Source organism: Bufo gargarizans, chromosome 5 (assembly GCF_014858855.1).
Source record: "Bufo gargarizans isolate SCDJY-AF-19 chromosome 5, ASM1485885v1, whole genome shotgun sequence".
Classification (NCBI taxonomy): Eukaryota; Metazoa; Chordata; class Amphibia; order Anura; family Bufonidae; genus Bufo; species Bufo gargarizans.
The window spans coordinates 175,162,371-175,306,549 of NC_058084.1; the positions used below are offsets into that span (position 1 = coordinate 175,162,371).

At 43.6% G+C, this 144,179-nt stretch overlaps 1 long non-coding RNA gene across 2 annotated transcripts; it reads right to left on the reverse strand.

Annotated features, from left to right (window-relative positions):
* Window positions 1-28,499: 28,499 nt before the first annotated feature.
* On the reverse strand, window positions 28,500-100,726 carry LOC122939224. Of its 2 annotated transcripts, none has more exons than XR_006390108.1 (3): window positions 100,607-100,726; window positions 54,380-54,478; window positions 28,500-28,873 (listed from the first exon to the last, which is right to left on the reverse strand). It is a non-coding gene; the product is annotated as an uncharacterized LOC122939224 (long non-coding RNA). The 2 variants fall into 2 exon arrangements; XR_006390107.1 differs by having other exon boundaries at window positions 54,380-54,475; window positions 100,607-100,719.
* Window positions 100,727-144,179: the final 43,453 nt, after the last annotated feature.

Below are 144,179 nucleotides of genomic sequence, written 5' to 3' on the forward strand. Positions count from 1 at the left end.
TGGTAGAAAAGCCTTTGAAGTGTGAAATTATACTGAAAAGTCACTATCCATTAATAGTAAACTAGCACATGGACAACAACAAAGAAAAAATAGTTTTTGCATTTAAATCATTGCCATAGCTTTAACAGAACACAGTTTACAGGCAAATAACAGGCATCTTGGTTTAGTTAAAGATGATCAGTATTTCTGGTGTTCAGTTCACAAAAACCCTTTAGGGGGAGATTTATCAAAATTGATGTATAGGAAAACTGGCCTAGTTGCCCAGAGCAACCAATAAAAATGATCCTTTCATTTTTCAAAGAAGCTCTGAAAAATGAAAGCTGGAATCTAATTGATTCCATTTTTGACAAATCTCCCCCTTAGTCTATAGGGTTTTAGAACATGTATTTAAAATATTTCATAAAATATTTCAACTTTTACCATACCGTATTTAGATGATTCAGTTTAGTTGACAGTTTCAGAGTAAGGACTTATTCAGAGGGGTGTGTTGTACCCAAGAAACTGTCTGTATTTCGAACGTAACCCTCGGATCTACTGCATTCGAATGAACTGAATCTATAGCACCAAATGTCTCTATAGTTCAGTAAGCTCTGTTGAAAAACATGGGTCCCAATGTTACTTTTAAAATATAAAGTGTTAAACACAGGTATAATTTGGCCATCTTAGGCCTCATTCACTCATACGTAGACCACGGTCTCCGAAAACCTGTCCTACCGACCTGCTGAGTGCATGAGCGCACAGTGTCATTAGCTGCTATGATGCTGTGCGCTTTGTGCCGCCGCCGCTGTACAGTAATACACTCGTATAGATCGTATAGCGGCGGCACGAAGCGCACTGCGTTATAGCAATCAATGACCCTGTGCGCTCGTGCACTTGGCAGGAAGGAAGGCTGGATTTTCACGGACAGTGATCCATGTATATGTGAATGAGGCCTTAGTCTGAGGGGTTATCCTTATCAGAATAGAATATAGCATTTTTTTTTTAGCAAATGGGCCCTGCACTCCATGTAGAGATGCTGAGATGCTGACATCAATATTTTATTAGGCAATCACTTTTCAGCCTGAAAATCTTCCTCAGATAGGGGATGCCAAACTGGATGTAGTGAGAACTCAGTGCTAGCAAAAAAAAAAAAGCAACCAAAAAGGAACAGTCGAAAATATAAGAAAATCCAGCTCAAGAAGTGGTGGAAAAAATTTGTAGCTTTATTGAGGCATAAAATCTTCGACAGAAACAGGAATGTTCGGTTACGCGTTTCAGACCACTAACAAATATCGGTCCTTCCTCATGACTTATCGAACTGGTAATGGGATCGCATCATATGAGCAGCTCACACAGCTGGCTATGCAATCAATCGATCACATGATCATGAAGAGCTGCACACACGGTGCAATCACATATGTCCAATCACTTTAAACATACATAGAGAAAATTAAAATCACATGTGCTGACCAAAACATCTACATAAATGTGTAGTTGGTGCAAAGCAGAAAAATATAATGATAATGAAACATCTGAACACAAAAGGGAGAAAAGGAAAACTCCCCTAATAGTGTAAAATTAAATCATGTCTTTTGTTAAGACCTTGAGGCTGTCTTGAGCCCAGCTGAAAAATCCAATATGCCTCTCGATTTAAAAGTTTCCTCCTATGATCGCCCCCTCTGGTGGGAAGGAAAACTCTCTCGATTCCTTGAACCACCAGATTGGAGGTGTCACATGCATGCAAAGTCGCAAAGTGTGTGCTGACAGCAGACACATTGCAGTTTTCGTAGTGTGGGATGTCTGAAATATGCTTGCGTATGCAAGTTTTTATTTCATTCGTGGTACACCCAACATATTTCAACTGACATAGTTCGCATGTTATCAAATAGACTGCAAACTTTGTGTTGCAGTTAAGATAGGACTGTATGGTATTTCTTGTTACTAACAGTAGATTTAACTTCTTAGTGGGTCTGGTATGATTGATACATCATGTCCACATTTGTAGCTGCCCTTATTATTAAGCCAGGTTGGTCTCTGCAAAGTTTTTTCAGAGAACAGGCTGGGACTCAAAAAATTGCCCAGGGTTGGAGCCCTTTTTGCTACACATTTTACTCCCTCTGCGACAATATCCATCCATTGATTATCGCATGAGAATAAAGGAAGATATTTCTTAATGATTTTACATATGCGATCACATTCCAGGCTATATTGTGTCACAAAGGAGGTAAAACCGTGTCTGCGTTTTGATGTGGCATTCACCTGGGGCAATTTTACCGGAAAAACAAGGGAGACCCTATCCATGGCTTAAACTTCAGTGACAGAGGAGGCAACTGTTTTGTGAGAATAAGCCCTAGTAGTCAACCTATCCGTAATATTTTATCTTCTCGTGCGAATAAATGGGCATTCGAACAATTGCGGCGGGCTTGAATTAATTTGCCCTTGGGAATATTGCGTATTGTATGGGGTGGATGACACGAATTTGCATGCAATATCTTGTTACCTGCTAGTTCCTTTCTGTATGTAGTGGTGATAACTTCAGATGTGGTGCAGCCCCCCTCCAGGCACAAATCCAGAAAGCATATGCATCTGCTATGATGTTGGAGACTAAAGGAAATAGACTCCACACACGAGTTGATATAGTCGAGGAACAGTGGTATGGCCGCCACATCACCAGACCATACAAGAAGCAGGTCATCGATGTAGCGACCATACCACTGCACCAGACCACTGAATGGGTGGGTGTCGATGAGGAGAAAACACCCCTCCCACCATGCCATAAAGATATTGGCTATGGAGGGAGAGAATTTGGCCTCCATCGTAACCCACGAAACTTGAAGATAGAATATAGAATCGAACATGAAAAAATTGTGCTGGAGGAGGAACTCCACCACTATCCCATATATTCTTGGAGCCCATCTGAATAATCACTATATTTATTGAGGAACCAGCGAAGAGAAACCAAAGATAGGTCATGTGGGATGCTGGTGTATAAAGCAGTGACATCTGCTATAATCCAGGTAAACTCAGGCTTCCATTTGAAGTCCGAGAATGCCTGCAACACAGACCTAGTGTCCCTAAGGAAACCTGGAATATGCTATATAAGCGGTTGCAGCAGGGAATCAATCCACTCCGAAAGTCTCTTGGAGAAAGAACCAATTCCTGCTACAATAGGGCGTAAGGGAGGAGGAAACATTCCCTTGTGCACTTTCAGGAGTGCATGGAAAATCGACACAATGGGATGTTGGACATAAATGTAGTCATATTCATTCTGGGTGAAAAAACCTTTCTCCAACCCTAAAGTTAAAATAGTAACCATTTTAGACTGAAAAGGGAGGAGAGGGTTGCCAGATAGAGGTTTATAGGTGTCAGGATCATTTAACGTGGATAATACCTGGGATTTATAGACACCAATATCTAAAATGACAACCGCTCCTCCTCCCTTGTCAGCCTCCTTGATTACTATATTGTGCATCTCTTTGAGACTTTTGAGAGACCCCCTTTCCTTATGGGACAAATTCTCATGTTTGCGATGGGGAGTAATATATATATCACATGTTTAGTGGAATCATACAATGTACGAAGATCATTTTCTACTAATTCTTGATATCGATTTAGAGCAAGGGACCTCGACTGTACCGGATAAAAGTCCTTATTGGAGACTTTAAATGATGGATTATTGTTGGTACTGGTGAGGTCAGCTTGCCTAGTTCGAGACTCCTGTAAAAAATTTGCATGTGCCAGATAACATCTGGACATGACCCTGGGAATCGGCATTTGTACAGAGTGCATAGTTATCAGGTGCTGAGTCCGTTGAATCAGGGTCAGTGGAGCTAAACGAAACTCTGGAGTGAGCCCTCCTTCTCGAACGGGATTTTCTCAATATCGATCGTGCAGTGCCTGAGTGAACTTCCGCCCAGGAATATATAGAGTTGGAACTGTAATCCACTAGATATCTATTGTATTTGGTTTGTTTGAACTTGATTAAATCGTCCTCCAATTTATTCAGGCTATCTTTGAGCTTATTGTCCAGCTCCACAAAGCCTGGAGTATCCACATATGGCAACAAAAGTTCCTGGGTGGATGTGATTTCCTCTCTTAGGTTTAACAAGACAGCTTGTTCTTGTTGAATAATTAATTCCATTAGTTTCGATGAACATTCGGAAAGAATGCTTTGCCATTCAACAATAAAGGAATCAGAATAGTTGGTGGTTGGTTTCTTCTTAATTCTTAACTAGGGATGAGCGAACTCGAACTGTATAGTTCGGGTTCGTACCGAATTTTGGGGTGTCCGTGACACGGACCCGAACCCGGACATTTTCGTAAAAGTCCGGGTTCGGGTTCGGTGTTCGTCGCTTTCTTCGCGCTTTTGTGACGCTTTCTTGGCGCTTTTTGAAAGGCTGCAAAGCAGCCAATCAACAAGCGTCATACTACTTGCCCCAAGAGGCCATCACAGCCATGCCTACTATTGGCATGGCTGTGATTGGCCAGAGCACCATGTGACCCAGCCTCTATTTAAGCTGGAGTCACATAGCGCCGCCCGTCACTCTGCTCTGATTAGCGTAGGGAGAGGTTGCGGCTGCGACAGTAGGGCGAGATTAGGCAGATTAACTCCTCCAAAGGACTTGATTAACTGATCGATCTGCAGCTGTGGATCATTGAGCTGCTGATCCTCAATTGCTCACTGTTTTTAGGCTGCCCAGACCGTTTGTCAGTCACATTTTTCTGGGGTGATCGGCGGCCATTTTGTGTCTTGTGGTGCGCCAGCACAAGCTGCGACCAAGTGCATTTAACCCTCAATGGTGTGGTTGTTTTTTGGCTAAAGCCTACATCAGGGTGAAGCTGTCACACCAAGTGCATTTAACCAGCAATAGTCTGTTCATTTTTTGGCCATATACAAAATCAGGGGCAAGCTGCGCCTGTCACCAAGTGCATTTAACCCTCAATGGTGTGGTTGTTTTTGGCTAAAGCCTACATCAGGGTGAAGCTGTCACACCAAGTGCATTTAACCAGCAATAGTCTGTTCATTTTTTGGCCATATACAAAATCAGGGGCAAGCTGCGCCTGTCACCAAGTGCATTTAACCCTCAATGGTGTGGTTGTTTTTTGGCTAAAGCCTACATCAGGGTGAAGCTGTCACACCAAGTGCATTTAACCAGCAATAGTCTGTTCATTTTTTGGCCATATACAAAATCAGGGGCAAGCTGCGCCTGTCACCAAGTGTATTTAACCCTCAATGGTGTGGTTGTTTTTTGGCTAAAGCCTACATCAGGGTGAAGCTGTCACACCAAGTGCATTTAACCAGCAATAGTCTGTTCATTTTTTGGCCATATACAAAATCAGGGGCAAGCTGCGCCTGTCACCAAGTGCATTTAACCCTCAATGGTGTGGTTGTTTTCTGGCTAAAGCCTACATCAGGGTGAAGCTGTCACACCAAGTGCATTTAACCAGCAATAGTCTGTTTATTTTTTGGCCATATACTACATCAGGGGCAAGCTGCGCCCGTCACCAAGTGCATTTAACCCTCAGTAGTGTGGTTGGTCAAGCTGTGACACCAAGTGCATTTAACCAGCAATAGTCTGTTCATTTTTTGGCCATATACTACATCAGGGGCAAGCTGCGCCCGTCACCAAGTGCATTTAACCAGCAATAGTGTGGTTATTTTTTGGCCATATCCCAGTCTAATTCTGTCACTAAATCCATACCGGTCACCCAGCGCCTAAATACTAGGCCTCAAATTTATATCCCGCTAAATCTCTCGTTACCGCTGTCCTGTTGTAGCTGGGAAAGTTATTTAGTGTCCGTCAAAGCACATTTTTTGTTCTGGGTTGAAGTACAATTCCCAATTTAGCAATTTCATAATTTAGTGGTTTCTGCTATATCAGAGCTATTTGAAATCTATCCCTAAAAGGGTATATAATATTCAAGGTGCACATTGGGTCATTCAGAATAACTTCACACACACCCGCTACTGTGTATTTTCAAGTCTAATTCTGTCACTAAACCCATACCTGTCACCCAGCGCCTAAATACTAGGCCTCAAATTTATATCCTGCTAAATCTCTCGTTACCGCTGTCCTGTTGTAGCTGGGAAAGTTATTTAGTGTCCGTCAAAGCACATTTTTTGTTCTGGGTTGAAGTACAATTCCCAATTTAGCAATTTCATAATTTAGTGGTTTCTGCTATATCAGAGCTATTTGAAATCTATCCCTAAAAGGGTATATAATATTCAAGGTGCACATTGGGTCATTCAGAATAACTTCACACACACCCGCTACTGTGTATTTCCAAGTCTAATTCTGTCACTAAACCCATACCTGTCACCCAGCGCCTAAATACTAGGCCTCAAATTTATATCCTGCTAAATCTCTCGTTACCGCTGTCCTGTTGTAGCTGGGAAAGTTATTTAGTGTCCGTCAAAGCACATTTTTTGTTCTGGGTTGAAGTACAATTCCCAATTTAGCAATTTCATAATTTAGTGGTTTCTGCTATATCAGAGCTATTTGAAATCTATCCCTAAAAGGGTATATAATATTCAAGGTGCACATTGGGTCATTCAGAATAACTTCACACACACCCGCTACTGTGTATTTCCAAGTCTAATTCTGTCACTAAACCCATACCTGTCACCCAGCGCCTAAATACTAGGCCTCAAATTTATATCCTGCTAAATCTCTCGTTACCGCTGTCCTGTTGTAGCTGGGAAAGTTATTTAGTGTCCGTCAAAGCACATTTTTTGTTCTGGGTTGAAATACAATTCCCAATTTAGCAATTTCATAATTTAGTGGTTTCTGCTATATCAGAGCTATTTGAAATCTATCCCTAAAAGGGTATATAATATTCAAGGTGCACATTGGGTCATTCAGAATAACTTCACACACACCCGCTACTGTGTATTTCCAAGTCTAATTCTGTCACTAAACCCATACCTGTCACCCAGCGCCTAAATACTAGGCCTCAAATTTATATCCTGCTAAATCTCTCGTTACCGCTGTCCTGTTGTAGCTGGGAAAGTTATTTAGTGTCCGTCAAAGCACATTTTTTGTTCTGGGTTGAAATACAATTCCCAATTTAGCAATTTCATAATTTAGTGGTTTCTGCTATATCAGAGCTATTTGAAATCTATCCCTAAAAGGGTATATAATATTCAAGGTGCACATTGGGTCATTCAGAATAACTTCACACACACCCGCTACTGTGTATTTCCAAGTCTAATTCTGTCACTAAACCCATACCTGTCACCCAGCGCCTAAATACTAGGCCTCAAATTTATATCCTGCTAAATCTCTCGTTACCGCTGTCCTGTTGTAGCTGGGAAAGTTATTTAGTGTCCGTCAAAGCACATTTTTTGTTCTGGGTTGAAATACAATTCCCAATTTAGCAATTTCATAATTTAGTGGTTTCTGCTATATCAGAGCTATTTGAAATCTATCCCTAAAAGGGTATATAATATTCAAGGTGCACATTGGGTCATTCAGAATAACTTCACACACACCCGCTACTGTGTATTTCCAAGTCTAATTCTGTCACTAAACCCATACCTGTCACCCAGCGCCTAAATACTAGGCCTCAAATTTATATCCTGCTAAATCTCTCGTTACCGCTGTCCTGTTGTATCTGGGAAAGTTATTTAGTGTCCGTCAAAGCACATTTTTTGTTCTGGGTTGAAATACAATTCCCAATTTAGCAATTTCATAATTTAGTGGTTTCTGCTATATCAGAGCTATTTGAAATCTATCCCTAAAAGGGTAGATCATATTGAAGGTGCACATAGGGTCATTCAGAATAACTTCACACACACCCGCTACTGTGTATTTCCAAGTCTAATTCTGGCACTAAACCCATACCTGTCACCCAGCGCCTAAATACTAGGCCTCAAATTTATATCCCGCTAAATCTGTCCTTAGTGCTGTAGCTGGGCGAGTTATTTAGTGTCCGTTCAAGCACATTTTTTGTTCTGGGTTGAAATACAATTCCCAATTTAGCAATTTCATAATTTAGTGGTTTCTGCTATATCAGAGCTATTTGAAATCTATCCCTAAAAGGGTATATAATATTCAAGGTGCACATTGGGTCATTCAGAATAACTTCACACACACCCGCTACTGTGTATTTCCAAGTCTAATTCTGGCACTAAACCCATACCTGTCACCCAGCGCCTAAATACTAGGCCTCAAATTTATATCCCGCTAAATCTGTCCCTAGTGCTGTAGCTGGGCGAGTTATTTAGTGTCCGTTCAAGCACATTTCTTGTTCTGGGTTGAAATACAATTCCCAATTTAGCAATTTCATAATTTAGTGGTTTCTGCTATATCAGAGCTATTTGAAATCTATCCCTAAAAGGGTAGATCATATTGAAGGTGCACATAGGGTCATTCAGAATAACTTCACACACACGCTTCTGTGCATTTCCAAGTCTAATTCTGTCACTAAATCCATACCGGTCACCCAGCGCCTAAATACTAGGCCTCAAATTTATATCCCGCTGAATTTGAATACAATACATTGGGCCAAATAATATATTTGTTGTTGTGGTGAACCATAACAATGAGAAAAACATCTAGTAAGGGACGCGGACGTGGACATGGTCGTGGTGGTGTTAGTGGACCCTCTGGTGCTGGGAGAGGACGTGGCCGTTCTGCCACATCCACACGTCCTAGTGTACCAACTACCTCAGGTCCCAGTAGCCGCCAGAATTTACAGCGATATATGGTGGGGCCCAATGCCGTTCTAAGGATGGTAAGGCCTGAGCAGGTACAGGCATTAGTCAATTGGGTGGCCGACAGTGGATCCAGCACGTTCACATTATCTCCCACCCAGTCTTCTGCAGAAAGCGCACAGATGGCGCCTGAAAACCAACCCCATCAGTCTGTCACATCACCCCCATGCATACCAGGGAAACTGTCTCAGCCTCAAGTTATGCAGCAGTCTCTTATGCTGTTTGAAGACTCCGCTGGCAGGGTTTCCCAAGGGCATCCACCTAGCCCTTCCCCAGCGGTGAAAGACATAGAATGCACTGACGCACAACCACTTATGTTTCCTGATGATGAGGACATGGGAATACCACCTCAGCATGTCTCTGATGATGACGAAACACAGGTGCCAACTGCTGCGTCTTTCTGCAGTGTGCAGACTGAACAGGAGGTCAGGGATCAAGACTGGGTGGAAGACGATGCAGGGGACGATGAGGTCCTAGACCCCACATGGAATGAAGGTCGTGCCACTGACTTTCACAGTTCGGAGGAAGAGGCAGTGGTGAGACCGAGCCAACAGCGTAGCAAAAGAGGGAGCAGTGGGCAAAAGCAGAACACCCGCCGCCAAGAGACTCCGCCTGCTACTGACCGCCGCCATCTGGGACCGAGCACCCCAAAGGCAGCTTCAAGGAGTTCCCTGGCATGGCACTTCTTCAAACAATGTGCTGACGACAAGACCCGAGTGGTTTGCACGCTGTGCCATCAGAGCCTGAAGCGAGGCATTAACGTTCTGAACCTGAGCACAACCTGCATGACCAGGCACCTGCATGCAAAGCATGAACTGCAGTGGAGTAAACACCTTAAAACCAAGGAAGTCAATCAGGCTCCCCCTGCTACCTCTTCTGCTGCTGCCGCCTCGGCCTATTCTGCTGCTGCCGCCTCGGCCTCTTCCTCCGCCTCTGGAGGAACGTTGGCACCTGCCGCCCAGCAAACAGGGGATGTACCACCAACACCACCACCACCACCTCCGTCACCAAGCGTCTCAACCATGTCACACGCCAGCGTTCAGCTCTCCATCTCACAAACATTTGATAGAAAGCGTAAATTCCCACCTAGCCACCCTCGATCCCTGGCCCTGAATGCCAGCATTTCTAAACTACTGGCCTATGAAATGCTGTCATTTAGGCTGGTGGACACAGACAGCTTCAAACAGCTCATGTCGCTTGCTGTCCCACAGTATGTTGTTCCCAGCCGGCACTACTTCTCCAAGAGAGCCGTGCCTTCCCTGCACAACCAAGTATCCGATAAAATCAAGTGTGCACTGCGCAACGCCATCTGTAGCAAGGTCCACCTAACCACAGATACGTGGACCAGTAAGCACGGCCAGGGACGCTATATCTCCCTAACTGCACACTGGGTAAATGTAGTGGCAGCTGGGCCCCAGGCGGAGAGCTGTTTGGCGCACGTCCTTCCGCCGCCAAGGATCGCAGGGCAACATTCTTTGCCTCCTGTTGCCACCTCCTCCTTCTCGGCTTCCTCCTCCTCTTCTTCCACCTGCTCATCCAGTCAGCCACACACCTTCACCACCAACTTCAGCACAGCCCGGGGTAAACGTCAGCAGGCCATTCTGAAACTCATATGTTTGGGGGACAGGCCCCACACCGCACAGGAGTTGTGGCGGGGTATTGAACAACAGACCGACGAGTGGTTGCTGCCGGTGAGCCTCAAGCCCGGCCTGGTGGTGTGTGATAATGGGCGAAATCTCGTTGCAGCTCTGGGACTAGCCAATTTGACGCACATCCCTTGCTTGGCGCATGTGCTGAATTTGGTGGTGCAGAAGTTCATTCACAACTACCCCGACATGTCAGAGCTGCTGCATAAAGTGCGGGCCGTCTGTTCGCGCTTCCGGCGTTCACATCCTGCCGCTGCTCGCCTGTCTGCGCTACAGCGTAACTTCGGCCTTCCCGCTCACCGCCTCATATGCGACGTGCCCACCAGGTGGAACTCCACCTTGCACATGCTGGACAGACTGTGCGAGCAGCAGCAGGCCATAGTGGAGTTTCAGCTGCAGCACGCACGGGTCAGTCGCACTACAGAACAGCACCACTTCACCACCAATGACTGGGCCTCCATGCGAGACCTGTGTGCCCTGTTGCGCTGTTTCGAGTACTCCACCAACATGGCCAGTGGCGATGACACCGTTATCAGCGTTACAATACCACTTCTATGTCTCCTTGAGAAAACACTTAGGGCGATGATGGAAGAGGAGGTGGCCCAGGAGGAGGAGGAGGAGGAGGAAGAGGGGTCATTTTTAGCACTTTCAGGCCAGTCTCTTCGAAGTGACTCAGAGGGAGGTTTTTGGCAACAGCAGAGGCCAGGTACAAATGTGGCCAGCCAGGGCCCACTACTGGAGGACGAGGAGGACGAGGATGAGGAGGAGGTGGAGGAGGATGAGGATGAAGCATGGTCACAGCGGGGTGGCACCCAACGCAGCTCGGGTCCATCACTGGTGCGTGGCTGGGGGGAAAGGCAGGACGATGACGATACGCCTCCCACAGAGGACAGCTTGTCCTTACCCCTGGGCAGCCTGGCACACATGAGCGACTACATGCTGCAGTGCCTGCGCAACGACAGCAGAGTTGCCCACATTTTAACCTGTGCGGACTACTGGGTTGCCACCCTGCTGGATCCACGCTACAAAGACAATGTGCCCACCTTACTTCCTGCACTGGAGCGTGATAGGAAGATGCGCGAGTACAAGCGCACGTTGGTAGACGCGCTACTGAGAGCATTCCCAAATGTCACAGGGGAACAAGTGGAAGCCCAAGGCCAAGGCAGAGGAGGAGCAAGAGGTCGCCAAGGCAGCTGTGTCACGGCCAGCTCCTCTGAGGGCAGGGTTAGCATGGCAGAGATGTGGAAAACTTTTGTCAACACGCCACAGCTAACTGCACCACCACCTGATACGCAACGTGTTAGCAGGAGGCAACATTTCACTAACATGGTGGAACAGTACGTGTGCACACCCCTCCACGTACTGACTGATGGTTCGGCCCCATTCAACTTCTGGGTCTCTAAATTGTCCACGTGGCCAGAGCTAGCCTTTTATGCCTTGGAGGTGCTGGCCTGCCCGGCAGCCAGCGTTTTGTCTGAACGTGTATTCAGCACGGCAGGGGGCGTCATTACAGACAAACGCAGCCGCCTGTCTACAGCCAATGTGGACAAGCTGACGTTCATAAAAATGAACCAGGCATGGATCCCACAGGACCTGTCCGTCCCTTGTCCAGATTAGACATTAACTACCTCCCCATAACCATATATTATTGGACTCCAGGGCACTTCCTCATTCAATCCTATTTTTATTTTCATTTTACCATTATATTGCAAGGCTACCCAAAGTTGAATGAACCTCTCCTCTGCCTGTGTGCTAGGCCTAAATATATGCCAATGGATTGTTGCAGTGGTGGCTGACGTGAAGCCTCATTCTCTGCTATGACATGCAGACTGATTCTCTGGTGACATGAAGCCAGATTGTCTGTTACGGGACCTCTCTCCTCTGCCTGGGTGCTGGGCCTGAATTTATGACAATGGACTGTTGCAGTGGTGGGTGACGTGAAGCCTGATTCTCTGCTATGACATGCAGACTGATTCTCTGGTGACATGAAGCCAGATCCTCTGTTACGGGACCTCTCTCCTCTGCCTGGGTGCTGGGCCTAAATTTATGAAAATGGACTGTTGCAGTGGTGGGTGACGTGAAGCCTCATTCTCTGCTATGACATGCAGACTGATTCTCTGCTGACATGAAGCCAGATCGTCTGTTACGGGACCTCTCTCCTCTGCCTGGGTGCTGGGCCTAAATTTATGAAAATGGACTGTTACAGTGGTGGGTGACGTGAAGCCTGATTCTCTGCTATGATATGAAGACTGATTCTCTGCTGACATGAAGCCAGATTGTCTGTTACGGGACCTCTCTCCTCTGCCTGGGTGCTGGGCCTAAATTTATGAAAATGGACTCTTACAGTGGTGGGTGACGTGAAGCCTGATTCTCTGCTATGACATGAAGACTGATTCTCTGCTGACATGAAGCCAGATCCTCTGTTACGGGACCTCTCTCCTCTGCCTGGGTGCTGGGCCTAAATATCTGACAATGGACTGTTGCATTGGTGGCTGACGTGAAGCCTGATTCTCTGCTATGATATGAAGACTGATTCTCTGCTGACATGAAGCCAGATTGTCTGTTACGGGACCTCTCTCCTCTGCCTGGGTGCTGGGCCTAAATTTATGAAAATGGACTCTTACAGTGGTGGGTGACGTGAAGCCTGATTCTCTGCTATGACATGAAGACTGATTCTCTGCTGACATGAAGCCAGATCCTCTGTTACGGGACCTCTCTCCTCTGCCTGGGTGCTGGGCCTAAATATCTGACAATGGACTGTTGCATTGGTGGCTGACGTGAAGCCTGATTCTCTGCTATGACATGCAGACTGATTCTCTGGTGACATGAAGCCAGATCCTCTGTTACGGGACCTCTCTCCTCTGCCTGGGTGCTGGGCCTAAATTTATGAAAATGGACTGTTGCAGTGGTGGGTGACGTGAAGCCTCATTCTCTGCTATGACATGCAGACTGATTCTCTGCTGACATGAAGCCAGATTGTCTGTTACGGGACCTCTCTCCTCTGCCTGTGTGCTAGGCCTAAATATATGCCAATGGATTGTTGCAGTGGTGGCTGACGTGAAGCCTGATTCTCTGCTATGACATGCAGACTGATTCTCTGGTGACATGAAGCCAGATCCTCTGTTACGGGACCTCTCTCCTCTGCCTGGGTGCTGGGCCTAAATATCTGACAATGGACTGTTGCATTGGTGGCTGACGTGAAGCCTGATTCTCTGCTATGATATGAAGACTGATTCTCTGCTGACATGAAGCCAGATTGTCTGTTACGGGACCTCTCTCCTCTGCCTGTGTGCTAGGCCTAAATATATGCCAATGGATTGTTGCAGTGGTGGCTGACGTGAAGCCTGATTCTCTGCTATGACATGCAGACTGATTCTCTGGTGACATGAAGCCAGATCCTCTGTTACGGGACCTCTCTCCTCTGCCTGGGTGCTGGGCCTAAATTTATGAAAATGGACTGTTGCAGTGGTGGGTGACGTGAAGCCTGATTCTCTGCTATGACATGCAGACTGATTCTCTGGTGACATGAAGCCAGATCCTCTGTTACGGGACCTCTCTCCTCTGCCTGGGTGCTGGGCCTAAATTTATGAAAATGGACTGTTGCAGTGGTGGGTGACGTGAAGCCTCATTCTCTGCTATGACATGCAGACTGATTCTCTGCTGACATGAAGCCAGATTGTCTGTTACGGGACCTCTCTCCTCTGCCTGGGTGCTGGGCCTGAATTTATGACAATGGACTGTTGCAGTGGTGGCTGACGTGAAGCCTGATTCTCTGCTATGATATGAAGACTGATTCTCTGCTGACATGAAGCCAGATTGTCTGTTACGGGACCTCTCTCCTCTGCCTGGGTGCCGGGGCCTAAATATCTGAGAATGGACTGTTCCAGTGGTGGGTAACGGGAAGCCTGATTCTCTGCTATGATATGAAGACTGATTCTCTGCTGACATGAAGCCAGATTGTCTGTTACGGGACCTCTCTCCTCTGCCTGGGTGCTGGGCCTAAATTTATGAAAATGGACTATTACAGTGGTGGGTGACGTGAAGCCTGATTCTCTGCTATGACATGAAGACTGATTCTCTGCTGACATGAAGCCAGATTGTCTGTTACGGGACCTCTCTCCTCTGCCTGGGTGCCGGGGCCTAAATATCTGAGAATGGACTGTTCCAGTGGTGGGTGACGGGAAGCCAGATTCTCTGCTATGGAACCTCTCTCCAATTGATTTTGGTTAATTTTTATTTATTTAATTTTTATTTTAATTCATTTCCCTATCCACATTTGTTTGCAGGGGATTTACCTACATGTTGCTGCCTTTTGCAGCCCTCTAGCCCTTTCCTGGGCTGTTTTACAGCCGTTTTAGTGCCGAAAAGTTCGGGTCCCCATTGACTTCAATGGGGTTCGGGTTCGGGACGAAGTTCGGATCGGGTTCGGATCCCGAACCCGAACATTTCCGGGATGTTCGGCCGAACTTCTCGAACCCGAACATCCAGGTGTTCGCTCAACTCTATTCTTAACCCCCTGGGTATCATTTGTTTATCCAGATACTTCTGAAGGGAGGTAGCATCTCACCATGTACGTAACTCCTTTAAAAGTAGTTTCTCTAAGGTGACATATGGATCTTGACATTAATATCATCCTGTATCATCAGTTCGGGCATATTAAAGATGGCATTAGTTTTCTGTACTCTGTCCAAAAAGGAACAGTATACCGCACAAAAGGTGTATTTACCATTTTTCTGGCAGTGCTGAGTTCTCACTACATCCAACGTGGCATTCCACATCAAAGGAAGACCATTCAGGCTGAAACATTGCATTGGCTTATAAAATATGGAGAGCGTCTTTGCTAACTAATTTATTAGGTTGGGACCTCTCTACTGCACCCAACTATGTCACAGAGGAGTGCTGTTAAACCAACCACAAATATTGTACTTTATAAAAATTTCCTAAAAAATCATTAAAAAAACTATTTATATAGCCACCCTATTTGTATAGTTGTCTGGTTGCAAACTCCATTCATGGAAGTAAGTTCCAGCCCTAGGAGGAGATACTAATAGTGTTGATGGAGCACCATAGTGCTCAGGTGCTCGGGCCTGCTCTGAAGAGGGGAGGGTGCCTGGTTCATAGGAAAAGGTCAGAAATTTATGGAAACACCACCAAAATGGTTTGGGAACAGCATAGGGAGGATGTCTGGATGCATCTTGGACTCCCAGGTCGCTGCTGGGAACGCCACGTTTACAGACTGACAATAATGCGCACAAAACCAAAGTTAGGAAACATTCTTTCCTTTAGGCCTCGTAAACACGACCGTATTTTGTTTCCGTGTCCGATCCGTTTTTTTTAGGATAGGATGCGGACCTATTCATTTCAATGGATCTGCAAAAAACGCGGACAGCACACCGTGTGCTGTACACATCAGTATGTCCGTTCCTCTGCCAAAAAATAGCGCATTAACTATTTTTTTCTAGTTTGCGGACAAGGATAGGTATTATTACAATGGATCCTCAAAAAAACGGATCCGCAAAAAAAACGGATGCCATACGGCCATACGTCATCCTTTTTTTTGCGGATCTGCAATTTGCGGACCGCAAAACACATACGGTCGCGTGCATGTAGCCTTATATTTAATTGTATATAAAGTGCAAGTGCTGCCAAAAATTACAAGGAACTGGCACCCCAATACACCTTTTGTTACACATAAAGGAGGGCATCATACACAGCCTTGAAAAATTATGATTGATGGCCTGCTGGTGACCCTCAAAAACATTTGGAGCAAGCGCCTGCTGATCTGACCATCTAAAACATTATGGGCAAGGATCTTCTGCCGCTTTGGTGACTCTAGATAACCTGGGGCCGATCGCACGTCCCCGTGATGGCGACGATCCATTCAGATGTCTGCCCTATCAACTTTCGATGTTATTTTCAGAGCTAACCACAGTGAAAACGGTTAAGGGGGAATCAGTGTTCGTTTCTGGAGAGGGAGCCTGAGAAACGGATATGGCTATCACATCCAAGCAAGGCAGCATACGTGCAAATTACCTATTAGGTATAACTAGGTGAGGGCCTGCTGGTGAGCAGACCCTGTTAAAGATTGGAGGTGAGGGCCTGTTCGTGAGCTGACCCTCTAAAAGATTGTAGGTGAGGGCCTGCTGGTGAGCTGACCCTCTAAAACATTATATACCAGTGTTACGACGGGGAGTGGGGAAAACCCACCACCGTAGGGATAAGAAAAGCAACTTGGCCTGAACACAAGGATAAGGGAGCAGGTCACCTCCTAATGCATCCCTATACCTAGCCCTAACTCCTCACCGTATGAGCAGACCTGAATGGTAGGACGGCTCATACCCTGGATACCTAAGGCCCTGAGTCGCCCTGAGAATCCCTTACAAAAGCAGCTGAGGAGAGGCGCCCTGTTCTTCCAGGACACAGAAAAACAGTATGCAGCAAGAGAATCGGCAGGTAAGAAAACAAGACGACACACTTACCTGCCGCTGCCACCATAACTGGAACCCGTGAATACGTACCGGAGCCCTAGCACCAAACAGGACACTGTAACAGCAACTCACACAGGTATCCAGCACACCAAACTTCGCCAGGACCCCCATGCCTCAAGGTGCATGGCAGCCCCAGGTGGCACTACATACAGGCTAGTAAGTCTAGCAACCATGCTGGAAGATATCACCAAACATACCAGACAAGAAACACCAAGCTAGACATTACAACACACCAAATCCTAACCCCACACCAAACATACAACACATGTAAGGGAGAGAAGACATAGCTGAAGACCTCGATGTCCCACTAGGAGGCCCCCACTCTGGGAAAAGAAACATGAAGACCAGGAGCATAACTCCAACACACACCATGGCCGGAGCACCACCGACTCCTGGCCCCTAGCCACAGGCAAGACGAAGCACCCAGTGACCACGCCCAACAAGGTGGTTAACCCCTCCAACACCAGACAGAGGAGGAAACAACTGAAAGGGGAAGTGCACAGATCCGCATAAAAAGCTACACGTTGCCGCAGGCAACAACATGCAAGGCAACCATGTCATGTCACACACCACAAAGGTCGTGACATTGCCCCCGCATTCTGAAACAGCAACACGTTGCCACAGGCAACAGCAAGCGTGGCATAAGTGTCATATTGCACACCAAAGGCTGTGACACTCCCACCCCTCAAAGCCCCCCCAACAGAAAAAGGGGAAACTAGTGAGGAACCCACAAACAGGGATGGGGGAAGGGGAAAAAAAAGTGGCATAAGTGTCACAGCGCACACCAAAGGCCGTGACAGAGAGGGCCTGCAGGTGATCTGACCCTCTAAAAAAATATATGCGAGGACCTGCTGCTGAGCTGGCCCTCTAAAACATTATGGTTGAGAGCCTGCTGCTGAGCAGACCATAAAAATTTTTATGGGAGAATGCCTGCTGCTTAGCCGACCATTGTAAAAATTTACAGTGTTCAAAGCAGGCCGGGTTGTCTGAATACTTCGGCTAGGAATAATGGAATTGGACTCCGGTTCTGTTTTGTTGGTTTTCGGAACTGGGGCCAGGATTAAGAGGGATGGCCGGGGGCATCTGTATTGTGCCGCTAGAGGTGAAATTCTTGGACCGGCACAAGACGAACCAAAGCAAAAGCATTTGCCAAGAATGTTTTCATTAATCAAGAACAAAAGTCGGAGATTCGAAGACGATCAGATACCGTCGTAGTTCCGACAATGAACGATGGCGACCGTCGATCCGGCGGGGTTATTCCCATGAGCCTTCGAGCTGCTTCCGTGAAAACAAAGTCTTTGGGTTCCGGGTGGAGTATGGTTGCAAAGCTGACAAAGTACACTGTATGTCAAAGATTCATTTTTGAAGCGTACACATTACACTGCTGATGTGACCCTGGTAAGGTCACTATCAGAAACGGACACCGTGTATGTGTATGTCACAGATAAATTTTTGAAGCGCACACGTTACACAGCAGATGTGGCCCTGGTAAGGTCACTTTCAGAAGCAGACACCGTCTATGGAAAAATTGCAATGTATGTCACAGATAAACTTTTTAAGCGTACACGTTACACTGCAGATGTGGCCCTGGTAAGGTCACTTTCAGAAGCGGACACCGTCTATGTAAAAATTACATTGTATGTCACAGATAAATTTTTGAAGCGCACACGTTATACTGCAGATGTAGCCCTGGTAAGGTCATTGTCAGAAGCGGACACCGTGTACGGAAAAATTACAATGTATGTCACAGATACATTATTTAAAGCGCACACGGTACACTGCAGATGAGGCCCTGGTAAGGTCACTGTCCGCAGCTGACACCGTCTATTGAAAAAGTACACTGGATGTCACAGATATTTTTGTGATGTGCACACTTTACATAGGAGATGTGGCATGGATAATTTAACTGTCCACAGCAGACACCATCTACGGAAAAAGTACACTGGATGTCACTGATATTTTAGGGATGCGCACACTTTACACAGGAGATGTGGCCTGAATAATTTAACTGTCCGCAGAGGCCTACTACACGGTATTTAGCGCAGGATGTGCTAAAAATATATATTGCTGCTGTCACACAAATACTTCTTTTAAAGGACTTTTGGGTCTCTAAAAAGTTTTTTGTATAAAAATCTTATTATTACACTCCCAACACTGTCTGTCCTTCCCTATGCTCAGCTCTCCCACTACACTGAGCAGTTTAGCGCAGGTTGTGCTACAAACATATATTGCTGCTGTCACACACAATAGTCCTTACAAAGACTTTTGGGTCTCTGAAACGTTTTTGTACAAAAAAAAATATTCAATTACACTACACGGCCAAGAAACGTTCGGGGAGAAGACTCAAGCATGGCGCTCGAGCACATGCAATACTCAGCCGAGTACCGCCTTGTGCCGAGCATGCTTGATCATCACTAGGTACTAACTTTCCTAGTTTCCAGGGCATGAATGTGGTGATTATTTGGGCTTTCCTACCTCTGTTCTAGGACACTTTCTATTTTTATATATTTATGATTAATAATATGTGTTTATATAGCACCAACATATTCCAAAGCAGTTTACAGGCAAAGGTTCATGTTCAAACAAAATCATACATTACATAGAAACAAACAAACAAGTCAACAATTAAAGGAAACCTGTCGCCATGTTTTCATATATAAAACTGAATGTACCTTAAAGGGGTTATCCCATGTTTTCCTGTATGCCTAATTGAGTTGCTTTTGACACCATCATCAACTTACCCAATCGATGTTATTAGTGATTCCTCCTCCCTTCTTCTATATTTTACATTCTTGTTTCGCTTTGTTTACTGCCGGTTGTTAGTAGTTACGGCCACCCCAGCGACACCGGAGCAATGGCCGCGCTTGCGCGCCATCCTTTTTTTTTTCCCTACGCAGCCCAACCTAACTCACGGGCTTGCGCATTTTCGCGCATTTCGGAATGGATTCTTTTCGTCCGTGCTGTGTTTTTTTTTCTTATCTGAAAAGAAGTCTCTGTTGCGCACGCGCAATTTCTCCTGCGCTTTTCAGTACAGGTTATGGATGGCAGATGAACTTGTCATATGACAAGGAAGCAGGCTAGGATAGAAGAGCGCAGATAAATCAATTCCAGTGAAAGGAAACAGATTCAGGGGCAAATTATCTGGGAAATCATTTATGTTTTTGTCCTTATAAATTCACCTGTAAGTAATGAAAGTAAATAATAATAAGGGAAATATAATTTTGAAAAAATTTATTTATGTGCATCCATAATTGGTATATTTTTTATGAATACATACCATAAAAATATAGTATTCATAGAAAAACTTTATTCAAAAAACGACAATGCAATAGCAACACAGCAATAAGTCTTGCTTGTCATATAATCAAAGGGCTGTGAATGGTGTGTTGCACTTTGATATATCCTGCTAGAACTACACGCCACATAAATTGAATTTTTTGGGAATGTTCTTGCAATGTGATTTTTTTACATGATGCAATTACTTCACCATAATTGTAAAATATTGATGTAAGTACGATTACTGTGCATCTATCAAGTTTCTTTCCCAGCTCATGATATACTAACGAGTGAACCTACCAATTAGTTTCTGATAATTATGTATTACATAAGTGTTACAGGACACATCTTGCAGTGTGGTGAAACTAAACTTGACAAATGTCATCCTGATCCAATAGCCTTAGGCCACATTCACATGGACATTGTTGTTTCTATCCATGCATTGGGGACTGCAATTTGCGTCAAACACAGCACGGTGAATTTCCATCTACCGTGATGGAAGGAGACCCATTCAACTTGAACGGGTACGCAACCTGTCCGATACGCAAAAAATATAGCCTTTTTTTTTGTTTGTTGCGGAAGCATAAACAAAAACAATACTGAAGCACTCCAAAGTATTTCCATGGTGTTCCGATATGTGCCTCCGTTCAACAACACAAAACATATCTGTGATTGTGGACCCACTCAAGTGACTGGATCCGTGATGCGTGTTGCACAGAGCTGGTATGTGTTCCATTATTGACAACACCGTCCATTGCACATCTTGTCTAATGTATGCAATTCTTGAACAGCTGTTCGAGGGTGCATATATTAGTTTAAAATGTGAGGAAATTGCACCTTTTGAATCGCAAGTAGAGTATCTAAATGGACGGGTTTCCTCACTGAGAGGCGTTAAAATTTTTGAAAAAAAGTAAGCTGCTCACTTGAGCAAGCACTATATGGGGTAGATGTAAGGGAGGGTGATAGCGATGAGGCTCAGGAGCAGGGGTGGATTAAGTGCCCCACTTTCGGCCAAGGGCTGTCTACCACACACAGGCCCCTCCATCAATTTTAGTTTAATTTTTTTCATTATGAAGAGGCTGCGGTGCTTCGTGAGCGCCAAAGTATCTTCCTAGGCCATATGACATCATATTCATGATTCACGTTGCATGGCTGCGGCTCAGTACCATCAGAGTGATTGAGTCTGATCTGTAATACTAAGCACAGTGCTATCAAATGCACAGCGCTGAGCAAAGAGGCTGCGGCGCTCACTGGGACATCGCTGTCTCCTCAAACAGCTGATTGTCGGTAGTGCAAGGAGTCAGACCCACACTAATCTCCTAACTCTCTGAGTATAGTTGTTACCTGCAGTCCTATGTAACAGTCCACATAACACAGTGAATTATTTTGTTTTGTCGGTTTTTACCTATGACTGCATCTACTACATTATCTACACACAGAAGGTTAGCACTGTTATATGGGCTTTTACATAGGACTGGTGGTGACCTCTACAAATTAAAATATTTGTCCGCTCTACATGAAGAAGAATTCAGCACCACATACCTCTTACCTCAAGTGACATCTCATGTCATGTAGATCTTATCTATCCTCTTCTCCTCATTTTCTTTCAGCCGCATCCCCAGAGTTTGTTATACAGACATGTTAGATTTCACATAATTGTGGTCATTTATCAAACTGGTGTAAAGTAGAACTGGCTTAGTTGCCCATAGAAACCAATTAGATTCCACCATTCATTTACCAAAGAACCAGTCAAAAATGAAAGGTGGTATCTGATTGATTGCTATGGGCTAATTAACCAGTTTGAAAAATTATGCCAAAGGTCCCTGTCTACAGCAGTTATAATGTCCCTTAGAGTGCCCACAGTAATAATAACACCCTATATTGTGCTTCTGGTAATAATGCCTGTATAGTGTCACCAAAAATTATGATCCCTAATAGAAACGCCTTCACAATGCCCCCATATAGTAATTTCCCCCATACTGCCCAAAGAAATAATTTGCACCCACACTGCAGTCCCATGATATAATTTGCCCCCACACTGCACCCATGAAGTAATTTGACATCACACTGCCCACCATAAAGAATTTTCCCACAAACTGCAGTGATTTGCCCCCCAGTAATAATCTGCCCCACATGAAGTGATTTGACCCCATTTATTAATCTGCCCGCTCCCCTGACCTTATTTGCTACCACACTGCCCCGTGTCCTTCTCCTGCCCCCCCCCCAAAGTTGGCACACAAAGAAACAATTATTTTTCTAAAGATAATACTTACCTGTGTCCAGCATGGTGAGGCAGGCGCGCATTCTTCATTGTCCTGCGTTCCTCCAGGCACAGTCGCGCAATGACGTTATCAAGCAAGCCTGCGCCGGGATTTCACTACTGCATAGGCCTCCGGCCTACTAGGGCTGAATCCTATGGCGCTGATCAGGGGCGGGGCAAGAAACTATTCACTCCCGTGCCCTACCACAGTATGTGTGCATTCCGGTCTGCGTTGGGCCCCCCAGGGATGCCGGGCCCATGGCTACCGACACAAACGCCCCTATTATAATCCCCCACTCATCAGGAGAGTGAGTTAGCAAGGTGTATCACATTTAAATAGCGGGGTAGAGGGAATAGTACCAGGGAGGCTAGCCATGATCTGCCACAACAAGTTTGAACAGTTGTTAGTTGAGGGGTATGTCGGTTCAGGTACAGCACTGCTGTAGCCAGACCGTTTTTATGCCAGTCTTTACGGTAAGAGCAGTTAGAGTATGGAGCTCTATGCCTGAGGAGGTGGTGATGGTGAGTGCAATAAAACAGTTCAAGACTGGGTGTCTGGATGTATTTCCGTAGTGTAATAATATTACAGGCTATAGCTACTAGAGAGGGGTTGTTTATCCAGGGATTGATTCTGATTGCCTGATTGGTGTCAGGAATGAATTTTCTCCCCTAAAGTCTTGATAATTGGCTACCTCACAGTAGGTTTTTTGCATTCATCATGATCAGTTTGCCGGCTAACAGGATGTAAACCGGATGGAAAAAATTATTTTTTCTATCTTATAAACCATGTTACTATGTATTAGATACGTTTCATTTAACACTTTATGATGTTCTAACCATTGCCCTCTTAAAAAATTTATATATAAAATAATACAATTTTAGTTTTTGGCCTGTATCACCAGTTGCACGGTCAATAATAATTTTTCAATTTCATTTGATAGTGTATTTCCATCTCAAGCCATGCCATCCTGCATCATCCCTGATTGTGGTAATACATGGAAAAGAAAAAAAACTAAATATTATTATGCATGTTTTCCCAAAAGACAAAGATTTGATTCGCCGTTGGCTATTACAAGCACCCCAATATTTTCAAGATTTGGAAGACTGGGTAGAAAAAATATTTCTTGGAAAACAAACCGACCGCTATAGACTATGTTCCCGTCACTTTGATTATTTTGCATATCAGGGTGGCGGTTCAAGAAAAACACTATTTCCACATGCTCTACCAACAATTTTTCCTGACCTAAAGATGATGACACCGGAAAATACAATTGGGGTATCATAGGAAACACCCTTTGAAAATAATGAAAACGCTCCAGAAAACAGGCCACGAAAAAGAAAACGAGTAACCCAAACAGAGAGAGTTGACATGGATCCAAATAGATCAACAATAAACAGTAACATAGTGTTATCCGGATTATCGATTGGTGAAACTGTATATCTACACTTGCCCATATTTTCTAGTCCTATAACCACTGCTGTAAATACTGATGCATTAACATCAAAACAAAAGATAATTCTACAAACACTGACCTACACTGGTACGAGGACAAAAATGTATTTGTTATGGACTCATCACTAATTCCAAAGAAAAATAGTGGGACTCAAACATGCAAAGGAAAAAAAAAAAATCGTGGTACAACTTGCAAGCTATTGACAGACTCATATGATTTACCAAAGAAAGAGAGAATGAGAAAAAAAGGTACTCTTGAAGAAATTGAAACAGTTGAAATTTTACCGTCAGACGAGGATCTTTACCAGAAGTACATTGCTAACAATAATGACAACAGGTTAGATAAAAGTGCATTATCTTTAATGGAAATTGTTGATTCACAATCACACTGTGAACAAAGGATTGGTTTTCATACTGTGTCAATATCAAATACAGATCAAAATTATTCACGTTTTGACATTCCACATACATCTCCTCTTCATAGGTGTTTACTAAGCCCAGAAGAACCAGTTTTTACTTCTACCCCAATGAGTGTATGCTGCACACCAGTATGCACGCCCAATGATAATACAGTGAGATGCGAAAGTTTGGGCAACCTTGTTAATCGTCATGATTTTCCTGTATAAATCGTTGGTTGTTACGATAAAAAACGTCAGTTAAATATATCATATAGGAGATACACACAGTGATATTTGAGAAGTGAAATTAAGTTTATTGTATTTACAGAAAGTGTGCTATAATTGTTTAAACAAAATTAGGCAGGTGCATAAATTTGGGCACTGTTGTCATTTTATTGATTCCAAAACCTTTAGAACTAATTATTGGAACTCAAATTGGCTTGGTAAGCTCAGTGACCCCTGACCTTCATACACAGGTGACTCCGATTGTGAGAAAGAGTATTTAAGGGGGTCAATTGTAAGTTTCCCTCCTCTTTTAATTTTCTCTGAAGAGTAGCAACATGGGGGTCTCAAAACAACTCTCAAATGACCTGAAGACAAAGATTGTTCACCGTCATGGTTTAGGGGAAGGATACAGAAAGCTGTCTCAGAGATTTCAGCTGTCTGTTTCCACAGTTAGGAACATATTGAGGCAATGGAAGACCACAGGCTCAGTTCAAGTTAAGGCTTGAAGTGGCAGACCAAGAAAAATCTCGGATAGACAGAAGCGACGAATGGTGAGAACAGTCAGAGTCAACCCACAGACCAGCACCAAAGACCTACAACATCATCTTGCTGCAGATGGAGTCACTGTGCATCGTTCAACCATTCGGCGCACTTTACAAAAGGAGTTGCTGTATGCGAGAGTGATGCAGATGAAGCCTTTTCTCCACCCACAGCACAAAAAGTGCCGCTTGAGGTGGGCTAAAGCAAATTTGGACAAGCCAGCTTCATTTTGGAATAAGGTGCTGTGGACTGATGAAACTAAAATTGAGTTATTTGGCCATAACAAGGGGCATTATGCATGGAGGAAAAAGAACACAGCATTCCAAGAAAAACACCTGCTACCTAAAGTAAAATATGGTGGTGGTTCCAGCATGCTGTGGGGCTGTGTGGCCAGTGCAGGGACTGGGAATCTTGTCAAAGTTGAGGGACGCATGGATTCCACTCAGTATCAGCAGATTCTGGAGACCAATGTCCAGGAATCAGTGACAAAGCTGAAGCTGCGCCGGGGCTGGATCTTTCAACAAGACAACGACCCTAAACACTGCTCAAAATCCACTAAGGCATTTATGCAGAGGAACAAGTACAACGTTCTGGAAAGGCCATCTCAGTCCCCAGACCTGAGTATAATTGAAAATCTGTGGTGTGACTTAAAGAGAGCTGTCCATGCTCGGAAGCCATCAAACCTGAATGAACTAAAGATGTTTTGTAAAGAGGAATGGTCCAAAATACCTTCAACCAGAATCCAGACTCTCATTGGAACCTACAGTAAGCGTTTAGAGGCTGTAATTTCTGCAAAAGGAGGATCTGCTAAATATTGTCTTCATTTCCTTTTTGTGGTGCCCAAATTTATGTACCTGCCTAATTTTGTTTAAATAATTATAGCACACTTTCTGTAAAACCAATAAACTTCATTTCACTTCTCAAATATCACTGTGTGTGTCTCCTATATGATATATTTAACTGACATTTTTTATCGTAACAACCAACGATTTATACAGGAAAATCATGACGATTAACAAGGTTGCCCAAACTTTCGCATCCCACTGTAGTTTACCAGTTCAGAAAGCACCATCTTCGGTTGTTAAAAAACTGAATTGGATGGAAGGAGTAGGGCAACCTGTTGAAATAGAGTCTATTGAAACAAATCAAGAGTACTTGGATATACCAATGGAGGATTCTGATATTGGAGAAGACGAAATTCTAAGTGACCTTTCTGACAACAGTGATGACGAAGATACTGATTTTTTTTAATCCAAATTCCAGGTTGGACAACATGGATAACATATCATCTGACTCAGATAACCATTCGCATGAGCCTAAATTTTTAGTTTTTTATAGTTGTCTTAAAAAACGAATTAGTATGATTCCATGCCAGTATCGTAAGACATGTGGTCATGAAATAACGCATATTGGTGTTAGACAAAATGGTTCTGCTATAAATGTGGATGTGAAATGCACAAAGGGTCACCACAAACACCCTTGGAATAGCCAGCCCCTAGTTAATCGAGTTCCAGTTGGAAACTTATTGATTTCAAGCGGTATTTTGCTGAGTGGAAAACATTTTTTAAAGATTAAATCATTTTTTGATGTTATGAACATCTTTTCTATATCCAAATCAACCCATTATAGGCACCAAAGAAGATATATATCCCCAATGGTTGATTATCATTGGAAACAAGAAAAAAAAAATATTATCACATCTATTGGACAAAACGAGCAGTGTGCCTTGCTGGTGATGGGCAATCAGATAGCCCTGGCTTTTCTGCCAAATACTGCGTTTACACCATGTTGGACACTGAGTCAAGTAAAATAGTGGATTTTACTGTTGAACAAATTGTACCCCCAAATAATTCAGTGAGCTTGGAGAAAATTGCTTTCAAAAAGACATTGGAAATAATACTGGCTTCTTCACAGGTAAAGTAAGAATCCTAACAACAGACAGACATGTTGAAATTCGAAAAATTGTAAGGGAGGACTCTCCGAACATCAAGAACCAATTTGATGTGTGGCATATGGCCAATTCTGTTGATCAAAAACTACTGGCTGTCTCAAAATTCAAAAATTGTGAAAAGATTTTTCCCTGGATACAATCTATCAAAAACCATCTTTGGTGGTGTGCCAGAAATTGTAATGAGGACGCTTCAAATTTATTGGCAAGATGGAATTCTATTACTCGTCATGTTTTGAATGTGCACGAATGGGATTCAGATGGGCCATACTGTAAATGCCATCATCCACCAGGCCTCCCACACACTAAATGGTTAACAGAAGATTCCGCTGCATTTGCTAAACTAAAAGCTGCTATTGAAAACCCATCACTTCAACATGACTTGGAACACTTATCTTTCTTCTGCCACACCGGCGACTTAGAAGTTTTCCATTCAAGTGCCCTAAAATACAGACCTAAGCGAGTTCATTTTTACTATGATGGTATGGTGGCACGGACAACTTTGGCTGTTCTAGATCATAATAGAAACATAGAAAGAGTTCAAGTGGCTTTGAGAACATTTGAAAGTGACGCTGAAGAATGAAGCCGAAAGCGTTTTCAAATACAATATTACAAAGCCCGTAAGGCCTGGGTGGTCAAAATACTATACGAACAGCGTTGTAACGAATTCCTGAAAGAAATTCTACGTGACATATTTCTTTATGCTGAAAACAGAATTGAGAGTGATTGGGAGTCCACACCACACAAACATCATTACCAAAAAATATAGCCCCAATTCCAAAACCACCATCTCAGGAAATTATAGACAAATATTTATCTAGATTTGGAAATAAATAACGGGTAATAGTTCATGGAACCTTAGTCTACATGGACAATGTTGTGTTAATATTATCAGTGAGCATGTATACTGGTTTGACATTTGTATATAAGCCTTTTACATAATCTAAATTGACACCCATAGGAAAAATCAGATTACTGTTGGTATAAAGACCAAGACTAAGGTGTGTTCCTTTTTTTCTAAGACTAGAACTCTAAACTTAAAAAATAAGCATAATACCCATTTTTGGCCGCAGTAAAGTTATGTATAAAAAGTGGCCACATGAGGCATAATTGGATGTTGAACCAAACAATTGTATGCCTGCGTCCTTATTTGGTTGCATTACTATTTCACATTTTTTTTCTTTTAAATTAAAAAAGATGTTTGTAAGTATTCAAAGTGAAATATACCTAATAATCTGATTGTACAATACACGGCACCCCAAAAAAATTATATATAATTATTAGTACACTGTTACTGTTTTACCTATTAAAATTCATCTTTTTGTAGAAGTGAATGGTCGTGTTTCTACATCAAAGCTTGTAAAATTGAACCAATTGTTGATGTTTCAATAAATAATTTGTTTTAGAAAATATTGTGTGTAAACATCGTGTGCAATATTATTTTTTACGTGAAAAAATAAGCCGACCTTTTAAAACAAGTTTTATTTATTTACGAAATTGTAAGTTCACTGAATCATGAATCAAAACATATAACATCACATTTATGAGATCTTTTTATATAATGTAATTTGTACATATATGGATAAACTTTTTATTGATAGCAAACATTAGTTTAGGATTGACAAAATTTGGTGTATTTTAATAAACCAAAGTAATAATATAATTGAAATATCTTCTTCTACCTTATCGATTTCATCAGGCTTCTCAAGCCGGCTGTACAGGGTAGTCAAACTCAGCTCCAATCACATTGTCAATAAATTTGTACGTTCTGGGTTTCCGGCAAGATCACAGCAAACAGACAGAGAGGATAGCTGAATAAAACCATTCAGACTTTGATTGGAACTTCTGCACAATTGGAAGCAAGTATCGGCCTTGGTTTTCTCATGACAGCCGGAGAAGCCTGCCGATATTGTGAAAGTAGCCTTAGATGGTACATTGTGAAATCTGAACTTGGAAAAAAATAAAATTTATGTTACAGTCAAGTGTGTCCATTGAATCGTGGAAAAGTGTGTCCATTTAAATTTCACTTCTAAGTAATTACAAATTTCAAAATTTAATTAATTGGTGAAGAATAAAATATGATTCATCTTTGAAATGTTACACAGTGAACACCGAGTGGCTAAAATTATTATCTAATGCACATAAATAGCCAACATAAATACAAAAACTTGGATAAACCAATATATCAATGCAGATCTAGCTGGAAGATATATCCAATTTTTTGGATAGAGGTGGGCGCTATAAGTGCGTTAGTTAATATTTATTATAACATATGGTTCATTGTATTAAAACTAAAATATGTTATTATTTTAGTGTTGAACAATTTAGTCGTTTTTGTAAATTTAAATTACTTAGATGTTAAAATTCTATTGGTTATCCTGACGTATGTCTTTGTTTTGTACTTTTTTAAATTCGTACATAAAAAAAAAGTAGTTGTATAAATTCAGCCATTGGATTATATCCAGTATAAGTAATTTTTAATATACTTTGATTGTCCTTTTGTAGTTATTCAGATTCATTTTAAAGGGGTTATCCCATCTTAGACAATGGGGGCATATCGCAAGGATATGCCCCATTGTCTGCGGTCCCACCTCCGGGCACCTACAAGTAGAACGAAGCAGAGAAAGTGGAGGAGGGCGCACTGCGCATGCGCAGCCGCCCTCCATTCATTTCTATGGAGCCGCCGAAAATAGCCGAGCGCTGGCTCGGCTATTTCCGTCGGCCCCATAGAAATGAATGGGAGCGTTGGCCGCGCATGTGCAGTGCGCTCCCATTCACTTCAATGGGAGAGGCGGGGAGCTGTGCCTGGTGGTGGTCGGACCCTTGGAAACCCGGGGTCCTCCAGCCACAACTCTCCCCGGCTCCGTTCTCGTTGTAGGTGCGGGTCCCAGAGGTGGGACCCGCACCTATCAGACAATGGGGACATATCCTTGCGATATGCCACCATTGTCTAAGATGGGATAACCCCTTTAACATTTCATTATATACAAATATTTTCCTTGGCTAGGACCACCCTACACGATGGATCAACTGAGATGATCCTTGCACACTGTAGAATAAATAACTTGCCTGCTTGGGGACGTGAATGCTGAAGTGCCAATAGGCTAGTGCTTATTCCTATATTGTAAAATAAAGTCCTCTACTATGTTATTAAAGGGTGGTCATAACACCAGGATACATACAGTATATATTTGTTGAAATACAAAAGAATCAATCTGGGAAAGGAGATATTATGGACAATCATAATAGATTAATTGGTTCCTTGTATCTTCATATCAAAGGTAATTGGATGAATTTATACAACCATTTTTTCAAGAATTAGAAATATTTTTTCAAAAACTATGGAAGACAACTTTGAAAATAAAACAAAATTAAATAGCATTAAAAGTTAAAAGCCAAATCAAAATGGGTAAGTGGAACGTCTTGATAATAGCGAAAACAACCATTTGCTCTGATTTTTAGAACTGCACACGTTGGAATTGGTCTCCTGTTATGTTTACCAAGTGGGCCATGTACCCACATAGTAAATGCTCGATAAGCGGCCAAACGAAGACATCTAAAAAGAAAAAAAAAATTATTGCTTTATTGTCTGACATACACGAGATTATGTTCTGGAATGGGATTATTTCGCTGAAGAGATATCTCCCTCAAGCAATACCTAATGTAACAGGTTTTAAAAGTAACCACATCTAATATAATTAGAGGTTTTCTACTAAATACAAGTACCTTCAAGTTGCAATAGCTCCAAATTTACTGAATGCCCTGAGTACCCTCCTATAATATACACCATTGCCAATAATTGTAGTGGTTTTTAACAGTGTACTACTTGGGCCTGGCGCAGGAGGGAAAAGAAGAACACCAATGTGAAAATCAATCTGACAGAGACATGACCAGTGGCGTACACACAATCCATGGGGCCCCGGTTGAAAACTGATCCATGTGGCCCACACCCCACCCCAAACCCACCTCCCCTAGCCCCCCAACCTGCCTTCACCCCTCCCCAACCTGCTGCCGCAACCCCCCCCCCCCCACCATTCACCCAACAGTACTGCTTTGTGCAGGACAGGCTGATTTTTGATGGCAATCCTGCTGTACTTCTGTCTGTTGAGGGAACTTATGGGGGCTCTGTGTAGGTAAATTATGGGGGAACTGTGGATGGGTACCTGTGCTAAATATTTGTCATCCACAGAGCCCCCATAAGTGCCCTCCACAGAGCCCCCATAAGTGCCCTCCACAGATATCCCCATAAGTGCCCTCCACAGAGCCCCCAGAAGTGCCCTCCACAGATCACCCATAACAGTGCCCTCCACAGATCACCCATAACAGTGCCCTCCACTGAGCACCCATAACAGTGCCCTCCACTGAGCCCACATAAGTGCCCTCCACAGATATCCCCATAAGTGCCCTCCACAGAGCCCCCATAAGTGCCCTCCACAGAGCCCCCATAAGTGCCCTCCTCAGAGCCCCCATAACAGTGCACTCCATAGATCCCCCATAAGTGCCCTCCACAGATATCCCCATAAGTGCCCTCCAAAGAGCCCCCATAAGTGCCCTCCACAGAGCTCCCATAACAGTGCCCTCCACAGAGCCCCCATAACAGTGCCCTCCACAGAGCCCCCATAACAGTGCCCTCCACAGAGCCCCCATAAGTGCCCTCCACAGATCCCCCATAAAATTGCCCTCCACTGAGCCCCCATAAGTGCCCTCCACAGAGCCCCCATAAGTGCCCTCCACAGAGCCCCCATAAGTGCCCTCCACAGATATCCCCATAAGTGCCCTCCACAGAGCCCCCATAACAGTGCACTCCACAGATCCCCCATAACAGTGCCCCCCACAGAGCCCCCATAAGTGCCCTCCACAGAGCCACCAGAAGTGCCCTCCAAACACCCCCCATAAGTGCCCTCCACACACCCCCATAAGTACAACACCGCTTCTGATGCGATACAGAGAACGAGGCAGCGGCTGTCAGGGCAGCACAGCGGATACATGGGACATGCTAAACTACTCCACGAGCCGGCATCTCTCACTGAGCTACCTCTGTAATGCGCCTCCTGCCCCGCCTGCCTGCTTCATTCATAAAGTAGGTGGAGCAGGCAGACGGGGCAGGAGAAGCATGAGGGAGAATTTTCAGAAACTGAATGCTGGGCACTGGCATTTTGCCAGCAGCATGATGCAGGGGCCAGAGGGGGTCCACAGGCGGCCGGGCCCCCTGGAGTTCCGGGCCCAGTCGCAACTGCGAACACTGTATGTACACCACTGGCTACGGCGTGTTTGCTTTATTGAATGTCATGCGGCATGACATTCAATATAGCGAACATGCCGTACCTCTACACAGGGTTGGGTTGATATACAGACGAACATAGATTATAAAATACTTACCATGGGTATCTAGTTGTAGGGAGGGGATGGGAGATTACAATTGTAGCTGCGGCAGCTTGAATGAGTTCCGGCTAACACGGGAGCGCGCGCGCAAAGGAAGGAGGCAGAGTCAGCAGTCAATCAATAGAAATGTAAACGCCCACCAACTGAGCAGTTTCTTGTACAGGAGAGAGCAGCAACGGCATGGTAAGGAGAAGGTGGGATAACCCCTTTAAAGCTTGTTTACCCTGATAGTTCCCAGCGATCTATAAGCTACTCAGGCCGTACATGTCCTATTACGTTATGCCCCTATAAAGATTTTCCGCCGTTATGCTCATTTTCATAAATAATTCTTCTCTTCCCCTCCCCACCATCAGAGCCTAAATTCCTACCCCCAGACTTTGATTGACAGCTAATCTTCTCCCTCACTGCTTTTAATCTTGTCCGAAATCACGCACTTGACCTTTCTTTGTTAGATCAATCAGATTGTTGATTGTATGTCCCCTCTCCTTCATACCACTACGTGCTGGAATGTTCTCAACTATCCGCTCCCCCTGCGACAGAAGATAGCAGACAGTTAGTTCCTGCTTCCCTGCAATCTATTTTCTACATAGTGGCAAGCTTCAAAAGGTAATATCAAATTCTCAGCAGTGTTTGTTCTCATCGTTATTGCGACTGTGAGCTGTCATTCCAGTAGTCCCCTACATACTGCACTGCTCCCAACAACCCTTCATTTCACCCTGATGTCTTCCATGTTATTGAGCTCATAGTCAGGGCCGGCGTCATAACCCGGCATCCCCGGGCAAGTGCCGGGGCCCAATGCTCCTGGGGGGGCCCACTGAGCTGCTATGAGCACTTCCATCAATACAGATGGGAGCTCTCACTGCTGTCACTTCACTTACGCAGTACCCCTTTGGTGGGGCCCTCTGAGCTGCAGAGACTCAGACACGCCCCCTCTACACAGGACACGCCCCCTCTACCCAGGACACAACACATGCTGCCTGAGGAGAGAGACCGGAGGGCTGGAGGCTGGAGCTGGAGCAGAGAAGTGTGTAGACAGTCTGTGATCGGCTGCTGCTTCATTCTATTTAGTTGTGTTACTGTTTCATTAAGCAGTTTGCCTCCATGATACCTGCCCCCCCCCCACATATCCTGTCCTATCTCATCCTCATGGGGCCCCTGCTGTCTCCTTTCCTCCCTCATGTATCCAGAGCTCCTGTTTCACCCTCCTATCTCCTATTGCTGCCCTTCACAGACCTCCTGCCCCTACTTCTTGTATGAATCCCCCTCAGAGCCCCTTCCCCCTACTTGCTGTGTCCACCCCTCCTGTCCATCCAGGGCCCCTGTCTCACTCCTCTGCCTCTCATTATGGTGGCATCTGAACCGCATTCACCATAAGGATCTTCTAACGTCACAGGGTCATGTGACTGTGCCCCCCACCCCGTACTGTGCCCCTTTATATCCTGCATTGTGCCCTCTTACCACACCCTGTGCAGTGCCCATAGTCATTCCCTGTACTGTGCCCTCTTATACCCTTTTATCCGGTCACTGTATGGTGGTTTTATCATTGTATGGCGGTGTTATCACTATATGGCGGTGGTATCCAATAACTGCATGGCCATAACTGTATCCCCTTCCATGCCCACACCACTTTTTTTTAGACCTGGCATGAGCGGGAAAAGATGCAGAGTGCGGTGCTAAGGACCTTTGCGCCACAATCTGTGTCAGAAATACGCCTAACATAGACGTATTTCTATATAATAAATGACCCCCTAATTGTATTATTATTCGGGGGTAGGGCTAATATCTTTATAGTATATAGATTCTAGTGTATTATACTGTGCCCTGTATTTCCCAGTAGAAAATGATCCTTGGGAAGCACAGTCCTCATCCCTGACCACCAGGACCAGGTAGCGCTCTGTCAGTACATGGCGGCCTCCCCTCTCCGCCACGCTGCTCCGCTGTGTACTGGTGCTTATTCTGACACGAGGGCTGGGTTCACATCCTATTTGTGCCATCCATTTAATGTATACCAAAAATGTATGCGTTAACAGATGCCTGAGACTGATGCCGTACAGTGGCGTCCGTTCACCATACAGTTCCATTGTAAAAAAACATATATGCATTTTTTACTTATACAAAAACGTGGAATGCTGCACATTTGTATACATCAGGCATGTCCAAACTGCGGCCCTCCAGCTGTTCCAAAACTACAACTCCCAGCATGCCTGGATAGCTTACAGCTATTAGAGCATGCTGGGAGTTGTAGTTTTGCAACAGCTGGAGGGCCGCAGTTTGGATATGCCTGGTATACATCAAACCGATAGGAAAAACGTGATGTGAACACACATTGGGGGGGAGGGGGGCGTACTAAAATTTGCTGTGGGGCCCAGTCAGTTCTAGCTACATCACTGCACATCTCCTTCTCTGCTCCAGGCCTGGCTCACTGCTGCAGTGGCCGCCGGAGAGAAGGAGCTGCGGTTAGTGAATGACAGGACCGCCAGCTCCCCTGCTATGATAGGTATGTGAGGGGGCCACTGGGGGGTCATTCATCACACGGTGAGGGCCCCTTACACAGTATAATGACTCCCAGTGCCCCCCATTTAGTATAATGATCCCCATTGACCCTCTATTTAGCATAATGACCACCAGAGCCCCCATTAAATATAATAACCCCTCGTGCCCCCTCCATACAGTATAAGCCCCAGTGTGGGGGCGACTGGGGGTCATTATTCTGAATGGAGGGTCACTGTGGGGTCATTATACTGTGAGGGCCCTTTACATAGTATAATGACCCCCAGTGTCCCCCATTTAGTATAATGATCACCAATGACCCTCCATTCAGTATAATGACCCCCAGAGCCCCCACCATACAGTATTCCCCCAGTGTGGGGGCTACTGGGGGTCATTATTCTGAATGGGGGCGACTTGGGGTTATTATTCTGAATGCAGGGCCACAGGTGGTCATTATACAGTGGTGGGGGGGGGGAATTGGAGGTTCATTATACTGTGTGAAGGGTCACTAGTAGTCATTATACTGTATAGGGGCCACTGGGGGTCATTATACCGTGTGGGAGCCACAGGGGGACATGTCAATGTAAAAAAATGCCTCATGGGGGCCCACTGGGATTTATCGCCCAAGGGCCCACATGAACCTGGAGCCGGCCCTGCTCATAGTGCTCAGAGGGCGCTCCTGGCTTGTATGTCAAGTGGTCACTGACTACTACATTGATTCTTATTGTAAGAGGGGCACAGAGGGCTCTAATACTGAGAGAGGGGCACAGAGGGCATGATTATTACTTTAGAGGGAGAACAGAGGGTTCTATGATTTAGAGATGGGGCACAGAGGGCTCTATGACAGAGAGGGGGCACAGAGGGCTCTAATACTGAGAGAGGGGTACAGATGGGATAATTATTACTGTGAGAGGGGGTACAGAGTGCTCAAATACTGAGAGAGAGGGCACAGAGGGCTCTATTACTGTGAGAGGGGGCACAGAGGGAATTATGTTTTCTGTACAGCACGTTCCGGCCCCATTGAAAATAAATGGGTCTGCATGGGTCTGAAAATAAATTAAATTGTTAAAGTTAAGCAAATAGCATAGATGTGGGAGGCAATAACAAGTGCTCGGCAGCACTAAATCAGGTGCTCGGCGGCACCAAATCAGAAATCATATGTCGTACCACAATTCGGGGCTAGATGATGATGTGGTATTGAAGGACAGGGTGGGCAAAGAACTGTCCCTGATATTGCCCTACAGGGGGGGTGTTATTCTGGCCCTGATAGCCTAACCACAGACCACCCACCCTGATAAGAGCGACCCCATGCGGAACCTTATCCTATATTAAAATTTCCCTAGTAAGCCCCTAGCCCCTAGGCCCCTGACTTTCAGGTGATCACTATATAGATCTATGTGTTTTTGACTCATTATAAAAGTATATTATTAGTATATCGCACCCCTCTGTGTATCACACATATCGATAGCACACCTATACTAGTGCTTAAAAGGACTTTTGTAGCCCTATTAGCTAGCGTTTGGTGTCCCTAACAGCCTGTCCCTGCTCCACACAGCAACCTCTCCCTACACTGGCAAAACACAGAATGTAAAATGGCGGCCAGATAGGGTCTATTTATAAGGTAGGGGGTATGTCCATGTGCTGAAATGTCTCAATTGGCTGTCCTGTACCACCTGATGGATTTGTCATGGGTCAAAGTTCTTCACAATGTAAAAGAATATGGCGGGCACAAATTTCTCCATACGTTCGCATGTTCGGCGAATCGCGAACACGCAAAGTTCGCCGCGAAATGACCGCCAGGCGAACCGCAATCTCTATTTGCGGATCCGCACTTCCGCATCCGTGCTTCCGTTTCCGCAAAAAAAATAGAACATGTCCTATTCTTGTCCGCAATTGCAGACAAGATTAGGCATTTTCTATTATAGTGCCGGCGATGTGAGGTCCGCAAATTGCTGAATGCACATTGCCGGAATGCACAGGACGTGTGAATGGACCCTCATAGTAATATTTTTAAAGGTTCCGTTTTATCTTTATGTATATTCTAATGGATTGCCTTCCTTGTACAATGTTATAATATGCCTTCTATGTTAGAAAGTATATTATAGTGCATTTGTATTGTGTTGCAGTTGTGTGCGGTTCTGCTGCGATACAGGTATATAGAGGAACAAGCGTTATTGGAACAAATAATTTCTACTGGTGTGATATACCAGTCGTCCCCCCAAAAAACTGATTGAAGTGGGGTGTTATATACCAATATACTTTCCTTATAGTGCATTTGGGTACTGTATAGTGCATTTGCGCATGCGCGTACGCGAAAATGATATTGCCTATATTTCGCATTTAAAAAAATAAGGAATGGAGATCGAAATTCGAATAATACATCGGGTATGTCACTGTCCATGCTGTGGGACTATTTGTGAACTTCTAGTAATTATTTCTTGGCTGAAAATATGAGCTGAAGGTTTTTCAGGTTCGCCCGCCATTAAAGTGTGAATGGGGCCTGCCACGAACTTGCGGTTCGCGAACATTTAGTAGCCAATCCTAGTACAATTCTTTGTTTTCTAACCATAACTTACCAAATAAGCGACGTTTGAACTGAGCCTAATATTACTGCCTGCCAGTGGGAACATTCATATACTGCATGTTACTGGACTGTCATATTCAAACACAGTAACTGTTTCACTACCTGAAAGGACTAGCTTTGCATGTTTCTGAAATGCAAAGTGATGTACACCAAGATACACACTCAATGCAGCAGGGAACTATCTGATGTATAACACAGTTACTAAGAATAAGGGCCCGTGCTGATGGCACTGTCCGTGTGGCCGCCACATGCGGATGGCGGACCCATTCACTTGAATGGGGTCCATGATCCACATCTGACGGTCCACACCGCAAAAAAGTATTGCATGCACTACTTTTTTGCGGTGCATAGGCATGGGCAGAAACCCTACGGAAGCACTATTTAGTGCTTCCGATCCGTGCCTCCTTTACACACCGCACCTTTTGGATAGCTGACATATTCAAGTGATTGGGTTCGCATCCGTAATGCGGGGTGCACAGAGCCGTTGCCCATGTATTGAAGACCCGCTATTTACAGGCAAAAATATCCATGTGCATTATCCCTAAATTGCATAGTTTTAAAAAAGTTGCAAAACTTCTGAATTGTGGATGAGTGATTCAAACTCCACGAAGTGGACAGTTGTAATAACGTCATCTCTGGCCACACAAGATTTAGCGCCATAGCTTCTATCAAGATGGCGGGGAGCGGCCCGTTGAAAGAAAATGGATAAGGTAAGTGCATTTAAATATTTGTTTGCATTTGTTATTACAGATGCCCCGATCATATATGAATGTGGGATCAGAGGGGTACAATGACGGGGAGCGAAATTGCCGCTCCCTTCATTGCATCTACAGCTTACAAAGAAATGCACTTTGTGAAGAAGTAATTCATCACAAAGCTTTTAAAAAAAAAAATTAGCCTAAGCATCCTAATCAAATTTTACTAAGATGTGCTCATCTCTAGTCAGAATATAATTTATGAAAACTTTGCTCATCTATGGACAGGCAAGCTTATTTTATAGTTGTGCCATTCCTAAACTAACAGTCAATATTTATGAACAACCAGCATGATTATTGTTGCAGGAGAGAGTGTGCAAAGAGTAACATGTAGCTCAAAAGAGACTGAGCATTAAAGAGCATAAATTCCTGCACTCTACAAACCTTTTGCTGATGATTACTAGTGTTCATAATTTTCTCTGTTGAAAATATTTGTCAATAATCAGACAATAGAGAGAGCAGGAATTTATAATTTGCTCTGTCTCTTTTCAGCTACATGATGCTGGTTGACCATAAATATTTACTGTTAGTTAATGAATGGGACAACTCTAAAATCAGCGTGGCTCTCACTACTTTATGCTGTCTTTTGTTAGTTCAGCATAAAATGTATTACCATTTCAGTTTCACAATAATTAAAACAAATAAAATGTATAATTTAAAGGGGTTCTCTGGGCTTTTAATATTGATGACCTATCCTCAGGATAGGTCATCAGTGAGGGCCAGTTTGCAGTGTTCACCAGCGAACACATGCGATCTGCCATCTTAACTGACAAGTCCGGGGAGGCACAGGTAAGTCCTTACCTGTGCCTGTGCGCGAGCCGGTCTGAAATGAAATGCGGTCCTCGGCACCCGTAGAAGGCAGGTCCCGATGCCATGCAAGGCATTGGGCAGCCTCTGCACCGCATTGGGCTGCTTTCTGACACATTGAATCCCCGCCACAGCAGCGCGGGGACTCGATGCGCTCCCTCATCCAACACAAACCTCTTCTATGTTGCGGTCAGCGCGGACCGCAGCATAGAAGGGGTTAATCTGCCGGCATCGGCTTTTACAGCGATGCTGGCGGATACAGCAGGGGCCCGGCTACCAGGGACATCCCCAAAAAATAAAATGTAATTTTGAAAATGATCCAAACATGAAGTAGACATATGGGAAATATAAAGTAATAACTATTATATGAGGTATCACTATCTATTATAAAAGTAGAGAAATAGAAATTAGAAAATTTAGGAATTTCTGACTTTTATGGTAAATTGGGATTTTTTTCACAAATAAAGGTGAAATATATTGACTCAAATTTATGGCTATCATGAAGTACAATGTGTCACGAGAAAACAGTCTCAAAATGGCTTGGATAAGTAAAAGTGTCCTAAAGCTATTACCACATAAAGTGATACATGTCAGATTTGCAAAAAAAATGGCCTGGGCAGAAGAGCAAAAACTGGCCCAGGGTAGAAGGGGTTAATGCAGTTTTATTTGTAAATACATGAATTAAGTAGTATTTAGATATTAAAACAAATTTCAAATAAATTTAGATTACATTATCAGAACTACTGATTTCCAATGTAGATTGCGAAATATCTCGGAGTTTTCCATTTTCCTCCATTGTTAACTGAAGTACAATTTTGGATTTGTATTAGGCACAAGTACCTAGAAAAAAATACATTGTATAAATATTTAATTGTATATTATAAAAAAAAATATTGTCACCTAAACAGCATAGTATGAAGTGGTGTCAAATATATCAGTAAACTTTTCTGACAGTTGACCAATTAAGATGAAATAAATCACTCAGAATTTGAGTTGTGCACCGAGGCTAACAACTATGTATTAAGTTTTAGAAAAAAATAGTATTTAACTCCAGTAACAGCATAATTCTACACATAACTTTATAAAAAAATATGAAAATTAGGAGTCATGCACACAAACTTATTTTTGATTTCTATAAGTTAAGTTTTTTTTGCAGACCATATACGGAACAATTGATGGGCGAAAATGGGCCTGGACGATTCATGAACACGATCGCGCGAACGGGATCAAATGTTCGCGAACCGCAAGTTCGCGGCGGGCCCATTCACTTTATTGGCAGTCGAACCTGAAAAATCTTCAGCTCATATTTGAAGCCACCAAATACTTACAAGAAGTGCGCAAATCGTCCCACAACATGGACCGTGACATACTAGAGGGGGATCAATGGCAAAAATTCCAACAAAAAATATGTATTTTAATCAGGGGCTATTCTTATGCGTCTTAAATTTAAACTCTCAAACATGTGCCCTGCTGGAGCCTAGAAATATTTTATTTTAGGCCACGGGAGTACAGGCCCCAAACAATAGGCATTCACTGGACAGAAAACAAGTGATTATGTGGCTGGAGGTATATTAGACGGTCATTAGATATCAATTTTACTGCAGGCCAGTGGAGTACAGGCCCCAAAAATTATTCATTCAATGTACAGAAAAGAACAAGCTTTGTCTTCTTCTCATTTTCTGTCGCTAGTAGAGGCCTAAGCATGGCAGGCAGGTTTCCCCAGAAGTATCTTGCTGGATAAGCAGCCAATACCGCACTTGCATCAATCTTGACAGGAATCGGCTCCAGGTGTAGATGAATGTTTTTTTTTTTATGCTTTCTCCATCGCAACACCCTCCACGTCGTTGAATAAACGGAAGACTGTCTGATTCTCTCCTAAGAATTCTTTTTAAAAGTTATTATTACATTTATTAAACATTTTATTATTCAATTTATTTCATATATATTTTATAAAATTTTCTGTCTCCATGGTGTCTCCATGATTAATCTGCAGAGTGGGGGTCCCACATGGGTTCTACACACTTCCAAAATAAAGTAGGGGGAATAGATGACGGATGATCGGGATGCTCCATGATCTTCCCATGAGCTGCTTTTGGGAGCCGCGGTTCATTTCTGAAACGTCTGTGTGGGAATCCGAAGACCATCTCCATCTCTGTGCACCACATGATGTCCTCCTCATCCTGTGTTAGGAAATGTTTTATTTTTATTATAAAATGTAATAAATATATTAAGGATGCCCTCCTTTCCATTCCATGATGACTGGGAACCCCTGACGTAGAGACTGGGCCCTGGTTAGTTCAAATCGTGATTAAATTTGCAACTCTTCTGTGCTCCAAGCAATCTTGAAGCTTGTCTTCTCATTGTCTGTCGCTAGTAGAGGCCTAAGCATGCCAGGCAGGTTCCCCAAGAACTTGCATCAATCTTGACAGGATTCGGCTCCAGGTGGAGAGTAATTATTTTTTAGGAATGCTTTCTCCATTGCAACACCACGTCGTTGAATAAACAGAAGACTGGCCGTTTCTCTCCTGTCTTACGCAACATTTAATTTTTATTATTAAATTTATTAAATATTTTAACATTGATTTTTTTAAACCAAAACGTGATTAAAATTATAAGAAAGTATACTTAAATTTTCCAAAACTGGCCTAATAACTCAAGTATGAACTCTGCCTTATAGGTTGATGTTAGTGTAAAGAAGAAGTGCACTCCTTTTACACCCTTGTCAGCAGATTCCACATAGATGTCTACAGAACCCGTTCTATTACACGCTTATACCAGTAGAGCCCCCCTGACAGAGTGGAGAGGATGTTAGCAGTAAGTTTGTGTTGAGGTTACTGATTAATTTGCCCTTCCTCTGATCCATCAGAACAATAACCCACAAAAAAAGGATCCTGTCTTTGGAGCATACTCCTTCACCCGGTCGGCATTTGCTCAGTATTGCTAATGCCAATAAAAACAGGAGTGGATCTAAAACAGAGATAACACGTGAATGGAATATTTGCATGTCTTCTGTGTTTTGTACCCACTCCTGCTTTTGTCTACCAAATCATAAGCCAATTCTGAAGGGACCATACAGGCCTTACAGCTACACAGACAGGTTCTGGTGTGCGTCTCATTTTTCCTTCCTTCTGACAGATCAAAAGAAAGTTCAAATAAATGATGATTTCAGCCAGGCCAAAAACCAAAATAGTGGCTCAGTCATGAAGTGTGGAGGGTGTGAATAGCATAAGTCCACAGAGTGTCCCTATGACAGAGTGGTGAGGTGGAAGCAGCATGAGGAGACCACACAATGGCCCAATGAAAAAGTCTGGAGTTAGCGGCAGCATCAGGAGGCCACAAAGTGGCACAATGACAGTGTGGAGGTGGCAGCAGTATGAGGCGGCCACCAAGTGGCACAATCACAGAGTATGTAGTTGGCAGCAGTATGTGGAGGCCAGAGAGTGGCCAGGTTACATAGTGTGGAGATGGCAGCATCAGGAGGCCAGAGTGGCAAGGTCACATAGTGTGAACATGGCAGAAGTAGCAGTATGATACAACAGAGTGGCACTGTGACATAGTGTGGAGATGGCAGCACCAGGAGGCCACAAAGTGGCAAGGTGACATAGTGTGGACATGGCAACATTAGTAGGCCACAGAGTGGCAAGGTGACATAGTGTGGAGGTGGGTGGCAATACTAGTTCTCGCTGTAGATGGTGGGTGAAATAAGGAGCACTTGGCATCAGATGTTTGGTATCAGGTGGGTAACAGCATCAGAATAGTAGCTGAGGCAGGTAGCCAGAAGAAAACGGTCTCTTTTGTCAAAATGTTGGTGTGGCACCATGGATGATCTAGTCTGATGCATCAGGCATTGGTGTGTTGAAATCCTGGCTTATCCATGTCTGATTCATCTTGATGCAGTGTCCCACTCTGTGCGATATGTGGACACTTTAAACTCTTGCTAATAATGTGATTTGTGAGGAAATTTGCATTTGTTCAGAATCAAATTTTTCCTGAAATTCGGAAAGAATTCCACTTTGTCAGCTTCGATTCTCTCATCTCTAATCACAACAGTTGCAATTAGTTGTTCTAATAGCGTTCGTCCCTCTGTATAGCTGTGGTATCTCAGCAGAACCGCACACAAATGCTGCACAATACAAATGCACTATATATAAATTATATTATAAGTATATCACACCCTTGCTTCAATCAGTTTTTTTGGGGGGCAACTGGTGAATCACACCAGTAGAAATGATTGATACATTTGGCACTCTGTGTAGATGCGGTAACGCAGCAAAACTGCAAACAATTGCGGCACTACCTAAATGCACTATATAGAAAGTATATTATTGGTATATAACACCCTTGCCTCAATCAGTTTTTTTGGGGGGAAACTGGTAAATCACACCATTAGAAATTATTTGTATAAATAGCGTTTTGCACTCTGTGTGGCTGCAGTATCGCAGCAGAACCGCACACAACTGCTGTACAATACAATTGCACTATAATATACTTTCTATGTTAGAAAGTATATTATAAGTATATTACACCCCTCAGTATGTCACACCTACCGATAGCACACCTATACCAGTCCTTAAAAGGACTTTTGTGGCCCTATTAGCTAGCGATTTGTGTCCCTAACAGTCTGTCCCTGCTCCACACAGCAACCTCTCCCTACACTAGCAAAATACTGAATGTAAAATGGTGGCCAGATCAGGTTTATTTATAATGTAGGGGGTATGTCTATGTGCTGAAACATCTCAATTGGCTGTCCTGTACCACCTGATGGATGTGTCATGGGTCAAAGTTCTTCACAATGTAAAAGAATATGGTGGGCGCGAATATCGCCATATATTCGCCCGTTCGGCGAATAGCGAAAGAGCAAAGTTTACAGCGAAACGACCGTCGGGAAAACCGCAAGGCCAACTCTATACGGAAGCATTAATTTCAATTAGTCCACAAAAAACAGAAAGTTACTCAATGTTCATTCCGTTTCCTTATGTCCGTTCCACAAAAAAATTGAACATGTCCTATTATTGTCTACATTACGGACAATGATAGTACTGTTCTATTTGGGGCCAGCTCTTCCGTTACACAAAATGCGGAATGCACAAGGACACAATCCATATTTTTGGCTGATCTGTTTTGGCGGGCCAAAAAATACATATGGTTATGTGCATGAGCCCTTAGTAATAAATACCCCTCTGTGTTTCCTTCACATTAAGGCCACAATTGTGAACATCACAGAGGTTATGTTATATTATGCACACCCTGTGCACACATTGAAAGTTATCAAAGTTGTCATGCTCTCAATGTGGTAGATTCATATTAGCTATGGCCATATGTGCACACTTTTTAGTACATATGCCAAGATGTGTCCCCGTCATAGTAATCGTGCCCGGATGAGGCCCTTTACAATAGCTAAGTGCCGATGCACCGTCAAAATAGTTTTTATAACTGATGCCAAATTCATATTCGCTATTACCCAAATTGTGTAACTTGAACAATCAAAATACTTATGCCTACAGATCACCCTTTCAATATAGCTGTGACAACTTTCATCGTTTCAGTGCCAACATAGTGCCTCCTCTCAGTAATTATGCGATGATATAATATTTTTGTTAATACCGTACATGAGAAAGAAAAGTTGTCATGACTAGGGATGAGCGAATGGTCGGAAAAAATTCTGTTAAATATTGATGGCTCAGGACCCGAACTTGACCCTGAACCTGAACCCCATTGAAATCAATGGGGACCCGAAATTAAATGTATTACTTTACATTATAACACGGTTATAGAAGAATATAATAGCATTCTTAAGACAGAATGCAAAAGAATATGGCCATTTAGGGTTAAAAAAAAAAAATCATCACATACACTTGATCACATTACTGCAGTGTATTCTATCTTCTTTCAGCAGGACCTGCAAAAGCACCTGATATGACATGGCAGGTTCATTGGTAGGTCCTGATGAATGAAGATAAAAGGACCTGCGATGACATCAACGCACTTACAGTGAATGTATCACAGGTCTTGCTGAGAGAAGATAAAAGATACAGCAGCAGCACAATAAAATAATAAAAAAGGCGATAAGGCATTCTTCAGATACATAAATGAAAAAAGGAAACTAAAACAAGGAATTACCAAATTAAAAACAAAAGAAGGAAGGTATATGGGAGAAGATAAAGAACTAGCTGACTGCCTCAATGAATACTTCTGTTCAGTTTTTACAAAGGAAAATGAAGGAAAAGGACCTCAGTTAGGAAAGAAGACTAATTCAACTTTTGATGCATGTGTCTTTACAGAGGACGAGGTTCTAATTCAGCTGTCTAAAATTAATACAAATAAGTCACAGGGGCCTGATGGGATACACCCAAAGCTATTAAAAGAGCTCAGCGGTGAACTAGCAAAACCATTAACAGATTTATTTAACCAATCGCTGGTAACAGGAGTCATCCCAGAAGATTGGAAATGAGCAAATGCTGTGCCCATATTCACAAGAAAGTTAGTAGGGAGGAATCAGGCATCAATAGTCTGACATCAATAGTGGGGAAATTAATGGAAACCATACTTAAGGAGAGTATTGTGGAACATCTAAAATCCCATGGATTGAAAGATGAAAAACAGCATGGGTTTACTTCAGGGAGATCATGTCAAACTAATCTTATTAATTTTTTTGATTGGGTGACTAAAATAATAGATAGAGGAGGTGCAGTAGACATATTGTTGAATTGATTAGGCAGTGGCTGAGGGACAGGCAACAGAGGGTTGTAGTCAATGGAGTATATTCAGACCAAGGTCTTGTTACCAGTGGGGTACCTCAGGGATCTGTTCTGGGATCCATATTGTTTAATATCTTTATCAGCGAAATTGCAGAGGGCCTCGATGGTAAGGTGTGTCTTTTTGCTGATGACACAAAGATTTGCAACAGGGTTGATGTTCCTGGAGGGATACACCAAATGGAAAAGGATTTAGGAAAACTAGAGGAATGGTCAAAAATCTAGCAACTAAAATTTAATGTTGATAAGTGCAAGATAATGCACCTGGGGCGTAAAAACCCAAGAACAGAATATAAAATCAGTTATACAGTACTAACCTCAGTTTCTGAGTAAAGGGATTTAGGGGTCATTATTTCAGAAGACTTAAAGGTAGGCAGACAATGTCACAGAGCAGCAGGAAATGCTAGCAGAATGCTTGGGTGTATAGGGAGAGGAATTACCAGTAGAAAGAGGGAGGTGCTCATGCCGCTCTACAGAGCACTAGTGAGACCTCATTTGGGGTATTGTGCTCAGTACTGGAGACCATATCTCCAGAAGGATATTGATACTTTGGAGAGAGTTCAGAGAAAAGCTACTAAACTGGTCCATGGATTGCAGGATAAAACTTACCAGGAAAGATTAAAGGACCTTAACAAGTATAGCTTGAAAGCAAGACGAGACAGAGGGAATATGATAGAAACTTTTAAATGCATAAAGAGAATCAACAAGGTAAAAGAGGAGAGAATATTTAAAAGAAGAAAAACTGCTACAAGAGGACATAGTTTTAAATTAGAGGGGCAAAGGTTTTTAAAGTAATATCAGGAAGTATTACTTTACTGAGAGAGTAGTGGATGCATGGAATAGCCTTCCTGCAGAAGTGGTAGCTGCAAATACAGTGACGGAGTTTAAGCATGCATGGGATAGGCATAAGGCCATCCTTCATATAAGATAGGGCCAGGGGCTATCCATAGTATTCAGTATATTGGGCAGACTAGATGGGCCAAATGGTTCTTATCTGCCGACACATTCTATGTTTCTATGTTTTGCAGGTCCTGAAAGAAGAAGAAAGAAGACGACGCCGGCAGCGCGAACAAATGGATTAGGTGAGTAAATTTGTATTTATTTTTTAACCCCTCAAGCAAAATTTTAGTAAGCATTCTGTATTAAGAATGCTATTATTTTCCTTTATAACCATGTTGTAAGGGAAAATAATAAAATAAATAGAACACCTAACCCAAACCCGAACTTCAGTGAAGAAGTCCGGGTTTGGGTCTGGGTGCCACATTCAGTTTTTTCTCACGCACGTGCAAAACGCATTTCACCCGCGCTGAAAAAAATGAACGTCGGAACGCAATTGCAGTGAAAACTGAATGCAATTGCATGCCTACTCGCGCGGTTTTCCCGCAATGCACACGCAACGCATCCGGAGCAAATCTGGGACGCCTGTGTGAAAGAGGCCTAATAAAGTCAAGAACTTTTTAGAAGTGCAACTTTTTAGAAGTGCACCAATTAACAGGGCAGATTAGGAACATAAAGTGGCCCATATACCTAGAGCCAGAGTCTCCTAAACTGAAAAATGTAGGAGCCAAATTAAATTTTTAGTCGCCAAATTTATAATTGCTAAATTGTAGGCTTAGGCCTCTTTCGCACGAACAATACGGATTGTTTCCGGATGCATTTAGGGTGCGTTCGGTGAAACTCGCACCATTTTGCAAGCAAGTTCAGTCAGTTTTGTCTGCGATTGCGTTCAGTTGTTAAGTTTTCTCCACGCGGGTGCAATGCATTTTGATGGTTTTTCACGCGCGTGATAAAAAACTGAAGGTTTACAAACATTTTTTAGCAACCATCAGTGAAAAAAGCATTGCATCTGGACTTGCTTCCGTATGCAATGCATTTTTCACTAAAGCCCCTTTTACTTCAATGGGGCCAGGGCTGTGTGAAGAAAACAGGATCAAGAACATGCTGCGTCTTTCACGCAACACAGAACTGATGCATGAAAAAGTGGGAGGCACATATGCAAACTGTTGTAATTCCTACACCGTTCACCTGATTTGGATGTAAATACTCTCAAATTAAAGCTGACAGTCTACAGTTAAAGCACATCTTGTTCGTTTCATTTCAAATCCATTGTGGTGGTGTAAAGAGCCAAAAATTTTAGAATTGTGTTGATGTCCCAATATTTATGGACCTGATGTACACAGACCCATAGAAATGAATAAGTCAGGATTCAGTGCGGGTGCTATGCGTTCACGTCACACATTGCATTCATGCGGAAAACTCACTTGTGAGAAAAGAGCCTTAAGGGCCAATTGAGTTTTAAAGTTACTTTGTGGGGCTTATATAGTAGAAATCACCCATAAATAAACGCATTTTAGAAACTACACCCCTCAAGTTATTCAAAACTGACAAACTCTTAAACTTTTTTAACCATTTACATATTTCACAAGAATTAAAGGAAAATGGAGGCGCAATTTCAAAATTCAATATTTTTTTGCAGGTTTTGCAGTTTATCTTCTTTTTCCTGTAAGGCAGCAAGAGTTAACAGAAAAACAAACCTCAATATTTATTACAATGATTCTGCAATTTACATTGCACATTCCATATGTGGTCATAAACTGCTGTATGGGCACACGACAGGCCTCAGAAGGTAAGGAGTGCCTTATGGTTTGTTGGAGGGCAGATTTTTTTTTTATTGTTTTTGGATACCATGTCACATTTGAAGGCACGCTAAGGTACCCCCCCAAAAAGTGACCCCATTTTAGAAACTACACCCCTCAAGGAATTTATTAAGGGGTTTACTGACCACTTTGACTACACAGCTGTTTCATAGAATTTAGAAACATTAGGCTGTGGAAATGAAAATATTAATTTCTTCAAATAAAATGTTGCATAAGCTCCCCATTTTTCATTTTCATCAGGGGTAACAGGAGAAAAAACACTTTTGTTAAGCAGTTTCTTCTGAACATGGCAACACCTCATATATGTTTGTAAATTGCTGTTTGGGCATGTGGCAGGGATCAGAAGAAAGGAGCGCCATATGGTTTTTGGAGGGCAGATATTGTTGGAATGCTTTATGGCTACCATGTTGCTTTTGATCAGCCTCTGGAGACCAGTACATCCATTTTCTGACAACCATGCATATAATTTTTCTCTCATCAGGCTTTATCAATAGTTATATTATGGGGTACATGCTTTTTATTTAGCTTTTTGGGAAGCAGGATAAAGAAAAGATGGAAACTCTGCCATTGCTTTTTAGGCTTTGTTATTGCAGCGAACACTGTGGGGGGAAAAATGTTACCTTTATTTTGCTGGTCATTACGATTACAGGGATACCAATTTTATATTGCTTTTTTAAGTTTTGTGACTATTACACAAAGCGTTTTTTAAAAAAATCCTGTTTTTGGGTCGCCATTTTCTGAGAGTCATGTTTTTTTTATTTTTCTGCCAATCATCTTGTTTGGGGGTTTTCTTTTTTCAGGATTAGTTAAAGTTTTCATTGGTACCATTTTGGAATACATAGTACTTTTTGATAGCTCACTATACTTTAATTGTATAGCGAGCTATGAACACGGGAAAAATTGTGTGTTAAGACCCAGCACCTCTTGCAGACTCCTGACCCCCAGAGCGATCACATGACAGTTGTTATTAGAGCAGGAAGGGGCATTGCCACTGCTGGCTCCCACTCTATCATCTGCAGGTGTGATCTCTGAATGGACATTTTAAAATGTCAGTTTAGAGATATATGCTGAACTACTGAACATATATATAGGCAATGGGTGGTCAGCAAGTGGTTAAATTAATGTGGATATGCTTGTTAGCACTATATACTGTAGTATTATATACAAACCGGATTCCCAAAAAGTTGGGACACTTTACAAATTGTGAATAAAAACTGAATGCAATGATGTGGAGATGGCAAATGTCAATATTTTTTTTGTAATAGAATGTAGATGACAGATCAAACGTTTAATCCGAGTAAATGTATCATTTTAAAAGAAAAATACGTTGATTCAAATTTTCACGGTGTCAACAAATCCCCAAAAAGTTGGGACAAGTAGCAATAAGAGGCTGGAAAAAGTAAATTTGAGCATAACGAAGAGCTGGAAGACCAATTAACACTAATTAGGTCAATTGGCAACATGATTGGGTATAAAAAGAGCTTCTCAGAGTGGCAGTGTCTCTCAGAAGCCAAGATGGGTAGAGGATCACCAATTCCCACAATGTTGCACAGAAAGAGCAATATCAGAAAGGTGTTACCCAGCGAAAAATTGGAAAGACTTTGCATCTATCATCATCAACTGTGCATAATATCATCCGAAGATTCAGAGAATCTGGAACAATCTCTGTGCATAAGGGTAAAGGCCGTAAAAACATACTGGGGCCCTTAAACGACACTGCACCACAAACAGGAATGCTACTGTAAAGGAAATCACAGAATAGGCTCAGGAATACTTCCAGAAACCATTGTCAGTGAACACAAGCCACCATGCCATCCGCCGTTGCCAGCTGAAACTCTACAGTGCAAAGAAGAAGCCATTTCTAAGCAAGATCCACAAGCTCAGGCGTTTTCACTGGGCCAGGGATCATTTAAAATGGAGTGTGGCAAAATGGAGGACTGTTCTGTGGTCAGACGAGTCACGATTCAAAGTTCTTTTTGGAAATCTGGGACGCCATGTCATCCGGACCAAAGAGGACAAGGACAACCCAAGTTGTTATTAATGCTCAGTTCAGAAGCCTGTATCTCTGATGGTATGGGGTTGCATGAGTGCGTGTGGCATGGGCAGCTTGCATGTCTGGAAAGGCACCATCAATGCAGAAAAATATATTCAGGTTCTAGAACAACATATGCTCCCATCCAGACGTCATCTCTTTCAGGGAAGACCCTGCATTTTTCAACAAGATAATGCCAGACCATATTCTGCATCAATCACAACATCATGGCTGCGCTGGAGAAGGATCCAGGTACTGAAATTGCCAGTCTGCAGTCCAGATCTTTCACCTATAGAGAGCATTTGGCGCATCATAAAGAGGAAGGTGCAACAAAGAAGGCCCAAGACGATTGAACAGTTAGAGGCCTGTATTAGACAAGAATGGGAGAGCATTCCTATTTCTAAACTTGAGAAACCGGTCTCCTTGGTCCCCAGACGTCTGTTGAGTGTTGTAAGAAGAAGGGGAGATGCCACACAGTGGTGAAAATGGCCTTGTCTTAACTTTTTGGGGATTTGTTGACACCATGAAATTCTGATTCAACATATTTTTCCCTTAAAATGGTACATTTTCTCAGTTTAAACTTTTGTTCCGTGATTTATGTTCTATTCTGAATAAAATATTAGAAGTTAGCACCTCCACATCATTGCATTCCGTTTTGATTCACGATTTGTATAGTGTCCCAACTTTTTGGGAATCCGGTTTGTACAATATACTGAAAGAGATTTTTCACTTTGGCATTGATACAGCCCTGATCAAAAGTTTAAGAATACTTGAAAAATGGCAAAAAATCATATTTTACATTGTTGGATCTTAACAAGGTTCCAAGTAGAGTTTCAACATACAACAAGAAGAAATAAGAGTGAGACAAAACATTTTTTGAGCATTCAATTAATTGAAAATAACGATTAAACTGAAACAGGCTGTTTTTCAGCTGATCCAAATTTTAGGACCACATGCCTTTAAAAGGCCAAATCTGTTCAAAGATGTGGATTCATTGTCATTTTCTGTAAGGTAGTCACACGTTGTGATGGCAAATGCAAAAAAAATCTCCCTTTTTGAACGTGGTCGGGTTGTTGAACTGCATAAGCAGGGTCTCTCACAGCGCACAATTGCTGTTGAGGTGGGACGCAGTAAGACAGTCATCTAGAATTTCTTAAATGATTCTGAGGGGTATGGAACAAAAAAGTCAAGTGGAAGACCCAAAATAATTTCATCAGCACTGAGCCAGAGGATCCAATTGGCTGTCCGTCAAGACATTGGACGATCCTCGACCCAAATTAAGGCCCTTACTGGTGCTGACTGCAGCTCCATAACCATCAGACGGCATTTGAGACTGAAGGGCTTCAAAAGCAAAAATGTCTTCATAAACCTTGTCTCCTTGAACGCAACAGAACTGCTTGTTTGGACTTTGCAAGAGAGCACCAAACATGGGACATTCAAAGGTGGAAGAAAATTTTATTCTCTAATGAGAATTTTTTTTACCTTGATGGTCCTGATGGTTTCCAACGTTACTGGCATAACAAGCAGATCCCACCTGAGTCATGTTTTCTACCGCCACAGTGGAGGGGGCGCCATAATGGTCTGGGGTGCTTTTTCCTTTAGTGGAACAATGGAGCTTCAGGAAGTGCAGTGGCGTCAAACGGCCGCTGGCTATGTCCAGATGTTGCATAGAGCATTCCTCATGACTGAGGGCCCTCGTCTGTGTGGTAACAACTGGGTTTTTCAACAGGACAATGCTACAGTACACAATGCCCGCAGGACAAGGGACTTCTTCCAGGAGAATAACATCACTCTTTTGGCCCATCCTTCGTGTTCCCCTGATCTAAATCCAATTGAGAACCTTTGGGAATGGATGGCAAGGGAAGTTTACAAAAATGGACAACAGTTCCAGACAGTAGATGGCCTTCGTGCGGCCGTCTTCACCACTTGGAGAAATGTTCCCACTCACCTAATGGAAACGCTTTGGATTTCTGTTTTGGGGGGGTTTATTTTATTTTTTTAGAGGTGTGGTCCTAAACTTTTGATCAGCTGAAAAACAGCCTGTTTCAGTTTATTCAGTGTTTTCATTAAATTGAATGCTCAAAAACTGTTTTGTCTCACTCCCATTTCTTCTTGTTGCATGTTGAAGCTCTACTTGGTACCTTGTTAAGATCCAGCCATGCTAAATATGATTTTTTGACATTTTTCAAGTGGTCTTAAACTTTTGATCAGGACTGTATGTGACATGGTCTTAATAAACATACACTTATTTTGTATTATAAGAGATGTGACATGGGTTTTTCTACATTTTTGTACAGGCTGAAGAGTCTTTCCACTGGCACCTTCTATTTAAAAGGAATGTTGTGCTATTCTCTCCTCAATTTTCAAAATATGCCATCTGTATGTACATGAGTAACAGTAATTTTGATAAGAGGAGTTGTACAGATGTAGCTGGGTTAGCACTCCAGCTCTTAACTCAAATTTCTTAACTCATCTTGTTATCTTGAGACAAAAGCCATTGAAGGTGTTTAGATTAGATAACACAACTCATAAATCTCAGAAAATAGGAGTGTTAACTCTACTCCATCTGTATATCGTCCCTCTGAAGGCTCCATCTCTAATTTTCAGCTTTCCCCCAATTAAAGAGTGGATACTAGCTGCTATGATGCCTTCAAAGTACACATAGAAAAGAGGGCATCCTGCTCCTCAAGCTCTCTAAAGCACTCATCAGAAACAGTAGCTGCATGGACATTTAAACAACAATACTATGCAGTGTTGCTGTGAATCCAGCACTATGGTGAGAAAGAAAGGTTAGTAAAGTCTCAAGCAGCATATAACTCTATTTGTATCTAGCAGTTCACTCATCCTTCTCCCACTCTCTATGACTTTCATGAGCTGTGTGTAACCCGATCCCTCAGTGAGCTGATAGTCTTTCTTATCTTTCAAGACAGATTTTACCGGTGAATTGAGAGGGAATAATACATTTAGAAGACAGGAGAAGTTGCTGATATGTGGAGGAAGACATTTTTCTGTGAGGATATATATATATTTACTATTAAAAGAATTGTTTTGGAATGGTTATACATTTCCTTTCACACACTTAGCATACTACATGATTATAATAAAAAAAGATAGATTTGTCCCATTTATTCCATGTTTTCAATGTATTACTGTAATCCTAATGTTTTTTTTGTAAACCAGATTGCACAACACCAACTAATAGTAATATTAGTTATACATTTTCTGTATAATTCTGAAATATCTTCAGGGTTGTGTGGAATAAATTTCCATAAAAAAAACTGTGCAAAGGCATAAATGTTCTACCCAAAATTGTCAGCTGCTGCACTGCTGTTCCTTTTTGCCTTTGAATCATCAAGACTTATTAAATTTATATTTTTTTTAAAATAAATTGCAAATTACAAATCATTGTGTTAAGTAGATATTTTTTTAGTCTTCTACAATTCTTCTCTAACTCATTTTCAGCCAATTTCTAGTGCTTTATGATGCTCATTTTGTGCACTTTATTTGGAAATTTAGATTTAAAAAAATTATAGACCACTGGAAGAATTCTTGTTAAAGTTTCTCCTTGGATACTCCAGAATATTGAGGTCCAGGTTAAATAAGTTTTCTGGAAGTAGGATATAACTGACTAATCCTATAATTCAATCTGCTTGTGTTGTGATCTCCTCATAGCATATCAAGCTCTATATCAAGCATTGTATAGTGACTGTGCTTGGAATAGCAACCTCAGTGGAGGTCCTGGGAGTATTATTCCTACCCATCAGATAATGATAGTCTATACTGAGGATATGTCATCAATATTCTACTCCCAGAAAACCTGTTTAATAGAGACTTCCTAACTGAACTTTTATTTTCAGAAATGGTGTTAATTAACATTATTTGACCTGAAAAGGTTTATCCCATGATTAATGTAAAAAAGTAAAATCAGACATCACATAGTACATGACAATACCTTTCTATCAAAGCTAGAACCAGCCCTGTACCTCACCTGGATCCAGAGATCTCTCAGAAGGCATGTCTTTCTTCTGTAGCTCCCTATCACAGCTTAGGAGGCAGTTGAAGGATAAAATTGAGCATGTGCGGTCTTCTTAGTAGGACAAAGAAAGTAGAAAAAAACAAGCATCAGTTGGTGCTATACAGATACATTTTATTGAATAACTCGGCAGCTATATGAATTTTTAATTACATACAATTACAAAAGTATTCAGATCCTGGTGTTGGTTTGAAAACTGAAGAATATTTTTTATGGGACAACCCCTTTAAACAATCAATTAGCTATTGTAATTTAATTCAGATCACTGATAACCAATGCTTGCCATACGAAAGAAAAATAAATGATGTATTAAGAAAGGCTAATCCTTGTCTAGTATTCTAGTTGTATCATTCTGTTGAAAGGATGGAATGATTTACCCAAGAATGAATATGGACAGTGAAATAGATTAATGAGGACTATGTCCTTAAAGTTCCCATCCCTTTGCCTTCACTACGTAAGGTGGAAACGTGACTTCCTTGCATGTCTGTGTGCATTGTCTCATAATGATATTTCAAGGCATCCGCCAAAGCTTATTTCCTTGGAATAGTTTTGTCAAATAATAAAACTACTTGACATGAATGTAATTGACATCAGATGTGGAGTTATGGAATTGTAAACGTATGCTGTCTTCTTGCTCTTTGTTTCAGCATATGCCAAACATTTTACTTGGTTTTACTGTTTACGGGCTAGTTAAAAAAATATTTTGAACTGTTGATGAAAATTGTTCATTTTCTCTTCTGTTGCTTCTTCACATTCAGTACTTATGAATCCATTAAACATCAGTGTAATTTGCAGTTATTTGTAAGGGGAAACAATATTTTCAACTTTCAAATCATGCGTATGTGTGTACAAACTAATACAATAAATATGAAAAGGGAGTTGAATGCTTGGAGGAATATAATAGGTCTTCTAAGTTTAAATGAGGTAACATTTGATAGCAGTGTATGTCTTCACCTTCACCACATGGGTGGATGGAGTATGTGTTGGACAGGAATATTTGTATAAATGCAGGGCCAAATGTCCCTGCAAGCAACAGATAATTTTAGCAAAACATGAGAGCGTGAGATAATGCAAGCTTTACTAAAAGTTAGACAGTGTAATGAGACAATAACATTTACCCTTCAATATATAGACATGTTACAATAGTTCAGACTTAGGCCTCATGCACACGACCGTTGTGTGCATCCGTGGCCGTTGTGCCATTTTCCTTTTTTTTTTCGCGGACCCATTGACTTTCAATGGGTCCGTGGAAAAATCGGAAAATGCACCGTTTTGCAGCCGAGGCCGTGATCCGTGTATACTGTCCGTCAAAAAAATATGACCTGTCCTATTTTTTTGACGGACAACGGTTCACGGACCCATTCAAGTCAATGGGTCCGTGAAAGAACACGGATGCACACAAGATTGGCATCCGTGTCCGTGATCCGTGGCCGTAGGTTGCTTTCATACAGACGGATCCGAAGATCCGTCTGCATAAAAGCTTTTTCTGATCTAAGTTTTCACTTCGTGAAAACTCATTTCCGACAGTATATTCTAACACAGAAGCGTTCCCATGGTGATGGGGACGCTTCTAGTTAGAATACACTGCAAACTTTGTACAAGACTGCCCCCTGCTGCCTGGCAGCACCCGATCTCTTACAGGGGGATATGATAGCACAATTAACCCCTTCAGGTGCGGCACCTAAAGGGGTTAATTGTACTATCATATTCCCCTGTAAGAGATCAGGGCTGCCAGGCAGCAGGGGGCAGACCCCCCCCCTCCCCAGTTTGAATATCGTTGGTGGCACAGTGTGCACCCACCATCGCCCCCCCCTCCCTCCCTCTATTGTAATAAATCGTTGGTGGCACAGTGTGCCCCCACCATCGCCCCCTCCCTCCCTCTATTGTATTAAATCGTTGGTGGCACAGTGTGCCAACCACCATCGCCCCCCCCTCCCTCTATAGCAGTAACATTGGTGGCAGTGTGCGGTCTCCCATTCCCCCCCCCCCATCATTGGTGGCAGCGGAGTTCCGATCGGAGTCCCAGTTTAATCGCTGGGGCTCCGATCGGTAACCATGGCAACCAGGAAGCTACTGCAGCCCTGGTTGCCATGGTTACTTAGCAATAGTACAACAGTAGAAGATTCATACTTACCTGCTTGCTGCTGCGATGTCTGTGAACGGCCGGGAGCTCCTCCTACTGGTAAGTGACAGTTCTTTAGCAATGCGCCGCACAGACCTTTCACTTACCAGTAGGAGGAGCTCCCGGCCATTCACAGACATCGCAGCAGCAAGCAGGTAACTATGAATCTTCTACAATTGTACTATTGCTAAGTAACCATGGCAACCAGGGCTGCAGTAGCGTCCTGGTTGCCATGGTTACCGATCGGAGCCCCAGCGATTAAACTGGGACTCCGATCGGAACTCCGCTGCTACCAATGATGAGGGGGGGGGGAATGGGAGACCGCACACTGCCACCAATGTTACTGCTATAGAGGTAGGGGGGGGCGATGGTGGTTGGCACACTGTGCCACCAACGATTTAATACAATAGAGGGAGGGAGGGGGGGCGATGGTGGGCGCACACTGTGCCACCAACGATTTATTACAATAGAGGGAGGGAGGGGGGGCGATGGTGGGCGCACACTGTGCCACCAACGATATTCAAACTGGGGAGGGGGGGGGCTGCCCCCTGCTGCCTGGCAGCCCTGATCTCTTACAGGGGAATATGATAGTACAATTAACCCCTTTAGGTGCCGCACCTGAAGGGGTTAATTGTGCTATCATATCCCCCTGTAAGAGATCGAGTGCTGCCAGGCAGCAGGGGGCAGTCTTGTACAAAGTTTGTAGTGTATTCTAACCTGAAGCGTCCCCATCACCATGGGAACGCCTCTGTGTTAGAATATACTGTCGGATCTGAGGTTCACGAAGTAGCTCATATCCGACAGTATATTCTAACATAGAGGCGTTCCCATGGTGATGGGGACGCTTCAAGTTAAAATATACCATCGGATTGGAGAAAACTCCAATCCGATGGTATAAAAGAACTCCAGACTTTACATTGAAAGTCAATGGGGACGGATCCGTTTGAAATGGCACCATATTGTGTCAACATCAAACGGATCCGTCCCCATTGACTTGCATTGTAATTCAGGACGGATCCGTTTGGCTCCGCACGGCCAGGCGGACACCAAAACGACTTTTTTTTCATGTCCGTGGATCCTCCAAAAATCAAGGAAGACCCACGGACGAAAAAACGGTCACGGATCACGGACCCACGGACCCCGTTTTTGCGGACTGTGAAAAAAAACTGTTGTGTGCATGAGGCCTTAGGCTGTTAGGCTGATTTCAAACAGGCGAGTTCAATGCTTTGAACTCGCAGCGTGTGTCTACGAGAGCTCATGTCCTGACCTATGTAGCACTGATAGGATCGCATAGCATTATATTGATTTATGATGCTATGTAACCCTTAGAGTTCGGGAATGTATTGAATAACATTGACAGCATTATGTCTCTGTCCTCTAAGGGCTCTTTCACACGAGAGTTTCCTTTGCGAGAATCATGCTCTGTGTGAGAGAGGGTTTGTGCGTTCTGGATTTAGGAAGCACGTGGCATTGTCATGATTGCTAATGCTGTGTGCCTCTGTGTGACCTTCCTGTAACGGAATCATACTGACAGAAAGCTGTCAGTATGATTCTGTTACAGAACAGTCATGAAAATAATCCCCATCCTGGCCTATATCTATACATTGCTATCTGGGAAGATTTTTTACTAAGAATTGTTTGGAACTATGATTTCATAACGTTGGATATGCAATTCCTATTCTGCACTTAAGTAAAGATAGACTTATTTTCTACATATGGTCTGTTTACTGGCTCCAGCACCATTCACTGGCCAGAGCACCTACATCTCCTGCCTTGCATCTGTAGAACACTCATAACATCAGGGTTCACCAACTACTATCAAGCAGGAGCCCCAACATCAGGGTGTGCCCCAATGGAAGAAAGGGTGTGTTCTCCTAGCCGTGCCCTGGCACTATGGAGCATCGGTGGGAGGATTGCCACTGTGAATAATTATTGTAGCCAGAGCAACTACCACTCCCATCCATACATTTCAGGCATAGAGGTCATTGTTAGGCCCCATGCTGTCAAGAGTCAACCACTTGGCATCCTACAAAAGTGATGGGGGGTATCTGTTGGGGTGAAGGAGGGGGCCCCCTTCTCTCTCTAGCCACTTAGATGCCACCTTTAGCGTGGATCATCATCTAAATAGTTATATGACTGCGATCTGTTAGACTGGTGTGTCAGCTGTATAAAAGATCTGCAATAATAGTAGATCAACAAGTATTAACGACATTCATACTGCAATGTAATATTATGGCACTGGAGTGGTTAAAAAGTCACAAACCATGTCATATAAGTCGCTGTATAAATGTTAGCTGCTGCAACTGGTGATATAATTAGAACTGACATGTGCAGAGTCGTGTACACCCCATACACCGCACATTTATAATACCCACACAATAACTGAGGTAAGAAGTGTGCTGTATATAACAAACGTACATTAAAACAACAAAGTATTTAGAAGAAAGAGCTGTCAGGTATAATAATGCCTAGGAATTTCTACCAAGTATTGAACTCTCAAGAAAGGAACACTTCCCCTCAAATTTCCACAGAGATAAAGATGTTTTTAAATAAGCTTTTGACCTAGTCATCTTGCCCAGCTATATTTTCTATATCAACTATAATCAATTGGGCCATCTAGGTAACTAAAAGCACAAAGTACCCACTATAAAAAAAACTCCTTCCTTCCTCAATTTTCCATTTTTCCTTTTTCATTTTTCGATACCTACCTTCCCAGAGCAATAACTTTTTAACTTTTCCCTTCACATAGCCATATAAGAGATTGTTTTTTGCGGGACAAGTTGTATTTTCTAATAGCACCATTTAATATTACATATGATGTGTTGGAAAGCAGGAAAAAAAAATCCAAATGGGGTGGAATTGGAAAAAGAATGCAATTCCGCCACAGTTTTATGGGTTTTGTTTTTATGGTGTACACTATGCGGTATAACTGACTTGTACGATTGAGGCAATACCACATATCATTTTAATATTGAAAAAAACTTTAGAAAAAGAATAAAATATTCTGAGCCCATAACTTTTTTTTTATAGTTATGTTTATGAAGATATGTGATGGAGGGCTGTAGTTTTTGCTAATGCCATCATTTTGGTGTGTGTGACTTTTTGATCACTATTTATTCTTCTATTTTAATTTTTTTAAGTGATGAAAAAACTGCAAATCGGCCATTATTTTTTTTTACGTTATGCCATTCACCGTATGGGACAAACATTTTTATGTTTTAGTATGGGCATTTTCACACGTGGGGATGTCCATCATGTTATTTTTTAAATGTTTATTTTTATTTTGGGGAAAGGGGTAATTTGAATTTTTAGATTTTTTGAAACTTTTTTTTACAATTAGACTCCAACTTGCAATCATCAGATTGCAATTTGTATAGAATCATAGAATTTGCTCCATGATTCTATACAGAAATAGGTATATTACAGTTCAGTTCTGCCACCTGCAAGCCTTAGCTCTCGCAGGTACATTTAAGCACAGGATCTGAGAAGTTAAATGTCCGTGGTCAGCATTACTGCCAATCGCAGACATTAGCCACGGGTGTCTGCTGTATGAAACAGCAGGCACATGGTGGCTATGGCACTTGCTCTGCTCCGGAGCGGGTGTCATCTTTAAAGACCCAACATCCACTGTACATATACGGCGGATTTGTGAAGGGGTTAATAATCAGAACTAAAGACAGTATGGAAGTCAATGTTACACTTTTGCTTCTTTTTTTTTTATTAAGAAGGCTTTTAACTAAATTAAAGTCTCAGATGTTATTATATTGACATTCTCTGTAGGGTGGTCGTGTTCGGAGACATAGCTAATATCCAGGTATCCCAGTATCTAGTAAATCTGTTCATGTTGTGTTGTTTGACATAATCTTCTCATATAAGCAGTTATTATTATTATTATTATTATTATTATTATTATTATTATTATAATAGTTATTATTTCTGCTATTGAAGGTATGGTGGGGGATTTCCAATACCTGGTCATTCCCAATTTTGTTGATAAAAACAGATAATCCACAGGGACTCGGTAAGGAACTGGAATAGTGTATATTCCCATAAAGAGGAGGGCCCGATTAGGAATTTTTTAAATGGTGGTAGCATTGAATCTGGATGCTACCTCAAAAATCTATGACCATTGTTGCAGCACTAATGGGCATGACCACAACATGTGCAATAGGGTACACCTGCTCCCGCAAACACGCCAACAGAGATAAGAAGTACCAGGGTAGATTCTGCTAAGCTTGTCAGGAGTATAGTACCATCTCAGACAGGTTTTGATGGCAGCCTCATATAGCGAGGTGCTGCGGAAAGTGACAGTGAGAAATTTGAAAGTTGCTAGCCAATCTACGTTGGGGAAATTCATTTGTAGGTCTACATCCCATGGGAGAAGTGGGGCGGATTTTTATCTTCATTCAGCTGGACCTGCGCTGACGTCAACGTGCTCACCACGTGGTGAGCAAGATTACGTCTTCAAAGGTCCTTTGGCAGGTCCTGAAAGAAGAAAGAAGAAGATGCCGGCCGTGCGAACAACAGGATGAGGTACAGTACAGACCAAAAGTTTGGACACACCTTCTCATTCAAAGAGTTTTTTTTATTTTCATGACTATGAAAATTTTAGATTCACACTGAAAGCATCAAAACTATGAATTAACACATGTGGAATTATATACATAACAAAAAAGTGTGAAACAACTGAAAATATGTCATATTCTAGGTTCTTCAAAGTAGCCACCTTTTGCTTTGATTACTGCTTTGCACACTCTTGGCATTCTCTTGATGAGCTTCAAGAGGTAGTCACCTGAAATGGTTTTCACTTCACAGGTGTGCCCTGTCAGGTTTAGGCCTCATGCACACAACCGTTTTTTTTTAAGGTCCGCAAAAACGGGGTCCGTAGGTCCGTGATCCGTGACCGTTTTTTCGTCCGTGTGTCTTCCTTGATTTTTGAAGGATCCTCGGACATGAAAAAAAAAACTAAGTCAAGTTTACTATTGAAGTGATAGGAAAAAACGGACACGGATCACGGACACGGATGACAATCTTGTGTGCATCCGTGATTTTTCACGGACCCTTTGACTTGAATGGGTCCGTGAACCGTTGGCCATGAAAAAAATAGGACAGGTCCTATTTTTTATCACGGCCAGGAAACACGGATCACGGATGCGGCTGTCAAACGGTGCATTTTCCGATTTTTCCACGGACCCATTGAAAGTCAATGGGTCCGCGAAAAAAAAATGGAAAAAGGCACAATGGCCACGGATGCACACAACGGTCATGTGCATGAGGCCTTAATAAGAGGGATTTCTTGCCTTATAAATGGGGTTGCGACCATCAGTTGCGTTGTGGAAAAGTCAGGTGGATACACAGCTGATAGTCCTACTGAATAGACTGTTAAAATGTGTATTATGGCAAGAAAAAAGCAGCTAAGTAAAGAAAAATGAGTGGCCATCATTACTTTAAGAAATGAAGGTCAGTCAGTCCGAAAAATTGGGAAAACTTTGAAAGTGTCCCCAAGTGCAGTCACAAAAACCATCAAGCGCTACAAAGAAACTGGCTCACATACAGACCACCCCAGGAAAGGAAGACCAAGAGTCACCTCTGCTGCGGAGGATAAGTTCATCCGAGTCACAAGCCTCAGAAATCGCAGGTTAACAGCAGCTCAGATTAGAGACCAGGTCAATGCCACACAGAGTTCTAGCAGCAGACACATCTCTAGGACAACTGTTAAGAGGAGACTGTGTGAATTAGGCCTTCACGGTAGAATATCTGCTAGGAAACCACTGCTAAGGACAGGCAACAAGCAGAAGAGACTTGTTTGGGCTAAAGAACACAAGGAATGGACATTAGACCAGTGGAAATCTGTGCTTTGGTCTGATGAGTCCAAATTTGAATCTTTGGTTCCAACCACCGTGTCTTTGTGCGACGCAGAAAAGGTGAACGGATGGACTCTGCATGCCTGGTTCCCACCGTGAAGCATGGAGGAGGAGGTGTGATGGTGTGGGGGTGCTTTGCTGGTGACACTGTTTGAAGGCATACTGAACCAGCATGGCTACCACAGCATCTTGCAGCGGCATGCTATTCCATCCGATTTGCGTTTAGTTGGACCATCATTTATTTTTCAACAGGACAATGACCCCAAACACACCTCCAGGCTATTTGACCATGAAGTAGAGTGATGGGGTGCTGCGCCAGATGATCTGGCCTCCACAGTCACCGGACCTGAACCCAATCAAGATTGTTTGGGGTGAGCTGGACCGCAGAGTGAAGGCAAAAGGGCCAACAAGTGCTAAGTATCTCTGGGAACTCCTTCAAGACTGTTGGAAGACCATTTCAGATGACTACCTCTTGAAGCTCATCAAGAGAATGCCAAGAGTGTGGAAAGCAGTAATCAAAGTAAAAGGTGGCTACTTTGAAGAACCTAGAATATGACATATTTTTAGTTGTGTCACACTTTTTTGTTATGTATATAATTCCACATGTGTTAATTCATAGTTTTGATGCCTTCAGTGTGAATCTACAATTTTCATAGTCATGAAAATAAAGAAAACTCTTTGAATGAGAAGGTGTGTCCAAACTTTTGGTCTGTACTGTAGGTTAAATTTTTGTATTTATTTTTTTAACCCCTAAAGCCACATTTTTGTAAACATTCTGTATTAAGAATGCTATTATTTTCCCTTATAACCATGTTATAAGGGAAAAAAATACAGTAAATTGACTTTTACTTACATCATCTCCTAGCAACCATGTGTGAAAATCGCACCGCATCCACATTTGATTGCAGATGCTATGCGATTTTCACGCATCCCCATTCAATTCTATGGGGCCTGCGTTGCGTGAAAAACGCAGAATATAGAACTTGCTGCGATTTTCATGCAACGCACAAGTGATGAGTGAAAATCACTGCTCATCTGAACAGCCCCATTGAAGTTAATGGGTCCAGATTTTGTGCGGGTGCAATGCGTTCACCTCACGCATTGCACCCGCACAGAATTCTCGCATGTGTGAAAGGGGCCTTAGGCCTCATGCACACAGCCGTTACCCAAAAACAGCTGGTCCTGAATATGCGGGCACCGGCCGTGTGCTCCCCGCATCATGGATGCGGACCCATTCAAGTGAATCTGGAGCTGCGGTGCGGAACAGAGGCACGGAACCCCACGAAAGCCTGCAGCTGCCTTTCATTTAATATTGAACAGCAAGCTCTATAGTCGGTCTTCATTGATAATGGCCAAGCGGCACCTTTAATGCATCTTTATACAGGGGCTGTTGCTGGTATACGGATTGGCTGGTTAGGTGGGGGCATTGCTTTTCTGATCTGCAATCTCCTGCAGGTTATTTGACAGTAAATACAGAATATTAATCAGCTCTGGTTTACCCAATTCTCCAGCCCCAGCTCTCTCCTGCTCTACAGGTGGGAGTTCTTCTTCTTCCATGATTTTCCTCCTTTTCACATCATCTAATAACAACGGGAACATCAGGAACATCCAGCTCCTCCTCTCTCTGCGTCTTGCTGACTTTTCTAGGACATGAAGACTAGAGATGAGTGGAAAGAGGAAGTAAGAAGCCCGGAATCACCCATAATGCTGTGCAGCCAGCCAATCAGCAGATAGCCAGCCCCTGTAGTGTCACAGCCCTATAAAAAGTCTCCTCCTGCCGGGTCTCCGACATTTTACAGTGAACTTAGTGCAGGGAGAGACGTTACAGGCACTAGGGACAATGTTTAGGAAACAATTTATTCACTTAATATTACTATTAAGCAGTTCAGGAACAGGTAAGTGACAGTGTAGGGATATAATAGTGAGATTTATCCACTGTGGGGGATTAGCTCTTTTCCAGGGGTTGCAATCACACACTTCTTCAAAGACACCAGGATTTAGGGGCCAAACTGTGCTTTATTGTGGCACACGGCATAAAGAAAGACACAAAGCCAAAATAAAATACTTGCCCGTCAGGCCCTATCTAAACACATAGGTTTCCCTGACTCACCTAAAGCGTACCACAGTTCACACCCGTGATGTGATGCGGCTTTCCCAGCCCAACCTCCAGCAGCCTCCAGGCTGCACCCATACCAGGGTCTCTTGGGGGGATAGTGGTCTCTCAGCCCTCCCGGCTTAGACCACACAGAGCCACTCCAGCCTTCTGTGTGCAAGTCCCCACCCCCTCTCACTCTGAGGATTCCTTTATCCCCAGGTGATTACTGCACCTGGTCTTTCTTCAGACCTGGCGATTCTGGGGAAGACACAGCAAATCCTGCCATATATCTCCCCTAACAACCATGAGGCCTGTCACTGCCTCACATACCCCCCTCCTTTGTTCAAGCCCGTAGGGGTGAACACTAGCATCAAATCCAGATGCTCGTGAACGGGCATCGACCTGGCCTACAGTCTTCCCCTTATTCTGCCAGACCCAGGACAACAGCGCTTGGTGTGTCACCCTCATGAGTTTATTACAGAGCTGACAAGGCCTCTGGGATTTTCTTGCCCATCTCATGAGCAGATACTGTCTTTTTATATTCCCTGGCTTCTGCACAGGCCCCTCACGTCCTTTCTTGGACTGTGGCAACTCTTGACTGAACTGTTCCCAGTCATGGTTATGTCCAGACCCTTTCTCTTTTGCCTTGCGGGGCTCCTTCAGCAGAGCAGGTTTCTTATGTCTCGCTCCTTTTCCACGCATCTGTACCCCTTTTCCATTATTCTCAGCAGGGGTTTCTTCGGGTTTGGAACCAGCTTCAGAGTCTTCTGCATCTTCAGTGGCTGTTCCCACTTCAGCAGTCGCTCTTTCCGCCCTAACCTTGGTCTCTGGGACATCCAAGGTTTTCTCCCATTTCAAGACCTCTGCCTTAGCTTCTTTGGAGTCTCCATTTACTTTATTATGCTTTTCATCCTTCACGGACTTGACCTCATATCCTTGCCTTCTTAACTCCTCCTCCTCCTTCTCATCAAGGTTGGAGGCACTGGGGACATCAGGATCTTCACCAGACTTGTTGCCTTCCGTTGCCTTCTCCAGCAGACCGCTGGCTTTCTGTAAGGCACTGACGGCAGAGGGAACATCTTTTATGACCAGGTCCTGGCTACTTATTGCCACGAGTCTCTTGGCCTCTGCATTCACATCAGCTGGGTGAGCAGAAAGTTCTTCCGTCTTCTCCGCCTCGGTCGGCACCATGGCGCCACCATCTCCAGACCCATTCTTAACAGTCTCTGGCTTAGACTTCTTCAACTCATAGACATTCTTCCTGACATCATCCTTTGAGCTCATGAGATCTTCCATCCCTGCTCTGAGTTGTCTGTTCAGCCTCTCACAGCAGTCTCACACTCAGTGAGAATCATCGGACAGTTCTTATTAACTGCATGACTGTCCCGTACACTTAGCATTATATTACTTTTCATATGGTCACACACTTTTGAGACAGTTTCTAGCCTCGGTAACATATCACCCACCCGCCCAGTGGGTAGCAACTGCCGCCTGCTCAATGTTACTGGGTCTATTTACACACGGGATAATTGGAACGATCTTACCGATTGTCGTCACGGATTCGGCACTCACGGGAGATGAGGGGAGTCCAGGAATATCTCCAGCACGGTCATCACCCTTCTCCTTAATACATTAGTTACCACGGGAAACGCCTTGGCTTTGACTCCAGCCTTTTTCCAGACAGTCACTCCATCCGCACCCTTTAGGACTTTGCGCACACGTGCAGGCAACATAGGATCTCCTGAGAGCTGCACCACTCTCCACCTCCTTTTCTTCCCGGGGGTTGCCCTTGGCAACGGCATATCTTTGCTTTTTCTCCGGCGTTACCGGCACACTGCCAACCTCTGGGAACTTTGTGCAGGGTCCATACAGCGTTGAGGACCCTCTATTCAGGGCTAGCTGCAGCTGCGCCTCCAGAGCCTCTCGCTCAGCATCAAATTTCGCCAACTCACTTGGGGTACAACCCATCTGTTTTACCAGTTTTTCCTGCCGTTTAATCTCCCACGTCCGTCGGACGTATTCTTCCCCGAGACCCATGGCAACAAACAGTCTCGTAGCAAGAAAAACTTTCAGCAGCGAGTCCACTTTTGCTGGGCTAGTGGCCCTTTAATTCATTGCACAGTAACTCCTTTGCAACCCAGCAAAAAGTGTCCAGAACAGCATGAGCAGCACCTGCTCCTTTCAGTGATGTCGTTGCCCTTAGCAACCACGTTGTTTTTTTACTTTTCAGCACGGACATGTGCCCGCATCCGACACCAATTGTGGGGGATTAGCTCTTTTCCATTGGTTGGAATCACACACTTCTTCAAAGACACCAGGATTTAGGGGCCAAACTGTGCTTTATTGTGGCACACGGCATAAAGAAAGACACAAAGCCAAAATAAAATACCTTGCCCGTCAGGGCCCTATCTAAACACATAGGTTTCCCTGACTCACCTAAAGCGTACCACAGTTCACACCCGTGATGAGATGCGGCTTTCCCAGCCCAACCTCCAGCAGCCTCCAGGCTGCACCCACACCAGGGTCTCTTGGGGGGATAGTGGTCTCTCAGCCCTCCCGGCTTAGACCACACAGAGCCACTCCAGCCTTCTGTGTGCAAGTCCCCACCCCCTCTCACTCTGAGGATTCATTTATCCCCAGGTGATTACTGCACTTGGTCTTTCTTCAGACCTTGTTATTCTGGGGAAGACACAGCAAATCCTGCCATATATCTCCCCTAACAACCATGAGGCCTGTCACTCCCTCACACCACACTATAGGAAAGAGAGCAGGGACCAATTGAACAGTGTAAAGCTAGGCTAATAGGAGCTATTGTGTTCTAATACTACTGATTTTAGGATGTTTGCATTCTTCTATACATAAATAATTCCATTAATCCCTGATTCTTTTATTGGGGTAAAACTGCGGCCTGATATTACTGATTTTGGGATGTTTGCATTCTTTTATATATAATTCAATCCATTAATCCTTGATTGTGTAATTGGGGAGAAATAGCGGCTTGATACTACAGATTTGAGGGTCTTTATGTTCTTTTATACATAATATAATCCCCCTTAGTTGTGTAATTGGGGTGAAAATGCGGTCTGATACAGATTTTGGGGTATTTACTTTTTTTTTATATATATAAGTACATCCATTCTGGGGTGAAATTGCAGCCTGATACTACAGATTTTAGGGTGTTTGCTTTCTTTTATACATAAGGAAATCTGTTAATCCTTAAATGTGTAATTGTCGTGACGTTGCGGTCTGACACTACAAATGTTGGGGTGTTTAGGCTCCTTTTTTATTTTCTGTAAGTACATCCGTTCACCCTTGCTTCGGGGGTGAAATTGCGGCCTGATACAACAAATTTTTAGGGTGTTTACATTATTTTTCACATAATTAAATTCTTTAATCTATAACTGTGTAATTGGGGTGAAATTGCGGCCTACTACTAGAGATTTTAGGATGCTCACATTCTCTTATATATAAGTTCATCCATTCATCCTTGTTTGGGGGGTGAAATTGCAGTCTGATACTGCAAATTTGAGGGTGTTTACATTCTTTTATATATATAAGTATATCCGTTAATCCCTAATCGTGTAATTGGGGTTAAATTGTGGCCTAATACTACAGATTTTTTTGTGCTCACATTCTCTTGTATATCAGTACATCCATTCATCCTTGTTTTGGGTGTGAAATTGCAGCCTGAATCTATAAAATTTAGAGTGTTTACGTTCTTTTATACATAAGTATATCCGTTAATCCCTAATTGTGTAATTGTGGTCAAATGGCAGCCTAATACTACAGATTTTATGGTGCTCATATTCGTTTATACATAAGTACATCCATTCATCCTTGTTTCAGGGGTGAAATTGTGACCTGATACTACAAATCTTAGACCGTTTACGTTCTTTTATACATGTATATCTGTTAATCCCTAAGTGTGTAATTGCGGCCTGATACTACAGATTTTAGGGTGCTCACTGCTCACGTTCTCTTATACAGTATATAAGTAAATACATTCAACCTTGTTTTGGGGGTGAAATTGTGGCTTGATATTACAAAATTTAGGGTGTTTTTGTTTATTTTATATATAAGTACATTCATGTATTCTTGATTCTGGGATGAAATTGCGGCCTGATACTACAGATTTTAGGGTGGTCACATTCTCTTATATAAGTTCATCCATTCATCTTTGTTTTGGGGGTGAAATTGAGGCCTGATACTACTGATATTTTACACTTACAGTTACTGTTACAGTACAATATGTCCGACAGACAGGTGCCAGGCCCTACTAAGGGAGTGGGCAGTGGTCAAAATGTTTCTGGAGCTGAAAGAATTAGCAGCAGAAGAAGGGGGTGAGGTGGTAGCAGCAGTCGCATCAACAGGCCATAGCTCCCAAAGTCATCCATCTGTCATGCTTTGACCAACAAGACAGCTGTCCTTGAATGGTTGACTTGGTCTTCAGCATCAGCTCAACTGACATCGGACACCCCCAGCCAGGAGTCTGTGGGTTCCTCTGACACCACAGGAACAAGCTCTCTGCCCCCACCTGTCCTTAACCTGTCTCTTTCATTTTCTGTTCCTTCTGCTCAGGAAGTATTGTATGCCGTCAGCTCGGCTACGCTTTTCAGCGAGGACAAGCTTATTGAGGACAGTCAGTGGCTAATACCCAGCCAAGATGTGGAGGAGAGATCTGCTGCTTCCTCTGGTAGGCGGGCAAGTAGCAATGAGAGTCATGTGGGAGCAGCTGTTGCGACCAGTCAGGCACGGGGCCCTGAGTCTGGTAAGGGTGACATCAGTGACATGCAAAAATCACAGAAAAGACAAAAATAAAAACATCCTGCATAATATGATAAATAAATATGCAGATGTCACTGGCTACATTTATGAAAAAAATCACAGAAAAAAAAGATAATAATGCACCAACAAAATAGATGCAAGCATTATATATGGACTAAGCCCTCACTCTGATGTAATAAAATCTGAGACTCTTAGGCAATATATTTAGATCAAAACACATCTGTGCCCACCTACCCCCACCAAGGTGGTCTCAGGTCAGGCAGGTCCTACGCTACCTATGCCATTGGCCATCTATGTTCAGGAGCGCAGACTCTGCACATATAGTGTGCTGCTTCTAGTCACCTCTATGTGCATCCAGCAACCAATGAGAGGAGGAGCAAGCATACCTATATGTACCACCTAATCTCTTTTGCCCTTCCTATCAAATAGACCGCCTTAATTGGTTCCTGGATGCACATAGAGGTGACTAGGAGAAGCACACTATATGTGCAGAGTCTGCGCTCCTGAACATAGATGCCCAATGGCATAGGTAGGTTTAGTGTAGTACCTGCCTGACCTGAGACCACCTTGGCGGGGGTAGGTGGGCACAGATGTGTTTTGATCAAAATATATTGGCTAAGAGTCTCAGATATTTTATTACATCAGAGTGAGGGCTTAGTCCATATATAATGCTTGCATCTATTTTGTTGGTGCATCATTATCTTTTTTTTTCTGTGATTTTTTTCATCAGTGACATGCAGACAGTAGTGGATGATGATGTAGCCGTGAAGAAGGGGCTTAATCATCAGCATCAGGGGATAAGGGTAGCAGCTTGCACATGAGGCAGGTTCTGGGCCAGCAGGATTCTAGTACAGCCATGTGGTGGCAGCAGTGTGAGGTCTGGAGCCAAATGTGCACAGGGTAGACGGTCTGCTACTCAGAAGCCTACCTGTCCGGAAAGAACTAGTGGTGCATGGGTTCATGGAGGCGGCAGGCAGTCATCAGGGAGTGGTGGGGGTAAAATGCCATACTTGCCAGTGTGGGAAGTTTTCATCCAGCCACTGGAAGACGTCAGCGTGGCCATTTGTAGAATATGTAGGCAGATGGAGAAGTGTGGCCATGGTGCCAATGCAGCGTCACCATAAAGTGGCCTGGGAAAACAATGGCGCTAATGTAGTGGTACAGCCTGCGGCAATATCACCCAGTGGCTCGCACCCCTTCTCTAGCAGTCAAGGCTCCACCACATCAGCTGTAGTGATGAGCGGCAGGGGCTATATTCAAATTTGCGATATTTCAATAAATATTTTGTAGAATATTCGTCATATATTCGTGAATTTCGAGAGTTCGAGATTATTTTATTGCATGCGAAAAATCTGCAATGTAAAAATCGCATAATGAGAATTCGTAACGCGAAATACAGGCGTGAATCACTCTGGCTACATTTTTCAAGCTGCTAGAAGTTTCATGAGTTTCTCCTGAGACTGGAGAAAATGGTTGGCACCGCAGAACATTACAAAAACGTTATATGTAGATAAAGTCAAGTGCTCCAATATATTTGAGATTCCGCTAATCGCAAGTGATTAGAATATTTTTTTGCACTATGTGAAACTTCACATTTTAGCAGGTCTGACTACAGATTACTTATTGGTGCACTAAGTATTGTTGTGAACTTGACATTGCTTCCTTCTCATTGGCCCACAAGCAAGAATCTGAGAGGATTCATGTATTCAGATGGAATAAAATGCTGAATATTCGATATAACGAATATATAGCACTATATTCAAAATATTAGCATATTCTCGAAGTGGTGATATTCGCGATAAAAATTTGCTATTCAGCAGAAGGTAGCTGTGTTTTCTTCCCATCATTTACTGGTCTTAATGCTCCTGCTACTCCTCCTCGTCACTTGTTTCTTCAGCAATTGATCACAGAGGCGATTGCAAAAATACAACAGTATGTGTGCAGAAGCTAAATGTGCTCCTGTCCAAGTGGCTGCTACTACAGTCCCTCCCTTTCTATGTGGTGGACTCTGAACCTTTCAGAGAACTGATGGCTTGTGCAGAGCCAAGGTCGAGAGTCCCAAGTCATCATTACTTCTCCAAAAAGGCTGTTCCAGACCTAGAAAAGAAGGTGGGCCAGTTCTTGAGCCCATCGATGTATGCTAAAGGTCAAGGCAGCACCGACAAGTGTAACAATGTTTTAAACTTTTGACTTTCAGGCTCCATATCTCACCATCCACTACAGCTGCGAACATGAGACTGCAATGATTTTATAGACAATCATCTTGGCTATCTCATACATAAATTGGACGTGCAACTATTTAGCATATGATTAGTTATTCAGTAACAATGCAGTAACTGCATTGTTACTGTTTTCTCCTGGTGGTGGAACAATATTTTTCTTCTTGTATACTATAAATTACAACCTGTTTTTACATTCCCTAATAGCTCAGAGTGTTATTAGGTTGATTTCCAAGCAAAAGGTCACTGGTTCGAATTGAGGATCAGCCATGAAGATTTCTCAAGAAAAGAGAAATAGCATCATCCAGGTCATCAACAGCGGTATCTAGGCAAGAAAATTGCCAAACTACATTATGTGGGTGCCATGACAGTTGGAAGAATATGAAATTAAGTCCATCCATTGTAGGAAGGCGCAAGGGTCCGTCATTGACTGAAGGTATGTGTCACCGAGATTCCTGGCCTCAGTGAGGTAAGAGTCGGTAAATTTAAGTGTCAGCAGCAGTTAGTGCTGATTGACACTATTTGTTATTTAGTATGGCTGTAGAGCCGATCCGAGCCGTCTCTTACTGGGAGCAGCCAAATTGCAGGGTGTATGGCTTCTCCCTATGTTCCAGGCCGGTTTTGGTTTGGGAAATAAAAACCCAGCCAGCAGTCTCAGCTGAGTGGATTATCCTCCACTTCACAGTGAACCTGTGGAGATGCTGTGGTTTTGGGATCTGCATGAGGTGTGCCGTGCTAAAGGGCTGAGAGCTATATTGCTGGAAAACCGGCCCCCTAAAGCCTGCAGTGGATGGCTGATGAAAAACTGCTAACCAGGTGAACGTTTGTGTTCTGCGGACTTCCCATGGTGTGAACATACACCAATACTGCGAACTGTTATTTGGTTTTGCCTTTTGTGTGAATAAACACTGAACTATTTAAGTTAAAGACTTTGTGATTGCCTCTATACTGCATCCGCTAAGCTGCCTACCAGAGAAAATCCCCACACCATTCATTCCAAATCCAAGAGATGGCCGTCCAGACAAAATCTTAACAATAGATTCAACAAGTCGTCTCACAAGGTCTATCAGTTCTGGAGCGACAAACACAGCTATGGAGATGGCCCTTATGTTTTGTAATAGTGATATCACAGACGTCCATGCAAGCACCAAGCAACGCACATTGCACAAGTCTGGAATGGTGGCTCGAAAAAAGGTGAAAAACGCTTAACTACAATATCTTCATAAGAAGCGTCAGCATGAGTTTGGAAAAGAGTACAAACAGTGGATTTGGAGTGATGAGACGAAAGTCAATAGACTGGGCTGTGATGGGTGTAAATGGGTCTGGAAGAAACAAGGGAAAAGGGGGCTAAAGGATCGAGAAATGGTCTCAATGCTGAGCTATAGGTGAGTATCTTACAAGACAAGTTATTTCATACATTCGAGTACTATGGGTATAAAAAGGACGGCATAATATTCCATCAGGACAACGACCTGAAGCATACGTCAAGATTGGTGAAGAAATGGTTCAATGACAATGAAGTAGAGGTACCGAATTGGCCCCCACAATCCCCAGACCTCAACCCAATCAAACACTTGTGGGTAGAGTAGAAGAAAAAGCTGTTTTCGTACCCAAGTGAATCAACCAGAATGCACCAACATTGGGAACGTGTAGAAGAGATGTGGGAACAGATTTCAGTTGAGACATGCTTAAATCTAATCGAGAGCATGCCCAGAAGGATTCAGGCAGTGTTGAAAGCCAAAGGTGGATTTCCAAAATACTAACAAAATAATAAAAATAAAAATTTTGAATTGGATCCAATGTAGTTAACATGACAGTGATCTGCATAACTAATCATATGCTAACTAGTTCTAAGTACAACTTATGTATGAGATAGCCAAGATTATTGTCTATAAAATGATGGTAGTCTCATGTTCAAAGCTATAGTAGATTGTGACATATGGAGCATGAAAGTCAAAAGATGAAACATTGTTATCCTTTTGCACGTCAGTGCATATGTTCTTTACGGCCCACTGGGTAAATCTGTTTCCTGCCCGGTCACCCAAGCAATTTGGCCAGGTGACGGCACTGCTGCCTCCACATTCTCAAGCTTGAGTCCTGTGCCAATGTCCTCCTCTGCCTCCTTATCCTCAAACTTGTCCTCAGCCTCCACTGCAGGCGCAATTTGGAGTTCTTCTCAGCATATCACCTATGCAGAGCATGGCGGTGTCATGCTGTTCTGCACCAGGTTTGCCAGGATGGACGGATTCACATGGGGGATGAACTGCTCTGCATCCTTAAATTGAAAATCGAATACTGTCTCTCTCCACACCAACTGAAAATTGGAACCAACAACGAGAAGAACATTGTGTCTGTGCTGCATCAAGAAAAGATGACCCATGCGCCCTGCACATCTTTAAACTGGCTGTAAAGCAGTTCATGAAGTCTTCCACCCAACCGCAAGACATCCTGAAACTGGCCAGGAAACTGTGCATGCACTTCAGCCACTCTTACCCTGCAAAAAATGCCCTCCTTGAGCTGCAAAGGCAGAATAGCATTCCACAGCATCGCCTGATATGCAACGTTTCCTCCCGTTGGAACTCCTTCCTCCACATGTTGGACTGACTATATGAGCAGAGGAAGGCTGTAAACTTTTTTTTGATGATGCAGGAGGACAGGAGCACTTCCCTGTGTAACTTTGATGTTAGCCAGTGGCAGCTCACGTGTGACACCTGCCTTTTGCTCAGGCCCTTTGAGGAGGCCACTTTATTTGTCAGTCGTCAGGACTACAGACATCATTCCACATAATTCCAGTCCGCCCCGGAGCAAATGCTGATAAATCGTGCTGGCCCGGGTGCAGAAGAGATGGCGCCTACATATCACGGCCACCTGAGCACTGTGGGGGCTGAACTGGTGGAGGAGAAGGAGGAAATTCACACATTTTTTTTTTTTTTGCACAAGTGATAGAAGAGGAGCAGGAGGAGCTAGAGGGTGACGAGGATGGCCAGGCAGATGACTCCAACACACTGTAACAGTATGCAGTGGAGATGGAGCAAGTCCCTTGCGCAAATAGCATGATGCATGCTAAGTTGCTTGCATAGTGACAGCTATATTATCACCATTCAGAGGGATGACTGGCTCTCCACCATGTTAGACCCATGCCACCGCTCCAAAATGGGGGCCTTATTTCAACCCACTGAGAGGTAGGATAAACTCAACTACTGTCGAGAAATCCTATGAAGTCAGTTGACTGCTACCTATGTGTGCCAGGAGAAGCACCAGCTCCAACAGCAGCAACTTAAGTCTGGAGTTGCTAATGAGCACTTTTCTTCACAAACCTACTGAAGAAACCACCCACTAGCAGCAGCAGTAAGACCTGGAGCAGAACCTGAACCAGCAGGTGGTGGCATCCTTGGACTGCACCCTGCCACCTCTCATCCAAGACGCCCTGGACTACAGGCAGCCAAACTCAATTTGTGGCTGCAACTTTGCTCTGGACAAGCTTTCCTGCCCAGCCAGTAGTGTGGCATCAGAGCGGGTGTTTAGTGCAGCGAGGAGCATAGTTACCCAAAGGAGAACTCATCTTTCCACCCAAAATGTTGAGTGACTGACCTTTGTGAAGATGAATCAGGTATGTATCAGCCATGATTTCCACACAGCAGTGCCTGATGCATCAGACTAGATCATTCTGGGTGCCACACCAAAACTTTACAAAAAAGACCAGTTTCTTCGGGCCACCAGCTTCAGTCACTCTTCTGATGCTGCCACCCACCTGATGCCTCACACCTGCTGCCTCTGCTGCCATCTTCTCCTGCTGCCTCCCACTATCATGTGCTGTTACTGCCACTGCTGTTTCACCCCACCTCCTCACTTTGTGACTGGGCCACTGTGTTGACTTCTTATGTGGTTGCCCCCCTCACCACTCTGTGACAAGGCCACTGTGTGGTCTACTCATGTGGTTGCCACCCTCACCACTCTGTGACTGGCCCATAGTTTTGACTCCTCATGCTGTTGCCATCTTCCTTTCTCTGTGACTGGGCCACTGTGTTGACTCCTCATGTGGTCGGCACCTCACCACTCTGTGACTGGACCACTAAGTTGACTCATCATGCAGTTGCTACCCCTCCCCACTGGTGTCCATGTTTGGCATCGTTGATGTCACCATTTAATTTACCCTTCTAATCTGTAAGAAGATCTTAGACCTCTTCCACTCCTGTTTTTTTGGGGGGGGCCTTAGCAATTCTGTATTACTGACCAAATGCGGATTGTGTGAAGGCAGAGGTTTAAAAGACAGGATGCGTTTTTTGGGTTGTTCTTGTGATGAATCAGAAGAAGAGAAAAAAAAAACAGAGCTGTCAACACAAACTTACTGCTGACACCCTCTCCACTCCATGATGGGACCACTACTTGTATCAGTGTGCACAGGTTCTGTAGAAATCTATGTGGAATCAGCTGACAGCGTAAAAGGAGTGCGCCCTTTCACTCTACTGTAGAATCTTGGGCCACTGCACTGTTATTTATACCTGACGCTAACATTGACCTGTAAGGCTGAGTTCATACTTGAGTTATTTGGTCAGTTTTGGCCCCATAACTGCCAAAAAAAGTGAAGTCTGAAGTGATTCTAAGAGTGACACCTGTCAACTGCCTGTCATACTTATGCACAGTAACTGTTTCACTACCACAGTGGACTATATGCATGTTTCTTCAATGCACAGTGTTGTACACTGATATACAGGCACTGTAGCTTGGAAATAGCTTTTTTTATGCGCTTCGTCACAAATAAATTAGGATGAAATCAAATTTTTGAGGAAAATTCGGCAAAGCGTCCGAATTAAATTTTTTAAAACTTTACTCATCTCTAATGGAGACTTTGAAGGATGATTAGAAAGAAGTAAAGCCAGCAAAAGATAAGGATGGTCATCATTAATACCTGGCCCCCCAAAGGGGTGCAGACTGGATGGTATTGGTTTGCACCCTGGGCACTGAAATAATAAAGTCTTCTATCTTATTGGTATTGAATTACATTTACGGCAGAGGTAGGAATAAGTATATATAGGAATAAATAAATAAAACTGATGCAGCATAAGTCTCCCTGCACTCTCCCTCTCCAATATTCTTCTATCAATCGTTTTCAGCAATACTGTCCCTAGTACACGAGCGCTTGCCATGTCTCTCCGTATGCTCAGCTCACAGGACAATGGTGGAGACCGGTCGGGATGAGGGTTTTATAGGCTGTGACATCACAGGGGATAGCTGTCTGCAGAATGGCTGCATGGCATTAGGGGTGATTCCTGGGGTTGTTACTTTCACTTTGGAACATGTACAGCCACCTTTTGAGTAAAAAATTATTCTTACCACAAAGCACAAGAAAATTCAGATTCATTGTCAATTGAAGTTTTCCTAAATTTTTGACCTTATTCTACTTTTATGTTTTGCTTCGTTCAACACACTGCTTAACTTTGCATTTATCAGTGTTAAAGAGGACCTTTCACCACTCCTGTCATGCCAGTTGTAATAGTTTCATGAATTCCCCATGTAATAACAGTTCTGGAACATCTATTCTTATGGTTCTATGTTGTGTCATTCTATTATTATTTCTACTAGAAGTTATAAATTAACTGCTAGCAGTCTGCAGTAAGGGTACAGAGGGGTGGTAAAAAGTTGTGGGTGGATTCCCCTGTTGGCCAGTCTGCACCTGATTCATATGCACATTGGTGTATAAATATGTGAATCTTCAGATATTGTCTTAAAGGATGCCTGAGGAAGAAGCCTGGGTGGTCTTAAAAGTTATCAACTACTAAGAAATCTAAATTTTTCTCATCATCTATTTACTGGCCAACACAGTACAAATGTATTTTTACATTACTGGATTCAGTATCACTTATGCTATACACCATATACTCTAATTTAGGAGTCTCCCTTTAAAACAAAATATTGACAATAGCGTGTCTACAAGGTGTTGCCATCTTTGGATCAATTTTTTTTGTAAATCATTTTATATTTTTTTTAATCATTAAGAAAGACATTTACATAACTAGTTAAAACATAAATTATACTTTTTCTCCCCAAACCCCAACCACCCACCCCCACAATGCATCTCATCCTCTTTATCAAAAAATAAACTTAATAAAAAAGAAGTAATTGGATGGCGAGCAAGAAAGAAAATAGGGTGGAAGATCATAAAACATATCCCTACCACTTCCAATCTCCCCATATCTTGGACCATTTTTCTTAAGAGTTCCTCTGTGAATGCAAAATATTCTCATAAGTCTTAACCCTATTAACCAAACATATCCACTCATTACATTTTGGAGTGTTTGGGGAAAACCAGACTCGGATGATTAATAGTCTTGCCAAAAACATAATTTTAGCAAAAAGGATCTTTTGGTACTTATGGCAGATTACGCTACTAATATCATTCCAAATCCAACACTCGAGGCTCAGCGGGATTACTATCTTCAGTTTTTGGGTAATAAATTTACTAATTGAGTCCGAATATATTTTTGTCTGAACACAACCAAATGAGGTAGAGGAAATCTGCCCCCTGAGCCCCGCACCGAGGGGCAATTTGAGGATTCTCGTAAACCACATTTGTTAAGCCAAATTGGCATGATATATACTCTGTGTATTATATTAAATTGAATCATTATATGATTAAAATTATAAGAAAGCAATTTCAAATAAGTGAATATATTTCCCCACCCCTATGTTGTAACCATCGGACTATCATTTTCCCATGCCCTCTGACCATGTGATACAGCCTAAGAGAAAAGTGACTTAACGAGTAATATATACAATTGGGACATCTTGCCCTTATAAGCAGAGGATCCCAGAACAATATTCAAAGGTGAAGAAGTGTCTATCTCCAAAAGTGATCCTTGTTTAACCCTTAACAGGGCAGAACGTAACTGACAATATCGAAACCAACTTAAATTACCTAAATTACCCAATAATGCTAGGCTTAGGAGGGGCAATACCTCCCCCTGCTTCACCACCTGGGAAAGGTACCTAATTCTACTTGTAGACCAAAATCTATCACCAAATTATTTATCAACCTCTTGTAAAAAAAATAGTGCCAAAGAGGAGTACACTGAAGAGAACCCTTTATCCCCATCCATCCTCTGATAGTAGTCTACGCACTGGAAAATAATTTACCAGTCTCTATATACTTTTTTTCAAAGTTGATTAATTGCCACATCTCCAATAAAGTAAAAAAAATTGTCAATAATAGATCGGCTGACCAGAGTCTTACATAGAGCACTTTTCTCCCAATGACAATGTAAAAGTAACTGCCCAGCATTAAAATATCCCTTGAAATAGGGAAGGTTCAATCCTCCCTGTTCCAACAGTTTATCGAAATATTCTACTTTTAGCCTCACTCGCTTTCTTCCCCAAATTTAGTAATTCATCATCCTCTCAAGGAGTTTAAAAAATGTATCCTCGATCCAGACTGGGGAGTTCCTGAGAATGTAGAGAAGTTGGGTCAAGATCACCATCTTAATTAGCTACCTTTAACGTTGTAATGGGGACCTCACTCAAGTACTCAAATTTATCCAGCATCATAAAAGTAGTTTTGGACCAGTTAATGTCTAGTCCAGAGACTTCCCCAAAGGTTTTGACTAGATGGTGTCATGGTCTTACCTCCTTGCTGTTCCCTTCGTTTGACATGTGCTGGCGGCCATCTTGGTTTCTGGGTTTTCTTGTAGCCTCCCACCCTGCGGCTCCTCCTTCCCACTGGGAGGAGCTGGATGCCCAGCTCATATATATAGGAGGTCTGTGGCTTCAGTTCCTTGCTTGGTCCTCCTGTGTTCACATGCTTCCAAGACTGCTGCTGCTTCTGGTTCCTGATCCTGGCCTCGTCTGACTACCCCGTTGGTTCCTGATTCCGGCTTCGTCTGACTACCCCGTTGGTTCCTGATTCCGGCTTCGTCTGACTACCCCGTTGGTTCCTGTTCCTGGCTTCGTCTGACTACCCTTCTGGTTCCTGACCTCTGTCTCCGCAAGACCCTGCTTCGGTTTAGCCATCCGTTCGGACTTTGCTTACGGCTTGCTCTTCAATAAAACCTTCTTATTTTCCACTTATCTCTTGTTGTACGTCTGGTTCATGGTTCCATGACATTAGGACCAAGCCATGAATTCTGACGGTACAGGGCCACCCTCGCTACCTACGCTGGTTGCCAGACTTGATCAGCAGGATCACCTGTTGGGTCGGTTCGCTGTGGCGTTGCAAACCCTGCTTGAACGCACGGCTCATTTAGCTTCCGTTGCCGATGGGTCGGTTGTCGCTCCTGGGCCCGCTCCTACTGCCGCTCCGGTTGTTGCGCCAGAGTCTACCCTGACACCTGTTGCTGCGCCTGTGGTGTTTCAGGGTATGACCGGTTCTGCCCCCCTTCCACAGCGCTTTGGGGGAGAGCCAACTCAGTGCCGAGGTTTCCTTAACCAGGTGGGCATTTACTTCGAGTTGCTGCCACATGCCTTTCCTACTGAGAGATCAAGGGTGGGCTTCTTGATCTCGCTGCTCTCGGACAAGGCCTTGGCCTGGGCCAGCCCTTTATGGGAGAACAACAATCCGGTGGTTGCCGAGTTTTCCGGTTTTGTTGCTTCTCTTCGGAAGGTATTCGATGTGCCGGCTCGTGCTGCCTCTGCTGCGAAGCTCCTTATGTCCATCAGACAGGGTTCACGATCCGTAGCTGAATACGCCATTGAGTTTCGTACCCTGGCAGCAGAGGTGGGCTGGAATAATGAGGCTCTGGTCGCTGCTTTCTCTCATGGTCTCTCGGATGCCTTGAAGGATGAGGTTGCAGCTAAGGACCTACCAGTGGAGCTCGAGTCTCTTATTTCTTTCCTGATTTTGATTGACACCAGACTCAGGGAGAGACCTTCCTTTAAGGAGAGCCTGCGGAGGTCTCCTAACAGATTGGCGCCTACGTTTGCTGTCCCACCCGTGCCTCCCTCTCCTCCCACGCCTCCTGGGGATGACTTGTCTGGGGGTGAACCCATGCAGCGGGGGTTTGCTCGCCTGTCTGAGGGGGAGAGGGTACTCCGGAGACGCGAGGGCCGATGCATGTACTGTGGTCTCGGTGGGCATTTTCGGTTGGCATGTCCGAACCGTCCGGGAGAACGCTCGCACCTGAGGTCCTGTCGGGGGCAGATCTTGGGTGGAGTCTCCTCGTCCCCGGTTTCCCGTGTTGACAAACCACTGATCACGGTTGTCCTCTCCTGGGTCGGGGGCTCGGTGACGACCCAGGCGTTGGTGGACTCTGGTGCTGGTGGTTTGTTCATTGATAGAGTGTTCGTTGCCGCCAATTCCATTCCTCTGCAGCCTCGAGGTTCCCCACTGGCTCTTGAGGCGATAGACGGCAGACCCCTTCTGCCGCCACACGTGACTCATGAGACCCTTCCAGTGGGGATAGCCATTGGTGCCGTTCACAGAGAGTCGGTCTGTCTCCAGGTTATTTCGTCTCCACACTACTCGGTGGTCTTGGGGTACCCCTGGCTCCAGAAGCATAATCCGACTTTCGATTGGAGATCGGTCGAGATCCTCTCGTGGTCACCGCAGTGTGGGGCTAGTTGCATCCATGGGCCTGTCAAGTTGCTGTGTACTTCCTCGGACTCTCTGTTGCCTCCTGAATACGAAGAGTACCGGGATGTATTCGATAAGGTGCGCGCGGTTGCCCTACCTCCGCACCGCCCATACGATTGTGCCATAGAGTTACAATCCGGTGCCGTTCCTCCTCGTGGCAAAGTCTATCCACTGTCGGTAGCGGAGAATGAGGCCATGGAGGAGTACGTGAGGGAGGCGCTTTCACGCGGACACATTCGCAAATCCTCGTCCCCGGCAGGGGCTGGATTTTTCTTTGTGAAAAGAAGGGCGGCGAGTTGAGGCCTTGCATCGATTACAGGGGTCTCAATCGCATCACGATCAAGAACGCTTACCCGATACCCTTGATTTCCGAGCTGTTCGATCGCCTCAAAGGGGCCACGGTCTTTACCAAACTCGACCTGAGGGCGGCATATAACCTGGTAAGGATCAAGGCGGGCGATGAGTGGAAGACCGCGTTTAACACCAGGACCGGTCATTATGAATCCTTGGTTATGCCCTTTGGGTTGTGCAATGCGCCCGCAGTCTTCCAGGAATTCATCAACGATGTTTTCCGTGACCTGTTGCAGCAGTGTGTGGTGGTCTATTTGGATGACATCTTGGTATATTCTGCATCCATGGAGGCCCACATTCTGGATGTCAGACGAGTGTTGCAACGCTTACGAGAGAACAAGCTGTTCGGTAAGCTTGAGAAATGCGAATTTCACCGATCCCAGGTAACCTTCTTAGGTTACATCATTTCCGCTGAGGGGTTCTCCATGGATCCTGAGAAGGTTTCGGCTGTCTTACAGTGGCCCCAGCCCAGTGGGCTTCGTGCCCTGCAGCGCTTTTTGGGCTTCGCCAATTATTATCGGAAGTTCATCAGGGACTTTTCCATGCTAGCCAAGCCTCTCACGGATCTGACCAGGAAGGGCAGTAATCCTCAGGTCTGGCCGCTCGAGGCCATCCGAAGCTTTTGAGGCTCTAAAGTCCGCCTTTGTGTCGGCTCCGATTCTGTCGCATCCCAACCCTGGGTTGCCTTTTGTCCTCGAGGTGGACGCGTCTGAGACGGGAGTAGGCGCCCTCCTGTCTCAGCGTAGAACACCAGAGGGTCCTCTGCTTCCTTGTGGGTTTTACTCCCGGAAACTGTCTTCCGCGGAGTGCAACTATCAGATTGGTGACAGGGAGTTATTGGCCATCGTGCAGGCCCTTAAAGAATGGAGGCACTTGCTCGAGGGCTCGGTGGTTCCGGTTCTCATCCTGACGGACCACAAGAATCTGACCTACCTCTCTGAGGCCAAGAGATTGACACCACGTCAGGCCAGATGGGCTCTGTTCTTGTCACGTTTTAATTACGTGGTCTCCTACCTACCCGGCTCCAAGAACATCAGAGCGGATGCCTTATCACGGCAGTACTCCGAGCTGTCCGGGGAGGAGTCGATTCCGACTACGGTCATACCCCCGAATCAGATCCTGGCCGCTATTCGCACCAGCCTGACTTCTCCTCTTGGGTGAGCAGATTTTGGCGGCTCAATCTGGTGCTCCCTCTGGGAGACCCAACGGCAGATGTTTTGTGCCTGAGGAGTTGCGCACTCGGTTGTTGCGAACCTACCATAACTCCAAGGCCGCGGGGCACCCTGGAAAGAATCAGCTGTCCTGGGCGGTTTCACGTCTGTTCTGGTGGCCTTCTCTACGTTCCGACATCGCCGCATATGTAGCGGCATGCTCCGTTTGTGCCCAGAGTAAGTCCCCTCGGCACCTTCCGTTGGGCCTTTTGCAACCCATAGCCACCGGGGAGCGTCCATGGTCACACCTGGGGATGGATTTCATTGTGGACCTCCCTGCATCCCGAGGCCATACGGTCATTCTCATGATTGTGGATCGGTTTTCCAAAATGTGCCACTGTGTTCCTCTCAAGAAGTTACCCTCTGCACAAGAGTTGGCCTCGATTTTTGCCAGGGAGGTCTTCCGGTTGCACGGTTTGCCCAAGGAGATTGTGTCGGATCGGGGGAGTCAGTTTGTGTCCAGGTTCTGGTGCGCCTTTTGCTCCCAGTTGGGGATTCATCTCTCTTTCTCCTCGGCCTACCACCCTCAGTCCAATGGGGCCGCAGAACGATCCAATCAGGCCTTGGAGCAATTCCTTCGTTGCTATGTCTCCGATCACCAAGACAATTGGGTTGACCTCCTGCCTTGGGCTGAGTTTGCCAGGAACACGGCGGTGAACTCTTCCTCTGGGACGTCTCCCTTCATGGCCAATTATGGGTTCCAACCTGCCGTGTTACCGGAGGTATTCTCTCCCCAGGATATTCCGGCTGTGGAGGATCACCTTTCCGTCCTACGTGCTTCTTGGGTACAGATCCAGAGGTCCCTTGAGGTCTCTGCGCAGCGCCAGAAACTCCAGGCTGATCGCAGACGAGCGCCCGCTCCTTCCTACCAGGTCGGAGACCGCGTATGGTTGTCCACCCGCAACCTCAACCTTCGAGTGCCCACTCCCAAGCTGGCGCCTCGCTTTGTTGGTCCCTTCCGAGTGCTTCGCAGGGTAAACCCGGTAGCCTATGCCCTTGCGCTTCCTCCTGGCATGCGGATCTCCAACGTGTTTCATGTCTCCCTGTTGAAGCCACTGGTGTGTAATCGTTTCACTTCCTCGATTCCTCGGCCTCGTCCGGTCCAAGTGGGCAATCGTGAGGAGTATGAGGTGAGCAATATCCTGGACTCACGCCTGGTCCGCGGCCGGGTGCAGTTTTTGGTCCATTGGCGTGGTTATGGTCCAGAGGAGCGTTCCTGGGTTCCCTCCGCAGATGTCCATGCTCCTGCTTTGCTCCGAGCCTTCCACGCACGCTTCCCTCAGAAACCGTTCCTTACTCCGCGGAGGAGGGGCCCTTGAGGGGGAGGTACTGTCATGGTCTTACCTCCTTGCTGTTCCCTTCGTTTGACATGTGCTGGCGGCCATCTTGGTTTCTGGGTTTTCTTGTAGCCTCCCACCCTGCGGCTCCTCCTTCCCACTGGGAGGAGCTGGATGCCCAGCTCATATATATAGGAGGTCTGTGGCTTCAGTTCCTTGCTTGGTCCTCCTGTGTTCACATGCTTCCAAGACTGCTGCTGCTTCTGGTTCCTGATCCTGGCCTCGTCTGACTACCCCGTTGGTTCCTGATTCCGGCTTCGTCTGACTACCCCGTTGGTTCCTGATTCCGGCTTCGTCTGACTACCCCGTTGGTTCCTGTTCCTGGCTTCGTCTGACTACCCTTCTGGTTCCTGACCTCTGTCTCCGCAAGACCCTGCTTCGGTTTAGCCATCCGTTCGGACTTTGCTTACGGCTTGCTCTTCAATAAAACCTTCTTATTTTCCACTTATCTCTTGTTGTACGTCTGGTTCATGGTTCCATGACAGATGGATAATTCTTGAAAGAGTGATATTGGTTTGATTCATATAAAATCCAATCTCCTAGTCCCAATACTCCAAAACCATCTATCATTGTATCTTGTCTAATACTAAGTGCTAAGGGCTCAATGTAAATATCAAATAGTAACGGTGATAAGGAACAACCTTGACGGGTACCTCTGGACAATGAAAATCTAGAGGACAGACTACCATTGATGTTCAGTCTCATGGTAGGAGAACTATACAGAAGCCTAACCATACTAATAAATCTAGGACCAAATCCCATCTTTTCTAACACCTTCCAAAGGAAATTCCACTCCACGCTGTCAAACGCCTTAGAAGCATCCAATGACAGTATGGAGCAGGAGCTCCCCCTAGGAGACTGTATGTTTGCAAAAAGCCAATGAAGATTATGGTGGGTACCTTTGTAGGGAATAAATTCATTCTGATCAGGATGTATAATAAAGGAAGTAACTTTAGAGAGCCTAGTAGCGAACATCTTTGCCAGAAACTATTTAGAAGTGATATCAGTCTATAGGACTCCATATCTAGATGATCCTTTCCCTTTTTTAGTATTAATACGATTACCGCCTCCTCAATTGACTCCGGTAAAAAAACACCTCCAGGGAGTTGACAATTACCCTCAAGAAATACGGAGTATGACATCAACATATTTACGATAAAACTTGTAGGGGAGGCCATCTAAGCCAGGAAAGGAGTCTCCCGAACAAGTCCTTAATGCAGCCTCAAGTTCCCGTGGGGAGAATTCTACCTCAAGGGAGCTTGTCTGGGCTTCAGTAAGGGCCGGGAACTTTATTGAGTTCAAATAGGCCTCCATCTCCTCTTCCGATTTATTATTGCTAGTTGTATATATATTTCCACAAAGTGGTTTCTAAAGGCTCCATTTATTTACAATAATAATACCCTCAGGTGATCGAATACTACCTACTGTATTTGCATTTTCTATGAATCCTGATTAGATATCACCTTTGCCAGAAATTTTCCTACGCGCCCTGCTTCACAGAATTGTTTTTGCCCTCTAAAAAAGAGCCTTTGCTGGGCTTTATTCAGAAGAAAATCAGTATACTCCTGACTAGCCTTCTGCACAACTTCCCTATTTTTCTCTGTTTTTTCCCTAGTAAACTGTTCCATCTCATAAGACTTCTTAGATGGGAATTGGTACTAATAAACAACCCCCTTACCATAGCTTTAAATGCATCCCAAACAGATTGGATTTTAACTTATTCATAGTTGACCTCCCAATAATATTTCATCTCCTGTTTCATCCAGTCGTGTTATCTAGTAAAGACAGCCAGTAAGGGTTTAGTGTAAAAGGGGGTATGACAATTTATTATAATCGGACAGAGTAACTTCAAGGATTACCAGAACATGGTCTGAGAGTGACCTGGCTTCATATCTCATCCGCTTAATGTATCTCATAAATTTCTCATTTACCAATGTCAGATCAATCCTAGACATACTGTACAATTTCCAGATCTAGACACACAGGAGAAGGCACTTCTCCCCTGTCCCAGAAAACTCCATACATCAATAAGGCCCAACACCTGGCAGAATCGAGCCAATGGAGACCCCTGATTAGGTGCAGGCGTCCCAATATCTTAAAACTAATAGTCTTATGGTCGATCTTAGGATTAATGACACAGTTGACATCCCAATTTACTAGGGTAAGACAGTCTGGCCCCTTCTCCATAAATGTTAATAGTCGATTGAGTACATCAAGCGAAAAAGGGGGAGGGATATAAATAAAAGATAAAGTGGATAATCTACCAAAAAGTTTTCCATGTAGAAAAACAAACCTCCCCTGCTCAATAGAGGATGCCGTGCAGACAAAATCAATCCTATCATGTATTAACACTGACACTCCTCTAGAGTGGCTAGTGAAAGTGGAATAATATACTGCGTGACCCATCCCCTAGTAAACCGTCTCAAAGTCTCTTCCGTAAAGTGGGTTTCTAATAAGCAAATAACCTCAGGTAAATATCTCTGAATCAGACCAAACATTGCCTGTCTTTTTAGTTTGTTCCCAAGTCCCCTCACATTCCATGTTGAAACTGTAACAGACATATACTCAGCTATTTATTAGCAATCCCCTGTAGCCCCACCCCTCTTACTCATCCATCCTAAGAGACGCAACGCAATCCACCTACCGTAGCCCATACACCTCCCACCCCCCTAAATCTCCATGATCCGTAAATGAAAGAAACAAACCTCCCCTCCCCCTCTCCACCAACCCCACCTCCTCAAAAAGGAAACAAAACAGAATATATCTCAATTTTAAACATTACTCAGGTCTAGCCAATTAGTGGCCACCTCCGGTACTGGTACTGCTCCATTAAAAACAATCCTAAACTTAGCTGGATACAAAAAAGAATATTTAATGTCCTTTCCCTGGAGATGTTTTTTTTACGGCCAAAAAGGTACACCTCTTTATCTTGAACATCTTTCGAGAAGTCTAGAAAGAACGAAAGTTTACTACCATTATATAGAATAGAAGGGCACTCTCGTGCTCACTTTAAGATCATATCTCTGGATCTTTGGATCAATTTTAGATTTTAGGGTTGAAGTACATGTATTCCCAGTTTGTAACTGTGTTCCCTATAGAATTTTATGTTAATTTTAAGTTCTTATTTTGTGAATGATAATTAGTATAAATTCCAGTATGAAACTAAGTGTGTACATTTTATAGTTTATTTTTAGGATCTGACAATTAGAGGTGACTTCAAGCTTTCTTGTTAAGGATGTTTATTCTTCCTGCTAAGATTTTGTAATTGCTGTTGTTTTACAGGGGGATTCTTCCAGTAATATTTGGCTTACGAATGACTGTACTATTTCATAGTTATTTGTATATCCTAAATATAACATACTCTGGGTTTTTGCGTAAATATCAACTCTTTTGGTTTCCAGTATCTACAGCGTCACACAAATTGTTACTGGCATGTGTACGTCATTATAGTAAGCAAATATTATGATTTGGTATGTATTTAATGAAAAAATGTATTTATGAGGTGAATGCTATATATTTCTAAACACTGCTTGTCTTAGTGATGAACATGACCACAGATCCTAGCTATTGGTTTACCACAACATCCTCTTATTTGCAGAAAAAATATTTTCATTATTTTGAAATAGTGAGAATTCCGTTTTACAGCAAGCATGTAGCAGTGGATCATTTCCTATGAGAAAAATATCAGTTTTCATGAAATAGTTCATGATCATAGCTCTTGACCAACATTTTCTATTATTTTACCAATGTGTGAAGTCCAGGTTTTCTTCTTTGTATGAACTATGTGAACTTGGTCAAGACTCAGGATTCCTTTTCCCCATAGCTACTGCAACATGAGCAACCAAAGAAGGAGTTATCTATAAGAATGTGCTCATTTACAAACATTTTTAAGTCTTGATTAAAAATGTAATGACTTGCATATGCAACTTCTGTCCAGGCCTATGTACTTTAGGTTAAAGGGAATCTATCACCGCTGAAATTGGTATCTAGGGAAACATACACTCATATAACCCTAAACATAATTTCTTTTGAAAAAGTAGTCCTCAAATTCTAAGAAATGTTCATTTCATTTGTATTCAAATAAAGTGTGGGTGCATTGTGGGTTTGACTGCTCATTTTAGTGCAGTAATGCATCCGAGTACCTACCCCTCTTATTTAATTGACAGCCATGTGCACCTAAAACCTTATTTGCATAAGGGACCAGATTTTTACAAGAATAGTATGGCTATGTTTCAGGGCACCTACCATAAATGGCAATATCCTTACTGATTTCTGGCACTGATTTAGGGTGAGTTCACATCACCGTTAAAGGATTCCGTTACATGGTTATAAGAGAAAATAACGGAATCCATATGACGTAAGTCAAAACGGAAGCTTTTAAGAGGCATTCCGTTTTGATCCATCACAATAGAAGTCTATGGGCAATCATAACGGATCCGTCTGGTTTCCGTAATGCAAGATGGAAAACAAAGTCCTAGAACAGAACATGATGGCAGCCTGATGAAAAATAGCAATCTATTTGAAACGCAATGGATTTTTTTTTGTCATCCTAGGCATCTATAGTTCAGAAAAAGGGTGTCACTAGGCGCGTTAAGTGAATGTGAGGTTTTTAAGTATAGTAACGGAGCAGAGCTACCGGCCGGGGCACGCTCCTTTATACTATCATACAGAAGTTTTTTCCCTAACCTGTAATACAAGTACCGGCATCAGAGAGAGTATAGACACGTGCACTGGGATCACGGCGAAATGTAGCAAGGTAAATAAATCCTTTGCAATAGGCTGTATCTCTATAGAACAGTACCTGAATAGGAGGGCGAGTGTATCATGCTATACCTGTCATTAACAAATTGGTATCTGTTTTACTTTTAGGCAGCAGTAGCGGTGCTGTTGCGGTACCGCAGCGTTAGTGCAGTTGCTATTTAGGGTGTATAGCGCCAGTGACATTTAGTTTCTGAACAATATAAAAGATGATGCGGAACTTCCAATTGAATCAACATTTCTCTGGCATTTTAAGCACTATTGGTCTATAAAACATCCCAGAACAACCATTTTGGTGCATATTATATCCTTTACCTATTTTGTGATCCAAGCAGGCTGGAAGAAATTGATAAATTATACCATTAGTCATTCCCAGCTCGAGGTGACAGACTGGTATTTTCTACAGGTCTTTTTTATAAACATTAAGAAAGGTTGAAGAGGGCTTTCTGTGGAACTAAGTATATTTTAGTGATGGCATAGGCAATAGTCAAATTTGCGATATTTCGCAGATTTTTGGCCAAATATTCGCCACAAATTCGAGAATTCATGATCTCTACTCATTGTTTACTTGATTTTCGAAAATCGGCAATGTAATATATTCGCGATAAATTTGCGATTAGAATATTTAACACTATTTGCGAATGCAAATATATAGCATACAAAAAAACATATCTTTGTTATGGTGACCTTTCACATAATATACTGTATATAGCAGTATGTATTCTGCTCTCAAAGGAGTCTATTTTTATGCAGTATTTTAATTCTTAAATTCAGCTGCCAGAATGCATTATATAGAGTTTACTTTGGACACCAGGATTTCTCTTCCCTCAGATGCATTATTGTAGTTGGCAGGAGATCTTGTTAACAAATGTCCTTGGAATGAAAAACATTAAAACTAAAAACATTGGTGGTTAATAGTGTTTTTCTGTTGAAACTGTGATTTAGGCCTCTTTCACATGAGTGTGAAAGATTTGCTCAGGATGCGTTCAGTTAAAAATGCGCGATTTTGGTACTAAAATGCGATTGCATTCAGTGTTAGTGTTTTTTCCGCGTGGATGACATCCGTATGGCATGCGTTTTTAAAGCGCGTGAAAAAAAACACAAACATCCTCTATAGTCACATGTTCATTGGAAACACATAAAAATCCCTAGCATGCTCTTCTGTTTGGGGAAGCTCCATTTTGTGTGGATCTAAAGTGTGTGGAGTATTTTTGAAGTAGTTCCTTTTAGCATGATGTCCTCTTTGCCCGTGTCAACTCCTGACCTTGTGCTTTTGCACTGGTTGGTGTACTGATGCTTCAGAGAACAGATAAAAATGCTTGAGGAGGAACCGTGGAGGAAGAGGATGTGGGTTCACCCTATAATTTTGCAGAGGGCTTGCAAAGGTCAGTTTATAAGTCTGTATGCAGACCTACGTGAGCACCCTGCAAAAGTTTACAATTATTGTAGAATGTCGATCCCAATTTTTTATCGACTTTTGGGGGAGTTGAGGCCTGGCTTGACCTTCATGGACACCAAAATGCGACGTGTTTCAGCTGAAGAATGGCTAATTATATCTCTGAAGTATGTACATTTTTGTGCAGTTATAAAAACAGAAATGTAGTTTATTTGCGATATATAGATGATTTAAAGTAGCATAATATCAAAATAAATGTGATGGTGATAATGTTTATAGCGTTTACCTGATGTTGTTTTTTATGTGTTCACAGATTTTTGGCCACAGGAAACTAATTTTCCTCATTACATTTAGAATTTCGCATGGGGGCCTCTACAATAGCTGGGATAGTGAGGACTACCTGTGCCACCATTTGGTTGTGACTGAGAGTCCCGATTCTAAGCAGTTTTTCTCTGTGGTTTTGTTGGCCTTGGTTGACACAAACTACAGGTATATAATTGTAGATATCGGGGCCTATGGAGGTACTGCAGATGCTCGCATCTTCCGGGCTTCCAGAATGGGTCGGTGGCTTCAGTCCAACCAACTGGACATTCCCCTGCCAGCTACTCTTGCTAGCTCCTCTGGCCCACCTGCACCATATGTTATAGTTGGCGATGAAGGGTATGCCCTATCGCCAAACCTGATGCGTCCTTTCCCCAGGCGAGGATTGAATGAGAAAAGGTGCACATTTAACTATAGATTAAGCAGGGCCAGAAGGTTTGTTGAGTGTTCCTTCAGGATCTTAGCCGGCAAATGGCGTATTTTTCTTTCTCCCATCCAGCTGGCCCCTGAAAATGTAAATAATGTGATTAAAGCGTACGTAGTAAAGCGACAGTCCTGAAGAAGATGCGGACATGTTTACTGCAGCAGCCCATGGAGACCACTCTCAACTTGGAAGAGCTAGTTCAGCAGGACTAAGAGTGAGGGCATTTTTTGGGGACTATTTCATGTCTCCTGCTGGTTCATTTCCTTTTCAGCAACAGCAGTCTTCACGTGGAGCAAGACAATATTGTTTCATTACCCGCAAACTGAGTATACATTGTAATAATACAACAGTTTTATAGGTACCCCTGTGCTGCTGCTAGTTCCCTATGTGTCTTTACTACTAGGGATGAGCGAACTCGAACTGTATAGTTCGGGTTCGTACCGAATTTTGGGGTGTCCGTGACACGGACCCGAACCCGGACATTTTCGTAAAAGTCCGGGTTCGGGTTCGGTGTTCGTCGCTTTCTTCGCGCTTTTGTGACGCTTTCTTGGCGCTTTTTGAAAGGCTGCAAAGCAGCCAATCAACAAGCGTCATACTACTTGCCCCAAGAGGCCATCACAGCCATGCCTACTATTGGCATGGCTGTGATTGGCCAGAGCACCATGTGACCCAGCCTCTATTTAAGCTGGAGTCACATAGCGCCGCCCGTCACTCTGCTCTGATTAGCGTAGGGAGAGGTTGCGGCTGCGACAGTAGGGCGAGATTAGGCAGATTAACTCCTCCAAAGGACTTGATTAACTGATCGATCTGCAGCTGTGGATCATTGAGCTGCTGATCCTCAATTGCTCACTGTTTTTAGGCTGCACAGACCGTTTGTCAGTCACATTTTTCTGGGGTGATCGGCGGCCATTTTGTGTCTTGTGGTGCGCCAGCACAAGCTGCGACCAAGTGCATTTAACCCTCAATGGTGTGGTTGTTTTTTGGCTAAAGCCTACATCAGGGTGAAGCTGTCACACCAAGTGCATTTAACCAGCAATAGTCTGTTCATTTTTTGGCCATATACAAAATCAGGGGCAAGCTGCGCCTGTCACCAAGTGCATTTAACCCTCAATGGTGTGGTTGTTTTTTGGCTAAAGCCTACATCAGGGTGAAGCTGTCACACCAAGTGCATTTAACCAGCAATAGTCTGTTCATTTTTTGGCCATATACTAAATCAGGGGCAAGCTGCGCCTGTCACCAAGTGCATTTAACCCTCAATGGTGTGGTTGTTTTTTGGCTAAAGCCTACATCAGGGTGAAGCTGTCACACCAAGTGCATTTAACCAGCAATAGTCTGTTTATTTTTTGGCCATATCCCAGTCTAATTCTGTCACTAAATCCATACCGGTCACCCAGCGCCTAAATACTAGGCCTCAAATTTATATCCAGCTAAATCTGTCCCTAGTGCTGTAGCTGGGCGAGTTATTTAGTGTCCGTTCAAGCACATTTCTTGTTCTGGGTTGAAATACAATTCCCAATTTAGCAATTTCATAATTTAGTGGTTTCTGCTATATCAGAGCTATTTGAAATCTATCCCTAAAAGGGTATATAATATTCAAGGTGCACATTGGGTCATTCAGAATAACTTCACACACACCCGCTACTGTGTATTTCCAAGTCTAATTCTGTCACTAAACCCATACCTGTCACGCAGCGCCTAAATACTAGGCCTCAAATTTATATCCAGCTAAATCTGTCCCTAGTGCTGTAGCTGGGCGAGTTATTTAGTGTCCGTTCAAGCACATTTCTTGTTCTGGGTTGAAATACAATTCCCAATTTAGCAATTTCATAATTTAGTGGTTTCTGCTATATCAGAGCTATTTGAAATCTATCCCTAAAAGGGTATATAATATTCAAGGTGCACATTGGGTCATTCAGAATAACTTCACACACACCCGCTACTGTGTATTTCCAAGTCTAATTCTGGCACTAAACCCATACCTGTCACCCAGCGCCTAAATACTAGGCCTCAAATTTATATCCCGCTAAATCTGTCCTTAGTGCTGTAGCTGGGCGAGTTATTTAGTGTCCGTTCAAGCACATTTCTTGTTCTGGGTTGAAATACAATTCCCAATTTAGCAATTTCATAATTTAGTGGTTTCTGCTATATCAGAGCTATTTGAAATCTATCCCTAAAAGGGTATATAATATTCAAGGTGCACATTGGGTCATTCAGAATAACTTCACACACACCCGCTACTGTGTATTTCCAAGTCTAATTCTGGCACTAAACCCATACCTGTCACCCAGCGCCTAAATACTAGGCCTCAAATTTATATCCCGCTAAATCTGTCCTTAGTGCTGTAGCTGGGCGAGTTATTTAGTGTCCGTTCAAGCACATTTCTTGTTCTGGGTTGAAATACAATTCCCAATTTAGCAATTTCATAATTTAGTGGTTTCTGCTATATCAGAGCTATTTGAAATCTATCCCTAAAAGGGTATATAATATTCAAGGTGCACATTGGGTCATTCAGAATAACTTCACACACACCCGCTACTGTGTATTTCCAAGTCTAATTCTGGCACTAAACCCATACCTGTCACCCAGCGCCTAAATACTAGGCCTCAAATTTATATCCCGCTAAATCTGTCCTTAGTGCTGTAGCTGGGCGAGTTATTTAGTGTCCGTTCAAGCACATTTCTTGTTCTGGGTTGAAATACAATTCCCAATTTAGCAATTTCATAATTTAGTGGTTTCTGCTATATCAGAGCTATTTGAAATCTATCCCTAAAAGGGTATATAATATTCAAGGTGCACATTGGGTCATTCAGAATAACTTCACACACACCCGCTACTGTGTATTTCCAAGTCTAATTCTGGCACTAAACCCATACCTGTCACCCAGCGCCTAAATACTAGGCCTCAAATTTATATCCCGCTAAATCTGTCCTTAGTGCTGTAGCTGGGCGAGTTATTTAGTGTCCGTTCAAGCACATTTCTTGTTCTGGGTTGAAATACAATTCCCAATTTAGCAATTTCATAATTTAGTGGTTTCTGCTATATCAGAGCTATTTGAAATCTATCCCTAAAAGGGTATATAATATTCAAGGTGCACATTGGGTCATTCAGAATAACTTCACACACACCCGCTACTGTGTATTTCCAAGTCTAATTCTGGCACTAAACCCATACCTGTCACCCAGCGCCTAAATACTAGGCCTCAAATTTATATCCCGCTAAATCTGTCCTTAGTGCTGTAGCTGGGCGAGTTATTTAGTGTCCGTTCAAGCACATTTCTTGTTCTGGGTTGAAATACAATTCCCAATTTAGCAATTTCATAATTTAGTGGTTTCTGCTATATCAGAGCTATTTGAAATCTATCCCTAAAAGGGTATATAATATTCAAGGTGCACATTGGGTCATTCAGAATAACTTCACACACACCCGCTACTGTGTATTTCCAAGTCTAATTCTGGCACTAAACCCATACCTGTCACCCAGCGCCTAAATACTAGGCCTCAAATTTATATCCCGCTAAATCTGTCCTTAGTGCTGTAGCTGGGCGAGTTATTTAGTGTCCGTTCAAGCACATTTCTTGTTCTGGGTTGAAATACAATTCCCAATTTAGCAATTTCATAATTTAGTGGTTTCTGCTATATCAGAGCTATTTGAAATCTATCCCTAAAAGGGTATATAATATTCAAGGTGCACATTGGGTCATTCAGAATAACTTCACACACACCCGCTACTGTGTATTTCCAAGTCTAATTCTGGCACTAAACCCATACCTGTCACCCAGCGCCTAAATACTAGGTCCTCAAATTTATATCCCGCTAAATCTGTCCTTAGTGCTGTAGCTGGGCGAGTTATTTAGTGTCCGTTCAAGCACATTTCTTGTTCTGGGTTGAAATACAATTCCCAATTTAGCAATTTCATAATTTAGTCGTTTCTGCTATATCAGAGCTATTTGAAATCTATCCCTAAAAGGGTAGATCATATTGAAGGTGCACATAGGGTCATTCAGAATAACTTCACACACACGCTTCTGTGCATTTCCAAGTCTAATTCTGTCACTAAATCCATACCGGTCACCCAGCGCCTAAATACTAGGCCTCAAATTTATATCCCGCTGAATTTGAATACAATACATTGGGCCAAATAATATATTTGTTGTTGTGGTGAACCATAACAATGAGAAAAACATCTAGTAAGGGACGCGGACGTGGACATGGTCGTGGTGGTGTTAGTGGACCCTCTGGTGCTGGGAGAGGACGTGGCCGTTCTGCCACATCCACACGTCCTAGTGTACCAACTACCTCAGGTCCCAGTAGCCGCCAGAATTTACAGCGATATATGGTGGGGCCCAATGCCGTTCTAAGGATGGTAAGGCCTGAGCAGGTACAGGCATTAGTCAATTGGGTGGCCGACAGTGGATCCAGCACGTTCACATTATCTCCCACCCAGTCTTCTGCAGAAAGCGCACAGATGGCGCCTGAAAACCAACCCCATCAGTCTGTCACATCACCCCCATGCATACCAGGGAAACTGTCTCAGCCTCAAGTTATGCAGCAGTCTCTTATGCTGTTTGAAGACTCCGCTGGCAGGGTTTCCCAAGGGCATCCACCTAGCCCTTCCCCAGCGGTGAAAGACATAGAATGCACTGACGCACAACCACTTATGTTTCCTGATGATGAGGACATGGGAATACCACCTCAGCATGTCTCTGATGATGACGAAACACAGGTGCCAACTGCTGCGTCTTTCTGCAGTGTGCAGACTGAACAGGAGGTCAGGGATCAAGACTGGGTGGAAGACGATGCAGGGGACGATGAGGTCCTAGACCCCACATGGAATGAAGGTCGTGCCACTGACTTTCACAGTTCGGAGGAAGAGGCAGTGGTGAGACCGAGCCAACAGCGTAGCAAAAGAGGGAGCAGTGGGCAAAAGCAGAACACCCGCCGCCAAGAGACTCCGCCTGCTACTGACCGCCGCCATCTGGGACCGAGCACCCCAAAGGCAGCTTCAAGGAGTTCCCTGGCATGGCACTTCTTCAAACAATGTGCTGACGACAAGACCCGAGTGGTTTGCACGCTGTGCCATCAGAGCCTGAAGCGAGGCATTAACGTTCTGAACCTGAGCACAACCTGCATGACCAGGCACCTGCATGCAAAGCATGAACTGCAGTGGAGTAAACACCTTAAAACCAAGGAAGTCACTCAGGCTCCCCCTGCTACCTCTTCTGCTGCTGCCGCCTCGGCCTATTCTGCTGCTGCCGCCTCGGCCTCTTCCTCCGCCTCTGGAGGAACGTTGGCACCTGCCGCCCAGCAAACAGGGGATGTACCACCAACACCACCACCACCACCTCCGTCACCAAGCGTCTCAACCATGTCACACGCCAGCGTTCAGCTCTCCATCTCACAAACATTTGATAGAAAGCGTAAATTCCCACCTAGCCACCCTCGATCCCTGGCCCTGAATGCCAGCATTTCTAAACTACTGGCCTATGAAATGCTGTCATTTAGGCTGGTGGACACAGACAGCTTCAAACAGCTCATGTCGCTTGCTGTCCCACAGTATGTTGTTCCCAGCCGGCACTACTTCTCCAAGAGAGCCGTGCCTTCCCTGCACAACCAAGTATCCGATAAAATCAAGTGTGCACTGCGCAACGCCATCTGTGGCAAGGTCCACCTAACCACAGATACGTGGACCAGTAAGCACGGCCAGGGACGCTATATCTCCCTAACTGCACACTGGGTAAATGTAGTGGCAGCTGGGCCCCAGGCGGAGAGCTGTTTGGCGCACGTCCTTCCGCCGCCAAGGATCGCAGGGCAACATTCTTTGCCTCCTGTTGCCACCTCCTCCTTCTCGGCTTCCTCCTCCTCTTCTTCCACCTGCTCATCCAGTCAGCCACACACCTTCACCACCAACTTCAGCACAGCCCGGGGTAAACGTCAGCAGGCCATTCTGAAACTCATATGTTTGGGGGACAGGCCCCACACCGCACAGGAGTTGTGGCGGGGTATAGAACAACAGACCGACGAGTGGTTGCTGCCGGTGAGCCTCAAGCCCGGCCTGGTGGTGTGTGATAATGGGCGAAATCTCGTTGCAGCTCTGGGACTAGCCAATTTGACGCACATCCCTTGCTTGGCGCATGTGCTGAATTTGGTGGTGCAGAAGTTCATTCACAACTACCCCGACATGTCAGAGCTGCTGCATAAAGTGCGGGCCGTCTGTTCGCGCTTCCGGCGTTCACATCCTGCTGCTGCTCGCCTGTCTGCGCTACAGCGTAACTTCGGCCTTCCCGCTCACCGCCTCATATGCGACGTGCCCACCAGGTGGAACTCCACCTTGCACATGCTGGACAGACTGTGCGAGCAGCAGCAGGCCATAGTGGAGTTTCAGCTGCAGCACGCACGGGTCAGTCGCACTACAGAACAGCACCACTTCACCACCAATGACTGGGCCTCCATGCGAGACCTGTGTGCCCTGTTGCGCTGTTTCGAGTACTCCACCAACATGGCCAGTGGCGATGACACCGTTATCAGCGTTACAATACCACTTCTATGTCTCCTTGAGAAAACACTTAGGGCGATGATGGAAGAGGAGGTGGCCCAGGAGGAGGAGGAGGAGGAGGAGGAAGAGGGGTCATTTTTAGCACTTTCAGGCCAGTCTCTTCGAAGTGACTCAGAGGGAGGTTTTTGGCAACAGCAGAGGCCAGGTACAAATGTGGCCAGCCAGGGCCCACTACTGGAGGACGAGGAGGACGAGGATGAGGAGGAGGTGGAGGAGGATGAGGATGAAGCATGGTCACAGCGGGGTGGCACCCAACGCAGCTCGGGTCCATCACTGGTGCGTGGCTGGGGGGAAAGGCAGGACGATGACGATACGCCTCCCACAGAGGACAGCTTGTCCTTACCCCTGGGCAGCCTGGCACACATGAGCGACTACATGCTGCAGTGCCTGCGCAACGACAGCAGAGTTGCCCACATTTTAACCTGTGCGGACTACTGGGTTGCCACCCTGCTGGATCCACGCTACAAAGACAATGTGCCCACCTTACTTCCTGCACTGGAGCGTGATAGGAAGATGCGCGAGTACAAGCGCACGTTGGTAGACGCGCTACTGAGAGCATTCCCAAATGTCACAGGGGAACAAGTGGAAGCCCAAGGCCAAGGCAGAGGAGGAGCAAGAGGTCGCCAAGGCAGCTGTGTCACGGCCAGCTCCTCTGAGGGCAGGGTTAGCATGGCAGAGATGTGGAAAACTTTTGTCAACACGCCACAGCTAACTGCACCACCACCTGATACGCAACGTGTTAGCAGGAGGCAACATTTCACTAACATGGTGGAACAGTACGTGTGCACACCCCTCCACGTACTGACTGATGGTTCGGCCCCATTCAACTTCTGGGTCTCTAAATTGTCCACGTGGCCAGAGCTAGCCTTTTATGCCTTGGAGGTGCTGGCCTGCCCGGCAGCCAGCGTTTTGTCTGAACGTGTATTCAGCACGGCAGGGGGCGTCATTACAGACAAACGCAGCCGCCTGTCTACAGCCAATGTGGACAAGCTGACGTTCATAAAAATGAACCAGGCATGGATCCCACAGGACCTGTCCATCCCTTGTCCAGATTAGACATTAACTACCTCCCCATAACCATATATTATTGGACTCCAGGGCACTTCCTCATTCAATCCTATTTTTATTTTCATTTTACCATTATATTGCGAGGCTACCCAAAGTTGAATGAACCTCTCCTCTGCCTGTGTGCTAGGCCTAAATATATGCCAATGGACTGTTGCAGTGGTGGCTGACATGAAGCCTGATTCTCTGCTATGACATGCAGACTAATTCTCTGCTGACATGAAGCCAGATTGTCTGTTACGGGACCTCTCTCCTCTGCCTGGGTGCTGGGCCTAAATTTATGACAATGGACTGTTGCAGTGGTGGCTGACGTGAAGCCTGATTCTCTGCTATGACATGCAGACTGATTCTCTGCTGACATGAAGCCAGATTGTCTGTTACGGGACCTCTCTGCTCTGCCTGTGTGCTAGGCCTAAATATATGCCAATGGACTGTTGCAGTGGTGGGTGACGTGAAGCCTCATTCTCTGCTATGACATGCAGACTGATTCTCTGCTGACATGAAGCCAGATCGTCTGTTACGGGACCTCTCTGCTCTGCCTGTGTGCTAGGCCTAAATATATGCCAATGGACTGTTGCAGTGGTGGGTGACGTGAAGCCTCATTCTCTGCTATGACATGCAGACTGATTCTCTGCTGTCATGAAGCCAGATTGTCTGTTACGGGACCTCTCTGCTCTGCCTGTGTGCTAGGCCTAAATATATGCCAATGGACTGTTGCAGTGGTGGGTGACGTGAAGCCTCATTCTCTGCTATGACATGCAGACTGATTCTCTGCTGACATGAAGCCAGATTGTCTGTTACGGGACCTCTCTCCTCTGCCTGTGTGCTAGGCCTAAATATATGCCAATGGACTGTTGCAGTGGTGGCTGACGTGAAGCCTCATTCTCTGCTATGACATGCAGACTAATTCTCTGCTGACATGAAGACAGATTCTCTGTTACGGGACCTCTCTCCTCTGCCTGTGTGTGTGCTGGGCCTAAATATATGCCAATGGACTGTTGCAGTGGTGGCTGACGTGAAGCCTCATTCTCTGCTATGACATGCAGACTGATTCTCTGCTGACATGAAGCCAGATTCTCTGTTACGGGACCTCTCTCCTCTGCCTGTGTGTGTGCTGGGCCTAAATATATGCCAATGGACTGTTGCAGTGGTGGCTGACGTGAAGCCTCATTCTCTGCTATGACATGCAGACTGATTCTCTGCTGACATGAAGCCAGATTCTCTGTTACGGGACCTCTCTCCTCTGCCTGTGTGTGTGCTGGGCCTAAATATATGCCAATGGACTGTTGCAGTGGTGGCTGACGTGAAGCCTCATTCTCTGCTATGACATGCAGACTAATTCTCTGCTGACATGAAGACAGATTCTCTGTTACGGGACCTCCCTCCTCTGCCTGGGTGCTGGGCCTAAATATATGCCAATGGACTGTTGCAGTGGTGGCTGACGTGAAGCCTCATTCTCTGCTATGACATGCAGACTAATTCTCTGCTGACATGAAGACAGATTCTCTGTTACGGGACCTCTCTCCTCTGCCTGGGTGCCGGGGCCTAAATATCTGAGAATGGACTGTTCCAGTGGTGGGTGACGGGAAGCCAGATTCTCTGCTATGGAACCTCTCTCCAATTGATTTTGGTTAATTTTTATTTATTTAATTTTTAATTTAATTCATTTCCCTATCCACATTTGTTTGCAGGGGATTTACCTACATGTTGCTGCCTTTTGCAGCCCTCTAGCTCTTTCCTGGGCTGTTTTACAGCCTTTTTAGTGCCGAAAAGTTCGGGTCCCCATTGACTTCAATGGGGTTCGGGTTCGGGACGAAGTTCGGATCGGGTTCGGATCCCGAACCCGAACATTTCCGGGATGTTCGGCCGAACTTCTCGAACCCGAACATCCAGGTGTTCGCTCAACTCTATTTACTACCATGGTGCCACTCCGGGGAGCCGCTGCTGTTTCTCCATATGTGTTCCCTGCTCAAACTCAAAACAATCTGCCTAATGGGGAATATAAAATTGATTGGATCCCTGAGCTGAAAACAAGACACTTAATTATATACTGTAGATATATCAAATTTGGCACATTTCCAATTATGCAGCCAGTATGGATATATGAAAGATGATCTCACCTATATCTTTCTATTTCCAAATGATCTGATGTTCCCGGCTTTCATTGGTAATATGGTGCAGGCAAAATACTTTATCCTTTCGTGGTAGTACAAGTAGTTCTGTCTTCTTGCTTCCCCTTTCCTGCGCGTGTAGCTGGTGTGCGTGCGGGGAAGCTGGTAGGAGTTAGTCCGAGAACGTTCCTGTGTGACGTCACACCTGTGAGTACGGATGCCTCCAGGGAAAAAAAAAAAGCCTTCCAACGCGCTTGACACAAACGTGCTTCTTCGTCAGGGATAGGCAAGTGTGTTGATTCTCCTTGTTAAATAGGCATTCGGATCCCATAGTAACTCATAAACAGAGCGGGGGTAGATCTTTTGCCTGCTTCCCAGTATATCACTAGCTGTCATTACTATAGACAATATACAAAAGAAAGACCGTCACTCGCACGTGTTGATATTATGGATGCTGGGTTTATTCTGTCACATATTACAGCATAGACTATGCTGTAATATGTGACAGAATAAATACAGTATCCATAATATCAACACGTGCGAGTGCCAGTCTTTCTTTGGTATATTGTCTATTGTGATGCCTGCCTGCTGACACGTGTACCGCCAAACCGCCCAGAGCAGTGCCGACCTTGTGGATATACATAGCTGTCATTACTATTGTTATAGGGATTTATGAACAGATCTCTTCCGGCTATATTGTCAAAAGTGAGGGTGTTCAGTAAAAAGCAAATAGTTCAATCTCTCTCTTTTCAGCCTGTATATCAATTTGATTTCACATCGTGACATTTTTTTTCATGTAGTCCCCTCCTCTCTGATCATTTTTTACTTTTTCAATGCCTCCAAATAATGAGCCTGCAAATTCGCCTCCATGATGTTCTATATAGTGGTATGATAGGGGATGGCCATCATATTTTTTCCATATATTTTTGATATGTTCCCCAACTCTTATTTTTAGAGCCATTTTAATTCGACCTACATATGTTTTTTCACAAGGACATTTTATTAGTGATAAGCGAGCATGCTCAGCCAAATACCTGTTCAGCTTGAGCATTGCTATGCTCAGCAGAATAATTTGGGTGCTTGAATACAATTTAATACAACAGAAGTCAAAGGGAGACAACCAGGCACCCTCTGCTTGGAAGAGAAGAGGCTGTCTGGTTCATGAAAAAGTTTAGAAATTGATGGAAACCCCATCAAAATGTTTTGGAAACAGCATTAAGAGGATAGCTGAATGCGTCTTAAACTCCTATTAAGTATGACATCCAATAGACAACCACACAAAGTCTATATGCCAAAAGCCAAGTATGTGCCCAATATATCCATGAGACAGATGTAAGCCTTGTGCACTATGAGATTTTCTCAACTCTAATCTGACTGAGAACCAATAAACCTCAAAATTATTTTGCATTTGTTGGATGGCTTGGGTGGACCTGCACACCTAGATCAATATCATTAGGGCGACAAAAAGTTTTCTGATTGTCCTAACATAATTTTCAATAACCTTTCTAAACAGTTTTATCATGTAAAAACGAATTTGCATAAACATGGAATTATGGGAAAGACATGCAAATGAGCAGAATCTGCCTTGTTTTTCAGCTGTCATAAGATTATAAAAACCAATAGATGGCGCTACGGAGTTATGAATAGCACCCTCTATTGATTTTACTGTCTTATGACAAGACAAATATTCTTGTCAGAAGACTATGAAACCAATAGAGGGTGCTATGGAGTTATGAACAGCACCCTCTATTGGTTTTACAGTCTTATGACAAGTCTAATATTCTTGTTATAGACTATGAAATCAATAGAGGGCGCTGTTCATAACTCAATAGCGCCCTCTATTGGTTTCATAGTCTTTTGACAAGAATATTAGACTGTATTACTATGACAAGCTTATTAGCATTTTGCATGGAAAATGTGCGATTAGAATATTCGCGATCTACACTAGGATGATATCTGACACTGGGAAAGCTGGGTAATAACTCACTGATAAAATCTGACACTGGGAAAGCTGGGTAATAACTCACGATCTACACAGAGTTATTACCCAGCTTTTCCCATGTCAGATATTATCACTGACTTACTACATAAATATTACATAATATTCACTATATTGCTATATATTCTTTTTTTAGAATATTACAAATATTCTAAAAAAACAAATATATAGCAATAGCGAATATTATATAATAATAATGTAATGTCAGTGACAATATCTGACACTGGATAAGCTGGTAATAATTCAGTGTAGATTGTGAGTTATTACCCAGCTTTCCCAGTGTCAGATTTTATCACTGAGTTATTACTCAGCTTTCCCTGTGTCAGATATCATTTTAGTGTAGAACGAGAATATTCTAATCGCGAATTTTCCATGCAAAAGGCTAATAAGCTTGTCATAAGAATATAGTCTAATATTCTTGTCAGAAGACTATGAGACCAATAGAGGGCGCTATTTAGTTATGAATGACCTGCATTAGCCAATAGAAGCCAGCAAGCCTTTCACTTAAATCCGAACTGCCATTTACACTGTCACATGTCCCTTATTAGCTAATAGAAGCTTGCAGGTCCTACTCCAGGTTTCCATAACAACTGATCACAGGTTTTAGCAGTTCGCAGGTCCTTAAATATTCAGTCATATGACGTATGATGGCACAACTACACTGCTACATGTATATGGAGCAGGAGCCACTATAAAACGGACGGGTGCTGTGGAGTTTACTTTTAAAGATGACCTTTCACTTGTAAAAACAATGTGAACTAAGTATGCTGACATGTAGAGCGGCGCCCGGGGATCTCACTGCACTTACTATTATCCCCGGGCGCCGCTCCGTTCTCCCGCTATGCCCTTGTGTACCTTTGCTCTGTAAGTTATAGTAGGCGGTGTCTGCCCTTGTCCTGTGGGCGTCTCCTTCTCCTAGGCTGCAGCGCTGGCCCACAGGACAAGGGCAGTCTCCTCCTACTATAACTTACAGAGCAAAGGTACCGGAGGGCATAACAGGAGAACGGAGCGGCGCCCGGGGATAATAGTAAGTGCAGTGAGATCCCCGGGGCACCGCTCTACATGTCAGCATACTTAGTTCACATTGTTTTTACAGGTGAAAGGTCCTCTTTAAAGGGGTGGGCACTGTGGAGGTCACTGTTAAAGGGGCAGGCACTGGGGAGGTCACTGTTAAAGGGGCGGCAACTATGAAGGTCACTGTTAATGGGGTGGTCAATGTTAAAGGAGATGGCACTGTGGAGGTCTCTGTTAAAGGGGCGGTCACTGTTAAAGGGGCAGGCACTGTGGAGGTCACTGTTAAAGGGGCGTCACTGTGGAGGTCACTGTTAAAGGGGCTGGCACTGTGAAGGTCACTGTTAAAGGGGCAGGCACTGTGCAAGTCACTGTTAAAGATTCGGTCGCTGTTAAAGGGACGGGCAATGTAGAGGTCACTGTTAAAGGGGCGGGAACTGTGGAGATCACTGTTAAAGGGGTGGGGACTGTAGCGGTCACTATTATGGGGGAAACTGTTGATATCTTTTTATGACGCACGGAAACATAAAATAAAATAGATTAAACATACCTGTGCAAAGCCAGGTCCTACTGCTAGTCTCTTATATATATAAAAATTAGTTTCTGTCTGGACGTCTGGATGTCTGTCTGGGCGTTTCTTATGCACGACCAAACGACTGGACCGATCTTCCCCAAATTTGCCACACAGGTATTTTAGGTGTCTGGGAAGGTTTTAGACCGGGTCTCAGCTCTCTAGGACTTACCGTTCCTGAGATATTCCCAAAAAAATGACTTGCATTAGCCAATAGAAGCCAGCAAGCCTTTCAATTAAAGGGAGTCTGTCACCACCATATGTCCATATACAGTGCTTGCATTGTCCTATAGCACACCTATACATGAATGTAATCGTACCTTTATTATTTTCTTTAGACTTGCAGAAGTTGGAAAAACAAAGTTTAATTCATATGCAAATGAACACTCGCAAGTACTCAGGGGTGGCGTTTACTGTGTTGGAGCCCAGGCTGCTCTGCCTTTTATCATTGTGTCCCTTCCCCAGCCTCTTCCTATGCCCGCCCTACTATTACCTTGCGTCATCCTTCGGTCCGGCCGAGATCCCACGCCTGCGCACTGCCTCGCCGGGCTGGGGCATGCACACTGTAAAGCCCATTGTTGGCATGGCATTGCTTTAACTACTGCGCATGCGCCGGCAAATGGCGCGAAACCAGCGGCAATGTGGCATTTGCTGGCGCATGTGCAGTAAATAAAGCAAAGCCGTGTCCCCAATGGGCATCGCAGTGCACATGCTTTGGCCCAGCAAGGTAGTGCACAGACCCAGCATCTCGGCCGGGATCTTGACCGAGGGATGACGCAAGGGAATAGGAGAATGGGCATAAGCAGAGGCTGGCACTGTGAATGTCGCTGTAAAGGGGCGGTCACTGTTAAAGGAACTGCTAATGTGAAGATCACTGTTAAAGGGGCGGGCACTGTGGACATCCCTGTTAAAGGCGCAGACACTGTGGAGGTCACTGTTATAGGGGCAGGCACAGTGGAGGTCACTGTTTAAGGGGTGGGCACTGTGAAAGGGTTGGGCACTGTGAATTTCACTGTTAAAGGGGCATGCTCTGTGGAGGTCACTACTAAAGGGGCGGTCACTATAAATATCACTGTTAAAGGGGTGTTCAATGTTAAAGGGGCGAGCACTGTGGAGGTCACTGCTAAATGGGCGGGCACTGTGAAGGTCCCTGTTAAAGGGGCGGTCGCTGTGGAAGTCACTGTTAAAGGGTCGGGCGCTGTGAAGGTCACTGTTAAAGGGGCGGCCACTGTCGAAGTCACTGTTAAAGGGGTGGGCACTGTGAAGATAACTGTTAAAGGGTTAGTCGATGTTAAAGGGGCGGGCACTGTGGAGGTCACTGTTAAAGGTGCGAGTACTGTGGAGGTCACTGATAAATGGGTGGGCACTCTGAAGGTCACTGTTAAAGAGGTGGTCACTATTAAAGGGACGGGCACTGTGGAGGTTACTGTTAAAGGGTCTGGTACTGTGGAAGTCAGTGTTAAAGGAACGTCCACTGTGGAGGTCACTGTTAAAGGGGCGGGCACTGTGAAGGTCATTGTTGAAGAGCAGTCACTATTAAAGGAAGAAGCAATGTGGAGGTCACTGTTAAAGGGGCGGGCACTGTTTAAGTCACTGTTAAAGGGGTGGTCACTGTCAAAAGGGCGAACACTTTAAAGGTCACTGTTTAAAAGGCGGGCACTGTGGAGGTCATTGTTAAAGGGGCAGTCACTGCAGAAGTCACTGTTAAAGGGGTGGCACTGTGGAAGTCACTGTTAAAGAAGCGGCCACTATGAAGGTCATTGTTAAAGGGGTGGTCAATGTTAAAGGGGTGGGCACTGTTTAGGTCACTGTTAAAGTGACAGGCACTGTGGAAGTCACTGTTAAAGGGGCAGCCACTATTAAGGTCACTGTTATATGGGTGGTCAATATTAAAGGGGCGGCCATTGTGGAGGTCACCTGTTAAAGGGGTGGGCACTGTTAAAAATGTGGGCACCGTGGAGATTACTGTTAAAGGGGTGGGCACTGGAGAGGTCACTGTTTAAGGGGCACACACTGTGGAGGTAACTTTTAAAGGGGCAGTCACTTAAATGGGTGGACACTGTAAAGGTCACTGTTAAATAGGCAGGCACTGTGCAGTTCACTGTTAAAGATGCAGTCTTTGTTAAAGGGGTGGGCACTGTGGAAGTCACTGTTAAAGGGGCGGCTACTATGGAGGTCAATGTTAAAGAGGCGGCCACTGTGAAGATCACTGTTAAAGGGGCGGGTACTGTAGAGGTCACTGTTATGGAGGATACTGTTGATATCTTTTTACGACACACGGAAACATGAAATGAAATAGATGAAATATACACGTGCGAAGCCGGGTCCTTCTGCTAGTCTCTTACTGTAAATATATCTCATATATATCTAAAAATAAGTTTCTGTCTGTCTGTCTAGACATCTGTCTGGACGTTCTTTATGCGCGACCAAACGACTGGACCGTTTCTGAGATATTCCCAAAATATTACCCACATTAGCCAATACAAGCCTGCAAGTCTTTCTCTTCAAATCCCAACTACCATAACCACAGTTTTACTCCAGGTTTCCATAACAACCCAGCTATTTTTCTTTATTGCTTAAAAGGGCGGGAACTGTAGAGGTCACTGTTATTAAATGGGCGGGCGCTATGAAGGTCACTGTTAAAGGGGCAGGCACAGAGAAAGTCACTGTTAAAGGGGCGGTCACTATGAAATTCACTGTTAAAGGGGCAGTCACTGTGAAAGTCCAATATTGTCCCAAGTTAGCGGAAAGGGAGACTTTGTGAGAAAAAAAATATATAAATTTCCGCTAACTTGTGCCAAAAAAAAAAAAAAATTCTATGAACTCGCCATGCCCCTCATTGAATACCTTGGGGTGTCTTCTTTCCAAAATGGGGTCACATGTGGGGTATTTATACTGCCCTGGCTTTTTAGGGGCCCAAAAGCGTGAGAAGAAGTCTGAGATCCAAATGTCTAAAAATGCCCTCCTAAAAGGAATTTGGGCACCTTTGCGCATCTAGGCTGCAAAAAAGTGTCACACATCTGGTATCGCCGTACTCAGGAGAAGTTGGGCAATGTGTTTTGGGGTGTCATTTTACATATACCCATGCTGGGTGAGAGAAATATCTTGGTCAAATGCCAACTTTGTATAAAAAAATGGGAAAAGTTGTCTTTTGCCAAGATATTTTTTTTGCCCAAACATTTTTTTTTTTATCAAAGACATGTAGAACAATAAAGTTAGCGAAAAATTTATATATGGATGTCGTTTTTTTTGCAACATTTTACAGCTGAAAGTGAAAAGTGTCATTTTTTTGCAAAAAAATCGTTAAATTTCGATTAATAACAAAAAAAGTAAAAATGTCAGCAGCAATGAAATACCACCAAATGAAAGCTCTATTAGTGAGAAGAAAAGGAGGTAAAATTCATTTGGGTGGTAAGTTGCATGACCGAGCAATAAACGGTGAAAGTAGTGTAGTGCCGAAGTGTAAAAAGTGGCCTGGTCATTAAGGGGGTTTCAACTAGCGGGGTTGAAGTGGTTAAAGGGGCAGTCACTGTTAAAGGGGCGGTCACTGTGAAATTCACTGTTAAAGAGGCGGTCACTGTGAAAGTCACTGTTAAAGGGGCTGTCACTGTGAAAGTCACTTGTAAAGGGGCGGTCACTATGAAAGTCAATGCTAAAGGGGCAGTCACTGTGAAAGTCACTGTTGAAGGGGCGGTCACTGTGAAAGTCACTGTTAAAGAGGCAGTCACTGTGAAAGTCACTGTTTAAAGGGGCGGTCACTGTTAAAGGGGCAGTCACTGTGAAAGTCACTGTTAAAGGGGCTGTCACTGTAAAAGTCACTGTTTAAGGGGCGGTCACTGTGAAAGTCACGTTTAAAGGGGCAGTCACTGTTAAAGGGGCGGTCACTGTGAAAGTCACTGTTAAAGGAGCGGCAGCCACTGTGAAAGTCACTGTTAAAGGGGCGGTCACTGTTAAAGTTACTGTTAAAGGGGCTGTCACTGTGAAAGTCATTGTTAAAGGGACGGTCACTGTGAAAGTCAATGTTAAAAGGGCGGTCACTGTGAAAGTCGCTGTTAAAGGGGCGGTCACTGTGAAAGTCGCTGTTAAAGGGGCGGTCACTGTGAAAGTCACTGTTAAAGGAGCAGCCACTGTGAAAATCACTGTTAAAGGGGCGGTCACTGTTAAAGGGGTGGTCACTGAGAAAGTCACTGCTAAAGGGGCGGTCACTGTGAAAGTCACTGTTAAAGGGGCGGTCACTGTGAAAGTCACTGTTAAAGGGGCGGTCACTGTGAAAGTCACTGTTAAATGGGCGGGCACTGTGGAGGTCTCTGTTAAAGGGGCAGGCACCGTGGAAGTCACTGTCAAAGAGGCGTGAACTGTGAAGGTCACTGTTAAAGGGGTGGCCACTATGAAGGTCACTGTTAAAGGGGTGGTCAATGCTAAAGGGATGGTCACTGTTAAATGAGTGGGCACTGTGGAGGTCACTGTTAAAGGGGTGGGCACTATGGAGGTCAATGTGAAAGGGGCGGGCACTGTGGATGTCACTGTTATGGGGGAAACTGTCGATATCTTTTTACGACACACAGAAACATAAAATGAAATAGATGAAATATACCCGTGCGAAGCCGGGTCCTTCTGCTAGTATATATATATATATATATATATGGACAGTGCACTTACTTAAAGTAACGCGCTTTGCTTCGAGGGTTTCGGACTAAACGCTGGCGAACACCTCCTGTGCTACTACTTCCCAGGTTGCATCCTTCTTATACTGGTCATGGTAGTCACTAGACCTACTGTCCCAAAGGCAGGGCCTCTCCTGGACCACCACAATCAGCTTCTCAACATCCATAGGCTTGTTGGCTTGCCTTGGTATCATGTCTAGAGCTCAGCAAGGCCAGCAATACCTCCAAAGAAACCAGCTCCGCAGAGGTAGTATGCGGCAGACAGTGAAAATGCTCACTTCCTGTGGAATCTACCTTCAACTGTTGCTAAGTAACATGAGTTAAAAATGGAACGCAACGCATTGCATCCAGATATTATTCACGCTGCCCCATTCACGTCTATGGGGCCAGAGCTGAAAAACGCAGAATATAAAATATGCTGCGATTTTCAGGCAACGCAGAACTGATGCGTGAAAAACAATGCTCATGTACACAGACCCATTAATATGACTGGGTCAGGATTCAGTGCGGGTGCAATGTGTTCATGTCACGCATTGCACCCGTGCAGAAAACTCGCTCATGTGAAAGGGACCTATGGCTCTCTACACAACATGCACATGGGAAGAGTGTGTGGCCCTAGAGAATATCTCACAGTTCCATCTCTATAAAGATTCAAGACATTGGATCAACATGTAATTCATGTAACATGTACAGTATCCGTTGCATATTAGAATTAGCAATTTTGAATTTAGAGCTAAATACCTAATTCAGCTAACTCAGTAACAACTTAAATTTCACATTTTTGACACTGTCAAAACCTTCTCCCACAGGAACCACAATGCTTTCTGCCTTGATTTCTCTGTTTGAATGTTGTGGGCCCGCTTGCGGTTTAGCCCCATTAAGTTCCTCGACATTTTTCTCTTTCCCTCAGAGATTCTTTTATATGTAATGAACAGGATATATGAGTAGTTTATAGTGAAATGAACACATATTCCACATATACAGGTGTATACTGAATTCCCTGTGCTTCTTATATATGGAAGGAACAGTATATATGTGTAGCTTATAGAGGAATTAACACATATCTCACATATACAGGTGTGTACTGAATTCCCTGTGCTTCTTATATATGGAAGGAACAGGATATATGTGTAGTTTATAGTGAAATGAACACATATACCACATATACAGGTGCATACTGAATTCCCTGTGCTTCTTATATATGGAAGGAACAGGATATATGAGTAGTTTATAGTGAAATGAACACATATACCACATATACAGGTGCATACTGAATTCCCTGTGCTTCTTATATATGGAAGGAACAGTATATATGTGTAGCTTATAGAGGAATTAACACATATCTCACATATACAGGTGTGTACTGAATTCCCTGTGCTTCTTATATATGGAAGGAACAGGATATATGTGTAGTTTATAGAGGAATTAACACTTATCTCACATATACAGGTGCATACTGAATTCCCTGTACTTCTTATATATGTAAGGAACAGGATATATGTGTAGTTTATAGTGGAATGAACACATATTACAGATATACAGGTGTATACTGAATTCCCTGTACTTCTTATATATGGAAGGAACAGGATATATGAGTAGTTTATAGTGAAATGAACACATATTCCACATATACAGGTGTATACTGAATTCCCTGTGCTTCTTATATATGGAAGGAACAGTATATATGTGTAGCTTATAGAGGAATTAACACATATCTCACATATACAGGTGTGTACTGAATTCCCTGTGCTTCTTATATATGGAAGGAACAGGATATATGTGTAGTTTATAGAGGAATTAACACTTATCTCACATATACAGGTGCATACTGAATTCCCTGTACTTCTTATATATGTAAGGAACAGGATATATGTGTAGTTTATAGTGGAATGAACACATATTCCATATATACAGGTGTATACTGAATTCCCTGTACTTCTTATATATGGAAGGAACAGGATATATGTGTAGTTTATAGTGGAATGAACACATATTACAGATATACAGGTGTGTACTGAATTCCCTGTACTTCTTATATATGGAAGGAACAGGATATATGTGTAGTTTATAGTGGAATGAACACATATTACAGATATACAGGTGTGTACTGAATTCCCCGTACTTCTTATATATGGAAGGAACAGGATATATGTGTAGTTTATAGTGGAATGAACACATATCTCACATATACAGGTGTATACTGAATTCCCCATACTTCTTGTATATGAAAGGAACAGGATATATATGAAGTTTATAGTGGAATTAACACATATTACAGATATACAGGTGTATACTGAATTCCCTGTACTTCTTATATATGGAAAGAACAGGATATACGTGTAGCTTATAGAGGAATGAACACATATTCCACATATACAGGTGCATACTGAATTCCCTGTACTTCTTATATATGGAAGGAACAGGCTATATGTGTAGTTTATAGTGGAATGAACACATATTACAGATATACAGGTGTATACTGAATTCCCTGTACTTCTTGTATATGAAAGGAACAGGATATATGTGTAATTTATAGAGGAATGAACACATATGCCACATATACAGGTGCATACTGAATTCCCTGTACTTCTTATATATGTAAGGAACAGGATATATGTGTAGTTTATAGTGGAATGAACACATATTACAGATATACAGGTGTATACTGAATTCCCTGTACTTCTTATATATGGAAGGAACAGGATATATGAGTAGTTTATAGTGAAATGAACACATATTCCACATATACAGGTGTATACTGAATTCCCTGTGCTTCTTATATATGGAAGGAACAGTATATATGTGTAGCTTATAGAGGAATTAACACATATCTCACATATACAGGTGTGTACTGAATTCCCTGTGCTTCTTATATATGGAAGGAACAGGATATATGTGTAGTTTATAGAGGAATTAACACTTATCTCACATATACAGGTGCATACTGAATTCCCTGTACTTCTTATATATGTAAGGAACAGGATATATGTGTAGTTTATAGTGGAATGAACACATATTCCATATATACAGGTGTATACTGAATTCCCTGTACTTCTTATATATGGAAGGAACAGGATATATGTGTAGTTTATAGTGGAATGAACACATATTACAGATATACAGGTGTGTACTGAATTCCCTGTACTTCTTATATATGGAAGGAACAGGATATATGTGTAGTTTATAGTGGAATGAACACATATTACAGATATACAGGTGTGTACTGAATTCCCCGTACTTCTTGTATATGGAAGGAACAGGATATATGTGTAGTTTATAGTGGAATGAACACATATCTCACATATACAGGTGTATACTGAATTCCCTATACTTCTTGTATATGAAAGGAACAGGATATATATGAAGTTTATAGTGGAATTAACACATATTACAGATATACAGGTGTATACTGAATTCCCTGTACTTCTTATATATGGAAAGAACAGGATATATGTGTAGCTTATAGAGGAATGAACACATATTCCACATATACAGGTGTATACTGAATTCCCTGTACTTCTTATATATGGAAGGAACAGGCTATATGTGTAGTTTATAGTGGAATGAACACATATTACAGATATACAGGTGTATACTGAATTCCCTGTACTTCTTGTATATGAAAGGAACAGGATATATGTGTAATTTATAGAGGAATGAACACATATGCCACATATACAGGTGCATACTGAATTCCCTGTACTTCTTATATATGTAAGGAACAGGATATATGTGTAGTTTATAGTGGAATGAACACATATTACAGATATACAGGTGTGTACTGAATTCCCCGTACTTCTTGTATATGAAAGGAACAGGCTATATGTGTAGTTTATAGTGGAATGAACACATATTACAGATATACAGGTGTGTACTGAATTCCGTGTACTTCTTGTATATGAAAGGAACAGGATATATGTGTAATTTATAGAGGAATGAAAACATATGCCACATATACAGGTGCATACTGAATTCCCTGTACTTCTTATATATGTAAGGAACAGGATATATGTGTAGTTTATAGTGGAATGAACACATATTACAGATATACAGGTGTGTACTGAATTCCCCGTACTTCTTGTATATGAAAGGAACAGGCTATATGTGTAGTTTATAGTGGAATGAACACATATTACAGATATACAGGTGTATACTGAATTCCCTGTACTTCTTATATATGGAAGGAACAGGATATATGAGTAGTTTATAGTGAAATGAACACATATTCCATATATACAGGTGTATACTGAATTCCCTGTACTTCTTATATATGGAAGGAACAGGCTATATGTGTAGTTTATAGTGGAATGAACACATATTACAGATATACAGGTGTGTACTGAATTCCCTGTACTTCTTATATATGGAAGGAACAGGATATATGTGTAGTTTATAGTGGAATGAACACATATTACAGATATACAGGTGTATACTGAATTCCCTGTACTTCTTATATATGGAAGGAACAGGATATATGAGTAGTTTATAGTGAAATGAACACATATTCCATATATACAGGTGTATACTGAATTCCCTGTACTTCTTATATATGGAAGGAACAGGCTATATGTGTAGTTTATAGTGGAATGAACACATATTACAGATATACAGGTGTATACTGAATTCCCTGTACTTCTTATATATGGAAGGAACAGGATATATGAGTAGTTTATAGTGAAATGAACACATATTCCATATATACAGGTGTATACTGAATTCCCTGTGCTTCTTATATATGGAAGGAACAGGATATATGTGTAGTTTATAGTGGAATGAACACATATCTCACATATACAGGTGTATACTGAATTCCCCATACTTCTTGTATACGAAATGAACAGGATATATATGAAGTTTATAGTGGAATTAACACATATTACAGATATACAGGTGTATACTGAATTCCCTGTACTTCTTATATATGGAAAGAACAGGATATATGTGTAGCTTATAGAGGAATGAACACATATTCCACATATACAGGTGTATACTGAATTCCCTGTACTTCTTATATATGGAAGGAACAGGATATATGTGTAGTTTATAGAGGAATTAACACTTATCTCACATATACAGGTGTATACTGAATTCCCTGTACTTCTTGTATATGAAAGGAACAGGATATATGTGTAATTTATAGAGGAATGAAAACATATGCCACATATACAGGTGCATACTGAATTCCCTGTACTTCTTATATATGTAAGGAACAGGATATATGTGTAGTTTATAGTGGAATGAACACATATTACAGATATACAGGTGTGTACTGAATTCCCCGTACTTCTTGTATATGAAAGGAACAGGCTATATGTGTAGTTTATAGTGGAATGAACACATATTACAGATATACAGGTGTATACTGAATTCCCTGTACTTCTTATATATGGAAGGAACAGGATATATGAGTAGTTTATAGTGAAATGAACACATATTCCATATATACAGGTGTATACTGTATTCCCTGTACTTCTTATATATGGAAGGAACAGGCTATATGTGTAGTTTATAGTGGAATGAACACATATTACAGATATACAGGTGTGTACTGAATTCCCTGTACTTCTTATATATGGAAGGAACAGGATATATGTGTAGTTTATAGTGGAATGAACACATATTACAGATATACAGGTGTATACTGAATTCCCTGTACTTCTTATATATGGAAGGAACAGGATATATGAGTAGTTTATAGTGAAATGAACACATATTCCATATATACAGGTGTATACTGAATTCCCTGTACTTCTTATATATGGAAGGAACAGGCTATATGTGTAGTTTATAGTGGAATGAACACATATTACAGATATACAGGTGTATACTGAATTCCCTGTACTTCTTATATATGGAAGGAACAGGATATATGAGTAGTTTATAGTGAAATGAACACATATTCCATATATACAGGTGTATACTGAATTCCCTGTGCTTCTTATATATGGAAGGAACAGGATATATGTGTAGCTTATAGAGGAATTAACACATATCTCACATATACAGGTGTATACTGAATTCCCCATACTTCTTGTATACGAAATGAACAGGATATATATGAAGTTTATAGTGGAATTAACACATATTACAGATATACAGGTGTATACTGAATTCCCTGTACTTCTTATATATGGAAAGAACAGGATATATGTGTAGCTTATAGAGGAATGAACACATATTCCACATATACAGGTGTATACTGAATTCCCTGTACTTCTTATATATGGAAGGAACAGGCTATATGTGTAGTTTATAGTGGAATGAACACATATTACAGATATACAGGTGTATACTGAATTCCCTGTACTTCTTGTATATGAAAGGAACAGGATATATGTGTAATTTATAGAGGAATGAACACATATGCCACATATACAGGTGCATACTGAATTCCCTGTACTTCTTATATATGTAAGGAACAGGATATATGTGTAGTTTATAGTGGAATGAACACATATTACAGATATACAGGTGTGTACTGAATTCCCCGTACTTCTTGTATATGAAAGGAACAGGCTATATGTGTAGTTTATAGTGGAATGAACACATATTACAGATATACAGGTGTGTACTGAATTCCGTGTACTTCTTGTATATGAAAGGAACAGGATATATGTGTAATTTATAGAGGAATGAAAACATATGCCACATATACAGGTGCATACTGAATTCCCTGTACTTCTTATATATGTAAGGAACAGGATATATGTGTAGTTTATAGTGGAATGAACACATATTACAGATATACAGGTGTGTACTGAATTCCCCGTACTTCTTGTATATGAAAGGAACAGGCTATATGTGTAGTTTATAGTGGAATGAACACATATTACAGATATACAGGTGTATACTGAATTCCCTGTACTTCTTATATATGGAAGGAACAGGATATATGAGTAGTTTATAGTGAAATGAACACATATTCCATATATACAGGTGTATACTGAATTCCCTGTACTTCTTATATATGGAAGGAACAGGCTATATGTGTAGTTTATAGTGGAATGAACACATATTACAGATATACAGGTGTGTACTGAATTCCCTGTACTTCTTATATATGGAAGGAACAGGATATATGTGTAGTTTATAGTGGAATGAACACATATTACAGATATACAGGTGTATACTGAATTCCCTGTACTTCTTATATATGGAAGGAACAGGATATATGAGTAGTTTATAGTGAAATGAACACATATTCCATATATACAGGTGTATACTGAATTCCCTGTACTTCTTATATATGGAAGGAACAGGCTATATGTGTAGTTTATAGTGGAATGAACACATATTACAGATATACAGGTGTATACTGAATTCCCTGTACTTCTTATATATGGAAGGAACAGGATATATGAGTAGTTTATAGTGAAATGAACACATATTCCATATATACAGGTGTATACTGAATTCCCTGTGCTTCTTATATATGGAAGGAACAGGATATATGTGTAGTTTATAGTGGAATGAACACATATCTCACATATACAGGTGTATACTGAATTCCCCATACTTCTTGTATACGAAATGAACAGGATATATATGAAGTTTATAGTGGAATTAACACATATTACAGATATACAGGTGTATACTGAATTCCCTGTACTTCTTATATATGGAAAGAACAGGATATATGTGTAGCTTATAGAGGAATGAACACATATTCCACATATACAGGTGTATACTGAATTCCCTGTACTTCTTATATATGGAAGGAACAGGATATATGTGTAGTTTATAGAGGAATTAACACTTATCTCACATATACAGGTGTATACTGAATTCCCTGTACTTCTTGTATATGAAAGGAACAGGATATATGTGTAATTTATAGAGGAATGAAAACATATGCCACATATACAGGTGCATACTGAATTCCCTGTACTTCTTATATATGTAAGGAACAGGATATATGTGTAGTTTATAGTGGAATGAACACATATTACAGATATACAGGTGTGTACTGAATTCCCCGTACTTCTTGTATATGAAAGGAACAGGCTATATGTGTAGTTTATAGTGGAATGAACACATATTACAGATATACAGGTGTATACTGAATTCCCTGTACTTCTTATATATGGAAGGAACAGGATATATGAGTAGTTTATAGTGAAATGAACACATATTCCATATATACAGGTGTATACTGTATTCCCTGTACTTCTTATATATGGAAGGAACAGGCTATATGTGTAGTTTATAGTGGAATGAACACATATTACAGATATACAGGTGTGTACTGAATTCCCTGTACTTCTTATATATGGAAGGAACAGGATATATGTGTAGTTTATAGTGGAATGAACACATATTACAGATATACAGGTGTATACTGAATTCCCTGTACTTCTTATATATGGAAGGAACAGGATATATGAGTAGTTTATAGTGAAATGAACACATATTCCATATATACAGGTGTATACTGAATTCCCTGTACTTCTTATATATGGAAGGAACAGGCTATATGTGTAGTTTATAGTGGAATGAACACATATTACAGATATACAGGTGTATACTGAATTCCCTGTACTTCTTATATATGGAAGGAACAGGATATATGAGTAGTTTATAGTGAAATGAACACATATTCCATATATACAGGTGTATACTGAATTCCCTGTGCTTCTTATATATGGAAGGAACAGGATATATGTGTAGCTTATAGAGGAATTAACACATATCTCACATATACAGGTGTATACTGAATTCCCCATACTTCTTGTATACGAAATGAACAGGATATATATGAAGTTTATAGTGGAATTAACACATATTACAGATATACAGGTGTATACTGAATTCCCTGTACTTCTTATATATGGAAAGAACAGGATATATGTGTAGCTTATAGAGGAATGAACACATATTCCACATATACAGGTGTATACTGAATTCCCTGTACTTCTTATATATGGAAGGAACAGGATATATGTGTAGTTTATAGAGGAATTAACACTTATCTCACATATACAGGTGTATACTGAATTCCCTGTACTTCTTGTATATGAAAGGAACAGGATATACAGACGTGGACAAAATTGTTGGTACCCTTTGGTCAATGAAAGAAAAAGTCACAATGGTCACAGAAATAACTTTAATCTGACAAAAGTAATAATAAATTAAAATTCTATAAATGTTAACCAATGAAAGTCAGACATTGTTTTTCAACCATGCTTCAACAGAATTATGTAAAAAAATAAACTCATGAAACAGGCATGGACAAAAATGATGGTACCCCTAGAAAACACAGAACATAATGTGACCAAAGGGACATGTTAATTCAAGGTGTGTCCACTAATTAGCATCACAGGTGTCTACAACCTTGTAATCAGCCATTGGGCCTATATATATGGCTCCAGGTAATCACTGTGTTGTTTGGTGATATGGTGTGTACCACACTCGACATGGACCAGAGGAAGCAAAGGAAAGAGCTGTCTCAAGAGATCAGAAAGAAAATTATAGACAAGCATGTTAAAGGTAAAGGCTATAAGACCATCTCCAAGCAACTAGATGTTCCTGTGAGTACAGTTGCACATATTATTCATAAGTTTAAGATCCATGGGACTGTAGCCAACCTCCCTGGACGTGGCCGCAGGAGGAAAATTGATGACAAATCTAAGAGACGGATAATCCGAATGGTAACAAAAGAGCCTAGAAAGACTTCTAAAGAGATTCAAGGTGAACTTCATGCTCAAGGAACATCAGTGTCAGATCGCACCATCCGTCGTTGTTTGAGCCAAAGTGGACTACATGGGAGACGACCAAGGAGGACACCATTGTTGAAAACGAATCATAAAAAAGCAAGACTGGAATATGCCAAACTACATGTTGACAAGCCACAAAGCTTCTGGGAGAATGTCCTGTGGACAGATGAGACAAAAATCGAAGTTTTTGCCAAGGCACATCAGCTGTATGTTCACAGACGAAAAAATGAAGCATATCAAGAAAAGAACACTGTCCCTACTGTGAAACATGGAGGAGGCTCTGTTATGTTCTGGGGCTGCTTTGCTGCGTCTGGCACAGGGTGTCTTGAATCTGTGCAGGGTACAATGAAATCTCAAGACTATCAAGGAATTCTAGAGAGAAATGTACTAGCCAGTGTCAGAAAGCTTGGTCTCAGTCGCAGGTCATGGGTCTTGCAACAGGACAATGACCCAAAACACACCGCTAAAAACACCCAAGAATGGCTAAGAGGAAAAAATTGGACTATTCTAAAGTGGCCTTCTATGAGCCCTGACCTCAATCCTATTGAGCATCTTTGGAAGGAGCTGAAACATGCAGTCTGGAAAAGGCACCCTTCAAACCGGACACAACTGGAGCAGTTTGCTCATGAGGAGTGGGCCAAAATACCTGCTGAGAGGTGCAGATGTCTCATTGACAGTTACAGGAAGCGTTTGATTGCAGTGATTGCCTCAAAAGGTTGCGCAACAAAATATTAAGTTAGGGGTACCATCATTTTTGTCCATGCCTGTTTCATGAGTTTATTTTTTTACATAATTCTGTTGAAGCATGGTTGAAAAACAATGTCTGACTTTCATTGGTTAACATTTATAGAATTTTAATTTATTATTACTTTTGTCAGATTAAAGTTATTTCTGTGACCATTGTGACTTTTTCTTTCATTGACCAAAGGGTACCAACAATTTTGTCCACGTCTGTATGTGTAATTTATAGAGGAATGAACACATATACCACATATACAGGTGCATACTGAATTCCCTGTACTTCTTATATACAGGGAGTGCAGAATTATTAGGCAAGTTGTATTTTTGAGGATTAATTTTATTATTGAACAACAACCATGTTCTCAATGAACCCAAAAAACTTATTAATATCAAAGCTGAATATTTTTGGAAGTAGTTTTTAGTTTGTTTTTAGTTTTAGCTTTTTTAGGGGGATATCTGTGTGTGCAGGTGACTATTACTGTACATAATTATTAGGCAACTTAACAAAAAACAAATATATACCCATTTCAATTACTTATTTTTACCAGTGAAACCAATATAACATCTCAACATTCACAAATATACATTTCTGACATTCAAAAACAAAACAAAAACAAATCAGTGACCAATATAGCCACCTTTCTTTGCAAGGACACTCAAAAGCCTGCCATCCATGGATTCTGTCAGTGTTTTGATCTGTTCACCATCAACATTGCGTGCAGCAGCAACCACAGCCTCCCAGACACTGTTCAGAGAGGTGTACTGTTTTCCCTCCTTGTAAATCTCACATTTGATGATGGACCACAGGTTCTCAATGGGGTTCAGATCAGGTGAACAAGGAGGCCATGTCATTAGATTTTCTTCTTTTATACCCTTTCTTGCCAGCCACGTTGTGGAGTACTTGGACGCGTGTGATGGAGCATTGTCCTGCATGAAAATCATGTTTTTCTTACCTTGCAGACTTCTTCCTGTACCACTGCTTGAAGAAGGTGTCTTCCAGAAAATGGCAGTAGGACTGGGAGTTGAGCTTGACTCCATCCTCAACCCAAAAAGGCCCCACAAGCTCATCTTTGATGATACCAGCCCAAACCAGTACTCCACCTCCACCTTGCTGGCGTCTGAGTCGGACTGGAGCTCTCTGCCCTTTACCAATCCAGCCATCTGGCCCATCAAGACTCACTCTCATTTCATCAGTCCATAAAACCTTAGAAAAATCAGTCTTGAGATATTTCTTGGCCCAGTCTTAACGTTCAGCTTGTGTGTCTTGTTCAGTGGTGGTCGTCTTTCAGCCTTTCTTACCTTGGCCATGTCTCTGAGTATTGCACACCTTGTGCTTTTGGGCACTCCAGTGATGTTGCAGCTCTGAAATATGGCCAAACTGGTGGCAAGTGGCATCTTGGCAGCTGCACGCTTGACTTTTCTCAGTTCATGGGCAGTTATTTTGCGCCTTGGTTTTTCCACACGCTTCTTGCGACCCTGTTGACTATTTTGAATGAAACGCTTGATTGTTCGATGATCACGCTTCAGAAGCTTTGCAATTTTAAGAGTGCTGCATCCCTCTACAAGATATCTCACTATTTTTGACTTTTCTGAGCCTGTCAAGTCCTTCTTTTGACCCATTTTGCCAAAGGAAAGGAAGTTGCCTAATAATTATGCACACCTGATATAGGGTGTTGATGTCATTAGACCACACCCCTTCTCATTACAGAGATGCACATCACCTAATATGCTTAATTGGTAGTAGGCTTTCGAGCCTATACAGCTTGGAGTAAGACAACATGCATAAAGAGGATGATGTGGTCAAAATACTCATTTGCCTAATAATTCTGCACGTAGTGTATGTAAGGAACAGGATATATGTGTAGTTTATAGTGGAATGAACACATATTACAGATATACAGGTGTGTACTGAATTCCCCGTACTTCTTGTGTATGAAAGGAACAGGCTATATGTGTAGTTTATAGTGGAATGAACACATATTACAGATATACAGGTGTGTACTGAATTCCGTGTACTTCTTGTATATGAAAGGAACAGGATATATGTGTAATTTATAGAGGAATGAACACATATGCCACATATACAGGTGCATACTGAATTCCCTGTACTTCTTATATATGTAAGGAACAGGATATATGTGTAGTTTATAGTGGAATGAACACATATTACAGATATACAGGTGTGTACTGAATTCCCCGTACTTCTTGTATATGAAAGGAACAGGCTATATGTGTAGTTTATAGTGGAATGAACACATATTACAGATATACAGGTGTGTACTGAATTCCGTGTACTTCTTGTATATGAAAGGAACAGGATATATGTGTAGTTTATAGAGGAATAAACACATATCTCACAAATACGCGTTAATTTCTTAACGATAATTTGTTTTCCCTTAGTCCTAACAGCAGCACATGTGGGGTTTATCCGCCCCAGTGAAACTGGTAGGACAGACGGAATGTTTAATGAAGTAAAGTAATCAAATAAATCCACGCCCCCATTACCTCACTATAAGAGGCCAAACCCCCCATACATCAGTGTGTCATAACAAGAAACTCTCAAAAAACAAAGGGAGGGATATTTGTGTGCTGCTGTTAGGACTAAGGGAAAACAAATTATCGTTAAGAAATTAATGCTTCCCTTACGTCCTAACCAGCAGCACATGTGGGGACTTAGCAAGAAGTTAGCCTAAAGGGTAGGGACTTCAATGCTGAATGGAATTCAAAACAGACCGCCCAAAGGCAGTGTCTTCTGATCCCCTGAGGTTGAGTCTATAATGGCTCACAAAGGTAGAATGTGAGCTCCAGGAGGCCGCGGAACAGATCTGTTCCAGTGGAATAAGAGACCTTTCGGCCCAACTAGTAGAGACTGCTCGGGTGGAGTGAGCAGTGACAAAGGCAGGAGGAGGTCTATTCTGGGAAGCAAAAGATTCTCTGATGGCCTCTCTGATCCATCTACTTAGAGTAGGCTTAGAGGCCTTCTTCCCTTTATTCCTGCCAAAGAACAGGATAAGAAGATTCTCTGACCTTCTGAACTCCCGGGATCTCTCAATGTAGATTCTCAAACATCTGGCCACATCCAGAGTATGGAGGGAAGTTTCTTCTGCAGAGGAAGAAGAGGAACATAACACAGGCAAAGACACAACTTGATTAATGTTGTGCACAGAGGGCACCTTAGGCAAAAAGGTGGGTAAAAAACGTAAAAGGACTCTGTCCGGTAAAAATAAAGTGTATGGCTCATACGCCGAAAAAGCCTGAAGCTCTGAAATGCGTTTGGCCGAAGTTACGGCCAACAAAAAGGTTACCTTCCAGGATAAAAACTTAAAGTCCACTTCTTCCAAGGGTTCAAAGGGAGGACCACTCAACCCTTTAAGCACCACTGAGAGATCCCACTGCGGTATAGGTCTTGAAATGCTAGGCTTAAGACGTACGGCTCCTTTAAGGAACCTCTTAATCAGAGGGTCTTGATGTAAAGATCTGCCAAAGGCGGCTGACAGAGCAGAGATCTGTACCTTGAGTGTAGAAGGGCTGAGGCCCTTATCTAGTCCATCCTGCATGAACTGAAGAATAGCTGATACTGGAGGATCCTGAGATGGTACTTGATGAGATGCACACCATAGAAGAAAAATGCGCTTTACCCTGGCGTAGGCCTTGACAGTCGCAGGAGCTCTGGAATGAGACATCGTTCTTAAGACCGCTGCTGATAGCCCTTCAGGCTCTAGAAGGGACTGATCAATCTCCAGGCTGTCAGATTGAGTCTGGATGGATCCAGGCAGAGCTGAGTGCCCCGGGACACCAGGTTCTGCATTGGGGGAAGCTTCCAATATTGCCCTCGGCTCATCTGCATGAGCAGGGTAAACCAAGACCTCCTGGGCCAGAATGGAATCACGGCTATTACTGAGGCTTGGTCCTGCCGAATCTTCATCAATACCCTGGGTATCATGGCGATGGGAGGAAAGATGTAGGCCAGCCTGAACTCCCATGGAATTGACAGAGCATCTACTGCCAAGGGATTGTCCTCCCGATACAGGGAACAGAACGTTTCCGCTTTGGCATTGAATCTTGTCGCCATGAGATCTATGTCCGGGCGACCCCACCGGAGAGTGATTTGATGAAAGATCTCCTGATTCAGAGACATTTCTCCCAGAGCTGGGACTCCTCTGCTGAGCTGGTCCGCAACCACATTCAGGGACCCCCGAATGTGGACTGCTGAGAGGTGGGAAAGATTCTGCTCTGCCCAAGACAGAATTAGACCTACTTCTGAGAGTAGACTCTGAGACCTGGTGCCTCCCTGTTTGTTGATGTAAGATACCGCAGTAGAATTGTCTGAGCGAACCCTTACAGCCTTGTTTCTGATAAGGGGGAAAAAATGAAAGAGAGCCATCCGGATTGCTCTGCGTTCTCTCAGATTGGATGATATCAAACGCTCTTGAGGGCTCCAGGATCCTTGAACTTGAAGTTCCTCTAGATGGGCACCCCAGCCTAGAAGGGATGCATCTGTCGTCAACAGGATCCAACAAGGTTGGATCAAGGACCTCCCATCTTTGACCTGTTTCCACCACTTCAGTGAGCGGCGAGCTTGAGATGACAGGGAGCACTTTGTCTCTAGCCCTCTGGGAGTTCGATCCCATAGACTTAGAACTTCCGCTTGAAGAGGGCGAATATGCCACAAGGCCCAAGGAACCGCATCCATGGCTGCTGACATTAGGCCTAACATCCTCATCAATACTCTGATAGTTACCCGGCGGGGAACCATGAGTTGATCTGCAGTCTTGGAAATGCGTAACTTCCTTTCCGGAGAAAGGTAGAGCGTCATGTTGGCAGAATCTATTATGAACCCCAGAAACCTCCTGGTAGTGGAGGGAGAAATCTCTGATTTCTGCCAATTGATAATCCAGCCCAAGCGCTGGAGGAAGGACTGAGCCTGCAGAAGATGAAGATGAAGCGTCTCTACCGAGTGGGCTTTTAGAAGCCAATCGTCCAGATATGGAATGATCTCCAGGCCTCTCAATCTGAGGGGAGCTACTACAGCTATCACCACTTTGGTGAAGATGTAGGGCGCGGTTGTGATGCCGAAGGGAAGCGCGGCGAACTGAAAATGTTTCACCGTCCCTCTGAGACTTACTGCCACTCGTAGATACTTCCTGTGGGCCTGGCACACAGGGATGTGGAGATAGGCATCCCTTAGATCCAGTGTGACCATCAGGTCCCCTGGGCTCAGGATGCTGATTACCGATTTGATGGTTTCCATCCGGAACCGCCTTTTCTTTATGAATCGGTTGAGGTAGCGGAGATCTATGATCATGCGCCAACCTCCTGTGGCTTTGGGAACAAGGAAAACTGGCGAATAGACGCCGGATCCAATCTCTTCTGGAGGAACCTCCTCCAAGGCCCCTTTCCGCCTGTATTCCAGTATAGACTCCTCCAACACCGTTTGCTTCTCGCGTGGAAGTAATCTTGTCAAAACAAATTTCTCTGGGGGAACAGATAAAAATTCTATCCTGTACCCTGTCCTTATTATATTCAGGACCCAGGGATCTGGAACAAACTCTGTCCAGGTATTTAGAAAAAAAGTTAAACGGCCTCCGACTGGGAGGTCTGAAAGAATAGGAGTCAAATTTATGACTGGATCTGACGGAAGGGGAGGGCCGTCACTGGTCGGCTTTATTGTTTTTGTTCCCACCGGAACGATATGATCCTCCCCTCCTGGACCCACGGCCTCGCTGAGGCCTGGATTGGCCCTGAAAGGATCTGGACCCTCTACCCTGCCTACCCCTACCCTTAGGGGTTTGAGGAAGGCATTTGCCCTTTTTATCGGCAAGACCCTCCATAATGCGGTCCAGTTCAGTCCCAAAAAGCCTTCCTGGCTCGTAAGGGAGGCTGCATAAATTATACTTGGAGGCATTATCTGCCACCCAAGGTTTTAGCCATAGTGGCCTCCTACCCGCTGCATAGAGGGCCATAGCTTTAGAGGCTAATTTTAACTGTTGTGGGCCAGAGTCACACAGAAATTCCACGGCAAGTAGAATGGACTTAAACTGCGCCAGGATGTCATCACGGGATATGCCAGAGTCGATATCCGACTGCACCTGTCGGAGGCGTCTTTGGAGGAAGACGGCTACCTCCGTAGAGGATATGGCCACAGATGCAGCAGCAGCAGCAGTGGAGTAAGACCTTCTCAAGGTGCATTCTACCCGCCTGTCCATCGGGTCCTGTAAGTTGGAGCCGTCATCAGCCGGGACAAGAGTCCTCTTAGACAATTTTGCAATTGCCAAATCAACTTTGGGCACAGTGCCCCACTGGTCAAATTGGGAAGTCACAATCGGGAACATGGACTTGAAGCGCTTTGAGATGACCGGTGCCTTCTCAGGATGTTTCCATTCTAGCTTCATTAATCGAGACAGAGTCTCGTCCACTTTGAAGGCCCTTGGCCCCCTAGAGGTGGACTCTGAAGCTTCCCCGGGATCAACATCCTGGTCCCCCGACCGGATGGATCTAAGTAACCTCTGGGTCTTCTCTACAGGAAAGGCGTACCTTCCAGCCTCTTCTTCCTCCCCGCTAGACTCAGAGGAATGGACTTCGTCCACGGTATGGTAGGCTTCCTCCTGCATAGGAGTGGGTCTCAGAGGAGATCGGACACTGGGTCTTCTGGATGACACGGAATCCCTTAGGGTGTTCATTGAGGACTCCACAAAGTCCTTTACCCAGACTACTACGTCCCGTATGGTAGGCTCCTCATCAGGAGGCAGAGGAGGAGGACGGCAAGAGGGACACCTATTAAATTCATAGGAGTCCGCTAGAGGGGTGTCACAATCCCTACACGCCAAATGCTTGCGCTTGGATGACGTCTTGCGCCCAGTCCGATCCCCATCAGCGGCAGAGGACATTATCTGCAGAGAAAGAGTTAAAAATGAATGAACAATGTCTATTCATTAGCTAAACAAGGAAGCAGCAAACCTACCAGACACAGGAAAGCTGGTAACTAAAGTAGTCTGCCTCAGTAACCAACCCAAGGCTGCAAACAGCACAGCCTGGAAGGACTGGAGGCTTTATATATTCAAATTTGGCGCCCAAAATGACGTCAGACGCCAGGTTTGAACAAACTTTAATCATTGTTGTTCAGCAACAAACCACCAGAGGGTGCTGGAACACAATGTGTGTAAGCCAAACAGGAAGCTGAAGGCAGGAGCTCCGAGCCTCCAACATGCCGGCAGCACCAGCTTGATCAGATAAGCTGCAACCCTGAAAGAGAAACACAAGGTTAGCATGAAATCTAAGAGCATGGCAGCCAAGTGGCTGCCCCGTCTGTCCTGCAGTCCCAAGGACAGAAAAAAACACACTGATGTATGGGGGGTTTGGCCTCTTATAGTGAGGTAATGGGGGCGTGGATTTATTTGATTACTTTACTTCATTAAACATTCCGTCTGTCCTACCAGTTTCACTGGGGCGGATAAACCCCACATGTGCTGCTGGTTAGGACGTAAGGGAAATGTGTATACTAAATTCTCTGTGCTTCTTATATATGGAAGTAACAAAGATATATGTGTAGTTTATAGAGGAATGAACACATACTCCACATATACAGGTGTATACTAAATTCCCCGTACTTCTTGTATATGAAAGGAACAGGATATATGTGTAGTTTATAGTGGAATGAAAACATATCTCATATATACAGGTGTATACTAAATTCTGTGTACTTCTTGTATATGAAAGGGACAGGATATATGTTTAGCTTATAGAAGAATTAACACATATTCCACATATACAGGTGTGTACTGAATTCCCTGTACTTCTTATATATGGAAGGAACAGGATATATGTGTAGTTTATAGAGGAATAAACATATATTACAGATATACAGGTGTATACTGAATTCCATGTACTTCTTGAATACAAAACTGAACAGTATATATACACACATCACACACATAGAGGTGACCCCTATACACACATCACACACATAGAGGTGACCCCTATACACACATCACACACGTAGATATTAGTCCTATACACACATGAGACACCTACAGATAACCTCTGCACACACATCACACACATAGAGGTGACCCCTATACACACATCACACACATAGATGTGACCCCTATACACACATCACACACATAGAGGTGACCCCTATACACACATCACACACGTAGATATTAGTCCAATACACACATGACACACCTACAGATAACCTCTGCACACACATCACACACATAGAGGTGACCCCTATACACACATCACACACATAGAGGTGACCCCTATACACACATCACACACATAGAGGTGACCCCTATACACACATCACACACGTAGATATTAGTCCTATACACACATGACACACCTACAGATAACCTCTGCACACACATCACACACATAGAGGTGACCCCTATACACACATCACACACATAGAGGTGACCCCTATACACACATCACACACATAGAGGTGACCCCTATACACACATCACACACATAGAGGTGACCCCTATACACACATCACACACGTAGATATTAGTCCTATACACACATGAGACACCTACAGATAACCTCTGCACACACATCACACACATAGAGGTGACCCCTATACACACATCACACACATAGAGGTGACCCCTATACACACATCACACACGTAGATATTAGTCCTATACACACATGAGACACCTACAGATAACCTCTGCACACACATCACACACATAGAGGTGACCCCTATACACACATCACACACATAGAGGTGACCCCTATACACACATCACACACATAGAGGTGACCCCTATACACACATCACACATGTAGATATTAGTCCTATACACACATGACACACCTACAGATAACCTCTGCACACACATCACACACATAGAGGTGACCCCTATACACACATCACACACATAGAGGTGACCCCTATACACACATCACACACATAGAGGTGACCCCTATACACACATCACACACATAGAGGTGACCCCTATACACACATCACACACATAGAGCTGACCCCTATACACACCTCACACTATAAAGATGACCCCTGTACACACATAATACACGATAGAGATGACTCCTATGCACACCACACACTATAGAGATTACCCCAGTACACATATCACACACATATAGATAACCCCTATACACACATCACACATTATCAAAATGACCCCTATACATACCACACTAGAGATGACCCCTATACACACATCACACACTAGAGATGGCCCCTATACACACATCACACACATACAGATGACCCCTATACACACATCACACACATATAGATGACCCCTGTACACACATCACGCACATACAGATGACCCCTATACACACATCACACACATACAGATGACCCCTATACACATATGACACACATAGAGCTGACCCCTATACACATCACACACAAAGAGATGACCCCTATACACATCACACATTATAGAGATGACCCCTATAGCTTCTCCGGTGGTTTAGTGCTAGGTACACATGTGTATAAAAAGCATATGGTGTTTTTAAATCTACCGTAAGTGTAGTCTATGGGTAATTTATATACTGCATGATGTATCATATATGTGATTGTGTGATTGTAGTATCTATATAGTCTATTTAGATATGCATACCTTCCAACCATCCCGGATCTGGCATAACTACTGTGTGGGGGGCACAATGGAAACTAGACAGGATTGGGACATGTACAGATAGACATTGGTTAGAGTTAGAGCTGTGGGCCAGCAGTTTAAAAAATGTCTAGTGTCACGCTTTTCATTCCGCTGATAGGTTAGCTCCTTAGGTTTTTTAAAAGTTGGGTGGTATGTGTGTGCAGTGTATATATGGTGTATTTATGTCTGCGTACCATGTATATGGTGTATTTATGCAGGCTCGGACTGGCCCACAGGGGTACAGGGGAATCCCCCGGTGGGCCCCTGAGCTAGGTGGGCCCCTAGTCTCCAAACCCCTGCACAAGTGGCACATAACACATTAGATTTACTGCACTACATACATATATCCAATGTACAGCACCTCAACCAGCCTATGTTCATATAAAAAAAGTGTTAGATTATTTATTATATTTGAATGTATCCGTACGGTGGGCCCCAAAATAAATTTTACTGGTGGGCCCTAGGTACCCCAGTCTGACACTGTATTTATGTGTATGTGTGTTGCATATATATGGTGTATGTGTATGTAAACGTGTCTGTGTACCATGTATATGGTGTATTTATGTGTATGTGTGTTGCATATATATGGTGTATGTATATGTAAACGTGTCGTGACACAGCGGGTCCACCGTTGATTCCCACCCATGTTTTTCCGTATATCCTGTCCTTTGACCTTTCTTTTCTCCCCTCTACCTCCTTCCTTCTTCCACCACATTCTTATGGATTGTATTTTCTTCTTTATCTTTCTCATTTGTTACTTCTTTGGGCACTGCGGAGGAAGACTGATGTGCTGGTGTTTCATCTGTCTCTTTATACTCTCCTTCACCACCTTTGGAGCCATTTGTACTGTAATATTACAATATGTCTTAGATTCCATACAATCCTGCACAGGATCCGTTTCTTGCTGTTCTTCCGATGGCTCAAAAGAACAGCAAAATAATGGTGATGTGAAATCCCCCTTAGGCTACATGTATACGACAGTGAAAAAAAATGGCAGTTAAAAGCGGATCAACTGTCCACTTTTAATGGACGTTTTTTCACTGATGCCTTTCTGATAAATGGATGTTAAAAACGGACCCATTCATTTCTATGGGGGCAGTCGGTCAGTGAAAAAATGGACAACATAGAATATGTTCTATTTTTTTTTACGTCCATTTTTCACTGACCGTCAATAAAAACTGCAGTGTGAATAACCCCAGAGACTACAATTGGTTCTACAATGGACGTGTGAAAAAAATCCATCACGTGTCCGTTTTTCCCTGTCGTGTGCATGAAGCCTAAGATCGCTTTTCATGGCCATTTTATATTCCTGCTTCCCCTGCTTGCCCCCATTAAGACTTTGCTGCCTGTGTAGCTGCATGCTGCTGCCCTTGGGATCCCATTGTGATGTCACAGAATCTGTTGGAATGTACAGTCATGTGATGTTCCAGTGAGGGACTAGAAAGTCTCATTACATATGATAATGACCATGACGAGTAAAATGCTGCATGCTCTTTTAACCCCTTCAGGACCCTGCCATTTTTCACCTTAAGGACCGGACTGATTTTTGCAAATCTGACCAGTGTCACTTTATGTGGTAATAACTTTAAAACGCTTTTACTTATCCAGGCCATTCTGAGATTATTTTCTCGTCATTGTACTTCATGACAGTGGTAAATTTGAATCAAAATATTTCATTTTTATAAAAAAAAAATACCAATTTCAATTTCTCTGCTTTTAAAACAGATAGTAATACCTCCTAAGATATTTATTACTTTACATTCCCCATATGTCTACTTCATGTTTGGATCATTTTGTGAATGCCAATTTATTTTTTGGGGACGTTAAAAGGCTTATAAGTTTACAAGCAAATCTTGAAATTTTTTCGAAAATTTCAAAAACACACTTTTTAAGGACGAGTTCAGGTCTGAAGTCACTTTGTGAGGCTTACATAATAGAAACCACCCAAAAATGACCCCATTTTAGAAACTACACTCCTCAAGGTATTCAAAGCTGATTTTTACAAACTTTGTTAACCCTTTAGGTGTTCCACAAGAATCATGGAAAATGGAGATGAAATTTCAGAATTTCACTTTTTTGGCAGATTTTCCATTTTAGTCCATTTTTTCCAGTAACAAAGCAAGGGTTAAGGCCCCTTTCACACAGGCAAGTCTTCCGCATGCAATGCACCTTGCACTGAATCCGGGTCCATTTATTTCTATGGGGCTGTACATGAGCTGTGATTTTCACGCATCACTTGTGCGTTGTGTAAAAATTGCAGCATGCTCTATATTGTGCATATTTCACGTAACGCAGGCCCCATAGAAGTTGTTGTGGTAAAAATATTAATAGTTGTACTCAACCCGCATCAAAGTTTGTGTAAGGAAAAGGCAACTCCATCCTCCATCAGCTACAGCCAGAGAACCACACAAATGCTACCATCTTCATTCAAATCTCCTGAGCAACTCCACCCTCCTCCTTGCCCAGTATCCGTCTTTTATTGACTAAAACAAAAGGTGTAAAAGGGGCTGGCCCAAGACAAGGATACAGGAAGTGATGACATATCAAAGGACAGGGAGGGGCAGCCAATGTGGCTGTGCAGACACACCCCATACAAACACATGTATACAATAATCTACCATTACCACTGAGAGACATGATGACAATCTATAAAACACACACACACATCCTAAGATAAAATGTCCGCATAATAAAATTTCCACAACAGTCCCTCCTCTTTGTCATATGCTCCCCAGTGTCCCTTGATGAATCTTGATCTTCTTCTTTGCAAAAAAAAACAAACAGTCTTGTCTACGAAAAGTCCTGAATCCATAAAACAAAACAGATGATGGAAAACAGAAAGTCAATCTTGACACGTAGCTTCTTTTCTTCGGGAGGTGACTTAGGAGGTGGCTTCTCGCGTTGGTCGCCGGCTGGTTTGGAATCCTCTGCATCTGGTCCATGGTTTGGTCTTCAGGGCGTCTTGTCTGTTCGGGCTTCGGTATATCAGTCTATTAGACATCAGGAACATCTCACTCCGGCGTATAGAAGGAATGGAGACAAAAAACATAAGTATATGTCCTATTTCCTTTCGCCCGGATCCAATGGAAAACCAGTGAGCCCCAAGACCTCCCAAGGCTTTAAAAAGGATTCTGACTCTCACTAGTCATAGCTCCGCCCCTGCCCTGCTCCTGTCAGTATGGGCCTGACCCTTGTCAATGGTGTCTGCTAGCCTGGCATAACCATATACCTTCCTCACAACTGGAGGATCTCAAATCTACGGGTCGCCTAGCTGCCCGGACACCCATACAGGATTAACAAGCGAGGAGCAGGAGCCAGAGCTAATATTAATATTGTCTATCAACAAATGCCTCCTTGTAATAAATAAACAAAAGTGATACTCTGCATTCTTTGACTTAGTTGAGCAGCTTCTTGCAGTGACCGGCGTGGATCCAGTTGTCTCGTCCTTCGAACTTCAGAGAGGTTGGCGCCATCAGCATCACCTGGAATGGCTCAAGATATCTCGGCTCTAGTCCCGTCCTCGGATGTTTCTTTAGCACGACCCAATCACCTGGTTGGCTAGAATGAACACTGGTTATTGAGTTTGGGTCCGGGAGCAATTCCCGAACCTGGTGGTGGACATCGGGTGATAACCTGTGGGGCTGCCTGGAGGCATACCTGATGGAATAAAAGGGTTACAGCGGAACATTCAGGCCATGGATCGGCCGTGATTTTTACCTACTTTGCAAAAATCTGACCCAAGTACCAGCAAAGAAAAGGCAGTTGTGATTGATTGACATTTGAGAGGTTAGAAAGTTTGATGATCGTTGATTTCTGCACCTCTTTCCCCCCTTCTCATCGGCCTTAAAACCAGGACGAAGAGAAGCTGGATTAGCATAGTGCATCGTCTCAAGGTTAGATGGAGAGATGACGGAGGGATGAGAGAGATAGAGAAAGAGAAAAAGAAAAGCGCTTCTCTTGGACTCTGCAGTCTTAGCGGGATGGGAGTACATGACAGTGTTAGTTCGCACTGTCTGGGACTTTTGAATGTCCTGTTGCTGGAGATCGATGGATTCGTGCAGCCACAGTTCTGCTTTCTGGAGGGAACCATGGCTTTGGAGTCTAGTGGGGAATTTACGGACAAACTTTTTCCCAATCCAGACCTCAAAGGTCCCTTCTTTGGGGATGATCCACTCTGAACCTACAGTCCCTTGGTGCCAATCTTTGAGGGGGCTTAACAACTCCTCCTCTATAGATGGATTTCATGTACTGCTTGGCTGTCCTATAGTAGTCAGAAGTGGTACCCTTCTGATCCCTAATTTTCCCTAAACCCATGCTCGAGCATAAATTTTCCTGCGACCTACGCAAGGAATTTTCTAAAAGTAGGTGCGTCCACCTCCAGTGTCCTGCGACAAACGCCTGGACGGCTGCTACTCCTCTTCGTTCGCCTCTGAGTTGCCCTAAGGTTTCTGGCACCGACACACGGACCCGTTCACCCTAGTTAGACCTCAGGAAAAGGAGTAATCAGTGCGAGGAAAAGGGCTCTCGCCGACACACGGCGGCCCTCTGAGTCTCCTAATGAGATATACCAGCCTCGGTTTTGGCTCTGAATAGTGAGCTGACCACAGGATAGGGCTTCCAATTGACCTGGAGTGGAAAAGGGGGGTGCACAGAGAACACACAGTACCCTCTGTGGGGACGAGGGGTGCACAGGAAACAAACACACAGTACTCCTGTGGGGAATGGGGTTACTCACATAGCTATTGGTATGCCCAGGTGATATACATCACCTTGTCTACTTAAAAAAATGCTCATCAACTCACTTTCCTTTGCCGATATGATTCTATATAGTCAAGCTGAACAGCACACAAAGCCCTTTTTGCAGTGACTGATCAGAAACCTCTCGCTCAGCAGCAGCCCTTGAATTCAGACAGTAGTTTCCACACAATATCATGAGACCCCCAGTACTCCTAACTAGAGTTGAGCGAACACCTGGATGTTCGGGTTCGAGAAGTTCGGCCGAACTTCCCGAAAATGTTCGGGTTCGGGATCCGAACCCGATCCGAACGTCGTCCCGAACCCGAACCCCATTGAAGTCAATGGGGACCCGAACTTTTCGGCACTAAAACGGCTGTAAAACAGCCCAGGAAAGGGCTAGAGGGCTGCAAAAGGCAGCAACATGTAGGTAAATCCCCTGCAAACAAATGTGGATAGGGAAATGAATTAAAATAAAAATTAAATAAATAAAAATTAACCAAAATCAATTGGAGAGAGGTCCCATAGCAGAGAATCTGGCTTCCCGTCACCCACCACTGGAACAGTCCATTCTCAGATATTTAGGCCCCGGCACCCAGGCAGAGGAGAGAGGTCCTGTAACAGACAATCTGGCTTCATGTCAGCAGAGAATCAGTCTTCATGTCATAGCAGAGAATCAGGCTTCACGTCACCCACCACTGCAACAGTCCATTTTCATAAATTTAGGCCCAGCACCCAGGCAGAGGAGAGAGGTCCCGTAACAGACAATCTGGCTTCATGTCAGCAGAGAATTAGTCTGCATGTCATAGCAGAGAATCAGGCTTCACGTCAGCCACCAATGCAACAGTCCATTGTCAGATATTTAGGCCCAGCACCCAGGCAGAGGAGAGAGGTCCCGTAACAGAGGATCTGGCTTCATGTCAGCAGAGAATCAGTCTTCATATCATAGCAGAGAATCAGGCTTCACGTCACCCACCACTGCAACAGTCCATTTTCATAAATTTAGGCCCAGCACCCAGGCAGAGGAGAGAGGTCCCGTAACAGAGGATCTGGCTTTATGTCAGCAGAGAATCAGTCTGCATGTCATAGCAGAGAATCAGGCTTCACGTCAGCCACCACTGCAACAGTCCATTGTCATAAATTTAGGCCCAGCACCCAGGCAGAGGAGAGAGGTCCCGTAACAGACAATCTGGCTTCATGTCAACAGAGAATCAGTCTTCATGTCATAGCAGAGAATCAGTCTTCATGTCATAGCAGAGAATCAGGCTTCACGTCACCCACCACTGTAAGAGTCCATTTTCATAAATTTAGGCCCAGCACCCAGGCAGAGGAGAGAGGTCCCATAACAGACAATCTGGCTTCATGTCAGCAGAGAATCAGTCTTCATGTCATAGCAGAGAATCAGGCTTCACGTCACCCACCACTGTAAGAGTCCATTTTCATAAATTTAGGCCCAGCACCCAGGCAGAGGAGAGAGGTCCCGTAACAGACAATCTGGCTTCATGTCAGCAGAGAATCAGTCTTCATGTCATAGCAGAGAATCAGGCTTCACGTCACCCACCACTGCAACAGTCCATTTTCATAAATTTAGGCCCAGCACCCAGGCAGAGGAGAGAGGTCCCGTAACAGACAATCTGGCTTCATGTCAGCAGAGAATTAGTCTGCATGTCATAGCAGAGAATCAGGCTTCACGTCAGCCACCAATGCAACAGTCCATTGTCAGATATTTAGGCCCAGCACCCAGGCAGAGGAGAGAGGTCCCGTAACAGAGGATCTGGCTTCATGTCAGCAGAGAATCAGTCTTCATATCATAGCAGAGAATCAGGCTTCACGTCACCCACCACTGCAACAGTCCATTTTTTATAAATTTAGGCCCAGCACCCAGGCAGAGGAGAGAGGTCCCGTAACAGACAATCTGGCTTCATGTCAGCAGAGAATCAGTCTTCATGTCATAGCAGAGAATCAGGCTTCACGTCACCCACCACTGTAAGAGTCCATTTTCATAAATTTAGGCCCAGCACCCAGGCAGAGGAGAGAGGTCCCGTAACAGACAATCTGGCTTCATGTCAGCAGAGAATCAGTCTTCATGTCATAGCAGAGAATCAGGCTTCACGTCACCCACCACTGTAAGAGTCCATTTTCATAAATTTAGGCCCAGCACCCAGGCAGAGGAGAGAGGTCCCGTAACAGACAATCTGGCTTCATGTCAGCAGAGAATCAGTCTTCATGTTATAGCAGAGAATCAGGCCTCACATCACCCACCACTGTAAGAGTCCATTTTCATAAATTTAGGCCCAGCACCCAGGCAGAGGAGAGAGGTCCCGTAACAGACAATCTGGCTTCATGTCAGCAGAGAATCAGTCTTCATGTCATAGCAGAGAATCAGGCTTCACGTCACCCACCACTGTAAGAGTCCATTTTCATAAATTTAGGCCCAGCACCCAGGCAGAGGAGAGAGGTCCCGTAACAGACAATCTGGCTTCATGTCAGCAGAGAATTAGTCTGCATGTCATAGCAGAGAATGAGGCTTCACGTCAGCCACCACTGCAACAGTCCATTGGCATATATTTAGGCCCAGCACCCAGGCAGAGGAGAGAGGTCCCGTAACAGAGGATCTGGCTTCATGTCAGCAGAGAATCAGTCTGCATGTCATAGCAGAAAATCAGGCTTCACGTCAGCCACCACTGCAACAGTCCATTGTCAGATATTTAGGCCCAGCACCCAGGCAGAGGAGAGAGGTCCCGTAACAGAGGATCTGGCTTCATGTCAGCAGAGAATTAGTCTGCATGTCATAGCAGAGAATCAGGCTTCACGTCACCCAACATTGGAACAGTCCATTGGCATATATTTAGGCCCTGGCACCCAGACAGAGGAGAGGTTCATTCAACTTTGGGTAGCCTCGTAATATAATGGTAAAATGAAAATAAAAATAGGATTGAATGAGGAAGTGCCCTGGAGTCCAATAATATATGGTTAAGGGGAGGTAGTTAATGTCTAATCTGGACAAGGGACGGACAGGTCCTGTGGGATCCATGCCTGGTTCATTTTTATGAACATCAGCTTGTCCACATTGGCTGTAGACAGGCGGCTGCGTTTGTCCTTAATGACGCCCCCTGCCGTACTGAATACACGTTCAGACAAAACGCTGGCCGCCGGGCAGGCCAGCACCTCCAAGGCATAAAAGGCTAGCTCTGGCCACGTGGACAATTTAGAGACCCAGAAGTTGAATGGGGCCGAACCATCAGTCAGTACGTGGAGGGGTGTGCACATGTACTGTTCCACCATGGTAGTGAAATGTTGCCTCCTGCTAACATGTTGCGTATCAGGTGGTGGTGCAGTTAGCTGTGGCGTGTTGACAAAAGTTTTCCACATCTCTGCCATGCTAACCCTGCCCTCAGAGGAGCTGGCCGTGACACAGCTGCCTTGGCGACCTCTTGCTCCTCCTCTGCCTTGGCCTTGGGCTTCCACTTGTTCCCCTGTGACATTTGGGAATGCTCTCAGTAGCGCATCTACCAACGTGCGCTTGTACTCGCGCATCTTCCTATCACGCTCCAGTGCAGGAAGTAAGGTGGGCACATTGTCTTTGTAGCATGGATCCAGCAGGGTGGCAACCCAGTAGTTCGCACAGGTTAAAATGTGGGCAACTCTGCTGTCGTTGCGCAGGCACTGCAGCATGTAGTCGCTCATGTTTGCCAGGCTGCCCAGGGGTAAGGACAAGCTGTCCTCTGTGGGAGGCGTATCGTCATCGTCCTGCCTTTCCCCCCAGCCACGCACCAGTGATGGACCCGAGCTGCGTTGGGTGCCACCCCGCTGTGACCATGCTTCATCCTCATCCTCCTCCACCTCCTCCTCATCCTCGTCCTCCTCGTCCTCCAGTAGTGGGCCCTGGCTGGCCACATTTGTACCTGGCCTCTAATGTTGCCAAAAACCTCCCTCTGAGTCACTTCGAAGAGACTGGCCTGAAAGTGCTAAAAATAACCCCTCTTCCTCCTACTCCTCCTCCTCCTGGGCCACCTCCTCTTCCATCATCGCCCTAAGTGTTTTCTCAAGGAGACATAGAAGTGGTATTGTAACGCTGATAACGGCGTCATCGCCACTGGCCATGTTGGTGGAGTACTCGAAACAGCGCAACAGGGCACACAGGTCTCGCATGGAGGCCCAGTCATTGGTGGTGAAGTGGTGCTGTTCTGTAGTGCGACTGACCCGTGCGTGCTGCAGCTGAAACTCCACTATGGCCTACTGCTGCTCGCACAGTCTGTCCAGCATGTGCAAGGTGGAGTTCCACCTGGTGGGCACGTCACATATGAGGCGGTGAGCGGGAAGGCCGAAGTTACGCTGTAGCGCAGACAGGCGAGCAGCAGCAGGATGTGAACGCCGGAAGCGCGAACAGACGGCCCGCACTTTATGCAGCAGCTCTGACATGTCGGGGTAGTTGTGAATTAACTTCTGCACCACCAAATTCAGCACATGTGCCAAGCAAGGGATGTGCGTAAAATTGGCTCGTCCCAGAGCTGCAACGAGATTTTGCCCATTATCACATACCACCAGGCCGGGCTTGAGGCTTACCGGCAGCAACCACTCGTCGGTCTGTTGTTCTATACCCCGCCACAACTCCTGTGCAGTGTGGGGCCTGTCCCCCAAACATATGAGTTTCAGAATGGCCTGCTGACGTTTACCCCGGGCTGTGCTGAAGTTGGTGGTGAAGGTGTGTGGCTGACTGGATGAGCAGGTGGAAGAAGAGGAGGAGGAAGCCGAGAAGGAGGAGGTGGCAACAGGAGGCAAAGAATGTTGCCCTGCGATCCTTGGCGGCGGAAGGACGTGCGCCAAACAGCTCTCCGCCTGGGGCCCAGCTGCCACTACATTTACCCAGTGTGCAGTTAGGGAGATATAGCGTCCCTGGCCGTGCTTACTGGTCCACGTATCTGTGGTTAGGTGGACCTTGCTACAGATGGCGTTGCACAGTGCACACTTGATTTTATCGGATACTTGGTTGTGCAGGGAAGGCACGGCTCTCTTGGAGAAGTAGTGGCGGCTGGGAACAACATACTGTGGGACAGCAAGCGACATGAGCTGTTTGAAGCTGTCTGTGTCCACCAGCCTAAATGACAGCATTTCATAGGCCAGTAGTTTAGAAATGCTGGCATTCAGGGCCAGGGATCGAGGGTGGCTAGTTGGTAATTTATGCTTTCTCTCAAATGTTTGTGAGATGGAGAGCTGAACGCTGCCGTGTGACATGGTTGAGACGCTTGGTGACGGAGGTGGTGGTGGTGTTGGTGGTACATCCCCTGTTTGCTGGGCGGCAGGTGCCAACGTTCCTCCAGAGGCGGAGGAAGAGGCCGAGGCGGCAGCAGCAGAAGAGGCTGAGGCGGCAGCAGCAGAAGAGGTAGCAGGGGGAGCCTGAGTGACTTCCTTGGTTTTAAGGTGTTTACTCCACTGCAGTTCATGCTTTGCATGCAGGTGCCTGGTCATGCAGGTTGTGCTCAGGTTCAGAACGTTAATACCTCGCTTCAGGCTCTGATGGCACAGCGTGCAAACCACTCGGGTCTTGTCGTCAGCACATTGTTTGAAGAAGTGCCATGCCAGGGAACTCCTTGAAGCTGCCTTTGGGGTGCTCGGTCCCAGATGGCGGCAGTCAGTAGCAGGCGGAGTCTCTTGGCGGCGGGTGTTCTGCTTTTGCCCACTGCTCCCTCTTTTGCTACGCTGTTGGCTCGGTCTCACCACTTCCTCCGAACTGTGAAAGTCAGTGGCACGACCTTCATTCCATGTGGGGTCTAGGACCTCATCGTCCCCTGCATCGTCTTCCACCCAGTCTTGATCCCTGACCTCCTGTTCAGTCTGCACACTGCAGAAAGACGCAGCAGTTGGCACCTGTGTTTCGTCATCATCAGAGACATGCTGAGGTGGTATTCCCATGTCCTCATCATCAGGAAACACAAGTGGTTGTGCGTCAGTGCAGTCTATGTCTTCCACCGCTGGGGAAGGGCTAGGTGGATGCCCTTGGGAAACCCTGCCAGCAGAGTCTTCAAACAGCATAAGAGACTGCTGCATAACTTGAGGCTCAGACAGTTTCCCTGATATGCATGGGGGTGATGTGACAGACTGATGGGGTTGGTTTTCAGGCGCCATCTGTGCGCTTTCTGCAGAAGACTGGGTGGGAGATAATGTGAACGTGCTGGATCCACTGTCGGCCACCCAATTGACTAATGCCTGTACCTGCTCAGGCCTTACCATCCTTAGAACGGCATTGGGCCCCACCATATATCGCTGTAAATTCTGGCGGCTACTGGGACCTGAGGTAGTTGGTACACTAGGACATGTGGATGTGGCAGAACGGCCACGTCCTCTCCCAGCACCAGAGGGTCCACTAACACCACCACGACCATGTCCACGTCCGCGTCCCTTACTAGATGTTTTCCTCATTGTTATGGTTCACCACAACAACAAAAATATTATTTGGCCCAATGTATTGTATTCAAATTCAGCGGGATATAAATTTGAGGCCTATTATTTAGGCTGGTATGGATTTAGTGACAGAATTAGACTTGGAAATGCACAGTAGCGTGTGTGAGAAGTTATTCTGAATGACCCTATGTGCACCTTGAATATTATATACCCTTTTAGGGATAGATTTCAAATAGCTCTGATATAGCAGAAACCACTAAATTATGAAATTGCTAATTGTATTGTATTTCAACCCAGAACAAAAAATGTGCTTTGACGGACACTAAATATCTTGCCCAGCAACAACAGGACAGCGGTAACGACAGATTTAGCGGGATATAAATTTGAGGCCTAGTATTTAGGCGCTGGGTGACCGGAATGGATTTAGTGACAGAATTAGACTTGGAAATGCACAGTAGCGTGTGTGTGAAGTTATTCTGAATGACCCTTTGTGCACCTTGAATATTATATACCCTTTTAGGGATAGATTTCAAATAGCTCTGATATAGCAGAAACCACTAAATTATGAAATTGCTAAATTGGGAATTGTATTTCAACCCTGAACAAAAAATGTGCTTTAACGGACACTAAATAACTTGCCCAGCCACAACAGTACAGCGGTAACGACAGATTTAGCGGGATATAAATTTGAGGCCTAGTATTTAGGCGCTGGGTGACCGGTATGGATTTAGTGACAGAATTAGACTGGGATATGGCCAAAAAATAACCACACTATTGCTGGTTAAATGCACTTGGTGTGACAGCTTGACCAACCACACTACTGAGGGTTAAATGCACTTGGTGACGGGCGCAGCTTGCCCCTGATGTAGTATATGGCCAAAAAATGAACAGACTATTGCTGGTTAAATGCACTTGGTGTGACAGCTTGACCAACCACACTACTGAGGGTTAAATGCACTTGGTGACGGGCGCAGCTTGCCCCTGATGTAGTATATGGCCAAAAAATGAACAGACTATTGCTGGTTAAATGCACTTGGTGTGACAGCTTGACCAACCACACTACTGAGGGTTAAATGCACTTGGTGACGGGCGCAGCTTGCCCCTGATTTAGTATATGGCCAAAAAATTAACAGACTATTGCTGGTTAACTGCACTTGGTGTGACAGCTTCACCCTGATGTAGGCTTTAGCCAAAAAACAACCACACCATTGAGGGTTAAATGCACTTGGTGACAGGCACAGCTTGCCCCTGATGTAGTATATGGCCAAAAAATAAACAGACTATTGCTGGTTAAATGCACTTGGTGTGACAGCTTCACCCTGATGTAGGCTTTAGCCAAAAAACAACCACACCATTGAGGGTTAAATGCACTTGGTCGCAGCTTGGATGCACTTGGTCGCAGCACCGCACAAGACACAAAATGGCCGCCGATCACCCCAGAAAAAAGTGACTGACAAACGGTCTGGACAGCCTAAAAACAGTGAGCAATTGAATTTCAGCAGCTCAATGATGCACAGCTGCAGATCGATCGATTAATCAAGTCCTTTGGAGGAGTTAATCTGCCTAATCTTGCGCTACTGTCGCAGCCGCAACCTCTCCCTACGCTAATCAGAGCAGAGTGACGGGCGGCGCTATGTGACTCCAGCTTAAATAGAGGCTGGGTCACATGGTGCTCTGGCCAATCACAGCCATGCCAATAGTAGGCATGGCTGTGACGGCCTCTTGGGGCAAGTAGTATGACGCTTGTTGATTGGCTGCTTTGCAGCCTTTCAAAAAGCGCCAAGAAAGCGTCACAACAGCGCCAAGAAAGCGACGAACACCGAACCCGGACTTTTACGAAAATGTCCGGGTTCGGGTCCGTGTCACGGACATCCCAAAATTCGGTACGAACCCGAACTATACAGTTCGAGTTCGCTCATCCCTACTCCTAACCAAATCTACAGAGGAGAGAGGGAGAGAGAGAAAAGCAGCAAATATGCAATAAAAACCTAAAAAATAAAAATGAGTAAAAGAAGAAAAATGTAAATATAAATTAATCAAAGAAATACCCACACAAAAATAGACAAATATAACTGAAAAATCAAAAGGAAAAAAAACACTTGATTATCTACATTGAGCTTCAGTAAAAAATTAATTTTACCTTAAAACCCAAAACTCATGCAAAAACTAAACCCTTAGGAACACATACAATTGTATAGGACTGAATTAACAAATCAATGTCCTGGAGGGTTCCCCTGAAACCGTACAGGAGAAATTCCTACCCACCCAGTAATTGAAATGTTAATTTGCCCCCAGCCCCAAACAGCTTCAGATTCATTTGACCAGAGAAGCAGGATTTAACATCACAAGGTCCCAAAACCGTTTTTACCTAGGAGGAGGGATTCTATTCAAATTAGGTCTTAAGAGTTAAAATGGTTTCCAAAGCCCTTAATGTACCCTTCTTTGGCACACAAAAATTAGAAACTCTACTGAATTCCAAGAACCAATCTCTTTCCTCTCTGAGCTTCACATTTTCACATTTTAACCGTTCATATTGTGATTTAAAATCTGCTTCACTGATCCAAGATCTTGGCTGTCCCTGGGTTCTCTGCCTTTGCAAAGAAGCATATCTGGGACCACTACCCCACCTCGCCGCTAGGTGTGGTTCTGGGGTACTTAACATACCTGTGTCTGTTGCCATTAGCAACATTACAATATCGTGACCATACATTGCCTTTAATCCCAGACACATTACTCTCCAGGGGTTGTTTCAATAACTCTGGCAATTCCCTTACAGCACCCTGTGCATGCATCAGGCTTCCAGATAAACCTTCATTCTCCTTGCACCAGAAAACAAACACCACAATGGTTGCTACAAAAAACAAAACACTAGTACTAGTTGTCCCAATACTTTTGGCACAGAACTACAAGTACCTCCTTTCTACACTGTAATACCCACATTAATTATGCCAAACAAGTCTACAATTCAGTGTAACAGCCACAGATACACAAACATTAAGCAGAATCATCGACTATAGGACGATTTCACCACTAAACTGCCACTAATGCTCACACAATGATTCCTGTATCAGACTGGTCACTGCGCTATAACATAACCGAACACTAAACCGATATCAGCACAAAACTTATTAAAACAAAATCAAACTGTACATAGAAAGGTTACAAAAAGACAAGATAACTATTCAACAAAACTAACATTTCAGGCAAAAACAATCAAATCGCTTCCCATAGCAAACTAATTAAGATGGCCGACAAACTTAAAGATGGCCGACAAGCATGGTAAAGATGGCCGACAAGCATGGTAAAGATGTCCGACAAGCATGGTGAAGATGGCCTACAAGCATGGTCACACAAAGGAAATCAAGATAGTATCTACAATATCCAGCAATAAAAACAGTTTTTATATTTCCCTATGTTTAAACCAGAGCAAAACCTCCACTCTATGGGTGATTTACAGGCTAACAATACAAAAACCACTCTGAACGCTGTCTCTAATGTACAGACACTAAAACCAATTGCTGCCTCTATAAAATCGCCTCTTAGAAAATCACAGTAACATAAAAGTTAAGAAGTTACAAAAAACACAATTCCCTGTACTGCTCATCATACAATCTCTGTACAATCAACACAATGGAAAAACACTTACCTTATCCCCACACCCTTTGATGCGGCAGACAACAACCACATAGGTTGTTTGAACAGATTTCTTTTTCCTCTGATACCAGCAAATTGGAGTACACAGATTTCAGTTCACAAAGAGCAAAACTTTCTCAAAAATGAGAGTAAAGAAAAGGATATTACCTTATGCCAGCCTTTTTTGCTTTTTGAAAATTAAACTGTGTCTCCTTTTAAGTTCTGCTGATAACAGGGAAAAAAATTATTTCCTTCCTGAGCTCGCCATCTGTTGTGGTAAAAATATTAATAGTTGTAATCAGCTCGCATCAAAGTTAGTGTAAGGAAAAGGCAACTCCATCCTCCATCAGCTACAGCCAGAGAACCACACAAATGCTACCATCTTCATTCAAATCTCATGAGCAACTCCACCCTCCTCCAAGAGTTGAATCAAGATGGTAGCATTTGTGTGGTTCTCTGGCTGTAGC